Here is a 144,179-nt window from a genome sequence, read left to right on the forward strand (position 1 = left end):
ATCCCCGCCATGCATAAATAACCAGCTACGTGTGACCTATGCCCCTCCTGAGAAAGGAAAAAATAAGGAGGAATGGCTTACTTTGTGAGCTCTCTCACCCTTTCATCAGTTCATGCGTGGCTTTTCTTTTCTACCTCAGAACAATTTATACTATGAACACAGCAAGTTGCTGCACAGGGAAAATGTTACACTAACCTAAAAATGAGCAGCGAATTGCCCTCAAGTGGAGAGTCCCAGCAGTGTAGCTGCCAGATGTCAGGCTCACTGCAGTTAAACTGTAGGAACTACTGTATTTCCACATTTGTAATTTGTGGTTCCAATGCATGTAGAGATCTATTTCCACATACTGCACAAGAAATCATTTGAAGGAAGCAGAAAGTCAAGAGTTGGGATGATTTTTGTACTCTTTAGGGTTATTTTTATAAATTGATAATAGAATTTTCAATATGAATAGGAAGCTTTTAAAAACTGGTATTAGAATTTTGGATCATATTAATTATTTATGTTTTTGAAATATAGCTTAATTTTAAAAATGTATTTTTATTAACTTGAAAGACAGACACACACACAAACACACATACACATGCACACACAGATTGAGAGAGAGAGAGTGTGTGTGTCTGTGAGTTCCCATCTGCTAGTTCACTCCCCAAATGCCCACAACTGTCAAGCAAGGGACAGGATCAAAGCCAAAAATCCAAAGCTGTTGTATGGGTGGCAGGAGCACAATTACTTGAGGATTCACTGCTGTTTCCCTGGGCCTGTCAATAACAGGAAGCTAGAATCAAGAACTGAAGCTGAGAATTGAACCTAGGCACAGTGATATGGAAGGTGCGTATTTTAATAACTAGGCTAACTGCCTGGCCTATAAGATAGATGATAGATAGATAAATAGATAAATAGATAGATAGAGATAGATAGATGATAGATATACACACATTTATATGTATATATTTGTTGTTGTTAAGAATTATTTATTTATTTGATAGGCAGAGTGACAGAGATACAGCGAGAGACAGAGAAAGAAAGATCTTCCATTTGCAGTTTCATTCTCCAGATGGCCGCAAAGTCCAGGGCTCGGCCAAGCCAAACGCAGCAGCCCAGAACTCCATCCAGGTCTCACTCAGGGGCCCAAGTACTTGAGCTATGTTCTGCTGCTTTCCCAAGTGCATTATCAGGGTTCTATACTGGAGAAGCTGAGATTAAAACTGGTATTCTCATAAGGGATGCCAGTATCTGAAGAGGAGAATAACAGGCGTTACCACAGTATTGGCCCTCTAAAAGATATTTTAAATAACATGTTAAATATTTTTATTAGGAAAAGCATAGGGGAACAATGATCATTAATATCATTTCTGTAACTATCACAGAATCATTTGAAAGTAATAATCCAAATTAGTTGGGGTTGAGTATGTTTTGCTCGGTAAACTTTAAAACATAAGGACAATGTTATCTAAAATCCTTGCACGTAAAGTTTAAAAGACAACAATAATCATGAATTTCAAAAAAGGTCACCTGCACTTGGAGGGTTCACTGTCTACATAAATTAAACTAATTTTTAGGTTCTGGGGTTATAATGAATATTCATATTTTGAAATTTTGTTACAATTTTTGTGTATTGTTGAAAAAACTTAAGTTTTCTAATATTAAATAGACCATCTTTAAAACGAAAATTGAGAGGACTTTAACTAGATATTGTGACTACTTCTGTACCATTTGTTCTATGATAAGTTAAAAATGATCGAAAGCAAGCTAAACATTAGAGTTCAATGAGTACTTTCATGGTAAGAACCAGAAGCTGTATATAACTGAGCCTGGAATTTTACCATAATTTAATTGATATAACAGTACCTGGAATTTTGCCACAGTTTAATTGATCTGTTTGTACTTCCAGGACACCTATTTTACAATGAAACATGCTGTATCCACAATATAAACAATTTTATTTAGAGCATGTGAAAACATGAAACATCACTTTTAAATATTTTGAACTGAAAAGCATGATTTTCTTTGCGAGTCTCAGCAACAATAGGTAAGGCATTACTAAGCCAATAAGCACTAGAAGCATTATAATGAACTTTTATTTATTTAGATTTATTACTTGCTATTTTAAAAGCCTTGTTGTGTCTTTTGTTCCAATGACAAAGAAATACAGTTAATATTGAGCCTCCACTAAGCTGAAGATTGGCAGGAATGTGTCTTTTCCTGCCTTTGAAATTGAAAAGCCAGTATCAGCAGCAAACAAGTCTCACAAGGGCCTTACACTGCCATCTGCCATCCCTGTTTCTTTCTAAGTATTAAACTTGGATGAAGTGAGCAAAGCAGATTTTCTATTTTACTTCACATTATCTTTTGGGCTAGGATGAATAGTGACTTCATAATAATAAAATTCAGTAGTTTAAAAATAGATTTCACTGAAAAAATTATTAAAGAATGACATTTGTCTATGTATTGATAATTCAAAATAAATTTGTATTTGACTGTAAATATTCTACACAATTTATTTTAGTTTTTTTCTTATTTTCAAAGTAAATTAAGAAGGTGATTATTCCTCATAAATAGAATAGTTACATTAGAGATATTTAAAATAATTTATCTAATTTATAAATTTGTTTTTCCTGTCCAGAGCCAGTATTGTGGCTAAGTGGGTTCAGCTGTTGATAACAACACATTTCATCCCAAAATCAAAATGCCAGTTTTAGTTCCAGCTACTCTGCTTTAGATCCAGATCCCTACTATTGTGGCTCGGAAGGCAGTAGAAAGTGATCCAAGTGCTTAAGCTCCTGCTATCATGTGGGACACTAGGACAGGGCTCTCAGTTTCTGGCTTTGCCTGGCCCAGCCATAGCTGTTACAGCCATCTAGGGGGTGAACTAGTGGGCTCTCTCTCTCTCTGTATGTGTGTGTGTGTGTGTGTGTGAATGCATTTGTTTCTCCCTCTCTGTCGCTCTTTCAGGAAAATACATAAATAAATCTTTAAAACTTTTCCATTTCTATATGGAACAGGTTTTATGATTCTCACCGAAAAAGTAATTTTTCTGATGAAATTATTGATCTAACTAAAGAAATATAATCCTTGTTGTTTGATTCATTCAATAATCTATTTTAATGTGTCTGTCATTTTTTCTAATTGACAGTCTCTCATTAAATTCATCACCTTGTTATAGTCAGGTGTCCTTTAACAGAAGGAATATACTCTGAGAAATGCATTATGCAGTTTTGTCATTGTGTGAACAACATGGAATTCATTTACACAAACAAGGTGCCACGATCTGGGTAATACAACCTTATGAGACCTCTGCGTATATGTAGTCCATCATTGACTGGAAGGATCACTATGTAGCCAGGAGTATCGCTTTTGTATTTATACCATTGGTTTTATGTTTCTTTCTTTTTTCTTTTTTCTTTTTTTTTTATCTTCTGTCCTCTTTTAGAATAAGAGATTTAAGGGTATAATTTTATAAATCAGCACCTTTGGGAGATTTTTTTTCTTCTTTTTTTTAAAGTTGTTTATTTATTTGACAGAGTTAGAGAGATGGAGAAACAGAGAGAGTGAGAGATAAAGAGAGAGAGAGAGAGAGAGAGAGATCTTCCATCCAATAGTTCAAGCCCCAAATGGCTACAATGGCCAGAGCTGGGCCGATCCAAAGCCAGGAGCCAGGAGCCTCTTCTGGATCTTCACCATAGGTACAGGGGCCCAATAACTTGGGCCATCTTTTACTGCTTTCCCAGGCCACAGCAGAGAGCTTATCGGAAGTGGAGAAGCCAGTGCTGGAATCAGCGCCCATATGGAACTCCGGCACTGCATGCAGCGGCTTTATCTGATATGCCATGGCACCAGCCTTGATAACGAGAACCTTTCATCTATTAGTACGCCCAACACATGGTTAAAAGAGCTGGACCCGGACCAGGCCTAGCCAGGATCTTAGAGCTACTTTCAGTTCTCCCTCATGGGCTGCAGGGGCACAGTCCATCTTCTGCTGCTTTTCTGAGGCCATTAGTAGGGAGCTGGATTGGAATTTGAGTAGCCAGGACACGAACTGGCACCCATATGGGATGCTGGTGTCCCAGGAGGCAGCTTTATCCACCATGCCAGAACACCTGCCCCTGTTAGGAGCTGTTCCTTCCACATCTGCATTCTCTGCCTTTTTTTTTTTTTTTCAACATTCTATTTTTGTTTCAAACACTCTGTCTTGTCTATGTTTCTAAGTCAAGCAATGCAAGCTTGAGCCATTAAATACTGTAGACATTTGCAGCATTTCTTGGGGCTCATCTTGGATCATTGGAAGGGTGAGTGAAACAGGCCACTTGTGCCTTTTTTCTTTCGGGATAATCTGAACTCCAGCATATTCCTCTATGAATTAACTGTTTTTTTTTTCAACCAGTTAAGAGAAATTAGCCCAGCTGCCAGACTTAAAGACTCAGAAGCCAGGCCTGCAGGGGTAGACTTGAATAATCCTCCTCTCCCTTTTGGCATCAGAAATATTAGTCTTGTTCTGTCTCAGTTTGCTTTCATCGAAATCCATTTAATGCCTGACCCTGGAGTTAGGTCTTGGGGTGATTGAAGGCTTCTGGCCAGAGTGGCTCCCTAGTGCTGCCTAAAGTTTCCCTGATGGGATTTAGACTCCAAGAGCCCATCAGGATTTGGACTAAAATCTGCACTCCTCACTCTTCCTCTTTCCTTCCTGCTTCTCCTTACTCAGGGTCAAATGTCAGGAATGGAGGATTGGATAGGTTCCCCCACCTAAGCTAGCAAGGCAGAGGCGTTAATCCATTAACTGTTTTCTACTTGATTGTTGTTTTTCTCTGTTCTTTGCAGTTTACATGTTGTTGCTGACTTTTTTTCTTCATCTATTTACAATAGAATTATCTTCCCTATTGTTTGGGAGAACTGAGTATTAAAGGAGTTAGCATTATCTACTTAGTTTTAATTGAATGATTACTGTAACTACGATTAGGTCTGGCAACAGTTTTGGTCAAAATACTCGGATTAAGTGTTTATTACTGCTATTACTTTGACCGCATGGCTTAATCCTCTGACCATCTTTAGATTTAAAGCTCTAAACTTAGTCTTTTGATCTTAAGGCTTTCTGTGGGATAACTGGCTCTCTCAATAGATAAGAGATAAGACTCTCAATTGGGACAGGTAACTGAGTTAACTTAAAATGATGTTGTATTTATATAAAGCTCTGATGTCTTGTGCTCCAAGGTCAATGGGGTGTGATTCCAGGGGGAACTCATGCCCCATGGCTTTATATCAGACAGGTTGTACAGCATGTTCTGTTGGTTATTTGATGATGGGGTGTACTGTGAATGTATGTACTCTCTCCCAGTGCCAGCATCAGATTAGGGCCTGGTAAGTGTAGGACAGGGTGCTGGCTGTCTCCTGTTGTACCCCCATCCTTGCTCACCTTTGCCTGTCTAGCACATCATGGCACTAATTATTAAAATACCACAGGATGGGAGAAAGCCACTATCAGCATAGTGGTGGGGGTGATGCTCCCACAGGGAACTGCCCAATAGACATGAGGCATGTATGTGTGCATGCTTTTCTAGCTGTGTGGCTGTCGCTAACTAAAGAGATAAAAAAGAAGGTAAAAAGTTCATTTGTTCGGCCCAAGCCAGCAGGCTTGATAAGCAGGATGGATTCTTTAAAGGGGGACTGACAAAACACAGGCAAGCTAGCAATTCAAAAGCAGGGTTCAGACTACCAGGAGGATGAAAATTTGAACAGCAGGAGCTCATTGAGGAATTTGGCCAATAGAAATGGTGTAAGTGATTTAACTCTAGTCTAGGCTCTTAGCATGTCCAGTTGGCATCACTTACACAGTGAGTGGGTCTGAGCTGGGTTTAAGAAAGGCGATTGGATAAGCATCACAGCTTCTCTGTGATGTCCCTACCCACACTGCTCCCCAGCATTTCCAAGTGTGGTCTGGGAGGAGACAGAGGTCTGTAAGTTCCACTGAGTGCCTGTGCTTGGAACTCTACTATTGCTTTCTTTTGCAATTCTGACTAAAACTGAAGAGGTAAACATCAGTGTACCCATTTTTGAGATAAGAGCAGTAAGTCTACAAATGCTTAAAGATGAAGCCCAAATTCCCTTTAAATGAACTCTGCGCTGCCTTCAAAGTCCATATATACATTTTTTTTCCATTTCCCATTCTGTTTTGCAAGAATGCAAGGTCTCAGTGTGCGGCTTTGTCACGTAGAAAGGAATGAAAGACAAGCAAGCAAACTTCAAGTTTTGGCTGGGTCATCTGTTCCCTTATCTACCCAGACATCCTCATGAATTCTGCTTTTGGATTCAGGCATATGCTAGCTAGATGTGTGTAATATTTATCAGCAAGGTGTAGAGGAAAGATAGGGAGGCAGAAGATGGGGTCAAAATAGTACACAGATAAGTGTGACTACACCCGATAGCTTAACCCTTCTCGATCATGAGTACCAGATTGTCCATGAAGTCATGATCTATAAGATCAGTGGTCCTAGGGAATCAAGGGCAGGGTGGAGGCACAGTGAGGGTCTGATCCTGTTCTCCGACCTCTCCCTGATGTGGACTCCAGGATATTATGCCCCACAGTCCAGTTAAGTGAGGGAAAGTTCAACTTGGCTGAGGCAAAAAATTTTGGATGCTTCTATGTCTTATCCTCTTATTTCAAATGAGTAATAAAAATCTTCTGCATGCACCCCTTTGAATAATGCCAACGTCTGGTCTTCTCCACCAACCTGTGGCCAGGAAATAAGCTGGAGGACGGAGAGAATTGGCTCTCAGAAGGAAGTATTAGCTATAACCCCATCCTCCAACTAGGCCTCTTCTGTTGCAGAGTATGAAAATGTCTGAGATCCCTCATGTTCCAGCTTTTTTTTTTTTTCCCCGTGAGATAAGCCAAGAATTTGTCAACTTGGTACAGTAGACTTGGTACTTTTTTTTTTTTTTTGACAGGCAGAGTGGACAGTGAGAGAGAGAGACAGAGAGAAAGGTCTTCCTTTGCCGTTGGTTCACCCTCCAATGGCCACCACGGCTGGAGCGCTGTGGCCAGCGCACCGCGCTGATCCGATGGCAGGAGCCAGGTGCTTTTCCTGGTCTCCCATGGGGTGCAGGGCCCAAGGACTTGGGCCATCCTCCACTGCACTCCTGGTCCACAACAGAGAGCTGGCCTGGAAGAGGGGCAACTGGGACAGAACCCGGCGCCCCGACTGGGACTAGAACCCAGTGTGCCGGCACCACAAGGCGGAGGATTAGCCTATTGAGTCACATCACCAGCCAAGACTTGGTACTTTTAGAAGCAAGTAACCTTAAGACCGCAGCTTCCTCTCTCAGTCTGCCTGTTATGGAATCTGCTACACAGACTACACTGATCTCTCTGACTACCATTCTAGTCCCTTCATGCCCCCAAATCTAAGACTACTTGTCAGTAAGCAGGACATCTGACTGTCTATTTCTATTTTACCCTTCCAGGAGGTTACTGGGAGTTTTGGAAGCCTTGCTCATGTCCAAGTTCCCCTTTCTGCAGAGTCATAATGGATGAAGACTTATAAAGATTTTCAAATGACCCTGACAGATATATTGAGACCTTCTGGAGTCTGTCCCAGTTCTCTACCTATTGGAAAGATGCAACATTACCCCTGAATCAGACACTAACAGGGACTGAGAAACAGGCTGCTCTCCAAGCTGTAGAACTTTCCATGGCATTTACATCTTCCCCTGATCAAAGAGGCCAAGAACGGTTAATGTGTTTCAGGAAAACAGACTGCTCCTCAGGATGAGTCTCCCCCTAAGTGGATACCAGATGAAACTGGAGATGAATGGAAATGAAAATGTGAAGGCCACCACTTAAGTGTTTCATAATTTTGATCAGTAGGAGATGAAAAAACAAGAGAGAATAGATAAAATAAAGGTCACAGTTCTGATAGCAACCTTATGACACCAGCCCAAAAGTTCATGGGAATCTCCAAAGTGCTGTGGCTGTGGTTAGATGGGGCATTTCAAGAAGGAATGTATGTATTCCCATCACCAAAGAAACCTGTCATGGTCTGTTCTACTTGCAGTGTAATCATTGGCGAGTTGACTTCTCCATGAGATCAAGGCCTCTGGGGTCAACGCCCTTCCTTGAATGGTCCAACAGGAATGAAAGGGATCAGGACTTTTTTTTTTTTTTTTCCAGGCAGAGTGGACAGTTAGAGAGAGAGAGACAGAGAGAAAGGTCTTCCTTTGCTGTTGGTTCACCCTCCAATGACCACCGCAGCCGGCACACCGCGGCCGGCACACCGCACTGATCTGAAGGCAGGAGCCAGGTGCTTCTCCTGGTCTCCCATGGGGTGCAGGGCCCAGGGACTTGGGCCATCCTCCACTGCACTCCTGGGCCACAGCAGAGAGCTGGCCTGGAAGAGGTGCAACCGGGACAGAATCCAGTGCCCCGACTGGGACTAGAACCCAGTGTGCCGGCGCCGCTAGGCAGAGGATTAGCCTATTGAGCCGTGGCACCGTCCGATCAGGACTTTTTATACAATCTCCTACCACCCAGACCATCAACACTCAGGAGCTCCAAGTTCCAATCATCCAAGGGAAGGACACTGACATTCTTCTAGATACTGAAGCCACCTTCTCTGTACTTCTCTCAAATCTGGTTCTTCTCACCATCAGAGATATCTCAGGAAAGGCATGGGTTAGATATTTCATTGAGTTCCTAAGCTGTAACCAGGATAACTTGTTCTTTTGACATCCCTTCCTCATCATATTGGAGAACCCAATACAGCTTGTAGGCAGAGATCTCTTAGCCTAGATGGGAACAACCATGCTCCTGGCTCCAGTGCAATCCATATGCCTGTCCCTAATCATGACAGGTATTAATACAGAGGTTTGGGAAACTCAAAAAAATATTGGCCAACCAATAACTACCCAACCAGTATGCATTCATTTTATAGATCCTTCTTGTTTTACACCTAAAAGCAATATTCCTGAATTCAGAGCCCTGATAAGGGTTAAAAGCCAGAATAGACAATTTAAAGCCACAGGGACTTTTAAAGCCAAGCAATAGTCCCTGTAACACACCAATATTTAGGACCAACTAGAGAAAAATTACTTGGATATAGAGAGTGAAGTGGCCAAATAAACGGAAGGAAACCAGAGAAATGTTACTTAATTGAAATCAAAGTAGGAAAACAGTTTGAGAAAGGAAGTGCCAATTGTGGTGAAAGCTGTTGAGAAATCTGACTTGAATGAAAAATTCATACTTAATTTTTATGCCCACATTCTAAACAGATATAATCAGCAAAAAAGGTGGTATTGTAGATTTCAAAGAACACAATATTTGAGACAAGCCTAGTTATAAATCCAGGTAGTTTCTTTCATTTGTTAGTTTTATTATCTCGTGCAAATAACCTAACTTTCCAAACACCAGCTGTCATCTGCCCCCCGGCATCAGTGTTCAGTTCGGAGAGCTGGTAGCTCTTACAAAAATCCTTGAACTGAGCAAGTATAAAAGGGTAAAATATTATCCTGATTCTAAATTATTCCTACCTAGTTCTCAATGCTCATGTGCCAATTTGAAAAAAAAAAAATACACTTCCTCAACTTAAATGGGTCTCTTATGAAATAAAATCAGGAAATGGACCAATTGTTACCTTTAGATACCCTCTCTGGAAAGTAGCAGTTATACACCATAAGGGACAATGAAAAGGGACCACTGAAATAACTGACAGAAATTGGCTTATTTGGTGGCCACATCATCAACCTGGGAGATCACCTCCTTTAGAGGTCCCCTTGGTTTGGGAAAATCTCCTACATATGGTCAGGCCACAACACCCCTTTGAAGAGAACCAATGGGAAATTTCTGGAGATTATAGTCTCCATCCCAGTTTCCAGCCTCCTTTCAATCTGAAAGGAGGACACATCTCCATTACTACTGTAAGTGGAAGACATTTAAACTCTGTCGCACTTTCCAACTGGAGAGAGCTGAGATTTATGAGACTTTTCAGTTTTCCCAGTGGTTAAAGAACCACCTTAGGACTATAAATCAGGTTGCAGGGGCCTGAGATCTTTGTCTTAAGAATAATATCTGCCAGCGCCATGGCTCACTAGGCTAATCCTCCGCCTTGCGGTGCCGGCACACCGGGTTCTAGTCCCGGTCGGGGTGCCGGATTCTGTCCCGGTTGCCCCTCTTCCAGGCCAGCTCTCTGCTGTGGCCAGGGAGTGCAGTGGAGGATGGCCCAGGTGCTTGGGCCCTGCACCCCATGGGAGACCAGGATAAGTACCTGGCTCCTGCCATCGGATCAGCGCGGTGTGCCGGCTGCAGTGCGCTGGCCGCGGCGGCCATTAGAGGGTGAACCATCGGCGAAAAGGAAGACCTTTCTCTCTGTCTCTCTCTCTCTCACTTTCCACTCCGCCTGTCAAAAAAAAAAAAAAAAAAAAAATTTGGTCAAAAGGAGACACATGTCATTAATATGCTATATTTCTTGTTATCCAAACTAGTTGAATAGAAAATCTTGAAATAGTTGTCTCTTTTTGAAGAAAAACATTAATTACAAACATCCTAATTATTTACCATGATAATAGAGCATACAAAATATCGCCTGAATGAGAAAAGAAAAAAAAAAATCTTCTGCACCAGGATGATAATGTATTACAAGCATGCTGCTTTTAGTTTAAGCAATAAAAATATTTCACAACTTGACTTTGAGCAAATAAGAGGTTTGTAAAGCATTTTTAATGAAGACACATTCATGTTTTCATTATTGCAAGTCCACAACTGGACGGATGATGAAGTTCTATTAAAGGTAGAGAATTGCAGATATGGAAATGACCTACTTACATTCGGTAAGCTATTAAATTTTTTAAAAGTTATTTAGAATATAGGCACTCTAATTTTACATCATTTGAATCCTGCTGTCTTCTACCTAAATGCAAAAAGGCATGGCGAGGCAATTAGTCAAAGTTTTAGCAAGAGAAGAAGCCATGTTTGCAAAACTGTGTGTCATTGATTTCACTAACCTCAAAGATTTTCCCAATATTTCTCTTTGAAATTATGCTTAAAAGAAGGTGTCAAAAATCCACTCCTGTGGAGGTATTCTCACTGGGAACAATTAATTGTATAGTATTATAGTTTTATTTAATATATGCAAGACCTATTTTGTGCTTTTATTTTTATGGACTTCATTAAGATAAAAATAAACTATTTTTAGTCTTTATATTGCTTTTCCTTTGGGTATTTTTTCTAACATAATATGTTATTAATAAAATTGTGGGGTCATTCTCTATTTAAAGTTGTCTGTAATTTTTCTAATTAAGTGTTTTTTCTTCAGTGCAGAATTTTACTAATTTATGTGCTGCCCCTTTCCACAGTAATAATCACAAAGTCACAGCATTTATTGTTTCCTGGCAAATGTTTTACACACATCAGTGAACACATAGATTAGTCCAAATAATCACAAGTGATTTCAGCTTGGCTGCATTTCTGTTATTCAGTATGATTTGACAATGTGGTCAGTTATTAGTAATCAACAAAAAATTGGTTTACACTGAATTATGAAATAAATAGGCAAAAATAGAAACTAAACACAACTAAATGGTGGTACATAAGCAATGAATTATCTGTGTCTTTAAATCTCATTTTAAACTTTGATGATGTCTGCAAAATTAGAACATTATAAGATCTTACAAAGGTTTAGTATACTCTTACAAAATACATAAGATTATTTTTATTGTTCCTGTCTCATAGGCATATAATAAATTTTAAGATATGAAAGCTGAACTATAGAACTTAAGGAGACAAGCATTACTTTATATTGAGAAGGTGGCTTATTATCTGAAAGCACACAATTAATCAAACTGTGTCTGTAAAACAGGAAATCATAGATCTCTTTGAAAAATTTTTTATTCATATAAAAATGTCTCAAAGTGAGACATTTATATTGATAAAACAGTATCTTTATATTCATTAACAAGAATTTTTTTAAAAAAAGATGTATTATATTTATTTGAAGGGCGGAGTTACAGAGAGAGAGGGAGTGACAGAGAGATTTTTCATCTGTTGGCTCACTCTCCAAATGGCCTTAATGGCCAGGCTGGGCCAGGCAGAAGCAAGGAGCCGGGGCTTCTTTCTGGTCTCCCACGTGGGCGCAGGGGCCCAGCACTTGGGCCATTCTCTGCTGCTTTCCCAGGCACATTGGCAGAGAGCTGGATCAGAAGTGAAGCAGCCAGGACTGAAGTAGTGCCTTTATGGGATGCTAGTTCTGCAAGCAGTGGCTTAAACTGCTATGCCACAGCGCTGGCTCTGAAGAAAACAAAACAAAACAAAAAGATGCTTTAATATGATAAACTAATCCATGTGTTTCACTCTTCACAAATTAACTAAAATATATAGTAAACTGGTCATGTTAGAACAAATCAATATTTTCCTTAAATTAGATACACAGATGCTAATCATAAATTATTCTATTTGATCCAGAGCTTATCTGCATTTGTCAGTCAGTGCCCAGATTTTTATTTTCTAACAATATACAAAGGGATATTCACTAGACTCCTTGTTCAGACCCTAGCTCTGCCATTTATAACTGCGTGGTCTTAGATAGGATGCTTTTGAGTCTGGGGCCTCATATTTCTCATATATAAAGAGAAGATGATAACAATGTAATTCATCATTGCGACATTATGAACCATATGAGATTAATAACTTTTATTGTCATTTATTTTTAAATTTCAAAGCAATATGTAGTACCTGGAGCTCTAGTATTAGGGAAGAGTTATTGTTGGGGCCTGTGCTGTTGCATAGCAAGTAAAGCCACTGCCTTCAGCCCTGGCATCCCGTATAGGTGCTGGTTTGAATCCCAACTGCCCCACTACTGATCTAGCTCTCTGCTGTGGCCTGAGAAAGCAGTAGAAAATGGCCCAAGTCCTTGGGCCCCTGCACCTGCATGGGAGACCCGGAAGAAGCTCCTGACTCCTGGCTTCGGATCAGCACATCTCTGGCTGTTGTGGTCAGTTGGGGAGTGAACCATCGGATTCAAGCTCTCTCTCTCTCTGCCTCTTTTCTCCCTGTGTATTCCCAATGGTGCTACTGAGGTGGGAGACAAGGCAGAGTCATTAATCATACAAGAAGGAAAAATGAAAATATATTTAGGTCAAACGTTCACATGGGTAAATAAAATCCTAGGCTAAAAAGTTTTATTTTTATGCAAATTCATAACTTACTTAATTGTCAAGCTGCTTATTTAAAAACTGCCAGCCCAAAGATTATAATAATCACAAGTACATACTTATTAACTTACTTATTATTAACATACTTATTAACAAGAGGAATAAGACAACCTTTCACAATGTATCTGTGGTGAAGGATGCTTTTCTTAATTTAAAGTTCCAATATATGATGGTTCACATATTTTATGTTCTAACCAGTCCTACTTTTAAAAATTAGTGTATATATGGGGCTGGGGCTGTGGCATAGCAGGTAAAGCTGCCACCTGCAATGCCAGCATCCCATGTGGGCTGAGGTTCTCATTCTAGCTACTCCACTTCTGATCCAGCTCTCTGCTGTAGCCTGGGAAAGCAACAGAAGATTGCCCAAGTCCTTAGGTGCCTGCACCCCTGTGGGAGACCCGGAAGAAGCTCCTGGCTCCTGGCATTGGATTCCCGAAGCTCTGGCTATTGCATCGAAATGTGGAGTAAACCAATGGGTGGAAGACCTCTCTTCTCTCTCTGCCTCTCCTCTCTCTGTGTAACACTTACTTTCAAATAAAATAAATAAAAAATCTTCAAAAAAAGAGAAAAAATTAGTATATAAATACATTGTATAGACCGGAGCTGCGGCTCAGTAGGCTAATCCTCCGCCTGCATAGTATGATTCTAATTCTTGTAAATTTGCTGAGACTCACTTTATGTCAATCAATGTGATACACCACATTAACAAACTACAGAAGAAAAACCATATGGTAATCTCAATAGATGCAGAGAAAGCATTCGATAAAATTCAACAACCTTTCATGATGAAAACTCAAAGCAAATTGGGTATAGAAGGAACATTCCTTAATACAATCTAAACAATTTATGAAAATTCCACGGCAAGCATCCTATTGAATGGGGAAAAGTTGGAAGCATTTCCACTGAGATCTGGTACCAGACAGGGATGCCCACTCTCACCACTGCTATTCAACATAGTTTTGGAAGTTTTAGCCGAGAAAAAGAAATGTTTTAGAAAGAAAAAGAAATTAAAGGGATACAAATTGGGAAGGAAGAAGTCAAACTATCCCTCTTTGCAGATGATATGATTCTTTATTTAGGGGATCCAAAGAATTCTACTAAGAGACTATTGGAACTCATAGAAGAATTTGGCAAAGCAGTAGGATATAAAATCAATGCACAAAATTCAACAGCCTTTGTATACACAGGCAGTGGCACAGCTGAGGAAGAACTTCTAAGATCAATCCCATCCACGATAGCTACAAAAACAATCAAATACCTTGGAATAAACTTAACCAAGGACGTCAAAGATCTCTACAATGAGAATTACAAAATTTTAAAGAAAGAAATAGAATAGGATACCATAAAATGGAAAAATCTTCCATGCTCATGGATTGGAAGAATCAACATCATCAAAAGGTCCATTCTCCCAAAAGCAATAGATTCAATGCGATACCAATCAGGATACCAAAGACATTCTTCTCTGATCTGGAAAAATGTTGCTGAAATTCATATGGAGACACAGGAGACCTCGAATAGCTAAAGCAATCTTGTACAACAAAAACAAAGCCAAAGGCATCACAGTACCAGATTTCAGGACATACTACAAGGCAGTGGTAATCAAAACAGCATGGTACTGTACAGGAACAGATGGATAGACCAATGGAACAGAATAGAATATCAGAAATCAACCCAAACATCTACAGCCAACTTATATTTGATCAAGGATCCAAAGCCAATTCCTGGAGCAAGGACAGTCTATTCAATAAATGGTGCTGGGAAAACTGGATTTCCAAGTTCAGAAGCATGAAGCAAGACCCCTACCTTACACCTTACACAAAAATGCACTCAACATGGATTAAAGACCTAAATCTATGACCCAACACCATCAAATTATTAGAGAACATTGGAGAAACCCTGCAAAATATTGGCACTGGCAAAGACTTCTTGGAAAAGACCCAGGAGTCACAGGCAGTCAAAGCCAAAATTAACATTTGGGATTGTATCAAATTGAGAAGTTTCTGTACTACAAAAGACGAAGTCAGGAAAGTGAAGAGGCAACCGACAGAATGGGAAAAAATATTTGCAAACTATGCTAAAGATAAAGGATTAATAACCAGAATCTACAAAGGGATCAGAAAACTCTAAAACAACAAAACAAACAATCCACTTAAGAGATGGGCCAAGGACCTCAATAGACATTTTCAAAAGGGGTAATGCAAATGGCCAACACGCACATGAAAGAAATGTTCAGGATCACTAGCAATCAGGGAAATGCAAATCAAAACCACAATGAGGTTTCACCTCACCCCAGTTAGAATGGCTCACATTCAGAAATCTGTCAACAACAGATGCTGGCAAGGATGTGGGGAAAAAGGGACACTAACCCACTGTTGATGGGAATGCAAACTGGTTAAGCCACTATGGAAGTCAGTCTGGAGATTCCTCAGAAACCTGAATATTACCCTACCATACAACCCAGCCATCGCACTCTTTGGAATTTACCCAAAGGAAATGAAATTGGCAAACAAACAAGCTGTCTGCACCTTAATGTTTATTGCAGCTCAATTCACAGTAGCTAAGACATGGAAGCAATCCAAATGCCCATCAACAATGGACTGGATAAAAGAAATTATGGGATATGTACTCTATAGAGTAATATACAGCAGTCCAAAACAATGAAATCCCATCATTTGCAACAAAATGGAGGAATCTGGAAACCATTATGCTGAGTGAAATAAGCCAGTCCCAAAGGGACAAATAGCATATGTTCTCCCTGAACAGTGACAACTAACTGAGCACCAAAAAGGAAATCTGTTGAAGTGAAAAGGACACTATGAGAAACAGTGACTTGATCTGCCTTTGCCCTGACTTTTGATGAACAACTTACTACTTTATGCCTTTTAGGATTTTTTTTTGGTTGTTCTACTTAATACTATTGGTTGAATTCTGTAATTAATACACAGTTATTCTAAGTGTTGAAACTTAACTGAAAAGTGATCACTGTTAAGTATAAGAGTGGGAATAAGAGAGGGAAGAGATGTACAATTTGGGACATGCTCAATCAGACTTGCCCCAAATGGTAGAGTTAGAAACATACCAGGGGATTCCAATTCAATCCCATCAAGGTGGCATGTACCAATGCCATCTCACTAGTCCCAGTGATCAATTTCTGTTCACAATTGATCATAATTATAGGATTAAGAGTCAAAGGGATCACATAAACAAGACTAGTGACTGAAAATATAACTGATAGAATTAAAAAAAAAAAAAAAGGAGAAATGATGCAACATGGGAAGTGGGATCCACAGCAGACCCATAGAATGGTGGATGTCCTAAACAGCACTCTGGCCTCAGAATCAGCCCTTAAGGCATGCGGATCCGGCTGAAGAGCCCATGAGAGTATTTCAGGCATGGAAAGCCAAGACACTCTGGCGCAAAAAAAAAAAAAAAAAAAAAAAAAAAAAATTGACCTAAATGAAAGATCTCCATGAGTGAGATCCCAGTGGAAAGAACAGATCATCACAGAAGGAGGTACCTTTCTCTGAAGGGAGGAGAGAACTTCCACTTTGACTATGACCTTGTCTAAATATGATCAGAGTTGGCGAACTCAAAAGGTTTCCCTAGCCTTGGCAACTCATGAAAAGAGACTAGGGTGATTACTGATGCCATAAACAAGAGTGTCAATTTGTTAAGTCAACAACAGGAGTCACTGTGCACTTACTCCTCATGTAGGATCTCTGTCCTAAATGTACTGTACATTGAGATTTAATGCTATAACTAGTACTCAAACAGTATTTTTTACTTTGAGTTTCTATGTGGGTGCAAGCTGTTCAAAACTTTACTTAATATATACTAAACTGATCTTCTGTATATAAAGAGAATTGAAAATGAATCTTGATGTGAATGGAAGGGAAGAGGGAGCAGGAGAGGGGAGGGTTGCGGGTGGGAGGGAAGTTATGGGGGGGTGGGAGCCATTGTAATCCATAAGCTGTACTTTGGAAATTTATATTCATTAAATAAAAGTTACAAAAAGTTATGGATTGTTCTGTTAAACTTGCAACTAAAATTGAATTACTGAATTATTTTTCTATATAAAGTGCATTGTATATCTATGAGTTCCCTATGCACAGTTGTTCTTTTGATGGAAAATCAAGTGAGAAATATACCAACAATTAACTGTTATTGTTAGTAATTTTACACAGATTTCAGTAACAACCTCACTTGTAACTTCAATTATAGTTATTAACTTAAGGAACGTAACATTATGCATTAAAAAAAGTTTGTTTTTTCAGGAAACTACCCCTTTCTTTGCCTTTAAAAATATATTGAATTTTTGCCCTGTATGGATATTTTAAAATCATCACAACCAATATCAAAGAAAGATCAATTATAATGAATATAATAATAGGTGTGACTGCTCAACTTGCATTACTTTATTTTTGCAAGTAAACTGATTTCTTCCCTCATGTAACCAATAAGAATTGTTAATGTATTAAAAGAGTATTAACAGAAGTTTTCTTGACAGAACTTTATGATAGATGATAGCCTTCTATAGAACATGAAATACGGAGTATAATTTCAAAGTAATACATTTGGTTTTGTACAATTGCTATTATTACAAAATATAGAATTATAGACAGACATAGAGACAGAGAGGGAGGTCTTCCATCCACTGGTTCACTCCCCAGATGGCCACAATGGCTGGATCTGCACCGATTTGAAGCCAGGAGCCAGGAGCTTCTTCCTGGTCTCCCACATGGGAGCAGGGGCCCAAGGACTTGGGCCATCTTCTACATTTTCCCAGGCCATAGCAGAGAGCTGGATCAGAAGAGGAGCAGCTGGGACTACAACTGGCCCCAGCATGGGATGCCAGCGCTTTAGGCCAGGGCCTTAAACCGCTGTGCCATAGCACCGGCCCCTACTATTACTATTACATTTGGCACATTATGTTATACAACTGATACTGAATTTTTTTTTACCAAGATATTTACAATGAAGGAAATTCATTTATTTGTGTTTTGGTGCATTCTCATTAACTTGAGTAAGTTCTTTGGAATGTTTTCGAGTAATCGAGGTGCACCAGTACAACATACTCAGATTCAAAACTGAAATGCTATATTATATTTGTTAACAATATAGTGTCATCCAAATTTATGATTAAATTAGGGAAAACCATTACCTTTTTTTATTACTCATGCTTTACTTCTGATCTGACTGATTTAAATTTTGTTAACAAATATATTGATGTAATTATTATTTGGTTTTGATATTTTTCTTTGTTTTACATGTATTATTGCCTACTTTTGATAGCTTCATATCTTCACTAATTAGTGAAACTCTGCAAATAATACAGTTTTTGTTTTGTTTTGTTTTAATGATTTATTTTTTTGAAATGCAGAGTTACAGAGGGAGTGATGGAGGAACAGAGAGAGAGAGAGAGGGACTTTGCATCAATTGGTTCACTCCTCAAATGGCTACAATGGCTGAAGGTGAACAGGTCTGAAGCCAGGAGCTTGTTCTTGGTCTTTCACATGAGTGCAGGGACACCCAAGCACTTGGGTGATCCTCTGCTACTTTCCCAGGGCATTAGCAGGGAGCTGATCCAAGTGGAGCAGCCAGGACTCAACAAGTGCCCATGTGGAATGTTGGCAATGCAGGCGATGGCTTTTATCCACTACCTCACAGAGTCAACCCAAATACACTTTATTTTTATTTTTTTAAAACTTTTATTTAATGAATTTAGATTTCCAAAGTACATCTTATGGATTAAAATGGCTTCCCCCCCATAACGTCCCTCCCACCCGCAACGCTCCCCTTTCACACTCCCTCTCCCCTTCCATTCACATCAAGATTCATTTTCAATTCTCTTTATATGCAGAAGATCAGTTTAGCATACATTAAGTAAAGATTTCAACAGTTTGCTCCCACACAGAAACATAAAGTGAAAAATACTGTTTGAGTACTAGTTATAGCATTAAATCTCAATGTACAGCACATTAAGGACAGAGATCCTAAATGAGGAGTAAGTGCACAGTAACTCCTGTTGTTGACTTTCCAAATTGACACTCCTGTTTATGGCATCAGTAATCTCCCTATGCTCCAGTCATGAGTTTCCAAGGCTATGGAAGCCCTCTGAGTTCTCCGATTCTTATCTTGTTTAGACAAGGTCATAGTCAAAGTGGAGGTTCTCTCCTCCCTTCAGAGAAAGGTACCTCCTTCTTTGATGACCCCATTCTTTCCACGGGCATCTCACTCGCGGAGATCTTTCATTTAGATTTTTTTTTTCTTTTTTCCTGAGTGTCTTGGATTTCCATGCCTATGGAAGCCCCCTGAGTTCACTGACTCTGATCATTTTTAGACAAGGCCATGGTCAAAGTGGAAGTTCTCTCCTCCCTTCAGAGAAAGGTACCTCCTTCATTGATGATCTGTTCTTTCCACTGGGATCTCACTCGTAGAGATCTTTCATTTAGGTTTTTTTTTTTTTTTTTTTTTTTTGCCAGAGTGTCTTGGCTTTCCATGCCTGAAATAGTCTCATGGGCATTTCAGCCAGATCCGCATGCCTTAATGGCTGATAATGAGGCCAGAGTGCTGTTTAGGACATCTGCCATTCTATGGGTCTGCTGTGTATCTCACTTCCCATGTTGGATTGTTCTCTCCCTTTTTTAGTCTATCAGCTAGTATTTGCAGACACTATTCTTGTTTATGTGATCCCTTTGGCTCTTAGTCCTATCATTATGATCAATTGTGAACAGAAATTGATCACTGGGACTAGTGAGATGGCATTGGTACATGCCACCTTGATGGGATTGAATTGGAATCCCCTGGTATGTTTCTAACTCTACCGTTTGAGGTAAGTCAGCTTGAACATGTCCCGAATTGCACATCTCTTCCCTCTCTTATTCCCACTCTTATATTTAACAGTGATCACTTTTCAGTTAAGTTTCAGCACTTAAGAATAATTGTGAATTGATTACAGTATTCTACCAAAAGTATTAAGTAGAACAAACAAACAAAAAAATACTAAGAGGGATAACATATCAAGTTGCTCATCAACAGTCAGGGTGAGGGCTGATCAAGTCACCGTTTCTCATAATGTTCATTTCACTTTAACAGTTTTCCTTTTTGGTGCTCAGTTAGTTGTCACCTATCAAGGAGAACAAGTGGTATTTGTCCCTTTGGGATTGGCTTATTACACTCAGCATAATGTTTTACAAATTCCTAACAGGGACACTACAGATTTGAAGGCTACAAAATTGAACTCAAAATATAAAAAGAATATTACTTTGGAATAAATTGTTCTGTATATCTTTGGAATCACTTCCACTACAGTGATTTACTATCTCTGCATATAAGTAAAATCAGACAGGGAAGATTTTTTAAATATTCAATAATACCGAAAAATGTCTGAAATGACAATAAACTACTTTGAAAAATATTCAATTAAACATTACATTGAAAGGATTATTGAACTTGAAGACATAATCAAAAAAATTCTCAAAAGTGAAATACAAAGGGAAAAAAGTGTTTAAAGAACAAAAAGAATATCAATGAGTTGTGCAGTATCTCAAGTGTTAATGATTGAAAGTAGCCATTGTAGTCTCCATAAAGTACAGTCATGGGGCTGGTGCAATGGTGCAGTGGGTAAAGCTGCTGCTTGCATTGCAGGCATCCCATATGAGCAGCAGTGGTTTGAGACCTGGCTGCTCCACTTCTGATCTAGCTCTCTGCTATGGCCTGGGAAAGCAGTATATATTGGGTATACCCAATGACATAGACTTGTCTTTGGAATCTGCCATCAGTTAAATTATATGGCTTGGAAATAATACAAGAGATACCTTAAGGACAATTCTGAAAGATGATAAAAGGAAGTCGAAGAGACTGGTGACCTCAGAAACAACATTGTGGCCAAACAAATTTTCTTTTTCTTTTTAAAGATTTATTTATTTACTTAAAAGTCAGAGTTACACAGAGAGAGGAGAGGCAGGAGCTGCGTTGATCTGAAGCCAGGAGCTTCTTCTGGATCTCCCACACAAGTGCAGGGGCCCAAGGACTTGAGCCATCTTTTACTGCTTTCCAGGACATAGCAGAGAGCTGGATCAGAAGTTGAGTAGCCGGGTCTCAAACCAGCACCCATAAGGGATGCTGGTGCTTCAGGCCAGGGCATTAACCCGCTACGCCACAGCGCCAGCCCCATGGCCAAACATCTTATGATCTTCCATGCATCAGAAGAATTTCAGCCAAGTTTAATGTTTCCTGATGGACAATCTAATAAGAGAAGTTACTGCATATAGGCTCACTGCTCCGTGAGATCAAAAGAGGGTTATATGGATGAGAGCTGGTGAGCTTGTTAAGAACAAGTAGTGGCACATATTGGAAGCCTAGTCTGAGGAGGATCAGGAAAAGCCCATTTCTACCCATCTAAGATTGGATACTCTCACTAATCTTGATATGGCAATGGAAGTTTTTAGCCATTTCAATAATATAAGAAAAATACTAAATGATATACTTATGGGAAATGAGAACTAAAACCAAATCCTTTAAGACACGATTATCTACACTGAAACTCCCAAATAAGTTTTTAAAACAAAAAATTCCTAGAACTGATAAAAATTGAATCCAGCAAAGTATCAGGATACAGGATCAATACTCAAAATACCAATCACAATTTCATATACTAACAATGAACAAGCAGAACTTATAAACAAAATAACATTTGTAATGACTCTAAAGAAATATACCAGGGGCCGGTGCCGTGGCTCACTTGGCTAATCCTCCGCTTGCGGCGCTAGCATCCCATATGGGTGCCGGGTTCTAATCCTGGTTGCTCCTCTTCCAGTCCAGCTCTCTGCTGTGGCCCGGGAAGGCAGTGGAGGATGGCCCAGATCCTTGGGCCCTGCACCCACATGGGAGACCAGGAGGAGCATCTGGTTCCTGGCTTCAGATTGGCTTAGCCTCGGCAGTGGAGGCCATTTGGGGAGTGAAGCAATGGAAAGAAGACCTTTCTCTCTGTCTCTCTCTCTCACTGTCTATAACTCTACCTGTCAAATAAAAAAAAAATAATTTCTAAAAAAAGAAATATACCAAACAAATCATTTACAAAATGTGTATGCTGAAAAATTACCAGATACTGATGAAATAATTCAAAAAGACCTAAACCTATACACTATTCAGAGATTGAAAAGTTTAACATTGCAAAGTTTTTGACTTTCCACAAACTGAAGTATTGATTTAATGAAATTATTTCAAAAAATCTACAATGTATTCTTTATTTCTAAATATTGACAAGATTACTCAAAAACTCACAGGGAAGGGCAAAGGCACTTGAATAGCTAAATATTCTTGACAAAAAATAATAATCAACTCAGAGGAAGCACTTTAGTTTTATTAGACTTCTACAGATGCTGTAATTAAGGCAGTGGTGGTAAGGAGATAGATACATAAAACAATAAAACACCCAGAGATGTACTCAAAACAAATATCCAAATAAGTGCTTGCAAAGGTGCTGAATCAAATCAATAGAGAAAAAGGCCATTCCAAAAACTGAGAGTGAAACAATGAGTCATACATAGGCAAAAATACATACTTCATAACCTCATAATTCACAGCAAAATGAACCCAGGATCAATTGTGGACTCATAGTAAAATAGATAACTGTTTAGAAAACATTTAAGGACAAACCTCTGGCCCTTAGGATTAGAAAAAATGTTCTAAGAATTGACACCAACAGTATTATCTAGACAAGAAAATCTGGTAAATTGTGTCTCCTCAAAGTAAATGACCTTTCCCTCTAATGGTAATATATAAAGAAAAAAAATACAAGCAACAGAGTAGGAGTAAATATATGCAAACACATATCCAACCAAAGACTAGTATCTAAAATATAATTCTAAAATTCTCAAAAATAAACTATGAAACAACAAGCACTTTAATTACAAAACGAGCAAGAGACAACTACAACCATTACCCTGAAAGAAATATACAAATGGCCAACAAGCTTATGAATGATCTTTAATAACACAAACTATTAAGAGAAAATGCAAACTAAAAGCATCATGTGATAGAATTTCATTCATTTTATAGATGAATAATATTCCATTTTGTATGCATACTAGATTTTCGTTATTCATTCATATGATGATGGACACCTTAGTTGGTTCTACATTTTGGCTATTGTGGACAATGCTGCTGTAAACATGGTGGAATGTAAATGGATGCAGTTGAAGTACTTCCTGTTGAGTGAAACAAGCTGGACCCAGAAAGAAAATACCACATGTTCTCCCTTATATATAGGGGTTAAAATTACAAAGAAAAGAAAAAAAAGACAAAAAAAGAAAAAAAAAAGATGTCTGTGCATATCAATATTGCTGCAAATGCAGTTTCATAAAACTTTGTTTTATAATTTTGTACAACCAATGGTTAAGAATATTATACTATAATAATTTAATGACCTGTGATTAAATTTTACTGCATATGGGTGGAAAAGTCCTTTTTCCTTTCAATTATTGTTTATACTGTTGTCTATATTCCCATTAAAGTAGTTTTTTTTTTTTTTTTGCTTTTTTTTTGAATGTGGTATCACTACAAAGCCATTAGGATGACTAAGAGAAAAAACAGGAACAACACTAAATGCTGGACAGTCTGCAAAAACTCTGATTCATATATTGCTGGTGTGAATTTTGGTACAGCTACTGTGGGAAATAGTTTGCAGTTTCTTGAAAAACTACATACTAAACTACCATATGACCCAGCAATTGATCTTTAGGGCAACTATCCTTGAGAAAGGAAATGTAACTTCAGTTACAAATATACACAAGGATGTTCATAGCATCTTCATTCCTAATAACCAAAACTGAGGGGAAAATGCCATTCTACAAATGAATGGATAAGTAAATACATACGCTGGTATATTATGAAATACTACATAGCAATAAATCAGAAGTTATTGATACATACAACTGGATGGTGACATAGAGTATGATTGAATTTACATAGTTTAATTAATTACAAAGTTATTGAAATGGAAGGCAAAGTGAAAATTGTTAGAGGCCAGTGAGAAGTTTGGGGGAAAGGTGAATGTGGATTTAAAAGTATAATACCAAAAATTCTTGTGGTTATGGAACTTCTCAGCAGTTTGACCAGTGGTTGGTACATGAGCTTAACACAATAAAACTGCATAACGTAAAATTCATACATCTACAGTGATGAGTGCAAGTCAACCTGTGAAATTCTGGTTTCAATCTGTTTTCTATGGATGTCTTAGTTGCAATAATGTACTATAGTTTTGCAAAATTCTCACCAAAAACTTTTTCAGAAATTACAATTGTTGGTACTTTTATTCAGAATGCAATCTACAGTGTGTTGAGATATGCAGAATATATATTATTTGTTGTATTTTATCGCAACATTTGCAACTCCAAAATGTCAGACAAAACTCCACTCCAGAACTTTTCCAAAAATTAAATAGGAAAAACTGGTACTTTATGACTGATGACAAAGAATCTTTGGGAGGTTAATAGTTTCAGAAATTACAAAATAATTTTGCCTCCCTACACATTAACAATTGAAATGCAAAATTAATTCTAACACTTTTCATGTGCCTCAATTAGTATTAAATAAAGAGTTCAATTCATCACAAATAAATGATATTTATATGATATAATTTAAATTTTTAAATATATATTTTTATCATTAATAAATGTATCATAATTCTAAATCAAAGAAACGTTAACTGAAAAATGGGATTTATTGATCATCAAATAAAAAGAAAGGTGTAAGGACAGAAATATAAATGTTATAGGTAACTCTGTTCATTTGTTCAGAGCAATGTTAGATTTTAAGTGTTGTAAATGTTCAAAATGCCTGAAAAAATGTTGAACAGAAAAATATATGTATACAACATATTTGTTGGACAAACAATCTTTCATTTTTAAGCACATTGTTCATTGGGAAAATTTATTAAATGCTTACAGAGACCAATGACAAATGGTAAATTCATGGCATTGTTTTCTAAAATAATAATTGCACAATTATTTCCAGTATGCAGTTGAAATTATTTAAGAATGTTTTCAGTGCACATTGAACCATTTAAAGTAGTTTCATCATTCAAAATAGTTCTAAAAGTTAAAAAAAAAGCTTAGAAAATGTCTTAAAACAACATCAGTCATCTATAATCTTCAGTGTTAGTTCTGACATAAATAAAGGACTGAATACTTAAAAGGATTACTGTCATATAAGCCATGCTAACATATATGTCACTTTATGGGAGACTATCATTGATTTTCATTAGATGCTTTCATTTTTCACATATGAGCAGCAAATGTGAAAGGGAAGAATTTGATTACCTTTTTATTCTTTGTGTGGATGGGAAACCATACCAGAACAGAATGATTTCATCATCTGGTTAATGCATGCTTACAAGCTGTATTTAGATAAGAAAAGATGCAGTTAGACGCATGCAACAAATGTAAATTCAATTTTTGTTGAAGAATAGTTACAAATACATGATAGATTAATGCTGAATGCCAATCCACACATAGTTATATGATGGAGATAAACTGACCATCAAAAACATGTCACTTGATTTGATTCAATGCTAAAAAAAATAACAGAAATTATGACCACTATTACATCATTCTATTGAGGGCACAACTTATATTTTTGAGATAGGATGAAACGTGATTTTCTGAATAAGGGTATGAGCAGTCACCTTTTTTCTTAGCTACCCTATGTCTTCTATCTACCAAGAAATGCAGAGTTCATTATTCTTCAGGAATTGTCCCACAGGAACAAAGGAAAGCAAATAGACCATCATTAAGAAATATCTAAAGAGGCAGAAGCTTATCTTACTCAGGTATCAATCTCAGAACAAGTCTACATGCCTACTCTATTGTAATTCATCTCTAGATTATTGGCTATCTGTCTGTGTTGGTTTGCTACAGCTACTGTTACAAAGTGTCACCAATTATGTGGCTGAAAAACAGAAATTTACTCTCTAACAGTTCTGGAACCTATATATCCAATTTCAAGGTGGCCGAGAGTCATGCTCACATTGAAGGAGCAGGGAGAAATTCTTTAGTGGCTCTCCACAGTCTCTGGGGGAAGGCAGCTGTCTCCAGAATTTCTTGGCTTGGAACAGCATCATTTCAGTCTCTACCTCCACCTGTACATTGCTTGATTCCATTCATGCCTGGGTACATTCACATGGCATATCAAAATTTTCCTCTCTTTATCCTGGAAACAACCACTCTAATCTAGTAGAAGTGAGTCTTAATTTGATTGTGTTAGAAAAAGTTTTATTAAAAGAAAGTTACAATCATAGTTACTGAAGGTTATGACGAATTTGGGAAAGTAATTTTAATATACAACACATGCACTTTCTGTATCTATTTATCTATCATATATCTATACCTAGCAATCTGTCATCATTATGTAATCTACTTAATATTAAGATAAGAAAAAAATAGATGCATGCTTAATATGTTCATTTATATGGATAAATGAAGCTAGATACTTCTACCTCTATCTGATATGAATGACACTAGAGCTAGTTTTTAATTAAAATATATGTAGAGGGGGCAAGCATTGTGGTGAAAGGTTTAAATCACCACTTGGGACACCTGCATCCCATAGCAGAGTGCCTGGAATTAAGTCCTTTATGCTTCAGATTCAACTTCCCACTAATGTACAAAGGAGGTAGGGGACTATCAGCCAAGCACTTGACTTCCTGCCACCCTTGTGGAGACCCTGGAGGGAGTTCTTGTCTACTGGCTTCAGCTTGGCCCAGACCCATCTGTCATTTGGGGAGTGAATCAGTAGATAAAAGATTCCCCCCCCACCGGACTTTCAAATAAATAAATAAATAAATAACTGAATCTATCTCTAAGTATGTGGTAATAGGTTATAAGTTTTTATTATTTTAAATATTTTGATTAGAAGGGCAGACATTGTGGTATAGCAGATTAAGCCATAACTTGTCACACCCACATCCCATATCAGAATGTTTGTTGGAGTCCTGGCTCTTCCGCTTCTGTTTTATCTTTCTGCTATTGAAGATGATAGTCTAAGTATTTAGTTTCTTGCCATCCATTTGTGAGAACAAATGGATTTCCTGGCTCTTTGCTTCACCCTGAACCTGTCCTGGCTGTGTGCACATTCAGAGAGGGAACTAGCAGATGTAAGATCTCACTTTCTCTATCTCATTTTCTTGACCTCTCTCCCTCCCCTTCTCTCTCTGTCACTCTGCATTCAAATAAAGAAAAAAGAATATCTTGAAAATAACTGCTGGGGGGTGGGGGTCGGTGCCATGGCTCATTAGGTTAATCTTCCACCTGTGGTGCCAGCATCCCATATGGGTGCCGGGCTCCAGTCCCGGTTGTTCCTCTTGCAGTCTAGCTCTCTGCTGTGGCCCAGGAGGACAGCGGAGGATGGCCCAAGTGCCTGGGCCCCTGCACCCACATGGGAGACCAGGAAGAAGCACCTGGCTCCTGGCTTTGGATCGGCTTAGCTCCGGCCGTTGCAGCCATTAGGGGAGTGAACCAACAGAAGGAAGAACTTTCTCTCTGTCTCTCACTGTCTGTAACTCTACCTGTCAAATAAATAAATAAAATATTTTAAAAAAGAAAAATAACTACAATGTATATTGAGATAAAATATTCTTTCCTATTTTTGATTATTGTTGATGACCAATTTGTATTGAATAAGCTTTACAGCTTACATTAGTTACATCTAAACTTCCAATCTATTTGCATATTTCTCATTTTATTTCTTTTTACATTTATCCACTCACCCTGGGCCTGCCAATCTTTAAAGAAAACATCACTGGGGCCACTGCTATGCCATAGCAAGTAAAGCTGCTGCCTTCAGTGCTGGCATCCCATGTGAGTGACAGTTCGGGTCCCGGCGGTTCCACTTCCAATCCAGCTCTCTGTTATTGCCTGGGAAAGAAGTAGAAGATGGCCCAAGTCCTTGGGCTCCTGCACCTGGGTGGGAGACCTGGAGGAATTTCCTGGCTCCTACCTACGGATCAGCTCATCTCTAGCCATTGAGGCCATTTGGGGAGTGAACCAGCGGATGGAAAATTCTCTCTCTCTCTCTCTCTCTCTCTCTCTGCCTTTCTGTAATTTTGCCTTTCAAATAATAAATAAATAAATCTTTGAAAAAGGAAAAATAAAACACTACTTTCATAACATGCTTATGCTTACCACAGAAAACCCTTTTTTAAAGGTTTATTTATATATTTGAAAGGCAGAATAACAGAGATACAGAGGGAAAAACAGAGGGGGAGAGAGAGAGAGAGAGAGAGAGAACTTCCATCTGCTGGTTTAATTCCCAAGTGACCACAGTGGCCAGAGTTGGGTCTGGCCAAAGCCAGGAGCTTCTTCCAGATCTCCCAGGTGGCAGCATGGGCCCAAACACTTGGCCATCCTCCACTGCTTTCTCAGGAGCATTAGCAGGGATCTGGATCAGAAGTAGAGCATCCAGGACAGGAACCAGCAACTATATGAGATTTTGGCAATTGCAGATGGCAATTTCACCTGCTTTGCCATAATGCTGGCCCCACAAAAAACATTTGTAAAATCATAGTCTCTCTTTAGATCTTTTGGGACATTGTTCTTTTTCCAGTAGTTTCAAAATTACTTATGGGGTATATATTTTTCCCAGTTTTAATTGAAAAATTCAGCTATATGCATTTATAGTATATAGCATGATTTGACATATTTATACATTATAGAAGAGCTGACTCAAGCTAATTAACATATGAAATATCTCCCATGCTTTCCATGATTATTTGTGGTGAGAACACTTAAGATCTACTAGTGTTCATTTGCCTGCAGACAGATGACTCTAGGCCTCTTAGCTGTTTCCAGTGTTGGAGGAGGGCCTTATTTTCTTTTCTGCTCTCCAGACATTTTCTGTCTAATATCATGCTCTTTATAATCACATTTCTCTATGTTACATTTGATAATGATCTCCTTCAATTAAATTTCTATGTCTAAAAGCAATTTGTTGTATTTGCGAGGAACACACTAGGACAGGATTTTTTCAAGCTATGATTGTACAGGAATTAGGTGCAGCTAAAAAATTTTTGCTTACTCCTTTCACAGTTCTCCACTCTTCTGAGTTTCTACTCTTATAATGTCTCTTTTCTCATATAAATTATGAATTTTTATATTAAATATTCTAAGCCTATTCCTTCCCGTGTTTGGTATATTTGCTTCAGATTCTCATCTGGAAAGATGTGAAAAAGATATATCTTACATAGGTATGAGTCTTGGTCAGCTTTTGTGCTACAGAAGGCTTGAGACGAGATTTTATGGTCTGTGTTATGCCAGCCTTCCCCACTTAGGGGAGCCAGTGGCAAGAACTGAAGCATTTCTGACCAGAGTTACCTTATTTTGGTTCACAAGATACAGTTCACATACATTAAACATACTCATGATACAATCATTGGGCATTATCTTAGGTATTCCTCTGTAAATAAACTTTTAAAAGTAGCATTGAAAATAGTTTTCTGCAAAATTGTAATTGTGAAAGGTCTATTTTGATTCTACGCGTTTGCTAAAACTTAGTTATATTTTGATACTATGTTAAACTTCATTTCATGGAAGCTTTAAAGCTGTGAATGAAATGGAACTTGTAATGCTTTAAAGGTATAAAACAGAAGTTGAAATTCTAGACAAGATGAAACATAAATATACATGGAAACCAAAAACCTAGTGCATGAGAATAGAACTATGCAAATTAAAAAAGACAGGATGTTTTACAAGCCAAATTAGAACAGGATTAAATAATTTTCACAATCAGAGAAAACTACATCTATATATGTTAAAGAAAACGCCACTTTTTTTTTTCTAATGTTGATTTCTAAGTGAAATATTTCCAGCGTGACACTTTTAGAAAGGATACTGGGTGATACAATATACAGTTGTCAAAAACCCATCTTCAAGCAGGTGCAGTAAAGGATTTCATAGGGTTATTTCCTGTTATATCTTAAACTAGAAATCAAGGAAGTAGCATTAAAATGAGATTCTGTAAAGGAAATTCTGCTACGTGTAATATTATTTGCTGAAAACCTATAATGGATATAACCTGCCTGTGGCACAAAATGTTTACATAAAAATTGGTACAAAACAGTTATTTCCTGTTTTACTCCCACTGTCTGTATCAATGCAGCAATCTTCCATATTGGTCCTATTTTTGTTCCTGAGATCCTGGGGAAATCATTTGTGCATTGAGTAACCATACATCCCAATTTCCTGCGTTTCTCCAGGATTGATTAATTCTGTTGACTCTGAGCAATTATTAAAAACTTCCCTTTCATCCTCAAAAGTGTCCAGGTTTGAATGATCAGTTATAGTATCACCTTCTTTATTCATAGGCTTCCAATGCATTTGTTTAGGTATTAATCATCACAATTACCCTCACAAGTACCTTTTCAGTCTGAACAGTGATGGGTCCATATAGGTACTTCTTCCTATTTATTTAGTCATTCCATGTGATTGTTGCACTGCTTCCAGTATAATGACAGTGTGTAAAAATGAGGAAAAGCATGTATTCTGAGGCAGGCACACTTCTAGGATTCAAATTCTCCATTTAACACTTGCTAGCTTTATGACCTTAAGGAAGCTATTTATCCTCTCTTTAATTTGATTTGCTCATATATAGAGTAGGAATAGCAATAGCTACTGTAGTTGTGAAGAGTAACATGGAAAATGCTGGGGACATGGGACTTAGTACCACCCACACAGTGTGAGCCCAGCCTCTTGCTGTCTTGGCTACATCCAAGCTTCTCTCTTTTTGTCAATGAGTCTGAATTGGTTCCCAGGTTTTGGATTTCTTGAAACGTTTTCCAGCTTAAGCTTTATCTCTGCTGTCCATTCATGTCACATTCTGAGCTCATAGCCCAGACTTGTTCTCTTAGAGGATGCGCTCTCAGGAATTAAAACCACTCAAGGGCAGAGAAATCCTGCAGTGTGCTGTGCTTCATAGGAGGAGCAGTTTTATTTTTCTTCCTTTTATGCTGACATTCATTGGAAACTAATAGTTTTGCAGAGGAATTCTGAAATGGAAAAATGGGAAAATATATAACGGGACAACCTAACAAAGTGGGAGAACAGGGGGAATTTAAAAACCAAAGGGTACAAGGAACTGTACTGTGGGTTAAACTTGAACCACAATATCTGGGGTCTACACCTAGCAAAATGTATCCTGATCTTCATAAGTTGCTTAGGCTTAGAAACTTACTGAATTCATATCTGTTATTGTTTTTGTCATATATAAGAATCTGATGAAGCCTGGAAACAAAGAATATTAGCCTCAACCTATGGACATCTATGCAAACCCATGGGGAAAGTACAGGCTGGAAATCATGTCTTTGATGCTCTAGGCTAATTTACTGCATTAAATAATAGTTCCTTAACAATAATGCCTGCTGTTCATTGATAATGCAACTCCTTTTAAAAGCATGATCCAAAATATAAAATGGAAACCACATTTGTTAAATATTGATGAAATATGTAATACACAAGAAAGTAACACTGTATCAAGTAGGAGATTCTGGAGACAGAATATACACAAGAATTCAGGTAGAAGAAAATGCATGGCAGAGATATATTCTAAAAGACGCTATGTAAGGATGAGTAAAAACCAGAAAATCTTTGAGTCAATGTAAGGTTAATAAGCATTATGTAAATTTTTGTAATATATTATTGAAATATGAAGAAACTTCAAAATGTTCATCAAGTAGAATAGATGCCTTGCCTAGTACATAAGACACCATGTCACACATTGGAGAGCCAGATTTGATTTCCACCTCCAATTTTTGACTTTCAACTCCCTGATAATACAGATCTTGGGATGCAGTGATGATGGCTCATATAGTACAGACTTTGCTATCCACATGGGAGGCACAGGGATTGCGTTCCTTGCTTTTGGCTTCAGCCTGATGCAGCCAGACCCTTTGCAGCCATCTGGTGATAAAACAGATAGGAAATCCCTATTTGTCTGTCTCAGTGTCTCTTGTCTTGAGATAAACATATTTCTTAAAATCCATGAATAAATGGAATGAAAAATACATTTTGGTGAAAAAATTTTGAGACGCCTGCGTTATTTTTTCATAATACACATTTTCCATGGATTTTTGGAAGGCCTTCCCTCATGATACTGTGCAGGTCCTGACTGGAAGTTGCTGAGACACAGAGACATGGGTATACTCTGCTATCATCCAAAGAGCAGATGCTGGAGGAGGCAAATGTAATAGCATTAGCTAAAACGAAGATGTAAGTCAGCCTTGTAATGCAAAGGCCCAACACTTATTTTGTTACATGAAACTATTTTTAGATATTCAATCCCTCTTGACCAGCTGTGAGAATTACAAACCCCTTTTCTGTCAAAAAGTTTGTACATCCAAGAAGGCAGGTGATATTCTCGGTGACCTTGCTACTGAAACGAGGTGACAAGTCTGCAGCAGCAACAGCATCTTGACACTGATGTGAAAAACCTTTTTCATGGCAAACCTCTAAACTCTTAGCCCAATAAACTGTTACATTTGTCAATTAGACAGAAACAGTTCATTCAGTCTTGCACTTGTGAAAAGTTAAAAAATAAAAGAATGAAAAGAATAAGCATAAAACATAATAAATGACTTGCAGATTTATCACTTCTTGCTTATGATAGTAAGCTGATGTAAAAAATAAATTACGGGACCAGCTCTGTGGTGTAGTGGGTTAAGCCGCTGGCCGCAGTCCCAGCATCCCATATGGGTGCCGGTTCGAGTCCTGGCTTCTCCACTTCCAATCCTGCCCTCTGCTATGGCCTGGGATAGCACTAGAAGATAGCCCAAGTCCTTTGGCCCTTGCACCTGCGTGAGAGACCCAGAAGATGCTGTTGGCTCCTGGCTTCGGATCTGCGCAGCTCCGGCCATTGCAGCCAATTGGGGAGTGGACCAGTGGATGAAATACCTCTCTCCTACTCTGTACTTCTGCCTCTCCTCTCTATGTATAATTCTGACTTCCAAATAAATAAATAAATAAATAATCTTTTTTAAAAACCCATAAATTATAATGTGAAAACTTCTGATTTTCTAAGATTGATAACCAGTTCAGAATAATTTCAATGAAAATTTTGCTTCTAAAAAATGGGGGCTGTCCTTGTTAGTAAAATATACTGATGAACCTTAATAGATGTCAGGTTATTAAAAGTGTTATAAATATGTCTTAAGTTAGAGATGAATATAATTATAGCACTGTGTGTAAAAGGGCTTTTTTTAAGTGTTTAATATTTTTCATGTGTGTACTAAGAACATTCAAGCAGTATAATGAATGCAACACATGACATATCTCATTCAGCACTAGCAAAACCAAATCAGATAGGTAATAGTATCATCTTTTTTCAGTAGTACAAAGTAGAGAGATAGCTCAATTACTTAAAGATGCAAATGTGAGCAAGTGGAAGAGACTTTATTTGAACCCAGTTCCAGAACAATATCTGAAGTACGTCACAAGGACTTCATAGACTCTGAAAAATTAATCCAACCAGAATCTTGCATGCTCACATACATATAGACAGACATTAATATATTCAAAGGTTGAAAATTTATTATGTAAATTTCAGTTTTCATATCAAGAACCTAAGAGAAACAATTTCTGAAAGTGGAAGGGAAGAAGTAGAGGTAAATGAAGAAAGCAATGAAGTATACAAATCACATACCATACAGGTCTCAAAAACTAAATATTGTTTTTTTAAAAAAATAATAAAAGTGATGCACAATAGGAGATAGATTAAGAAAAAGCACTAGCAAAGTAAAGCACAGAAACAAAAGAATAAAGAGGAAACCAGGATAAATATTTTAGAAATATAAGTAAGAAAAGAGATTATGAGCTAAACAATGCAAGCAATCTTACAAGTTCAGGCTGGCAGCATTAAAGTTTAATTAACTAAATATACATTTTATTTCTTAGTCAAACATGTATGTGTGTAGTGCTATTTAATTTTTGTCAATTTTCAAAGATTTTGTATATATTTAATCCTGTTTGAGTAGTTGTATTCCTTTATGTACCTTAACATTTTTTTAAAAGATTTATTTATTTATTTGAAAGGAAAGGTGTGAGAGACAGAGAGAGCAACAGAGAGAGAGAGAGAGAGAGAGAGAAATCTTCTATCTATGGTTTCACTTCACCCAAAACATCCTCAACTAGGCAAAGTCTTAACTAGGCCAACTCAAAGCCAGAAATCTAGAACTCCCACTGGGTTTCCTGCATGTGTGATAGAAACTCAAGTACTTGGGCCATCATTTGCTACCTCCCAGGTGCATTAGAAGGAAGTTGAATCAGAAAAGTGGAGTAGCCAGAATTCCATCCAGGAAATTTGATAAAGGGTGTAGATCTCTCAAAGGACAGATCTACCTGCTGTGCCACAGTCCCTGCCACTACTCTAACTTCTATATATTGATTTCTTGGATTTCACATATATATAAAATCTTCTGCAGGTTTGTTATCAAAAGTAATTCTGCAATTAGCATAAGTAAGCCAGCAAAAAAATCCCCTTTAACTCAAAGTTCAACCAAGATTGCATAATTTATACATATCAGAAAATTAAATTATTCACCTATAAACACATAAATGACAACTGATGTTTAGTGTATCTTGATAAATATAACTAATAAATTTTGCCATGTTATTAATGTTTGGCTAATCAAAGAAAGCAACTCTAACTGTTTATCACTATTGTCATCATTGGCTCTAGAAGCAATGTAAATTTTAACAATTGTTTGAATTTATTAGAGTTGTGTTCAATGTGAATGCTTATTTTCAATTAAGTGTTAAAATAACTCCAGAGACTTGATTGAATATAGTTCATGTAATATGAATTAACACCCTATTAGCATTATTTGAAATATGGTGACTCAAAAATTAAACTGAACATTTTTGAAATATATACTATTAAAAAACACTCTCCCATAGCTTCTACAGATGTTGCAGGATACTGAACAATTGGAAACATCTTAAAATGAATAGATAGTGCATCTTACAATAGCTAACAGTTACTTTAAAATGACTGAAAATGGGACTATGCAATACAACAAAATATACCCCTCTAGCTACCTGAACATCTTCCAGGTTTATTAACATTTGAACTCATTACTCCCACTTTTAGTCCATTAGCTTTTGTTTCCAAGGCTGCGACATGCAGGTGATATTCATTAATCCAAAGACATAAAAGAAACGTTTCTTCTCTTAGATTGATCCCATTCCCTCTCTCTCTATTCCTTTCCCCAAAGGGAGCTTCTTTTCCATTAAAGCTAAATGATATCTAACTTCCTCTGACTGTGGCTGCATTTCCCTAAATAACAGATGATAATGGCAAGTGATGTGAGGAAATAGGATATTAGAGTAACGTCCTGGTTACTTAATCTATAATTTTCAGTTTCTACCCCACTTATCTATTAAAACATAAAAAGAACAAAAGAAACAAGTCATTCCACAAGAATATCGCTGCCTACTTCTGCTGTGGTGCATTTTGTCAGCTATTTTAGAATGGAATATTAAGGCCCAAACACTATATACTGAAATAGAAGGGGCTGAGGTGTCATTATCTATCACATTTTACTGGGTGATCGGTGATATTCATTAATCTATCCCATAACAATTTATTTAATAGCATGGGACAAGTGCAGAAGCAAATACAGCTCTAATTAGACTTTAGAGGTTGACATTTATGTTCTTGTAAGTGCAATGAATTTTAGTAACTGAAACTGTGAGAACAAACAGTAAATAAGATTTTTTTCTGGTCATGCTCCCCAAAACATATAGTTAATTTTCTAATGATGCAGATAAATGCATGCTTTCTGGATATTTTTAGTTCATTTTAAAGTATCTCTTTCATGAAATCTTAGCTATTTTACCAACAATAAATTATTATGTCTTGATGGCTTATGTTAGTCTACTTATTAATTTTAGTAGTAATGTCTGTTCTTATATTACTGATTGCATAAAGTCATTTAAAATGTTGTTATGGAACATCATTTGAATAAAGAGTTTGATACAATGCCAGTCATTGTGCTTGTCACTGATGATAAGTAGACAAATAATGACCAATGTTCACATCTGAGGAGTTCAGCATTGAGACCTGAGCATTGTCAGGGTCTCATACAAAACTTCCGCACTGTTTAGCTAAGTCTACCTTGCTGAATGCTCACATGGATCCCCTTTCTTTTCTTCAGAGCGTTTACCTCAATGGATAACTATACATTTTTAACATGATTATCTAATTAATATCAGTTTTGACAGATAAATTCCATTAGTACAAAATCACACCTTTGTTCTCCATAGTTTTGAGATATGCACAAATTACTTATTGTTTAAGGCACCCTTAAAGGTTTACTGAATGAATAAATGATATAGTGAGTATTTACAAAAACTCTAAAAATCTATGTAAGTTTACATATTCATGTGCACTCAAATCCATATCTAATCAGTAAACAGGGCAAGTGTTACAATCAGCAGAGGGCTACAGAATACCAATGGATACATTTCTTTATTATTATTACTCCTACACGTCTAAAAACAAAATAAACATAACATGTTTATTTATAAAGTGAGGTTAGTAACTCATTTGAAAATCCAACAGATACCAGTGATTAGCATCTTGTGGCTATTTCTATTTACATGCATGTTGGCAGGCTATTCAGCTTTTTAAACAAATTAAGGAAAATAATATATTTAATCAAAATACCAGGAAATATGCTAAGTATTTTAGTTGCATCGGCTAATTTAATTATCTTTCATTTTTATGTACTGCATGTTCTAAGGAAGGTAAAAAAATAAGTGAAGTATACTATCTGAGTTAATTTTGTGAAAACTAAACTCACACAATGAAAAAAGTAAAAAATGATTATCAATGCCTTTCTAAATACATTTTTAGTTTTTATTTTAAATAATTTGATATATTTAGAAAGGTTATGGGGAAACTTTTTGAATAATGATTATTATTTTCATGAACAAACTGCAAAACTTTGAGCCTTCCTTCTATGTGATTTTAGTTAATCATACATTCAAAATATCACCTATTGAGATCAATATCTTAAGACTGATAGATCAATTGATCAACTGCTAGATAAAAGTCAGGAAATAATTTTGTCCTACTTATAGCTACAAATAGAGGTTTTGTATTTGGCTGATATTATTTGTTTTGCTACCGTGCATACTTGTGACTTTTCTTTGAGACATTATTATTATTATTATTAAAATGTTTATTTATTTTTTGAAAGGCAGAATTACAGAGAGATACATGGAGAGAGAGAATGAGATCTTCCATCCGTTGGTTCACATCCCAGATGGCCGCAGTGCTGAGCCTGAGCCAAGCCAAATTCAGGAGCCAGTAATTTCATCTAAATCTCCCATATGGGTGCAGGGGCCCAAGGACTTGTGCCATCCTCTGCTGCCTTTTCAGGCCATTAGTAGGGAGCTGTATAGGGAGAGGCCAGAGTTTGAAACAGCGTCTATGGGATGCTGGTGCTGTAGGCAGCCGGATTCACCATGATGCCACAACAATGGCCTTGATACATTATTTTTCAAAATAAATATTGTTATGTTTAATACCTATACTGTTATACTCAATTGAATGACATCAAATTTAGAATTTTGAGCTATGCATGATGTTATATATAACAAAGAGTTTTTCTAAATCAATAAATGCGTAAGCATTTTGCAAAAGAAAGCAAAGCAAGAGGGCAGATGTTGGGTACAGCAGTTTAGATTTGACTTGGGACACCCACAGCCTGTATCAGAGTGTCTAAATCTGAGTGAAGCTCTGCTCCCAATTCTAGCTTCTGGCTAATGTGCAACCTATGAAGCAGCAGTAACAGCTCAAGTCCTTGAGTTCCTGCGCCCTACATGGGTCACTAGATACAGTTCTAGATCTTGGTTGCAACCCCAGTTGCAGCTGTTGTGAACATTTGGGATGTGAACCTAAGATGGAAAAAAAATCTCTATCTCTGAACCATTCAGAATATAAAATAAATAAATACAAATGTCTTATTATTTAAAGTAAAATGAAATGTAGCTTATTCCCAGATTGGCAAAGATTAGATTTATGTGCATTATTTAGTGTTGTTTATGGTGCATATTTCTTGGAAATATAAGCATAAGTAGCCAACGCATAATGCACTCATTCCTGAGAAATTCATGTAGATAAACCATAAGAACAAACACTGATATTTTTGATCAGGTGAAATACTTAAAGCCACATGCTAACATACAAATAATCTAGTACTATTAATTATATACTTTTTAATAGCCAATAATGTAATATTACAAAGACAATAAAACTTTTTAAATCAATTTAGTAATTTGTTTGAAAGGCCGAGCTACAGAGAGAGAGGGAGAAACAAGAGAGAGAGAGAAAAAGAGAGGAAGAGAGAGTGAAAGAGAGGTCTTCCATCCACTGGTGCACTCCCCAAATGACTGCAATGACTGGTGTTAGGCGCAGCTGAAGACAGGAAATTCTTCCAGGTCTATCACATGAGTGCAGGGGCCCAAGGACCTGGGCTATCCTCTGCTACTTTCCCAGACACATTAACAGAAAAACTTGAGATAGATCCCATATGTGATGCCAGCGCTGCAGGCTTTAACTTGCTACATCACAGCACTGGCCCCAACAGTGAAATCTTAAAATGAGATAATATAAATGGAAACATTTCAACACAAATAGTGAAGTATAGGTGTATATGCAGATCTAGAGAGATATTCTGAATAAAATGTTTTTTTTTTTTTTTTATGTAGGCACATAAGCATTATTCGATTGTTAATGAGGTCATCACAGCGGGTTGCATTGGTGTATGCTGTGTTTGTATGTGTTTGTGTTTGTGCTGCACATCCATACCCTTCACATAGGACCACAACATTCCTCTTCCTCTTGTAGGATTTCCAGTATGGTTTCTCTCCAGGTCTCCGCTGAGAGCACACTTCCTACACCTTTTGAGTTTTTATCCCTAGTTTGGTGCAGTCTGTCATTCCCTAATCCACCATTTTGGAATCTCTTCTTATAACTTTTCTTTCTTTCCAAATATTTTAAATGAATAGGTCAATTTCAAAGAAAAAGAAGTTATTTAAAAAAATAATACTATATAGCCTGGGAAGAAAATGTCTAAATTTTTTTCATGAATACATTAGATGTCTGGCAGAGTTAAGTGATACATGAAAAAAATAGCAAGTTTAACCAGGGAAAAATAGTTCATGAGGGAACAGTTTACCAAAAGGGGATAAAAGTTATCTGCTTTCTGTTCAGGAAGAGCTTTAATTATCATCATATCATACAGAGTCCAGTACTGTTATCTTAACATCCCATTTTTGAGCTAACAATTAGCAGTGATTTGATTTACAAAACATAAAATGTAATATTCCTTTACTCTTAATTAGAGTGAATTTAATTGTCTTTGGGCACTCTGTAATTTCACAGTTGTGGGTTCACTTAAATTCATTATGAATTCCATGAGGCATAACGATTCTAATATTCTTTTAGGCAAATCTCAATAAAAGCCTCAAAGTACTGAAAATAAGTTCATTTTAAAGTTACATAACTATAAAAATTTTAGCTTTTAGAATATTTGGAAGACAGCACATTTGAGTGAACTTTGGTTTAATCTGTTTAGCTCAGCATTTGTTTGGAGATTAAATCATATTTCTTCTTATGACAGAGTGTTACTAATAGCACAGTCAATAGGAAGCAATTTCAAGATAATATTTTAAAAGAAAAAAATAAAGAAGATCACAGGAGTGTACTGACATATGAAGAGTAAGGTCATGAATATATGGGAGCTATGTCACACACTTAGGCACTATTATATGGGTATTAAAAATATATTTGAAATAGTTTTCTACAACTAAATCCAAATTTTTCTGTACTTGTATACATCACTGCTATATATATATTATTTTCTCCCCAAATCAATACCATTCATTTCCTCCAAAAAGTTGTTGTTGCCAATCGGATCAATTTGTTTGCCAGGAAACATTTTATATGCTGATGGAAGTTGACAAAAATCCAGGAGGAATGTGGAATGACTGCACTTTATAATGTCAATGCTTGTGTCATAACATGAATTCCATAAATAATGTTGCTTCTGGGTGTCTTTTCCCCCAAACCATACATATGTACCTCATGTGTATCATGCACAAGTTCATTTTACACTGCCATGGTTTGCAATAATGATCATTTTCTTAGACATGTGAGGTCTGTGGTCTGAGCTGGAGGTTCAAGTCTCAGTGTCACCACTTCTGTAGCACATGACTGAAGAACCTAATGCTGTACATCTCAACTTCTTTACAAACAAGAGGTGTGATAACACTGTCTCTTTAAGGATGTCATGGATATTAACTGGCATACTATTTGAAGATGTCTTGTATAATACCTGGTAAGTAGTAAGTAATATATATCAACTATATAATAATTCTTATGATTTTAATTAATTTAATTCCTTATTACTTGCTACACAGAATGTATAGTCCGTTATGTTAAACATATTAGAAATTTATTAAATAATTGTTGAAAAGTAACTCTAACTACTTTCATTTCATTCACAAAAAAAGGAAAATCAACTTTCAGTATTCCCATTTATTAAGAGTTCAGAGGTCTGAACAATATGGATATGTATTACTACTGGATTTACGATAAGATATTGTGCAGGTTAAAATATCTTATATCAAAATCTTTATAAATTTGATTCAATTATAACTTATGGATGTTTAATCTGGCAAGAATGTGTTATTCTTTTGAATATATTCACAGGAAGACAGTGTGTCATAAGAGATTCAGAAATAAACCACAAGCATTTCCTTCATCAAATATGTTGGCAGAAAACAAAAGAATAACACAAATTCTCTATCCTTTCAATTTCCATTAAGTAACATGTATGATATGTTTTAAGTGGAATGCCCTTTCTACCATGATTTTCATGGCCAGTAAAATGGGAATTTGAGAAAACAGCCAAGGAATGAAAAATATGAAAGACAATGTGGGCACATTTGACAGCCTGCTCAGAATCTACCTAGCAGAAATGCAAGTTGCCAGATTCACCTTTATGATGGTGCAGTCATTCTGGAAGTCCAACTACTAGTCAATAATACATGTGAAAAGGTGTATATTAATCTTGAGAGAAATAGAAATCATGGGCAATTAACTCGAATATGAATATCATACATTTTTGAAACTTCCCAAGTGATATAAGAAACAAAATAAAGCGGACAAGTAAAAGAAAAAAATATCTTTCAATTTACCTTGAAGAGACAGAAATGGAGCACTCAATTATTTAATGATGCCTTCCTAATTAAAAAAGAGGGAATATGATTAAATTTTACTTTTGAAATTCAACATTAATGTTGTTTTGGCTCTAACATATGAAGATAAGGTGAAGGTTGAAATTGTTCATAATCTTTAATAAGTAATGCTAAATCTTATCATTCTCAAAGTATTCCCAGTATTTTCTTCAGTTCATAATCTTTAATAAGTAATGCTAAATCTTATCATTCTCAAAGTATTCCCAGTATTTTCTTCAGTATTCATGAAGGAAAACTGGAAAACTTCTTTTTCATATACAAAGGAGTAGTTTTCAGTGAATTATGCAAACTGAGCACTGTTCATCAATTGTTAAGCCTATACCAACGATATAGCAATAAAATTATATGTGATTCTTTTTATCCCAAAGTCTTATTATTACTTAGAATGCTATATTTTATTTTTAAGAAGTTTGTTTCAAAAACTATCACTGTTAAGAATTATTAAAATGAAAAGGATATTATAAATAGGTTTTATGTGTTTGTGTGTTACCCTGTCTCTATGGATATATAAAGATTATTTTACTTAAAAGTCAGTTATTTTCTATAGTTGCTAAGTTAAATTACAATTGAACATGTGTAATAACAATAACAACATTTTCCTTTCCATTATATTCCCATTAGAAAAAGAAACGTGAATACTCAGAGTATGGGAAATTATCTTAGATCCACATTGACAATATATTATTAAAGATATCAGCTTTGTAATGAAAAGCAGCAAATAGTACTTATGTTAAAGAAAATGTATAGAAGATATGCATTTCAAATACATTTAAATTAGGAGAAATAAAATAAAATAAAATGTTGGCTATTGGCAAATAAATGCTATGTATATTTTTCATGAAAATGTTAAATATGTTTGTTATATTGTACTTTCTTTATAATCTTTACAAACCACAAATGATACAGTTTTTTGTAATATAGCATAATGTATAAGAAATAGTATAATTTATGTTATTTTTCCACTTCCTCCATGACTGTGAGGATGAGATAATGCATGTAGCACTGTATAAATATAAATTGTTGGGTTTGAGATGATGTATGAAGGTACTCAAACAGTTCATGGAAAGATGGAATGAAAAAATAAGTTTATTTTGGTGCAAAACTATCCATTTCATAATAAACACGTTCCTCAAATGTTTATTTATTTATTTATTTGAGATACAGAAAGAGAATTTCCACTATAGGTTCACTCCAAAAAAAGCCCACAATGATTGGGGTTGGGCTAGGCCCAGAGCCAGGAGCAAGGAATGCAATCCAGGACTCCTGCAAGGGAGGCCGCATCCCAATTATTTGAGCCATTACAACTTCTACACAGGCTCTGCATTAGTCTGCTTGGGTCAGGAGTCAGAGAGGAATCAAACGCAGGTATTTTAATGTGGGATTCAGGCATCTCAGCCAGTAGGCTAAATGTCTGCTCCTATCTCCAGAGTTTTTGAAGTGCCCTTATTAAACAACTTTATTGGGATATAATTCACATGTGAAAAAAATCCACTTATTTAAAATAAACAGCTAACTATTTTAATATCATATTATTGAACAGTCATCACAGCATTCTAATTTTTTTTATTTATTTTTTTAACTTTTATTTAATGAATATAAATTTCCAAAGTACGATTTATGGATTACAATGGCTTCCCCCACATACCGTCCCTCCGACCCACTACCCTCCCCTTTCCCACTCCCTCTCCCCTTGCATTCACATCAAGATTAATTTTCGATTATCTTAATATACAGAAGATCAGCTTAGTATACATTAAGTAAGGATTTCAACAGTTTGCTCTCACACAGAAACATAAAATGAAAAATACTAGATGATTTTTTTTAATGATGATGAAATCAGATCAGACCTATTGTCATGTTTAATCCCAGTGAGAGTCAAGTTGGGAGTCGATAATTTCTTTTTTTTTTTTTTTTACAGAGGATCAGTTTAGTATACATTAAGTAAAGATTTCAACAGTTTGCACCCCCATAAAAACACAAAGTGAAATATATTGTTTGAGTACTCGTTATAGCATTAAATCTCAATGTACAGCACATTAAGGACAGAGATCCTACATGAGGAGTAAGTGCACAGTGACTCCTGTTGTTGACTTTACCAATTGACACTCCTGTCTATGGCATCAGTAGTCTCCCTATGCTCCGGTCATGAGTTTCCAAGGCTATGGAAGCCCTCTGAGTTCTCCGATTCTTATCTTATTTAGACAAGGTCATAGTCAAAGTGGAGGTTCTCTCCTCCCTTCAGAGAAAGGTACCTCCTTCTTTGAAGACCTGTTCCTTCCACTGGGATCTCCCTCGCAGAGATCTTTTGCCAGAGTGTCTTGGCTTTCCATGCCTGAAATACTCTCATGGGCTTTTCAGCCAGATCCGCATGCCTTTAGGGCTGATTCTGAGGCCAGAGTGCTATTTAGGACATCTGCCATTCTATGAGTCTGCTGAGTATCTCGCTTCCCATGTTGGATCGCTCTCCCCTTTATTTATTCCATCGGTTAGTGTTAGCAGGTACTAGACTTGTTTATGTGCTCCCTTTGACTCTTAGTCCTTTCATTATGATCAATTGTGAACTGAAAATGATCACTTGGAATTGTGAGATGGCATTGGTACATGCCACCTTGATGAGATTGAATTGGAATCCCCTGGTATGTTTTTAACTCTACCATTTGGGGCAAGTCAGCTTGAGCATGTCGCAAATTATACATCTCTTCCCTCTCTTATTCCCACTCTTATGTTTAACAGGGATCACATTTCAGTTAATTTTTAACACTTAAGAATAACTGTGTATTAATTACAGAATTAAACCAGTCATATTAAGTAGAACAGACAAAAAAACTACTAAGAGGGATAATGTATTAAGTTGTTCATTAACAGTCAGGGCTATGCTGATCAAGTCACTGTTTCCCATAGTGTCCATTCCACTTCAACAGGTTTCCTTGTTGGTGTTCAGTCAGTTGTCACCGATCAGGGAGAACATATGGTATTTGTCCCTTTGGGACTGGCTTATTTCACTCAGCATGATGTGTTACAGATTCCTCCATTTTGTTCCAAATGACTGGATTTCGTTGTTTCTTACTGCGGTATAGTATTATAAAGAGTACATATCCCATAATTTCTTTATCCAGTCTACCGTTGATGGGCATTTAGGTCGGTTCCAGGTCTTAGCTATTGTGAATTGAGCTGCAATAAACATTAGGCTGCAGACCGCTTTTTTGTTTGCCAATTTAAATTCCTTTGGGTAAATTCCAAGGAGTGGGATGGCTGGGTCGAACGGTAGGGTTATCTTCAGGTTTCTGAGGAATCTCCAGACTGACTTCCATAGTGGCTTGACCAGTTTGCATTCCCACCAACAGTGGTTTAGTGTCCCTTTTTCCCCACATCCTCGCCAGCATCTGTTGTTGGTAGATTTCTGCATGTGAGCCATTCTAACTGGGGTGAGGTGAAACCTCATTGTGGTTTTGATTTGCATTTCCCTGATTACTAGTGACCTTGAACATTTTTTCATCTGCCTGTTGGCCATTTGGATTTCCTCTTTTGAAAAATGTCTATTGAGGTCCTTGGCCCATCTCTTAATTGGGTTGTTGGTTTTGTTTTTGTGGAGTTTCTTGATCTCTTTGTAGATTCTGGTTATTAACCCTTTGTCTGTTGCATACTTTGCAAATATTTTTTCCCATTCTGTCGGTTGTCTCTTCACTCTCCTGACTGTTTCTTTTGCAGTACAGAAACTTCTCAATTTGATGCAATCCCAAATGTTAATTTTGGCTTTGACTGCCTGTGCCTCCTGGGTCTTTTCCAGAAACTCTTTGCCTGTGCCAATATCTTGAAGGGTTTCTCCAATGTTCTCTAGTAACTTGATGGTGTCAGGTCGTAGATTTAGGTCTTTAATCCATGTTGAGTGGATTTTTGTGTAAGGCGTAAGGTAGGGGTCTTGCTTCATGATTCTGCACGTGGAAATCCAGTTTTCCCAGCACCATTTATTGAATAGACTGTCCTTGCTCCAGGAATTGGCTTTGGATCCTTGATCAAATATAAGTTGGCTGTAGATGTTTGGGTTGATTTCTGGTGTTTCAATTCTGTTCCATTGGTCTATCCATCTGTTTCTGTACCAGTACCATGCTGTTTTGATTACAACTGCCCTGTAGTATGTCCTGAAGTCTGGTATTGTGATGCCTCCGGCTTTGTTTTTGTTGTACAAGATTGCTTTAGCTATTCGAGGTCTCTTGTGCCTCCATATAAATTTCAGCACCATTTTTTCCAGATCTGAGAAGAAGGTCTTCGGTATCTTGATTGGTATTGCATTGAATTTATAATTTGCTTTTGGGAGAATGGACATTTTGATGATATTGATTCTTCCAATCCATGAGCATGGAAGATTTTTCCATTTCTTGGTATCCTCTTCTATTTCTTTCTTTAAGGTTTTGTAATTTTCATTGTAGAGATCTTTAACATCCTTGGTTAAGTTTATTCCAAGGTATTTGATTGCTTTTGTAGCTATTGTGAATGGGATTGATCTTAGCAGTTCTTCCTCAGCCGTGGCATTGTCTGTGTATACAAAGGCTGTTGATTTTTGTGCATTGATTTTACAGCATTCTAATTTTTAAGTATGTTCACTAATCCCACCATCTGAAAAACTGCTATACTCACTAGCAATCACTCTTCATTTTTTGAAATAAAAATCAGTGTTTCATTTTCTTTACAAAAACAATTTTCCTCTTCTGGATATTTCATAATTTGGAATTACATGTGTGGCTTCTTTCATATCACGTTTTAAAAGTTCATCAAAGTTTTAGCAACTATCAGTACTTCCTCATCTGTTCTCACTAAATAATATTTCTTTTTTTTAAATAATATTTCATCATACAGATATATCACTTTTTACACTATTTACTGCTGATGTGCATTAGTTGTTATTAGGTTACCTCCACAAATGAATATGAATGCTATGAATATTCACTCATAGTTTTTTGTAAACATATGTTTTCATTCTTTATCTGTATATGCCTTAAAGTGAAATTACTAAGTCACTTTGCAACTCTGTATTTTGCTTTTGAAGGAAATATCAAACTATTTTCCAAATCTCTTATGCCAGCTTACATTGCTAAATAAATACCGAAGAATCCTCATCTCATTACCTGTTATTGCCTGTCCTTTGGATAATAGCCATTCCGGTAGGCTTAAAATACATCTTGTTGTTTTGATTTTCATTTCCTCAACTATAAAATTTTTTTCTTATGCTTTTTTTTGCTATTTGTATATTTTCATCAGTGAAATGTTTATTCAAAACTTCTGATTTTGAGCCGGCGCCGTGGCTCAATAGGCTAATCCTCCACCTTGCGGCGCCGGCACACCGGGTTCTAGTCCCGGTTGGGGCGCCGGATTCTGTCCCGGTTGCCCCTCTTCCAGGCCAGCTCTCTGCTATGGCCAGGGAGTGCAGTGGAGGATGGCCCAGGTGCTTGGGCCCTGCACCCCATGGGAGACCAGGAAAAGCACCTGGCTCCTGGCTCCTGCCAGGATCAGCGCGGTGCGCCGGCTGCAGCGGCGGCCATTGGAGGGTGAACCAACGGCAAAGGAAGACCTTTCTCTCTCTGTCTCTCTCTCTCACTGTCCACTCTGCCTGTCAAAAAAAAAAAAAAAAAAAAAAAACTTCTGATTTTGACTTAAATATTTGTTGCTTGATTATTGAGTTTCTGGTATTTTTGTGTATTATGAATATGGCTCTCTCCTTCCTCCCAGGGTCCATATTTACAGTAAGATAGAGTTAGGAGCTAGCGGATGATAGTAGACCCAAACATTCCAAAATGGGATACAGGTATCATGAACATGTCAAATACCAAATATTATTTTTAGCTTTTTGAGAAATCTCTTTACTGTTCACTATAATGGCTGCATTAATTTGCATTCCAATCAATAGTGAAGAAGTCCTTTTTCTTCATATTCTCCTTAGCATTTGTTACTATTAGTCTTTTTGATACTAGATATTCTAACAGGAATAAGAGGATACTTCATTTTGGTTTTGATTTGTATTTTTGTGCTATCGAGAGTTCTTTATGTACTTAATGACCAGCTGTTTTTATTCTTTTGTGGAATGTTTATTCAGAACATTTGTCCATTTCATTCTCCTTCTTAAAGAGTTTTTTTTTTTTTTTTTTTTTGAAATGAAGATTTACAGAGACAGAGAGACAAACACACACATCTTCTATATATTGGTTCACTCTTCAAATGGCCACCGTGGCAGGGGAAAGCCCAGGCTAAAACCAGGAGCCTAGAACTCCATCCTGGTCTCTCTCATGGGTGCAGGGCCACAGGACATGAAATATCTTCTTTCCTAGGTACATTAGCAGGGAGCTGGATTGGAATTAGAACAGCTGGGACTTCAATCAATGCCCACATGGGATGCTGGCTTTGTAGGTGACAGCTTAAGCCACTGTGCCACAATGACAGACCCATTTCTAGTTTCTTAACTGAATTGTTTGTTTTTTGTTGTTGTTGAGGTTGGTTTTGAGTTCCTTATACATTCTGGATATTAATATTTTGTCAGATGAATATGTTGCCAGTATTTTTTTTCTCATTTTCTTGGTGGTCTCTTCACTCTGTTGATAGTTATATTTATTGTGGAGAAACTTCTTCGTTCAATATAATCCATTTGTCAACTTTTGCTTTTGTTGTCCATGCTTTTGGCATCTTAACTAAAACATCATTGCTTGTGCCAGTGTCTTGAAATGTTCCCCTGTTTTCTTTTTGAATTTCACAGCTTCAGATTTACATTTAGAACTTTGGTCCATTTTGAGTTGATTTATGAACAGGGTGACATGCAGGGTCAAATTTCAATCTCCTCCATATGGATAACCAATTTTCTTGGCACCACTTACTGGAGAGAATATCTTTTCTCCAATGTGTATTTTTGGCACCTCTGTCTGGCCTTAAATGTATATATTCAATTATGAGTTGTGTATTCTGTTCTAATTTTGTATGTGTCTGTATTGACGCTAGTATCTGTTGTTTCTTTCTAGTAGCCTTTAGTATGAATTGAAATCTGATATTGTGATGTGTCTAGATTTATGGGATTACTTTTTATGTTTCATATAGACTTACTTTTACTATGTTGGGGCTTCTCTGTTTCCATATGAATTTCAGGATATTTGTCCTGGTTTTGTGAATAATGCCATTGGCATGTCGATGGGAATTGCGTTGAATCTACAAATTGCGTTGCGTATAACGTTTTAATAAAATTAAATCTTCCAATCTATGAACATGGGAGTTTTTTAAATATATATTGGGAGGTGGTATTCATTTCTTTCATTGTTATTTTAAATTTTCAGTGTAGAAAGTGTAAATATATTTTTCATCTTGGTTAAACTTATTCCAGTTACATTTTTGTAGCTAATGTGAGTTTTGTTAATTTATAATTTATTTTTCAGTTAAATCATTATTGGTGTATAAAATGCTACTGATTGTTTGTGTTTATTTTGTATATTGAAACTTTACTGAATTCTTTTGTCAGTTTTAATTCTCTCGGTGTTTCTCTAGGTTTCTCTCTGTTTAGAATCCTATACAAACAAATAATTTCATTCCTCCTTTTCTGTTTAAATGCCTATGTTTCTCTCTTTTGACTAATTACTCTGACAGTTATTTACTTGTTATTTTGGTACTTCTTGGTTCAGGAGGAAGTGAGCACTGAGTACCTCTCTTCATCCATTTTCTTCTCTCTCATTCTTTACATCTTCTAAGGAAGGTACTACTCAGAAACTAAAATGCAGGAAACAAGTACTTCTGCATTAATGAATAATTAGCTTTAAATTTTAGGCAGACCACATTTATGAGATTTTTCCTATCTTTATGTCTTTTCCATATTTCTCACATATTTTTTTAAAATTGATATGTCCCCTAAATTTATTGAAAATATTTTCCATATTATTTGAAAATGCAACATTGATTCATAACTGAATAAACCCAACTAAACACTTAGTTAAAGCGCTTGGTTAAAGTAGAATTAACAGCAGTGTTCTACATTGCTACAATTTTAAAGTGATTTCATCAGTGTACAGCTCTCCAATTATGTTCAGATATATATTAGTGAAGCATTATAGACATTACAGTATGCTAGTTTAAAGACAACAATAAAATAGGCAAATCATCAACTATCCTATTGTTTTCTGTTTGGCTGTGTTAGGAGCAAAGTCAATTTAAAGTCAAGAAAAGATCATATAATGTACAGAACACAGGGGGAAAAGCAGATCTAATTATCCCCTGTTTAGTAAATGCTAAACCCATAAGACAAAATCCTACTTTGGAAAAGTTTATTTTGCTTCTGAAAGTCAGGAATGTGTAAATTAATACTGAATCTATTTTCTAAAGGCTGTTTTCGTTCTTAATTATAATTTACACTTTATTTTCCTTTTTAGCAAATGAATCACTTTGCCTACCATTTCAGCAGCCAACCTTTCAGCGAGCTGTTTAAAGATTGCCCACATTTGTCTTCCCACCAGGCTCACTATCATTAACCCTGTCTGAATTTATGCCAAGCTGCCACTTTACTTCAGCTTGCAGAAGTACAGTTTGAACTGGTGGCATCCGTTCTCTCATTGAAAATACCTATAGAGCAAGTGGGAGTATCCAAACCTATCGTGTTTTGTCAAGTTGTTTAAGCACGCATTTAGGAGCTAACTTATGGGAACTTATTCAGGATCACCAGTTGTATGGTTTAAATTCAGATGAAGGCAACTTATGCATCTCAAATCTATCTCCTCATCCCTCCCTTATTTTTTGTTTTCTTTCTTTCTTCTATTCCTTCCTTATTTATTGCATTTTTTTACTTTTAAAAGCCAAATATTTATAAATTAAAATATAATCTATTGCTGAAGACTTTTTCAACAAAATCCTAGTTTATATGTTCTTTCCTATTTCTTCCCTCTCTCTCTCTTTCTTTCTTTCTCTTTATTCATTCTTTTCTACTTTATTTCTTCTCTTTCTCACTCTTGCTTATTCTGTCTTTCATTTCCTCGCCTCTAATTATAAAACAGTGAAGTCATATATAGAGAATATTCACGATAATATATTCTCATTTTAATCATTTTAATTCATTATTTCAACTATTGCCTTAGTTCACTTGGGTGCTATAACAAAATACTGTAGACTGGTGACTTATAAACTATAGGCATTTATTTTTTCACAGTTCTGGGGTTTGAGAGATCAAGATCAAGGTGCCAGCAGATTCATTGCTTAGTAAGGCTCCATTTTCTGGTCCACCAATGTCTTTCTATGCAGTATGATTGCGTGGTGGAAGGGTCTAAGAATTTTCTGGCATACATATATCAGGTCACTAGTGTCATGGAGAAGAGGTCTTCTCCACAACCTAATTACCTCAACAAAGCCGCACCCCCTTATACATCACTTTGTAGATTAAGATTCAAACATACGAGTTTGTGCAGGGACACAAATATTTTTTGAATTTTTATTATATAAGGTGAACAAATTTCTGTATTTTTTATTTGTTTCTTTTTAAAAAAAAATTAGATTTTTTTATTTAGTAAATATAAATTTCCAGAGTACACTTTATGGATTACAATGGCTTCCCCCCCACGTAATTTCCCTCCCACTCGCACCCCTCCCATCTCCCACTCTCTCTCCCATTCCATTCACATCAAGATTCATTTTCAATTATCATTATATACAGAAGACTGATTTAGTATATATTAAGTAAAGATGTCATCAGTTTGCAGCCACACAGAAAAACAAAGTGTAAAATACTGTTTGAGTACTAGTTATAGCATTACTTCACATTGGACAACACACGAAGGACAGATCCCACATGGGAAGTAAGTACACAGTGACCCCTGTTGTTGACTTAACAAATTGACACTCTTGTTTATCCCATCAGTAATCACCCTAGGCGCTTGTCAAGAGTTGCCAAGGTTATGGAAGCCTTTTGAGTTCACTGACTCCGATCTTATTCCAACAGGGTCATAGTCAAAGTGGAAGTTCTCTCCTCCCTTCATAGAAAGGTACCTCCTTCTGTGATGGCTCCTTTCTTTCCACTGGGATCTCACTTGCAGAGATCTTTCATTAAGGTCTTTTTTTTTTTTTTTCCAGAGTATCTTAGCTTTCCATGCCTCAAATACTCTCATGGGCTCTTCAGCCAGATCCGAATGCCTCAAGGACTTATTCTGAGGCCAGAGTGCTATTTAGGACATCTGCCATTCTATGAGTCTGCTGTGTATCCCGTGTCCCATGATGGATAGTTCTCTCCCTTTTTGATTCTATCAGTTAGTATTAGCAGACACTAGTCTTCTTTTTGTGATCCCTTTGACTCTTAGTCCTATAATTACGATCAATTGTGAACTGAAATTGATCACTTGCACTAGTGAGAAGGCATTGGTACATGCCATATTGATGGGATTGTATTGGAATCCCCTGGCACGTTCCTAACTCCACCATTTGGGGTAAGTCTGATTGAGCATGTCCCAAATTGTACATCTCCTCCATCTCTTATTCCCACACTTATATTTAACAGGGATCACTTTTCAGTGAAAATTTAAGCACCTAAGAATAATTGTGTGTTAATTAGACTTCAACCAATAGTACTAGAACAAAAAAAATACTAAAATGGATAAAGTATTACATTGTACATCAATAGTCAGGACAAGAGCTGATCAAGTCACTGTTTCTCATAGTGTCCATTTCACTTCAACAGGTTTCCCCTTTGGTGCTCAGATAGCTGTCCCAATCAGGGAGAACATATGATATTTGTCCCTATGGGACTTGCTTAATTCACTCAGCATAATATTTTCCAGATTCCTCCATCTTGTTGCAAATGACGGGATTTCATTGGTTTTGACTGCTGTGCAGTATTCTATAGAGTACATGTCCCATAATTTCTTTATCCAGTCTACTGTTGATGGACCTTTGGGTTGGCTCCAGGTCTTAGCTATTGTGAATTGAGCTGCAATAAACATTAAGGTGCAGACAGCTTGTTTGTTTGCCAATTTCATTTCCTTTGGGTAAATTCCAAGGAGTGGGATGGCTGGGTTGAGTGGTAGGGTTATATTCAGGTTTCTGAAGAATCTTCAGACTGACTTGCCTAGTGGCTTAACCAGTTTGCATTCCCACCAACAGTGGGTTAGTGTCCCTTTTTCCCCACATCCTCTCCAGCATCTGTGGTTGGTAGATTTCTGAATGTGAACCATTCTAACTGGGGTGAGGTGAAACCTCATTGTGGTTTTGATTTGCATTTCCGTGATTGCTAGTGATCTTGAACATTTTCTCATGTGTTTGTTGGCCCTTTGGATTTCCTCTTTTGAAAAATGTCTATTGAGGTCTTTGGCCCATCTCTTAAGTGGGTTGTTTCTTTTGATGTTGTGGAGTTCCTTGATTTCTTTGTAGATTCTGGTTATCAACTTTATCTGTCGCATAGATTGAAACAATTTTTTCCCATTCTGTTGGTTGCCTGTTCAGTTTCCTGACTGTATCTTTTGAAGTACAGAAACTTCTCAATTTGATGCAATCCCAAATGCTAATTTTGGCTTTGACTGCCTTTGCTTTTGGGGTCTTTTCTTGGCAGTCTTTGGGGGTACCAATATCTTGGAGGGTTTTTCCAGTGCTCTCTAATAATTTGATGGTGTTGGGTCATAGATTTATGTCTTTAATCCATGTTGAGTGAGTTTTCATGTAAGGTGAAAGGTAGGGGTCTTGCTTCATGATTCTGCACGTGGAAATCCAATTTTCCCAGCACCATTTATTGAATAGACTGTCCTTACTCCAGGGATTGTTTTTGGATCCTTGATCAAATATAAGTTGGCTGTAGATGTTTGGATTGATTTCTGGTGTTTCTATTCTGTTCCATTGGTCTATCCATCTGTTTCTGTACCAGTACCATGCTGTTTTGATTACAACTGCCCTGTAGTATGTCCTGAAATCTGGTATTGTGATGCCTCCAGCTTTGTTTTTGTTGAACAAGATTGCTTTAGCTATTCGAAGTCTCTTTTGCCTCCATATGAATTTCAGAAAACTTCTAATTGTTCTTATCATAAATTTTTTGAAATCTGTATCTTCCATCTCATCATCTTCATAATCTTGGCTTGGGGTGTCTTGTTCATTTGGAGATGCCATTATGTTTTCCTTATTCTTGCTTCCTCGGCATCTACGTTTGTTGCTTGGAATTGTGGAGATATTCTTTGGATTATTCTCCCCTTGCCGTGGTGGTTTTTTTCTTGTTATACTATGACTGTATTAAGTGGACTGTCTGCTTTTGATGGAGCCTTAGATGCTTGAGATGGGTGTGGCCTGAGAGCTCTGTTTGGTTCCTCAGTGTTAAGGGTGTGCCAAAGGTGACACTTCTAGTTTAGGTGTGGTAAATCACTCTTTCTTTCTCTCTCTTTCTTTCTCTCTTTCTTCAAAATGGAAGTAATTCCACATAGCTGAGCAGAATTGGAGGTATTTAGGGGGTGACTGATATACCCACAGGAGCAAGAGATAGGAAGCTCTTTCCCCTCGACCATACAGGGAATCTGTTCCACCCTCAGTGTGGGCTCAAATTCTCCTGCAGTCTCCAACTCGGTTGCCAAGGTTACCGAATTGTAGCATCTCTGGAGAGTACTCATGTGAATTCTGTGAGTTCTCTCCCCCACCATCTGTTTTTTCACAGTCTCAGTTCATTAGCACCACACATTCACTAGGTCCTAATCTCCTGTTATTTCACTCCCCACCCCGAGTCAGGTTTTTCTGCTAGGCTGAGGGCTGTTGCAGACCTGAGGTCGCCCTGCTTATGAAGTATGTCCAAAATGGCGCCTGCTCTTTGTCTTGCTCACCTTTGAGAGGTGAGCGGAGAGAGAGAAACTCATATCCGTATCGGTCACCTTTTTTTTTTTTCCTCTCTCTTCTAGTTAGCCTGGTGAACTTTTCCCACAGGGTTTCATGCCTCATTACCACTAGTCTCCTCTTTCCACTTGCCTGCTGGTGTCTCAGGCTGTTGAGGTTTGGCTCACCTCGCGTTCCAGCGCTGGTGTGTTGATTCTGCCACTGGTGTCTCGAACCATGGGTTCCCACGCTCTCCAAGCAGGTCCACTGTGAATCACTAGTTCTGGAAGAGTTTCCTTTGCTGTTTCTTCCCTTACTCTTCCTTTAACTTGCAGTATCTCCACTTTTATTAAACTGTCTCTTCCAGGACTATCAGTGTGCTCCCTTCCTATTCTGCCATCTTGCCACTTTCCCCAAATATTTAAAATATAAAAACAAATCTGAGGTTCGTAAAAAAATTGTATTAATTTCACCTACTTTCTAATATATTTTCAATTCCACAAACAAGTTTTATGAAAGCTCCTGAAATATAGCATAAGACAGGGAAAAAGTAGTTAGATTTTTCAGAATATTCATTTTGATATAAATTTTTCATGATGAAATAGAAGGAGGAAAAAGAAGATAAGGATGAGGTCATTAAGGCCTACACAGTAGTAAGGCCATTACAATCACAGTGACTTGTGTGTTGGGGTTGACATTCAACTACTTATGTACAACTGAAAGTGTTGATTAAAGGAAGTGGTTTTGCATACACACTTCATAAGGTGAGTTTCTTTGCCCTAATTGATATCTAGATCTCAGATTTTTTTTTTCCTCTGATATATTTAGTCACTAGATCCAGGTGCCCCATTTATGAATAGCTCCAATTGGAATTATTACCAAAACTCTTGAATTTGTGCTTAACATCATACAATTCTGAGATGTTCTACGATTAAGTTGATTTAATAAGGTGGAAGAGTACCAAGCAAGAAAAATCTTCCTCCATTAATTTCTAAAATATTTGTCTAACTATATTAATGTATAATTATTGAATATATTTCCATGTTTTTCTTTTAATTTGCAGTGATCAGGAAAGGGAAATTGCATCTCTGAGATAAATGAAATCTCACAAGAAGAGAATGTCAATATTTAGTACTCAATCCCCAGAAACAAAAAAGCCTATAAATAAAGGTTTCTTAAGTTAATAAAGTCAAAAGCTCTAACCTACTTTTCAAATATATTAATATCTCTCAATGTGCTGAAACAAGGTTGATTTTTGCCATCATTTAATAGTCCATTAACTCTAATTAACTTGCTGATATAATATTACAGTTATATATATATGTCTAAAATTACTGAAATAAGAAATTTGTGTGTCAGAAAATTAAATACTGACTTTATATTAACTATTATAAAGTTTTAGAAACTCAAATCTGAACACTAGGGGCTGGCATTTTGCTGTTAGCAGGTAAAGCCTTTTCCTTCAACACTTGCATCTCAAAGAGGCACCAGAATGTTGCCTGAGTGTTTGGCCTCCTACCAGCCTAGTGAGAGACTTGGATGCTACCCCTTGCATCAGCTTTGGCCTGGCCTAGTCCTGACTGATCCATCTCATCTGGAGAGGGCACCAGTAGATGGAAGAACTCTCTCTCACTCTCTCTCTCTCTTTTGCTTTTCAAATTAATAAATAATTAATGCAGCTATATTTTAAAATACGTTTAGCTGTACACACAATCTTTATTTTAAAAGAAAAAATGAAATATACCCTATAGAGAAAAAAATTAATTCAAGTATAACTTATTTTTGCTGTTAAAATATGTTCCTGTATTCTAAACTTGGAGAGGATAATTATGATCCCATTTATCTTATGCAATTTGTTTTTTTTTTAAGATTTATTTATTTACTTTGAAAGTCAAAATTACACACACACAGAGAAGGATAGGCAGAGAGAGAGAGTGAAAGAGAATCTTCCATCTGCTGGTTCACTCCCCAATTGGCCACAATGGCCAGAGCTGCACTGATCTGAAGCCAGGAGCCAGGAACTTCCTACAGGTCTCCCACATGGGTGCAGCAGCCCAAGGACTTGGACCATCTTCTATTGCTTTCCCAGGTCATAGCAGAGAGATGGATTGGAAGTGGAGCAGCTGGATCCTGAATCAGCACCCATATGGGATGCCAGCACTTGCAGGTGGCAGCTTTACTCGCTAAGCCACAGCGCTGGCCCCTCTTATCAATTTGAATTTGGTAAGTATCTAATCCTAACTGTAAGCTTACAGTCCATTGTGTTTTACTGGGTTTTTGAATAGAAGGTTTCAAAAAAACGCTTATGCTTATATGATTGGCAAAGGTTATGTAACATATAATCTGCAACACATAGAATTTATTATAAAAACATAGAGTCATTCTAGTTTATGATTAGTCAGCTTATTTTTATGTAATTTATCAGATAACTTTCTCTGTTAATAGAGTAGGGGGGTGCAAAGATAAAACTTGACAAAAGATGTATTTTATTGCTGCATAATCCAGTACAATAGATACTAAACTCAGGTGACTATTGAGTACTTGGATTGTGACTTATATCACCAAAGAACTGAATTTTAAGTTCTAGAACCTGTCAGATTGCATGGGAGAATTAAAAATAAGAAATCCAAAAAAAATCTTTTTCCTTAAATATAACTTAAATATTTCATTTATAGTGTTAGGAAACAATCACCGTTAATTGTGGGGAGCAACTCGGACTAGATTAAGTTACTGGAATTAAGACTTATTCTATGCATCTGCTCTCCCACAATATGGCGCTGAGAAGGGAGTAACAGCTTCTACACAGCTGCCTCCAGTTCAACCAATAAACAGCAGGACCTGCTCCTGATTGGAGGAGGGCAGCGTGCTCGACATGTGGGTAGCAGAGTTGGGATTGGTGGAAGAGGACTATAAAGGAGGAGAGAGACAACATGCACCAGGAACATCTATCTGAAGGAACACCTGTGCAGCCCCCGAGAGAGCCGGCCGGCGGTGTGCCGCTCCCCTGCGGAAGTGGGGAAAGTGGCTAGGGGGAACCGCCCTTCCACGGAGGTGGAAGGGACGGTAGCCAACCCGGGAAGAACCAGCAGCAAACCCGGGAAGGGCCGAGCAGACAAAAGAACAGCGCAGGGTCCTGTGTCGTTCCTCCACGAAGAGGGGGAGCGACATAATGGTGCCGTGACTCGGATATGAAGCCTAGGCAGGGTTTAGTGTCGTTCCTCCATGAAGACGGGGAGTGACAGTTAATGATTATCAGTCATTAAAATTATGACGACATTGTAATGAAACATTGTACTCCTGGCAAAAGACAGTAGGTGATTCTCAGCTAAATGATTAATTATAGAAATGGTTCCATAAAAATTGAGTAAGTTCATTTTGTAAGTATAAAATTTCACTTATATATACATTTCTCTTTTGTTGCTAATTAATTAAAGTGATAGTGCCTTCAATCAATTTATGCATCATCAAGTTTTTCAATAAATATATATTTGCTAGTGGCTTACTATTTTCCAAGGCCTTGCTGGATTATAGTATATGAGTATGAAAGATTCTCTCTTCTAAGTATAGTACATTTAAGAATTCCTAAAAGAAGATGAATATTACAGTTAGGGAATTGCATATGGCCACAGACATGTGAAATGTGTCCTCAAAACATGAAATAATGGCACTAGCTGTAGAATGGAGAGTTGAAAAATTTGGTTAGCCATTGAAGAATGGAAGCCTTTTTATTTAATTTTATATACCAGTTCTATGAAATTATTTATAAAAAAACTGTCACTATTATCTTACACTGAATTAACCTCTGGTGGATGCTTGAATCAACAGCAAGATTGAATTGAGTGGAATCAAAGTTAGAAGGGAAATTTGAGGCAGTGGGAAGCACTATGCAAATTTTAGAGACACAGACTGACAAAAATATTTGAGAGCTTGATTTAAGACTGGACAAAATAGAAGCAAAATGAAACAGATGAAGTCAGACAGATAGGGGTCAAATCCAGGCGTGACTTCTGCAAAGAGTTTGGATTCTGTTATGAATGTTGGTCGTAACCATTGAAGGACTTCAAATTGCTGACTAATTTTCTTAAGACTCAGATTTATTTCCCTTGGGCTTTGAGTACATAATGATTTGCATGGCTGCTATAATGATATTCTGGGGCACTGTATTAATTCAAGTTCATAGATGTCAATGAGTAATATCCCTATTAATGATGGCACTATCAAAAGCATGTGTATCTGATTTACAGTGACATTCAAAAGACTTATTGTTGAATAATGAAACATTACTTAATGTGGCATAGAAGGGGATAGAGAAGTTAATATAAGTCTGTGAAGGATTTAGAGATCAAAAGGAGGCATACTGAAGTCTCTTCACACTAACTAGTCCCAACTCTTTGAAGATGAGTGTTAAAAGACCTAAGTTAGTAATGTATGAATATGAGGGTTTTTTTTTTCTTTCTAAATAGCACATAAAATAAATAATGAAACAAGAAGGGGCAAAGCTTACTAGAGTAATTCATTAGTTTCAAGGTCATATTCTCACAAAATTGTCATACAGATTTAAATATATAAATTTATACACATTCATCTAAAAGAGGGTTAAAGAGTAAGAGGAAAAAATTATGCTTATTATTTTCAATTATTGGGAAAAAAGAAATATGCTCATTGCTATTTTCATTATTCCACTATATTTTTGTAAGATAAAAAGCAAAATGTGGTGTAACTTTTCACATGGATACTAAATATTAATCATTTTTTATTCTGAATATCTGCTCTCAGAAAACATATAAACATATTTTTAATATGATCAACATCATTCAAACAAATGTCTTTGGATTTCAAATTAAATATGAACTACTATCAATCTTAAATTATAAGATCACCAAGTTTGGGGCCTTGGCATAGCTGGTAAAGCCACCACCTGCAGTACTGGTATCCCATATGGGCATAAGTTTCAGTCCCAGCTGCTGCACTTTCAATCCAGAGCTTTATTTTGGCCTGGGAAAGCAGTGGAAGATGACTCAAGCCCTTGGGCCCCTGTTCCGTGTGAGAGACCTGAAAGAAGCTCCTGGCTCCTGGCTCCTGGCTTCAGATCAATACAGCTCTGGCTGTTGTGGCCATTTGTCGAATGAACCACTGGATGGAAGACCTCTCTTTCTCTCTATCTCCCTCTCCCTCTCTCCCTCCCCCTGCCTCTCTGTAATTCTGCCTTTCAAATAAATAAATAAATCTTCTCTTAAAAAAAGATAACCAAGGGGCCAGCGCTGTGCTGTGGAGCAACGAGTTAGAGCCCTGGCCTGAAGCACTGGCATCCCATATGGGCACTGGTTCTAGTCCTGGCTGCTCCTCTTCCGATCCAGCTCTCTGCTCTGGCCTGGGATAGCAGTAGAAGATGGCCCAAGTCCTTGGGCCCCTGCACCCATGTAGAAGAAGCTCCTGGCTCCTGGATTTGAATCAGCACAGCTCTGGCCGTTGTGGTGTCTGGGGAGTGAAGCAGCGGATGGAAGACCTCTCTCTCTGTCTCTACCTCTCTCTGTAACTCTGTCTTTCAAACCAATAAAATAAATCTTTTTAAAAGAAGATAACCGAATCTATCTTTTATAGAATGCTATTTTTTTTTTTTTTGGTAAACTAAATTGTAATACTCAATCATGGGCCGGCGCCGCGGCTCACTAGGCTAATCCTCCGCCTAGCGGCGCCGGCACACCGGGTTCTAGTCCCGGTCGGGGCGCCGGATTCTGTCCCGGTTGCCCCTCTTCCAGGCCAGCCCTCTGCTGTGGCCCGGGAGTGCAGTGGAGGATGGCCCAGGTGCTTGGGCCCTGCACCCCATGGGAGACCAGGAAAAGCACCTGGCTCCTGGCTCCTGCCATCGGATCAGCGCGGTGCGCCGGCCGCATCGCGCTGGCCGCGGCGGCCATTGGAGGGTGAACCAACGGCAAAAGGAAGACCTTTCTCTCTGTCTCTCTCTCTCTCACTGTCCACTCTGCCTGTCAAAAAAAAAAAAAAAAAAAAAAACTCAATCATGCATTTTAACATTAAAATGGTATAATATTTAAGAACAGATCTTGCTGAAAGCATTTTGGATTCCCACTAGTAAAAAGGATACTTATGGAAACATGCATGAACCATTCAAAGTCATATGATGCTTTAAAGTGTTCTCCATTAAACTAGTAAAGAAAGATTCATGGAAAAACTAATTTGGTATTGTCCTAGGAGGTTACCTTTGGAAGGAGTAATGTCAAGTCACAGAAAATAAAATCTTTTATATATATATAGAGAGAGAGAGAAAAGGGAAAAAATCCACTATAAGTTTTTTATTAGCATGAGAATGAATGAAATGAATGACGAGCACCAAAGAGATTTTCCAGAGACAAATGCATCTGACCCATACCACTTCACAATGAAAACAATTGTGTTCTTAATCTGTCTGATACACTTATTCTCTCTCCTCTCTTTTTTAAAATTTTTATTAATTAAGAAGAACAGATTTCATGTATTTGATAAGTAAAATTCTGAGAAGTTAATCATCTTCTCTCCTTTCCCTTTTCCCTCCCCCAATCCCCCTTGTTTATTTCTTTTTTCTTTAATTGCAAAAAATATAATTTCAGTCCATTCTGTAATCACAATGTACCTAACTTTTATATATATATATATATATATATATATATGAAACTATCTAAAGCTCAAATTGACCTCTTCAGTGAATTTTTAAATTTACAATGTTTTCTTCTTGCTTAAGATGTACATCCAAGTTTTTTATTATAGCACAAAATACTTTCCAATTCATGCTTAGGATTCTAGTTTCAGCTTCCTTTGGGAGCAAAAAAGCTTCACTCCAGCTACTTCAAGTGATGTGTACTTCTCAGCATTTGAAGGCGTCTTTGCCTCTTAAGTCTCTGTCCCCAAACCCTGCTTCCCACCCATCCAGCTTGAAATGTCATTCCAACGAGGATCATTCCTCTTCTCTTTTCATACTTGATTTGGACATCCATTTATCAAAAGAATCTTCCATGACAGTCTAAGATGAAGTCCAAAACACTAAATCTGCTTTATCGTTATTTCAAAATGTGTTTTTAGGGACTGGAATGTGAACTTTTTGACAACAAGACTTCTTTTTATTTTGCTTCCTGTTTCCTTTTTTCTGTTTTTTTTTTCTTTTACTTCTCTTCCTCTTTCACTTTCATTTCCTCCACCTCCTCTTCCTACCTTCTTCCAATTCCTTAATGTAACTTGAAAAATAACACAGAGAAATCAAATCATAAATATGAGATCAACTGAGAAGGTGCAAACAAAATTGTTAATGCGTAGCCTGGAAAGTTCTGTTGAACTATCATTGGAACCAGTCATTGCGATGTATCATGTTACTTTGATTAGGACTGTGACAACATGATAATTAGAATATCAAGTCCCATAATCATTCTGATACTAATGTTTGAAATTCTGAAAACACAGTCAGTAGAAGTTAGTGGTTAAAAAAAGAGAATGAATATGGACAGAACTTAGACTTTATCATTACAAAACTCTTAAATATGCATACTATTTTTTGTTCTGCTATTGCAAGCTAATATTTTATTAGATTATTTTGAAAAACATTTTAATATGTGTATTGTTTTAGTCCATACTATTAAGAAATATTTATAATGATTTTAAAGTACTGCTACAAAATAATATGATTAAGTAACAATTGTGTAAATGAAATTTTATATATTATAGAAATATTAATCAACAGTTATGGTAACTTTTATATTTCAGTTCTGTTCTGAAGTTAGTGGCAAGAAGTTAGTATCCAAATTTCTGAAAGATGATATGCTAAAAGTTAAAACTTTTTAGATAGTAACAGTATACATCCTTGGAGACAAACACAAAACTATTGAATATATTTTAAATTGAAGTTTTTGTATTAGTCCTTATTCTTGACACCTTCCCAGTCTATGTTCTCATGAATCCACACTTTGAGAGCATAGGATGTGGGGATATTCCATGCTCTAGCCTGTTTTGAATAGCCATTAAATTCTTACACCGCAGTTTCAGTACACAAAAGAGAGAACACTTTCAACCTTACATTTACCAGTTATCTTGCAGTATCAACTAATCTTCAGCTCAGCTAAGAAAAAGTATAGGGTATATCATAATTATTTATTACATTTTATTTAGTATTTATGATTTTTAAATTAAAAAGTAAAATATAAACAAGACTAAGGAGAATCCATGATATTTAAAGCATCTTGAAAAACACTATTGCAAAATGGGTAAGAATAATTGTATAATCATTTTGAAATATCACTTCACCTGATTTTATATGTCATAATAATAATGTACAACAAAATATAACACTAATTGTAATAATAACACCCTATATTTATGTTCTTACAAGCTCGGACTCCTTAATACAATTCCTATTAAAAAATAGTGCTGATTTACTTTGTAAAAATCATTTATTTATTTATTTGAAAGTCAGAGTTAGAGAGAGAGAGAGAGAAAGACAGAGATATCTTCCATCTGCTGGTTCACTCCCCCAGATGGTCACAATGGTCAGGGCTGGGTCGGGAAAAAACCGGGAGCCAGGAGTTTCATCCTGATTTCCCTCATGGGTGTTACAGGCTCAGACACTTGGGCCTTCTTCTGTTTCTTTTTACAGGCCAGCAACAAGAGCTGGATTGGAGTGGAGTAGCTGGACACAAGGCAGTACCTATATGGGATGCACACATCGCAGGCAGCTTTATCCACTATGCCAAAATGCTGGCTCCCTGATTTACTCTTTTGAAAATAAGTCATCTATTTTGATAGTCACTCATCTTTGCAATTTTCTGTCTTTTCATAATTGTATTTTTACCTCTGTTATTAAAGGAAATAGAGGCCAGTGCTGTGGCATAGCAAGTAAAGCCTCTGCCTGCAGTGCCAGCATTCCATATGGGCGCTGGTTTGAGTCCCGGCTACTCCACTTCTGATCCAGCTCTCTGGTATGGCCTGAGAAAGCAGGAGAAGATGGCCCAGGTCCTTGGGCCCCTGCACCCACTTTGGAGACCCAGAAGATGTTCCTGGTTCCTGGCTTCGGATCGGTGCTGCTCCAGCCATTGCAGCCAATTGAGGAGTGAACGAGCGGATGGAAGACACCCCGCCCCATGTCTCTGCCTCTTTCTAACTCTGCCTTATAAATAAATAAATCTTGAAAAAATAAAAAATAAGATAAAGGTATGTCAAGCAAAGTTCTTTTGGAGAATGCTCTCAAATTCAATATAGAAATTTATAGTTATTATGCAAATATTTTTCAACATTTCACTTACCAAAATTATTCACCATTGAAATATTTATTTATTTATTATTATTTCTTTTTATTTATTTGACAGACAGAGTTAGACAGTGAGAGAGAGACAGAGAGAAAGGTCTTTCTTCCATTGGTTCACTCCCCAAATGGCCACCACTCCCGGCACTGCGCCAATCCGAAGCCAGGAGCCAGGTGCTTCTTCCTGGTCTCCCATGCGGGTGCAGGGGCCCAAGCACTTGGGCTATCCTTCACTGCCCTCCAGGGCCACAGCAGAGAGCTAGACTGGAAGAGGAACCACCAGGACTAGTACCCGGTGCCCATATGGGATGCCAGCACAGCAGACAGAGGATTAACCTAGTGAGCCATGGAGGCGGCCCCCAGCATTGAAATATTTAAAAAGCTAATTACAATCTTCAAAATTTGAATACAATTTATTTTATTTTGTAATAAAAGTATATGTTTAATTATACAATATAGAAAAATATTTTCACTGTATCAAGTTTTAGGTTGTCAAAATTTACTTTAGTATCAATCCACAGATGGTTGTAGTAAGAGGAACTAAATCTTTACCCATGGTGCTATTCCTCTAATTTGAGGGACTAGAGTTAATAACACATCTTCTGATTCCTTGTCCAATAGTTTTCCAAATATAGAAAACTGAAACTATAATGATTAAGAAATCTTTCTAGTTTATAAAGACGATGCTTTCATGGGTCAATAATCACTAGTAAAGAACCACTACATATGAAATTCCAGTGTCTCATAATGGTTCTAGTAGAACTTTCAGCTCTAATGTCCATAACCCCCCTCTGAATGAACTGCCCATTAGACATAGGATGCGATTTTGTTGGGGGAGAAATGACTATAATAGCACCTGCTGGTCTTTATTTTCAGCCAATTTTATAACATAAATTTAATGAGATCCAATAAAATCTCCAGATATTGAAATTTTTATAGCCATTAATTATGCATTTCTATGGTATACTTGAGGCTATGGCTGCTTAAGTCACTCTTTTGTATTTGTTTAACAAATTACATTTTGGGAACATTAAATTGAGATCTTAATTTTCCCTGATGTACTCCTGCACACAAAAATGAAATGTCCCCAAGAACAGCCTCTTGCTTGTATTAGATGTTACTTCCAATACCAACACACCACCTCCAGAAGATAAAAAGCTGTTTTTTGACAAATGACCTCTTAAATTCTTGGATTTTCTCACTCAATCAGCCATTCATTTCAAAAGAGGAAAATTCCTTGTCTGACAGATGCTAGTTTTATCCTACACACATATTTGAAAATCGGGCTTTCATTACTCCGATTTCATCAATTATAAAAAAAAAAAAGTCGCTTGATGTTTGGTGTTGAAGCTCTTTCAATTCTAAACAGTCTATTAAATTTATGTTGGCTATTTGTAAGTTTTAAATGGTATTTTCTTATGGCAGGTGGTATAGCTCTCGATGAAAATAGCTTTATGCATTTTGGAAATATTTCAAAAACCACTCAACCTATTTTTAACAGACGGCATTTAATATAGAAAGCCAGTGACACAGTTGACAAAAGAGCCAAACAGGGGCCTTTGAGATAACTGAGGACCAGCAACAATAGGACTTTTACCACCCCTAGGACAGGAGGGACAGCAGAAGGGACACAGTGATTGGCATTCAGGACAGAGCCATCTGTGATGGGTTGGAACTGGGCCAAGTCTGCTGTGACGGAGCAAAGGTGAAGTGGGTGGCGGGACTGAAGCCAAGGAGGCCAAGCTAAAACCAAAGTTTGTTTCAGAACCAGAATTAAAAAAAAAATACTATTTTTTTAATCTGGATGTTATCTTCTAGGAATTTTCCAGGCAGCTGCATTTTATTAGACAAAGAAAATCCTTGGGTAATATGCACGTGGAAATTTCTTAGAAAGAGGTTCTGCAAGAGTGTTCCTCTGGAGATCATGGCAGAGATATGGAAAAGATTTCCTTGTGACAGTGTTCTTGTGAAGAGGATAAATCAAGAAAGAAGCTGCTAATTAATGAAACCAAAACTGCTGACATTTTTTCTCCTTAACCACCCGTTGTGACTTCACAAGTGGCAAAACTAAATCTACTTGAATCTTTTTTCTTTTACATAGAAAACAAGTCCGTAAAATTCCTGGGATTTGATCCTGCCCTTCCATCCATTGATAAGATGATCTATATTTGCATTTATTCTGTAAATCTATCCACTTTCTCCTAAGTCATTTAATATTCATTGTGAAAATCAAGTGATGCTTCAATACTCATCCTTCTGTTTCTTAATAACAAGTTATACAGTTTCTTTCCATCTACTCATTTATGTCACTTTATTTCTATTTACCTTATCACCAGACAGTTGTAATGGAATTCTAATTTGACCTGCTGTTTTCAGAGTTTGTTTTTCCACCATTAAATTATAGTCATGCTTCATCTAATGATGCAGATATGTCCTGAGAAATGTGTCTGATCATTTAATCATTGTGCAGACATTGCAGAGTCAAATTTTATAATGTTTGAAAAAGACAACTACTATTCTGTGTATCCCATTGATGATGCATCCAGAATTGCTTTCATAATTGAAACTGATTACAGGAACACTGTTTGTTGTCTGTGCAACTGTGATCCCTGGGATTCAGAGTTGTTAGTGCAAAGCCCCTTTCCTCTATGCACTTTTATGTGTGGAGAAGATTGATGTCATTTTATGTGCATGTACTATTTTGTGTACAAAAATGAGCCAGACTTATTTTGATGAAAATGTGGTTTGTAATAAAGTTGAATTTTTTGAAAATTTAATGACAAAACATGCCCAAAAAGCTATTATATTCCTCTTGGAAATTATGTCTTGGAATATGAAAAAAAATCAGGGAGGCTGTGAGTTAGGTATAAAAACTGAACATGACCCCATTTGGGATTTTCCAGTGCCCTTCTTTTTATCTCACATGATGCATTATATCTAGATGCAAAACAAGGACTGCCATTGTGACCAACTTATTTATGTGTGTTTCTGATATGAACAATTTGTTACCTGAGGTCCCTTCATCCAGTGTACACACGTAACCTGAACTCAGTCACTGTAGCCACTGCTAGAGTCTGTGATCAATTGCTGCCTTAGAAGCAGCTACTTTGCCTCACAGTCGTAATGATTCACTGGTGCCAAAGAAAGTCTGAAATTTCAGATGACCATAAGATGGCATATGCCTGCTATTGCTGTTTCCTAGAGTGGATGCCTATGTGTATAAATATGTATTTTGCTTTAGCATTTACCTAAAGCATATTTTCTTCCCTCCCTGATTATAGTTGGTCCTGAGATCACACAGATATTATGATATTCTATTCTCTTCCAGCCACCTCCAACTCAACACAACCAAGTTGCCAGCAGTCTGTCTGCAGTATTGATATATTGCATGGCAGGGTTACTTCCCCAAAAGCAAACATCTTAATTTTTCTATACATGTGATGTGTTCTGGTATAGTTTCAGAATTATGTAACTCTTCAGCAAATACAATCAACACATAAGGCAAGTAGTACATGTCTGATTCTAAAATTTCATTAATATGAACTCATGAAATTGTAAGTCAAGATGATTATAAAAGGGGCAGCTGTTTATCATAGTACCTATGACACATGTGTCCATTATTGGAGTGCATAGGTTCAATTTCCGTTTTTAGCTCCTTACTCCTATTCCTGCTAGTGCCGACCACAGGAGGCAGTGGTGATGGTGCAAGTAGTTGGGTTCTTAACACCCATGTGAGAAACTTGATTGCATTCCTGGCTCCTTGTCTTTAGCCTAGTCCACCCAGTCCTGATCACTGTGAGCAAGTGGCGAGTCAGCCAGCAAATGGGAGCACTCTCTCTCCCTCTGTGTCTCTCTCTTTGTCTTTCTGTCTTTCAAATAAATAAATAGGTAAAAATTGGCAACTCATGACAAGAGCCTAGGGTGATTACTGAGGCCATAAACAAGAGTGTCAATTTGTTAAGTCAACAACAGGAGTCACTGTGCACTTACTCCTCATGTAGGATCTTTGTCCTTAGTGTGCTGTACATTGTGATTTAATACTATAACTAGTACTCAAACAGTATTTTTCACTTTATGTTTCTGTGTGGGAGCAAACTGTTGAAATCTTTACTTAATGTATGCTAAACTGATCTTCTGTATATAAAGAGAATCGAAAATGAATCTTGATGTGAATGGAAGGGGAGAGGGAGTGGATAAGGGGAGAGTTGCGGGTGGGAGGGACGTTATGGGGGGAAGCCATTGTAATCCATATTCTGTACTTTGGAAATTTATATTCATTAAATAAAAGTTAAAAAGAAGAAGATATCTACGACAGAATACTAGCTGAAGTTTAAAAAAATTATACTTACTTTTTCTGATACATAGAAATTGTACACATTTGTATGGTAGAATGTTATATCTTTATAGATATATCCACTGTGTAATGTTAAAATCAGAGTAAATGTCCATGGCTCTTCAAATATTAATCAATTTCTTTATAGTAAAACATTCAAAATCCTTTTCTAGTTTTTTTTTAAAGAAAATATACAGCACATCATCATATAGTTATTCTACTATATACTAAAAATCAGAAATTTCTCCTCTTACCTAAAAACAAATTAGTACCCAATAATCAACCTTCCTCAACTTTGCAATCTACTCCTTCAGCCTCAAGCAACCACAAATCTATACTCAACTTCCATGAAACTTCTATTTATCTAGGATAAAAAAAGTATATTTAAATATACTTTAATTGTAAATGTATAAATTGAAATATTTAAAATAAATAAATTATTTCAGATCATCTATTTTCATAAGATTATGTCATCATTTATATGGTAAAATTTTTAAAGAGCAATTTCTCATTTCAAATTTTTAGTAAGTAGTTATTTTCTCACATGATTCATCGCTGTTAGTATTTAATTTCATCAACTGTCTATGGTATTAATTTCTTTCTAAATATGATTATGTGAAAAATTAAATGGCAACATAATATTAGTTAAATACAATAAGTGATAAAGAAAAGGAAATTAACTGAAAAACTGGCAGGGACACAGAAACATTATTGAGTAAAAAGTTTAACCAATATTAAAATAGTACCCTTAAAATAGCAGTTACTGAGTGCACAAAAGTAAGAACTCATACTCTGTACTCCAAGGAGTTCACAGCTGAGTGTGAGATCAGGGATAATCTTGAGTGTAAATATATTAAGTGCAGTAACAGTCATGCAATAGAGCAGACACAATCATTTTTCAAGGATTTGAAAAGGAAAGGGAAAGATTGATATAATAGAAAGATGCTATTTGAGGCACATGATGTAGTAGAATGAAGAAATGCAGAAATAAACCCTTGAAATGAACAAAAACTTGGAATCACAAAGCAGGGTTTTGCCCAGGATACTCTTAAAATTTATTATTTGGAAGCTGATGTATGTCATGCACAGAAGGTAGATCAGGACAAATATAATATGGACAAAGGGGAGACATTAAAGAGATACGGTAGTAAATGACATGGTGATGATCCCTTTGAGTTAAGAATCTAAAAATGTCACTTCTATCAGGTAACTCAGCATTGAGAGGCTATTTATAGTCAGATATTTATTGTGATTTGTGTAATCAACAAGGTAGTTGTTCAATTAGCCCTGCATATTCTTCCTTCACATAATCAGTAATTGTGTTTCAGTTGAAATAATGTGTATGATAAAGGCCGGCACCATGTCTCACTAGGCTAATTCTCTGCTTGTGGCGCCGGCGCTCTGGGTTCTAGTCCTGGTCAGGGCGCCAGATTCTGTCCCGGTTGCTCTCCGCTGTGGCCCGGGAAGGCAGTGGAGGATGGCCAAAGTGGTTGGGCCCGCACCCACATGGGAGACCAGGAGGAAGCTCCTGGCTCCTGGCTTGGATCTGTGCAGCCCGCCGGCCGTAACGGCCATTTGGGGGGTGAACCAATGGAAGGAAGACCCCTCTCTCTGTCTCTGTCTCTCTCTCTCACTAACTCTGCCTGTCAAAAAAGAAAAAAAAAAGAAATAATGTGTATGATAATTCAATTCATTTTTTCCATTGTTTCTAGTATATACACTATAACCTTCGTGACAACTGACTGAAGCACCAAGAAATGCATTCAAATATGCAAACAAGTGAAACATGAATGAGAAATAATATTATAGGGTACTACCTTAGTCTTAGCATATGAAGATAATTTAAAATGACTTATTTTCAAATCTCCAAAATTCAAAATTGAAACTAAAAGCAAAACGGAAGAGCATATTTAGATAAGACATATATCTAAATTATAAATAATGTAATGGAACTTTTCAATGACAATATAACATAGCTTCTTAAAGATAATATTTATAAAAATTTCACTAGATACTTTGTACACTAAATTAATTCTTCCTGTTTATATGATTACAATGTTGTCTTTTTCATATTTTCACCCTCAGTAAAATATCTGTATTAATGCACTTTATTCAGTTCTATTTGGAATTTATTCTTGGTATAAGTATCTTAATTAAGAAGGTAATTCTACATAAGTCCATTGTATCATTTCCTTTTACATATTTAGAATTGAATACTCTAGGTCAAATATTTATTTATTGTACTGTCTCTTCCTTTACCTCTGTCTGGTTGGATAATTGTTTCTGGAAGTTTTGTATCATTTCCAACGATTAAACATCAGTTTATTTGTACTGTAATATATCTAAATCTTTACAGCTGAGCTTCTTAAAGCCTGTGATCAGAAAACATTTCCTGGATGCACTTTATATCCATTATGTATAGATTACAATGGATTTCCAATAAAGGAGGATAAGTCATCCATTAAACTCATTTATGATAAATACAAAGCAACTGTGCTTATTCTGGCTGTTAACCATCACCATTTGTCAAATGTGCATGATGAACCAGTGTGAATTCCTTGTGGAGTGCGCACTAATTACAGTAACTCTGCTCAAGCTTTTTTAAGAAGAATCTTATAAACCCTATATACATTCAAAAAAAAAAAAGCTATTCATAACACAGCAAACTTTATTTCTTTGGGTTGGCATATTCTTCACTAAGTTATGTTATCTAACCAGCCACAATTTATTTCATTTTTTAAATCTTATTTTCTACTAAAATATTGTAATTCTGTATAAACTGATGATAGAATATAGTATTAAATCTAAGAATATGAGTATAAAAATTCTTAGTAAACCATAATATGTGCCTTGTAATTTTTATATCTGAAAAATTATTTTAATCAACAGATTTTATGCCTTTTAAGAGTTACTTCTAGACAATACAGTAGTAACAAATAAAATATTTTAATTCATTATAACATTATTGCAATTATATCCTACTTTTTATACAAGTATAAACTGAGGGTAAAAAGATTAAACAGCCTGTTAAAAAATCACAAAATGAATGATAGAGCCAGGTGTCTGCTTATGTCTAAATTTTTTTTTAATCTTTTCTGTGAAACTACTTCTCAAAAATAGCTCCTGAAATGCTTTCACATCATCATTAAAGTATCTCCAAGGAAGGTACAAATTAGCAAAACCTCACCAGCACTATGCTTTGGGCATATTTAAAGAAACATTCCTCTGGCATTCGGACTTGTTAGATTTTTCTCCTATAAATTCAGAGATCTATTCTCCTTGGCTGTGAGAGATTTTATTACAAAACAATCAGTAAAGACATCTTGATGTACCATCTGGAATTAAAGAGGACTGAAGGGAATAAATGAAGAAAGAATAAAAAAAAAAAAACAACTAAATCTATGCAGTGTAGAAAAATTGCTTTAGGTGGAATTTAATTGAATAAAGGCATACAGGGTGTAGATAATGTCAATGCTAGTTATTGCTTTTGCACAATTTGCATGATAGTTGAAAAGTCACATACATAGAATAAATAGAAGTTCTTGTGAGATAAATTCTGCACAAGGGTGGCTTTTAGTCATTCTGGGTTAATATATATTTTAGACTAGTTTCTCAAGTGCTACAGAACAATTAGGATTGCAGTTGAACCAAATTATAAGGTCTCATCTTTTGCATAGCTAAAAGCCATCAAGTTATAATTATTTCATAGAATGTTTTCAAATTAACCCATTAGTTGGTTAGTGTAAAATTTTAGCAATTTATTATTTAATGAAACATTTCATATTGTTTCATACTAAAAATTATTTGTTAAATGTTGTAAGTATATCACAATGTAATAATAAAAACAACTTTCTATTTTCACCATTCAAAGGATGATTCACAAATTCCTGTAGATGACAAAATTTTTCTTCTTACATTTATCTTCACAATGACAGGGAAAATATGACATTTTATCTTTCCTAAGATGAAAATGAAGTCCAGGCATGTTAATAATTATTCCAGTGTTAATACATGTAATTGGTAATAGTGTAATTTCAATCCAGATTAATTTGACTTCAAGCATCATCCTTCTTCAATACTGTGAAGTCTTACAGTGGTTAAATAATTATTGCAGTAAAGGTGTGAAGGTTTGAAAATTCGAAGTTAAGTCATCCCCAGTGATGTCTTGGATGAGCCATGTGCATGCCATAATATGATATATTTGTGCTCTTTGCTGTAGAATATAGGGAAACATGAGATATCACTTTAATTCTTGAGGTTCTCACAATCTAGAATGCAAAATTTCGAGATCGAAAAACAAAGAAAGCAATCTAATATGAGGAAGCAAAAATGCCACACTAATGGAACTGGTACTCAATGAAGTACTATGGAAATCTTTAGTAGGGAAAATCCTTAAAGAATGCCCATTACTTAATTAATAATGTAGTCATAAGGAATGTAGTCAATCTCTCAAGGAGTTTTAGCAGAAAGCAATATTATTGTGGATAAAGGGAGAATATACTGACAAGTAGTAGGGAAGATATATATATATATATATTATATACACACACACACACATACACACACACGAGAGAGAGAGAGAGAGAGAGAGAGAGAGAGAGAGATTCAATCTAATGGTTTGCCTCCCCAAATGCCTGCTTCAACCAGCACTGAACCAGGCAGAAATATGAAGCCCAGAACTCTATTCAGGTCTTCAATGTTGGTGGCAGGGACCCAAGTACTTGGGCCATCAACTGCTACCTCCCAGGATGCATTAGTAGGAAGCTGGATTGGAAGTCCAGGATCTGGGACATGAATCAGCGCTCTGATATGGGATATAGGTATCCCAAGTGGTTTACTTTGCTTGATTTGCTATGTCACAAAGGCCCTTCCAATTAACATATTTCTTAAAGGTAGATGAAAATGACTAAAGAATTACTAAGCAGTATTCAAAAAAGATTAAAAGAGAGAGTAGAGAGAAACTATTTAGACAGTGTTAATTAGGCAAATTTGAAGGGTTGCCTCCTCCAAAACTCATGTTGAAATACATTTAATTTTGGAGCTGGCACTGTGGCGCAGCAGGTTAACGCCCTGGTCTGAAGCTCCTGCATCCCATTTGGGCACCGATTCAAGACCCAGCTGCTCCACTTCCAGTCCAGCTCTCTGCTATGGCCTGGCAAAGCAGTAGAAGATGGCCCAAGTCCTTGGGCCCCTGCATCCGCGTGGGAGACTGGGAAAAAAGCTCTTGGCTCCTGGCTTAGGATTGGGGCAGCTCCGACCGTTGTGGCCAATTGGGGAGTGAACCAGCAGATGAAAAACCTCTCTCTCTCTCTCTCTTTTTCTCCCTCTGCCTTTCCTCTCTCTGTGTAACTCTGACTTGCAAATAAATAAATAAAATTTTAAACAAAAGAAATACATTTAATTTTTTTATTTAGTCTTTTTTATTTTTTTTATTTTTATTTTTTGACAGGCAGAGTGGACAGTGAGAGAGAGAGACAGAGAGAAAGGTCTTCCTTTGGTGTTGGTTCACCCTCCAATGGCTGATCCGATGGCAGGAGCCAGGTACTTCTCCTGGTCTCCCATGGGGTGCAGGGCACAAGGACTTGGGCCATCCTCCACTGCACTCCCTGGCCACAGCAGAGAGCTGGCCTGGAAGAGGGGCAACCGGGACAGAATCCGGCGCCCCAACCGGTACTAGAACCCAGTGTGCCGGCTCCGCTAGGCGGAGGATTAGCCTAGTGAGCCGCGGCGCCGGCCTATTTAGTCTTTTTGAAAGGCAGACACACAAGAGAGGGAGAGAGAGGAAGGGAGATGAGAGGGAGAGAGGGAGAGAAGGAGAGAGGGAGAGAGAGAGGTCTTCCATCTGCTGATTCACAGATGTGAATATACATGTGTATATATGTGTGTGTATATATTTGTGTATATATACATGTGTATATATATATATAGAAAGAAAGAAAGAAAGAAACAATAGTAGAAAGAGCAAAGTGTGACTGATGGAAAAGAAAAGAGAAAGAAATAAAAGAAGGAAGAAAATTATAAAGGAAAAAGAAATGGGGAAGAATTTTAATGGGATTATTTTTACTTGGGACAAGATGATTTTTTAAAAAGTTTAAAGGGGAGAGAAAGAGATCACGTCTGTTGGTTCACTCCCTAGATTCAGGCACTGGAAACTCAATCCAGGCCATCTACTTCAGTGTCAGAGATCCAACCAGCTGAGCAGTTACCTGATGCCTCTCAGGATGTGCTCCAGCAGAGAGCTGGAATTGGTGGCAGAGAATTTAAATCTAGGCATTCTCTGCATGGGATGTACACATCCCACCCATCCTCTTAATTGCTAGATCAAATGTCCACCAAAACACAAGCTCTTTTATTTATTTATTTATTTATTTATTTATTTTTAGAGAAAAGTAGGTAATCCACAGGAACTTGTCCAAAAGCAAATAGTTTTAATGAATTAAATAAAGTAATAGATGTAGATGCAAGGATTATTAATTGAGCATTCATAGTTAGATTTTGGTGAGTTGATAAGACTATGAAAGCATATATAACAGAAAGAAAACAAGAAACACAAGGGATGTGGCTAGAACAAAAGCACGAACTATGTTCTCCCTGAATAAATAGATACATGCTATTTCAATACTCTCTCTCCTTGAAGATGGTGTTCTGGTGTAGTAGATTAAACCATTTCCTATAACACTAGCATCCCCTATGCATGCTGGTTCAAGTCCTGGCTGCTGCACTTCCAATCCAGCTTCTTGCTAAGGCATCTGGGTAAGCAGTGGAAATGGCCCAAGTGCTTGGGCTCCTGCCATCCATGTGGGAGACATGAATGAAGTTACAGGCTCCTGGCTTCATGCTGGCCCAGCCCAGGTCACTGTGGCCATTTGGCAATGAACCAGTAGATGGAAGTTCTCTGTGTTTGTGTGTCTGTCCCTCTCACTCTTTAACTCTGCCTTTCAAGTAAATAAATCTTAAAAAATACTCTTTTGGGGGAGGTTAGGGCTGTGGTGTAGCAGGTAAAGCCACTGCCTGCATTGCTGACATCCCATTATGGGCACCAGTTCGATTCCTGGCTGCACCACTTCCCAGCTAACTCTCTTCTGTGGCCTGCAAAAGCACTTGCACGGGAGACCCAGAAGAAGTTCCTGGTTCCCAAATTGGCTCAGCTCCGGCTGTTGTGGGCATTTGGGACATGAAGCAGTGGATGGAATACCTCTCTCTCTGCTTTTCAAATAAATAAATAAATCTTTTTAAAAAATACCCTTTTTAGCCATCAAAGAAGGATATACTTTTCTCTGAAGGGAGGAGAGAGCTCCAACTTTGCATTTGGCCCTGTCAAAATACTCATGGGCTCAAAAGGCTCCCATAGGCTTGGCAGCTCACGTCAAGAGCCTTGGGTAGTCACTAACATCCAAAATAAGGCAACAGGAGTAACTGTTCACTTACTCCCCATGTTGGACCTCTGTTCTTATGAGGTATTATATTACAATTAATGGTAAAACTTGTCTTCAAACTATATTCTTTTTGTGTCTGTGTGGGTGCAAACTGTTGAAATTTCTACTTAGTATAGAGTTGGTCTTCTGTATATAAAGTTAATTAAGAACAAATCTTAATGAAGAACAGGATGGGAGAGGGAGTAGGAGGTGGGATGGGAGTGGGGGTTGGAGGACTGGAAAAGGGGGGGGGGACCACTGTATTCCTGAAAGCTGTACATCTGAAATTTTACTTATTAAATAATAACCTTCTAAAATACCCCTTTCCTTCAAATAAGTTTGCTTCTGAAATGAAATGTATAAGTGTAAGAGATTCTGACAATTAAAATTATTTCTGTAGCATTCTTTAAAATATTACATGGTTCTATGTACTAGCTATGTAAATATACTATAGGGTTTTTCATAAATTGCTTTGATTGTATTGAGGAATGTTCCTTCCATAACCAGTTTGCTTTGAGTTTTCATCATAAAAGGGTGTTGTATGTTATCGAATGCTTTCTCTGCATCTGTTGAGATAATCATATGGATTCTCTTCTGGAATTTGTTAATGTGGTGTATCACACTGATTGATTTGTGAACACTGAACCATCCCTGCATACAAGGGATAAATCCCACTTGGTCTGGGTGGATGATTTTTCTGATGTGTTGTTGTATTCTATTGGCCAGAATTTTATTGAGGATTTTTCATCTATGTTCATCAGGGATATTGGTCTGTAACTTTCTTTCAATGCTGCATCTTTTTCTGATTTAGGGATTAAGGTGATGCTGAATTCATAGAAAGAATTTGGGAGGACTCCCTCATTTTTGATTGATCTGAATAGTTTGAGAAGAATTGGAGTTGGTTCTTATTTAAATCTCTGGTAGATTTCAGCAGTGAATCCATCTGGTCTTGGGCTTTTCTTTGTTGGGAGGGCCTTTATTACTGTTTCAATTTCTGTCTCAGTTATGGGTCTGTTTAGGTTTTCTGTGTCTTCCTGGTTCAATTTAGGTAGGTTGCATGTGTCCAGGAAGCTATCCATTTCTGACATTTTTCCCTGTTTGCTGGCATACAAGTCCTTGTAGTAATTTCTGATTATTCTTTTTATTTCTGAGGTGTCTGTTGTTATGTTTCCTTTTTCATCTCTGATTTTATTGATTTGGGTCTTTTCTCTTCTCTTTTTAGTTAGTTGGGCCAATGGGGTGTCAATTTTGTTTATTTTTTCAAAAAACCAGGTCCTCGTTTGGTTGATTTTTTGTATTTTTTTTTTTGTATTCAATCCTGTTGATTTCTTCTCTGATTTTAATTATTTCTCTTCTCCTACTAGATTTGGTTCTGGTTTGCTGCAGTTTTTCTAGATCCTTGAGATGCATTGAAAGCTCATTTATTTGGTGCCTTTCCAATTTCTTGATGTATGCACCTATTGCTATAAACTTTCCCCTTAACACAGCTTTTGCTGTGTCCCATAAGTTTTGATATATTGTGCTGTTATCCTCATTTACTTCCAGAAAATTTTTGATTTCTCTTTTGATTTCTTCTATGACCCATTGTTCATTCAGGAGCATGTTGTTCAATCTCCATGTGTTTGCACATGCTCTACGGATTCCTGAGTTGCTAATTTCCAACTTCATTTCTTTATGGTCTGAGAAGCTCCATCGTATGATTCTAATTCTTTTGAATTTGCTGAGACTTGCTTTATGGCCTACTATATGGTCAATCCTAGAGGAGATTCCATGTACTGCTGAGAAGAATGTAAATTCTTTAAGTGTAGGATGAAAAGTTATGTAGACATCTTTTAGATGCATTTGGGCTATAGTGTCAATGAAATCTGCTGTTTCCTTGTTGATCTTCTGTCCACTTGATCTGTCTATTTCTGAGAGTGAAATATTGAAGTCCCCCAGTACTACTGTATTGGAGTCTAAGTCTCCCTTTAAGTCCCTTAACATATCTTTTAAATAAACTGGTGCCCTGCCGGCGCCGCGGGTTACTAGGCTAATCCTCCGCCTTGCAGCGCCAGCACACTGGGTTCAAGTCCCGGTCGGGGAACCGGATTCTGTCCCGGTTGCCCCTCTTCCAGGCCAGCTCTCTGCTGTGGTCAGGTAGTGCAGTGGAGGATGGCTCAAGTGCTTGGGCCCTGCACTCCATGGGAGACGAGGAGAAACACCTGGCTCCTGCGTTCTGATCAGCGCACTGCGCCACGGCGGCCTTTGGAGGCTGTACCAATGACAAAAGGAAGACCTTTCTCTCTGTCTCTCTCTCTCACTGTCCATTCTGCCTGTCAAAAAAATTAAATAAATAAGCTGGTGCCATGTAATTAGGTCATATACATTGATAATCATTATATCTTCCTGTTGAATTGATCCCTTAATCATTACATAGTGCCCCTCTTTGTCTCTCTTAACAGTTTTTGTGTTAAAGTTTATGTTGTCTGATATTAAGATGGGTATGCCTGCTCTTTTTTCATTTCTGTTGGCATGGAATATCTTTTTCTAGCCTTTCACTTTCAGTCTTCATGCATCTTTGTTGGAAAGATGGGCTGGGGTCCCAAGGAATTTATGAAAAACCCATGGTCAGCATCCTATTGAATAGGGAAAAGTAGGAAGCATTTCCACTGAGATCTGGTACCAGACAGGGATGCCCAGTCTCACCCCTGCTATTCAATATTTTTCTGGAATTTTTAGCCAGAGCTATTATGCAAGAAAAATTTAAAAGGCACAGAAATTGGGAAGGAAGAAATCAAACTATCCCTCTTTGCAGATGATATGATTCTTTATTTAGGGGATCCAAAGAACTCTACTAAGAGACTATTGGAACTCATAGAAGAGTTTGGCAAAGTAGCAGGGTATAAAATCAATGCACAAAATTCAACATCCTTTTATTACACAGGCAATGCCACAGCAGAGAAAGAACCGCTAAGATCAATCCTATTCACAATAGCCACAAAAACAAATACCTTAGAATAAACTTAACCAAGGATGTCAAAGATCTCTACAATGAAAATTACAAATTATTAAAGAAAGAAATAGAAGAGGATACCAAAATATGGAAAAATCTTCCATGCTCATGGATTGGAAGAATCAATATCATCAAAATGTCCATTCGCCCAAAAGCAATTTATAGATTCAATGTGATACCAATAAAAAACTGAAGACATTCTGGAAAAAATGATGCTGAAATTCATATGGAGATGCAGGAGACCTCAAATAGCTAAAGCAATTTTGTACAACAAAAACAAAGCTGGAGGCATCACGGTACCAGATTTCAGGACATACTACATGGCAATTGTAATCAAAACAGCATGGTACTGGTACAGAAACAGATGGATAGACCAATGGAACAGAATAGAAACACCAGAAATCCATCCAAACATCTACAGCCAACTTGTATTTGATCAAGGATCCAAAACCAATCCCTGGAGTAAGGACAGTCTATTCAATAAATGGTGCTGGGAAACTGGATTTCCCCATGAAGAAGCATGTAGCAAGACCCCTACATTTCACCTTACACAAAAATCCACTCAACATGGATTAAAGACCTAAATCTATGACCCGACACCATCAAATTATTAGAGAACATTGGAGAAACCATACATGATATAGGTACTGGCAAAGACATCTTGGAAAAGACCCTGGAAGCACAGGCAGTCAAAGCCAAAATTAACATTTGGGATTGCATCAGATTGAGAAGTATCTGTATGGCAAAAACAATAGTCAGGAGAGTGAAGAGGCAACTGACAGAATGGGAAAAAATATTTGCAAATTATGTGCCAGATAAAGGGTTAATAACCAGAATCTACAAAGAGATCAAGATACTGCAAAACAATAAAACAAACAACCCACTCAAGAATGGGCCAAGGACCTCAATGGACATTTTTCTTTTTTTTTTCTTTTTTTTATTTAATAAATGTGAATTTACAAAGTGCAACTTTTGTATTGTTGTGGCTCCCCCCACAACCTCCCTCCCTCCCGCGACCCTCCCCTCTCCCACTCCCTCCCAAATTCCGCCCTTCATCGAGTTTTATTTTCAATTACCTTCATATACAGAAGATCAACTTAGTATACACTAATCAAGGATTTCAACAGGCTGCACTCACACAGCCGCAGAAGGTATAGGGCATTGTTCGACTAGTAGTGTTGTTTTTAAGTTTCATAGTAAAACACATTAAGGAGAGAGATCCTACGTGGGGAGCCTGTACTCAGTGACTCCCGTTCTCAATAGACATTTTTAAAAAGAGGAGATCCAAATGGCCAAAAGGCACATGAAAAAATGTTCAGGATCACTAGCCATCAGGGAAATGCAAATCAAAACCACAATGAGGTTTCACTTCACCCTGGTGAGAATGGCTCACATTCAGAAATCTACCAACAGCAGATGCTGGAGAGGATGTGGGGAAAAAGGGACACTAACCCACTGTTGGTGGGAATGCAAACTGGTTAAGCCACTATAGCAGTCAGTCTGGAGATTCCTCAGAAACCTGAATATAACCCTGCCATTCAACCCAGCCATCCCACTCCTTGGAATTTACTCAAAGGAAATTAATTTGGCAAACAAAAACGTGGTCTGCACCTCAATGTTTATTGCAGCTCAATTCACAATAGCTAATACCTGGAATCAACCAAATGCCCATAAACCGTAGACTGGATAAAGAAATTATGGGACATGCACTCTATAGAGTGCTATTCAGCAGTAAAAATATGAAATCTGGTCATCTCAACAAAATGGAGGAATCTGGAACACATCATGCTGAGTGAAATAAGCCAGTCCCAGAGGGACAAATATCATGTTTTCCCTGATGGGTGACAACTAACTGAGCATCACAAAGGAAACCTGTTGAAGTGAAATGGACACCATGAGAAAGAGTGACTTGATTGGCCCTTTTCCTGACTGTTGTTGTACAATTTAATACTTTATCCCTTTTAGTTTTTTTTTTTTTTTTTTTCTACTTAACACTATTGGTTGAACTCTGTAATTAGCACACAATTTTTCTTAGGTGTTGAAATTTAACTGAAAGTGATCCCTGTTAAATATAAGAGTGGGAATAAGAGAGGGAGGAGATGTACAATATTGGACATGCTCAAGCTGACTTGCCCCAAATGGTAGAGTTAGAAATGTGCCAGGCGATTCCAATTCAATCCCATCAAGGTGGCATGTACCAGTGCCATCTCACTAGTCCAAGTGATCAATTTCAATTCACAATTGATCGTAATTATAGGTCTAAGAGTCAAAGGGATCACATAAACAAGACTAATGTCTGCAAATACTAACTGATAGAATCAAAAAGGGAGAGAATAATCCAACATGGGAAGTGGATACACAGCAGACCCATAGAATGGCAGATGCACTAAACAGCACTCTGGCCTCAGAATCAGCCCTTAAGGCATTCGGATCTGGCTGAAGAGCCCATGCGAGTATTTGAGGCATGGAAAGCCAAGGCACTCTGGCAAAAAAAAAAAAAAAAAAAAAAAAAAAAAAAAAAACCACAAAAACATAAACAAAACAACCAAACCTGAATGAAAGATCTCTGTGAGTGAGATCCCAGTGGAAAGAATGGGCCATCAAAGAAGGAGGTACCTTTCTCTGAAGGGAGGAGAGAACTTCCACTTTGACTATGACCTTGTCTAAATAAGGTCGAAGTCGGCAAACTCAAAAGGCTTCCATAGCCTTGGCAACTCATTACAAGAGCCTAGGGAGATTACTGACGCCATAAACAAGAGTGTCAAATTGTTAAGTCAACAACAGGTATCACTGTGTACTTACTCCCCATGTAGGTTATCTGTCCTTAATGTGTTGTTCAATGTAAATTAGTTTTGTAACTAGTACTCAAACAGTATTTTGAACTTTATGTTCTATGTGGGTGCAAACTGATGAAATCTTTACTTAATATATACTAAATTAATCTCTGTATATAAAGATATTTGAAAATGAATCTTGATGTGAATGGAATTGGAGAGGTAGAGGGAGTTGGGAAGGTTGCGGGTGCGAGCGAAGTTGTGGGGGGCGGAGGGCCATTGTAATCCACAAGCTGTACTTTGGAAATTTATATTTACTAAATAAAATTTTAAAAATAAATAAATAAATAAATATACTATAGGGAATAAGAGAAACATTTTATTCTCAATGGTCTGAATATTGGAGTAGATATCCCCACAAATCTAAAGTCTAATTGAAATTAACTGTGTAACAAATTTCTGCTTTAGCTCAATGTATTATCCCATAGTGCTGTGTATTTTACAACCCTCAAGTGCTCAATTCCAAGAGTAGATTTTCAACCCAAAGGAAATGGTATCAATAATACCAGCAAGGGGCACATTTTTTTACCAGGTTACAACAGTGTCACATAGTCACCTCAAAGCTCATAGTTAATTATTAGTAGATACGTAGAAGCTAATTTTATTGTCATGATATCTGCAATGTTCTAAAGTGTATGGAATGTACAAGTTAGTGAAAATTTCAAACGCTGAATATTCATAAATCAAAAATATTCAAACATTTCAACATGAATTATCCTTTAATCCTCTATATCTTAATTATATTTATGAAATTTCTCAAGTTATTTGGTTTAGGGTTTTGTCATGAGTATAAAGAAAGGTGAAAATAGATCTTTGTAAAAATTAAGGAATAGGAGGGGAAGGGGGAAGAAGAATGGGAGCTTGGGTTGGAGAGAGTAGAGTAGGTACTTTAGAGTACTTTAGAGTACTCTAGAGTAGGAAGTATCACTATTTTCCTAAACTGGTATATATGAAATTTATATAACTTAAATAAAACTTTAAAAAAGGAAAAAAAAGTTTCAATAGTCTGTACATTTTTCAAAAATAGAGTTGAGAAAAGAATTTCTAAACGACATTGCTTTTTCACAGAATTTACCATGGAGAGCATCACAGAAGAAAAAGGCCAACTAATTACCCAACTTAATAAAGAGGAGCTAACTGTTGGCCTAGCTAAGAGTATTTGAAGAAGAGCCCTTCTTCTTGCTCTACCTCCTCTGTGTCTATAGCTTTATAGGTCTTTCCTTTCCCGTGTATAGATCCCACAGTTCTATTGTGCACATCCAATATCTTCAATTGACATTGGATTGAATTGAAATTGATATATTCAATTTGTATGTCTTCAATTGGTAACATTTTTCCTGCAAAGTACTGATTAAACAGATATGTGGCTCCTAAGAATCGTTGGCTTATTGTGCATGAGTTCCATACTTTTTCTATTCATAATTGCTTTCACTTTTTGTATGTACTTTTTTATTTTAAACCTTGCTCTTTTCATATACATTGTTCACAGCTTTAAAAAGATGCATTTCTATTTCCCACATCTTACAGATAATCAATTTAAATGCACAGTTCAACATATTTTACTGATTTTAAATGAACTGTACAACTTTCACCACAATAAATTTTAAACATTCTCTACGAAAGGAAATCCAGTGCATATTAGCAGTCACTCCAAATCCCTAATCTTTTTAATTTCCACCACCTTGACTAGAAATTATTATCTTTACATATTCAGTTAATTTGGACATTTTATATAAATAGTACCTTCAAATACATTATCTTTTATGAAGGATTTCTTTTGCATAGGATGTTTTCACTTCATTCATACTATAGTATATATCAATATCCATTCTTTTTTTTTTTTTTTTACCAAATACTGTCCCATTACATGAGCCTATCACATTTTATTTATTCATTGGTCAGTTGATGAAAAATCACATTATTTTTCATTTTGCCTATGATGATTAATCTGCTCCAACATTATTTGAAAGCTTTGTTGCAGTATGTTTTCCTTTCTCATGGATATGTACTTACGAATGGAATTGTCAGTATCTATGGCAAATAGGAAAGGTCTTCCTAGAAAACAATTATATGGAAAAGCAGTCTATGGATTTTAATTTTTCCATAAAAATAAACTAGTGTTAGTGAGTTACATCTGAATGGTATCTAATTTTAGGCATTAAATAGGGAAAGGCATAATTTAAAATGAACCCCCATTGGAGCATCAAGAATTATGCTAAAATAAAAGCAAAAAGAAACTACAAATTTATACTAAATTTCACATAGAATAGTGAAATTGTTGATGTTTTATGAAAAGAATGGAGATATTACTCCTAAAAATGAATAGATTCAGCAGGTTATGAATAGAAAATTAAAATTTTAAATTTCCTTGTTTTTTGATGCCATATCTATCAATGCATTGCATAATCACAATTCACAAATACTTACGCCAATATTTTCTTCTAATTTTTATAGGCGTTTATTCATAATTCTACCCCTCTCACCCCCCTTCCCAATATGTTACTCTTTATGCTGATATTACACTATATTGAAAATTAGGCTTTGTGGTAAATTTTGAATGTGGAACACATGAATCTTTGAAATGTGTGTTTCCTTTTCAATATTGTTATAGCTATTTGTGTCTATTATATATCCATATAAATTTGAGAATAAGCTTGTAAATTTTTGATAGAAATTGCAATTACTGTGTACAAAAATTTGGAGAGTTACAATTTTAACAATATTTATCTAATCTCTAAAAATGGGCTGTCTTCTTATTTATTTAGATAGTCTTTAATTAATTGAATTAAATTTTATTTTTAATTTACAATTTCGCACTCATTTGCTACATTTTTTTCAATTTTCATTTTAAATTCATTTGTATCTGTGGATTTAAATTGTACCACCTGAAGGCAGCATGATGTTGAATCTTGTTTTATTTATTCATTCTGGCAATCCCTAGCTTTAATTAGATTTTTAGCGCTTTGATATTCATTCTTATAAATGAAATCCTTGGATTTCATTCTACTACTTCTATTTTTATTTTTAATATGTCTCAAACCATCTTTCTTTCTCTTTTTTTAATAAATATAAATTTTCAAAGTACAGTTAATGGTTACAATGGCTTCCCCCCCATAATTTCCCTCCCACTCACAACCCTCCCACTCCTTCCCTCATTCCATTCACATCAAGATTCATTTTCAATTATCTTTATATACAGAAGATCAATTCAGTATATATTAAGTAAAGATTTCATCAGTTTGCATCCACACAGAAACACAAAGTGTAAAATACTATTTCAGTACTAGTTATAGCATTACTTCACATTGGACAACACACTAAGGACAGATGCCACATGAGAAGTAAGTACACAGTGACTCCTCAAGTTGACTTAACAAATTGACACTCTTGTTTATGGCATCAGTAATCGCCCTAGGCTCTAGTCATGAGTTGCCAAGGCTATGGAAGCCTTTTGAGTTTGCCGACTTCGATCTTATTCCGACAGGATCATAGTGAAAGTGGAAGTTCTCTCCTCCCTTCAGAGAAAGGTACCTCCTTCTTTGATGGCCCCATTCTTTCCACTGGGATCTCACTCGCAGAGATTTTCCATTTAGGTCTTCCTTTTTTTTTTTTTTTTTTTTTTTTTTTTTTTTCCAGGGTGTCTTGGCTTTCCATGCCTAAAATACTCTCATGGGTTCTTCAGCCATATCCGAATGCCTTAAGGGCTGCTTCTGAGGTCATAGTGCTACTTATTTATTTATTTCATGCAATAGATAAAGGGTTGATAACCAGAATCTAAAAAGAAATCAAGGAACTCCACAACATCAAAACAAACAACCCACTTAAGAGATGGGCCAAGGACCTCAATAGACATTTTTCAAAAGAGGAAATCCCAATGCCCAACAGACACATGAAAAAATGTTCAAGATCACTAGCAATCAGGGAAATGCAAATCAAAACCACAATGAAGATTCACATCACCCCGGTTAGAATGGCTCACATTCAGAAATCTACCAACAGCAGGTGCTGGAGAGGATGTGGGGAAAAAGGGACACTAACCCACTGTTGGTGGGAATGCAAACTGGTTAAACCACTATGGAAGTCAGTCTGGAGATTTCTCAGAAACCTGAATATTACCCTACCATTCAACCCAGCCATCCCACTCCTTGGAATTTACCCAAAGGAAATGAAATTGGCAAACAAACAAGCTGTCTGCACATTAATGTTTATTGCAGCTCAATTCACAATAGCTAAGACCTGGAGCCAACCCAAATGCCCATCAACAGTAGACTGGATAAAGAAATTATGGGACATGTACTCTATAGAATACTGTACAGCAGTCAAAAACAACAAAATCCGGTTATTTGCAACAAGATGGAGGAATCTGGAAAACATTAAGCTGAGTGAATTAAGTCAGTCACAAAGGGACAAATATCATATGTTCTCCCTGATCAGTGACAATTAACTGAGCACCAAAGGGGAAACCTGTTGAAGTGAAATGGACACTATGAGAAACAGTGACTTGATCAGCTCTTGTCCTGACTGTTGATGTACAATGTAATACTTTATCCATTTTAGTATTTTCTCCTTGTTTTGTTCTAGCACTATTGGTTGAACTCTGTGATTAACACGCATTTATTCTTAGGTGTTTAAATTTTAACTGAAAATTGATCCCTGTTAAATATAAGAGTGGGAATAAGAGAGGGAGGAGATGTACAATTTGGAACATGCTCAATCGGACTTGCCCAAAATGTTGGAGTTAGAATCATGCCAGGGGATCCCAATACAATCCCATCAAAGTGGCATGTACCAATCCCATCTCACTAGTCCAAGTGATCAATTTCAGCTCACAATTGATCACACTGATAGGTCTAAGAGTCAAAGGGATCACATAAATAAGACTAATGTCTGCAAATACTAACTGATAGAATCAAAAATGGAGAGAAAAATCCATCATGCGAAGCTGGATACACAGTAGGGTCATAGAATGGCAGATGTCCTAAATAGCACTCTGGCCTCAGAATCAGCCCTTAAGGCATTCAGATATGGCTGAAGAGCCCATGAGAGTCCTTTTTTCTCTTTTACTGCTACTCATCTATTTTAGGATTCATTCTCTTTCCCTACTAGAACAACATGAGTTGTAGGAGAAAGGCTACTAACTGAAATTTTATAACCACTAGACAGTGACTACCCCTTCCCACCTCACAACTCCTGGAAACCACACTCTACTCTCTGTTTCTATGAAGGATGAACAGGTTCTAGAGACTGATGGAAAAAAAAAAAAAACAAAAAAAAAAAAACCAAAAAAAAAAAAACAACTCGTGCCTTTATCTAACAATACTGAATGTTCTCTTAAAATTTTATTGAGAAGGTAGCATTTAAGTTAAGCATTCTTACCACAGTGGAAAAGAACGGAAGGAAGAAGAAAAGAAGGTAAGTAGGAAGGAAGGAAGGGGTAATAGAATATTTATTATATTGTTGTGGTAGTAATTACAAATTCAAAGGGTCCAGTGCTGTGGCTTAGTGGGTAAATCCACCACCTACAATGCCGGCCTCCCATTTGGGCACCGGTTCAAGTCTTGGCTACTTTACTTCTGATATAGCTCTCTGCTATGGCCTGGGAAAGCAGTGGAAGATGGTCCAAGTACTTGGGCCCCTGCACCTGTGTGGGAGACATGGAATAAGCTCTTGGCCACTGCCTTCGGATTGGCACAGCTCCATCCATTGTGACCAACTGGGGAGTGAACCAGCGATGGAAGGCCTCTCTCTCTCTTTCTGCCTCTCCTCTGACTTTCAAATAAATAATAAATAAATCTTTAAAAAAATTCATGGACATCTGAAGATTTTAAGATAGGAATAGATTTCACTTGAAGATATTCTGGATAATCAGTGAAACATAAACTTTATTCTTATAGCAATATATTCATAAGCAATGACTCTACCATAAAATATCCATGACCAGAATGTTCTTAGTTTATTATACTTTGTATAAAACATAATTTTGTATTTGATATAAACACAGCATTCTATTTGATTTTTGATATACACAATTTTATGTTTAAATGATTTTATGCAATATATTGATGTAGTTCTTGAGAATTAGCATAAACTATTTAGTGGTTACATAGTATCAAACTAGAAGTTGGTAATAAGATGCATATCATAAAGTAGTACATTATTGTAGAGAGATATAACATTATACTTTTATGGCACAGTAAAATGGATGATGTTATAGGTAATGATACATCACTATGAGACTTCAAAAGAGAATAGTTCACCCCAGGTGGAAAAGGAAAAATGGTAGCTAGAGTTTCTTAAAAATAAGTCTACAAAATAAAATGGATAAAATGGTAACTTATATGTTGTCTAACATATAGAAACACATACATACACCTGTATGCTTTTACATTTTATAAAATGTGTTAACAACTTTGTAGTGTAAAAACAGGACTTAATATGATGATGAAAACAAGTATTTAATTTGTCATTTTCTCTTGTACAACTTGTTCATATGCTTTTAAAATAGTATCACAAGTGTAGTGGTCTGAGATTATGCTTTCAATTGATCTATACCTTGTGTTATCTGCATTGTTCTTTCAGGAAGAATAAGCTGTTAGAACAGGAACAATTGTAATGTTTTATTGAACCCACTGAAAAGATCTCATAAGCTACGACCTTATTACTTAATTATAAGAGAATCATGCTTGGGTCCACTCTCCTTGCTTAAAAGACCATATTTTATTCATAATTCCTGTCTGAATATATGAAGAGTTAATTTTTTAGAGTTACAGATTAGCACCTAAGGAGGGAATGCTCATAAACTTTTGACCTCATGTGGGGAATATGCATCTTGCTTTTGTATACTATTGCACATCATTTTATTAGAGACATTTACGAATCAGAAAATCTTCTGATTCTTATGTCCATTTACTAATGTATGTGTACACATGTGTTATGATTTGTGCATATAGATATCAAGAAACAAAAAAGTTAAATCGTTCACAAAAATAAGTAATTAAGATATTATCTCATGCAAACACAGATCATTTGTCTTTAAATGTAGTTTACATACTCTATTAGGCAATTTTAATTGCCATATTAGTAAATCCATCAGTTATTTGGAGTCTAAAATTTAATGTAGGTTAAAATTTAAAGTACTTTACCATTTATTCCTAGTGTCTTTGTTTTCTATTTTAAAAAGTTTGAATTGATTTAGTTGGTATGGAATCTTGGAATATTTATCTGAATAATAATGATTTTCCATTGAAATTTTGAGAAGAAATTTATTTAATTACTGGTCTATTGTAGTTCCTTGATATACTAATTATAAGAATTAAAACTATTTCAAACACTCACTAAGTTGTGTAAGTGAAGGGATATATGGTAGCCAGGGATCCAAAGGGCCTTTTGACCTGGGATACCAGCATTGTAAGAGGCAGCTTAACCCACTGTGCCACAATGCTGGCCCCTGGATTGTTGCTTTTTAATTGGCTACTCTGATACCTAAGTTCTGCTCTCTATATCAGCTGAGCTCTTGACAAGCTTACTTTAAGATGCAGAATCCTAGATTATCGAAGTTAACTCAGTGTAATCACAAGCAACTTAAAATTCGAAAAGCAAGGAGACAGAGATCAGAGATGAGACGTAAGAAGAACTCAAGCTATTGTAATTGGCCTTGAATATGGAGAAAGAAATCGTGAACTGAGAAATGAAGCCAGCTTCCAGAAGCTGAAATAAGCAATGAAACAGATTGTGTCTTGGAGCCTTCAGAAAGGAATCCAACCCTGCTGACACTTTGATTTTAACCCAATGAATCCAATGTCGTAATTTTGACCTTCTGAACCATAAAATAATGCAGTTGTATTGCTTAAGTCACTGAATTTGTGATAATTTTTTGAGCAGTAATAGTAAACAATTACTTGAAGTTTCTAACCCTTAAATTCAATCCACTTCGCTTGTACTAAAAAGATCTATCATCTCATTGTGGCACATCTCTGTTTCATATTTAGTGCTCCTCAGGAATAATGTGCTTTTATTTATCTTTTTATTTTCAGGGTTAGCATGATGTTTTCTAACTTGCAACAGCATTGGGTAATTGTATTTATTAAAATTTGGACTGAGAAAAGAGATTAGTATTCTTTCAAAGTATGCATTCCCATGATATTATAAAGCATATTTAAATTTTTAGTACTTACATCAAAGTTGAATGAGACATTAAATATGCAAGATACATTTTAATCTATTTATTATGACTATGACTGGTCAGAGCTCTTTATTAAACTGAGAAATTTTAGGACTTGAAAAATGCTCTGAAACATACGTTTGAAATGCACAGAAAATGCTTAAACCCTTAAGTGAAAGCATGTGTGTGTGTGTGTGTGTGTGTGTCCCTGACTTGTCTGTAGATCTAAAATCCAGTTGAGTTAGAAAAGTTTTTAATGTGATTATTGAATTGTCAAATCACAACTCACTGTTTAGTAAGCTTGTTTCAATTCTTGAAACACTAGCTTATGAAATAGTTTTATTCATCTGAAACCACACAAACTATGCATAAGAATAGTCCCCTTCTTTGGGATTAAGGAAGTGTGATTTTATATTTATATATATATCTATATATCTATATCTATCTATATACATATATATCTTGATCATCCGCCCACATTTTCTTGTCATGAGACTTTCTTTCTACTCTCATAAGCAAGAGTCTGAAATGTGGGAATTTGGCTGCAAGCAATTTCCTGTTTTTTGCTTGCATGTCTTAGAGATAGCACTGATGGGAGTGTGATGTAAAATAATAGGCAACTGTCCCTGATCTTGAAGATTCATCCAGTGAATTAGTTTAGAAAAAAATGCTTAACATCAATTTAACCTTTAATGACTGCATTTTAAAACAAATTTCTCATGAATTTTCCTATTAAAAGAATATGAACTGTTTTCCCACTAGAAAAAAAAATCTCTAGTTCAAAAATAGCCTTTTATAGAACATATATCCTAAGAGACAATTAGTTGTTTCAGTAGTTAAGTTATCTGCACCACTGGACTTCAACTAATTAATTTAATTTTTCAATAGTATACTTCAAGGAGATCACATTATTAAACTTTGATTGAAAGAAGTAGCAAGGTCAGAAGGCTTTGACAAGTGATAAAAATTCTCTGCTATTCATAGTAATGGCTCATGAGCATGAGTACTGCCATCTTGCAGCTGAACTACCATCTTAGGATAGTCCTTTATAACAGAGGCACGAGTCAGCAAGTAATGCAACCCCACCAAAAGCCCCAGAACCTGCACTAAGCAACTTCACCCTGCCCAGTGTCCTCCATCCAGAAATGGCTAGTGAGAGGAAGGAACTTGGACCACATAAAGACATTCTATATGAGAATGACACTCTCTACCCTTGCTGGTATTGAGTCCCTCTCAGGTTTGTCTCCAAATAAACCCATTCTGGCTATTGACTTTGTGGTCTCTCTCCTCTGTCTTGTTCCTAACTCTAACAGTTGGAGCTGAAATCAGGAGGAAGTTCAAGAGATCAGTCTTGTCACGCACTTTGGACTTGGGAGTCTGATACAGTTTGTAGGCAATTAGGGGAGTCTTATTCCTCTACCTCACCAGGAGCTTATACCAGCCTGCTCTATACCAAGAACTGATACCTTCTGGGTAATAACCAACTATGACTCTCTCTCCCTTTTCTTGAAGTTCCTTCCTCTCTAAAGCAAAGTGAGGTAAGGACCACTAGTTGATTGTGATTGTGTGGCTCCCATGGTGCCCTTCAACTCTGGAGAAACCCTCATCCACGCTCTCCCCAACATGGTACACCCCACCTACCTGGTGTTCCCAGTCTCTATAGTCTTCGACCTAGGATACCACCCACAATCTCTTGTGCATGATGTGTCTAAAAGATGCCTTCTATGCTATTCCTATAGATATGCTATCCCAAAACCTTTTTGCTTTTACTTGGTACAAACTTGATTCTCCACATCAACCAACAACTGATCTGGATGGTCCTCCCTCAAGGGTTCTGTTACAGCCCTCATTATTTCAGAAACACCCTCTACATAGATTTACTCTCGGTGATCCCACAACTCTTAGGTTGACATGGCTCCCAAAATAACTGCTTCCTCATGCCTTTGACAATTCCTGAACTCTTCAAATTCCTCTACATAACTCTATAAGAAAGATGGTGGTATTCAACTCCATCAGTACACCTTTTGAATTTGTTTCAGATCTACAGCTCCAGGGTGATCTCTGTGATTTCACTCCTACACTGCGGCCCTAATGTTCACAATAGCATTGATAGAAATTGCTCCCACTAGCTACACTCTTGTGGAAAGTTATTTTCTTATATTCTCCCTCTTCTGGATAGAATGGTTTCTTGCTATATGCTGCTACTGGTATGGCTGCTCCTCTCCATGACTTAATATCTTTCAGAATCCTATATATCTCTCATTAAGACTTCCTCTTTCCTGCTCTTTGAATCCAACTCTAATTCCTCCTATTAGATATGTGCCTTTTCTATCACACACAGCTGGTTAGCCTTTCTGGCACCTATGGATTCTTGGACCACAGCTGAAGGCCTTTTATTCAAAATACAGACTTGGAGCTGGTGCTGTTGCATAGCAGCTGTAGTGCTGGCATCCCATATGGGCTCTTGTTTGAATCCAGGCTGCTCCACATCTAATCCAGCTCTCTGATGTGGCCTAGGAAAGCAGTAGAAGATGGCCCAAGTCCTTGGGTCCCTGCACTCACAAGGGAGACTGGGAGGAAGCTCCTGGTTCCTGGCTTCGGATGGGTGCAGCTCCAGCAATTCGGCCAATTGAGGAGTGAACCAGCAGATGGAAGTTTCTCTCTCTCTCTCTCTCTCTTTCTCTCTCTCTCTCCCCCTCTCTCTGTATGTGCGTGTGTGTGTGTGTGTGTGTGTGTGTGTAACTCTTTCAAGTAACATAAATAAATCTTTAAAAAAATACAAACTGAAGTTAATGATACTATCTGGCATTTAAAAACTTGGAGTCCATCCAAGATCTGGTTACAAGTCTAAAAGCAAACCCAAGCCATGTTACAAGACGTCTTCTCCACTGGAAAACTCTTTGGCCAGGCCCAGCTATGTATAACCAGACTACAATATCAGCGTTCCAGAAATAGTCCTACAGGAACAACAAATGATGGCTATTTTCCTGGCAACTACCCAAGAGAGTATCAATATGATCCTCCTTCCAGAATCAATCCGCTCGAAGAAACAAGTTACACACTTCTGCTTACCAGCAGGAAGTAGTCGGAAAGAAAATGGCACCCCATCCCCATATCTTTCCTTAGAGCCGGGAATGATAGATTATGAACATGAGTACATGAACATGAGTACTGCTATCTCACAGCCACATCATCAGAAGCATGAGTCATCCAGTAATTCACTGCTACCCATAAGCCCCAGAGCCCTCACAAACTGGGTTAACCTAGCCTTTTGCCCACCCACCCAGAACCAGCTAATAAGAGGAAGTAACTCTGACTACATGAAGATTAAGTCTGTACAATAACGGCACTCTCTACCCTTGCCAGTAGTTAGTCCTTCCAGGTTTGTTTAGGAATAAACCTATGCTGGCAGTTAAGTTTATGGTATGTCTCCTCTTTGTCTTGTATCTTTATTTTAACACACAGAATAACAGAAAGTCAAATGATACTTATTCATTATAGCCAATGAGAGGCAAAGGTGCTGTGCTGGAAAATACATTTATGTCAATTAGTACTAGTCCGATTGAAAAAGTCAATTGACTTCCTTGACCTACACTATTCTACAAAATTAAAGTAATAAGAATGTTTAATTCATGCGGTATGCTTTAGAATTAAATAATGAATTTGAAAATATGCATATCAAGAACAGAAAAGCATCATATACCCCCATATTAAATGTTTTCCATTAAAGGGTGAACTGTTTATTTAAAGGATTCTAGCCGTTGGCTATTGCCTTATCCATTTTCTGCCAGTGAATATATATCATTGTATGTTATCTTTCCAGAAATAATCAAAATACCACAATATATACCTAGAAGGATTCATAAAAAGAAGTGTGAAATCTTATAATGAACTGCAATTGTTATACCAAAAGATTTCAGTAATGCTTGATGGGACTTCCTATGAAGAATTTTCCCTTTCTGTAATTGTTTACTTTGTTCATAGACTCATTTGCTTTTTAAGGAGATATAGCCATTCATTCTGCTATTCTTTAATGAGGAGAAGTTGTCTTTATGATCTCACTAAATAGGATAATTCTAAATCTGGGATTATCAAGGATGTTTCTAGCTCAACATACGTGAGAAAGTCCACAGAAATTTCTGCCATGATGGGAATCTGCTGCCTAACTGGGAACGCTGCCTTTGACAGTGAGTCTGCAACTGCTTTTACTAAAGGTCTTCCCTTCTTGTTGTTTGCAGTATACTTTAACCAAATGAGGAGATGTGTCATATCTCACGTTTTAGCTTTACTGTTATCTAGTTTCCTAGATGTGGCCAAATTACAGCCAAAAGCAAATCTAATCACAAATATTTTGTGTATATGATATTGGATAACATGAAACTCTTGGAAGTTTTCATTGAGGTTATTATGTTGAGTGAAGTAATCCAGGCACAAAAATACAATATCAGCATATTCTCTCACTCTTTATGGAATCTAAAAAAGTCAATTTCATAGAAGTTGAGAATAGAATGGCATTTACTAGATACTTGGAGAGTAGGCCTGGGAAAGGATGGCACAATCTTTATTTTTTTTAAAATTAATTGTTTTATTTTACTTGAAAGGCAGAGTTATAAGCAGAGAGGGGTAGAGGCAAAGAGATCTACCAACTGGCTCGCTTCCCCAAAAGACTGCATCAGCAGGGCCAGGCTGAAGCCAGGAGCCAGAAGATTCTTTTGGGTCTCCCACATGGGTTCAAAGATCCACACACTTGATTCATCTTCCACTGCTTTCCCAGGAGCATTAGTGGGAGCTGGATCAGAAGTGTATCAACCAGGACGACTTAAACTGGTGCCCATAGGATACTGGTATCACAGAGGCTTTACTTGTGGTGCTTCCATACCAGGCCAAGTACAATCTTAATTAAAAAGCGATAAGAAACACATATGTAGGAAAAAGAAGCTCTGGTATTATACTGCACGTTAGAGTGACTTAGTTAATAATAATATACATATTTAAAAATATAAAAAATATTTTAAATAAAATATAAAAAATGAAATATAAAAAAGGCTTTGATCCAGAAAAGAACAAGAAATTCTTGAGGAAAAAGATAACCTTTCTCTGATTTGGTCATCATATAATGTATACATGTATCAAAATACAGTATACCCCATAAATTGGTAGTATTTTTATGTTATTAGCTAAATTTAATAAAAAGATGTTCCTCTATTTCTGAAGCACAGTTTGGAAATAATGGAATTTAACCTGTGATCCATTCCCTTCATGGTCTTCATACTAAAAATATTGGTAGGAATATTATCTAGTTGACAGTTCTTTATATCATTTGGGATGATATGTTCCCAGAAATGCACTCTAGGGGAAGAGAATTTTCTAGAGTATGCCTGACTGACTAGGAGGCAGATAGGATTTTTCTCTAACATAGCAGAATGGCCCCCACAACAGAAGGGAACAGAAAAGTCTGGGTGTTGGCACAGATACAAATCAGTATCACTTTAAATTTCTCTCTATCCCTCTCCCTGATCTCTCCCCCACCCTGTCTCCCTTCACCTTTGCATTTGAAAGAACTAAGGTAATAGGATGTACATCCTTTATAAAATTTTTGGTCAATTGGGATATCTAAATTGTGAGCATTTATATATACAGCCTATTGAATGTGGAAACTATTTTACACATTATAGATTTGAGAAAGTGTATTGGTATTAGAAATGGGGCTTCAATATAGAGAAAGCATGTGCCACTCAGATATTCAAAATCAGAGTTTCCAAACATGAGGCCAATGAATAGCTCACATGACTATAATGTAAATTCATAAATAAATAGTACTCTGTAGAACTGTATATTAATTTCCTAGTAAATATGACTTTTAAGAGATTTTTAAAAATTATGCATGCTATTCTCGCACAGGAATGCTGTTATGGCCATTTTGCAAGAAAGGAAATTATGGCCATTATGCAAGAAAAAAATTCTGTGGAGTGGTCTTCCAGCCAGTATTTAGTTGGATGCACAGATCCAACAAGTGACGTACCTCGGTTCAAGTCCCAGCTCCACTCTTTTTTTTTTTTCTTTCTTTTTTTTTATGATGTGTGGCGATGGAAGTTCCAAATCTTTCAAGACAAGATGTACATAGTAGCAAGCAGTCCAACAACTTGTAATAGCATCCTGGGGTCCCGCGCTTCTTTCTTCTCCTTTGACCATCACAGGTACATGAGGCAGCAGTTAACTTGGACCTCTTTCTCGTCTTTCTTCTTTTGTGTTTCAGCCTATGCATTCCCTTCTTCTTTCACTTGTCTCTCATGGTGCAGAGGTCTCTAAAAATGTGCTAAAGCCTAGAGCACAGCTCCACTCTTGATTCCAACTTCTTGATGATGCATACCCTGGGAGTCAACAGATGATTGCTCAACTGGTGGAATCTATGCCCACATGGGAGGATTCAGTTGGATTTCTGATGCCCCGTTTTGAACTAGCCCAGTCCTACCTGTTATGGGCTTTTGGTGATTGAACTATCTGATGAGAGCTCTCTGTCTCTGTTTCTGTCAAGTAAATGTCGTAAGTAAAAAAACATTTTTAAAAAAAAGGGAGGTATATGAAATGAAAAGGTTACCACTCTCAAGACACAGTATTGTTTTGAGATATTGCATGTGTGTAATATGAAGCACCAATAAGATCCCATGCCTTGTTGAGAAAAATTACACTGATAAAATTCATTTTTTGCAACAAAATAAATATTATTATAAAATAATAAGTAGATATGATAAAGATATCAAACAATGAAAACATTCTTTATCCTGACAACACATATTTCCAAGTTTTAACTAAGAAGCTAATAGATTCTACAGTGATCTCACAAGAACTAAAAAAGTATACCTTTCAATGGATACACCTGCTTTTGTTTAACTAAAAGGGAAAACTCTTTTCCTTTTCCTTTTAAAGTAACATATATTGGTGATTGCCTATGACAAACTCAGTATATATATCATTTGCATGATGTGTGCATAACAGGATATATCTTCATTTACAAGTATTAAAACATTTTCACATTGGTCATTTCTGATGTGACTTCTAGCTAAGAACCAGTTCACAAAGTTAAATTTCATTTTTTAACTTTGCTCTGTGCTGCATGTCAGGTTGTATATGGAATTTTGCTGTTACAGAAAATCCTACAATAATTTCTTTTTCTACTTGTGTTAGCATATTTTAAATTATATCCTTAAAAGAGACATTTATGCATCAGAGAGTATTCATATAATTTATTTTGACATTTTGATATATTATTTCACACCTGCACAAAAATAATACCAATTGAAATTCCCAATAGTGTAAGAGTGCTTGCTGCCTCATGTCTTTTATTTAAATCATCCATTTAATTGTTCATGCAAGGATTTATGTTTTCTCCACTTAAATATCATTACCATCAATCCAGCAGCACAGTGTAACCCCACAATCTTGATCTAGTCACTGATTCACCAATTTGCGTACTCAATAGGGATATCCTATGATATTTGCATACTCATTACAAAGGCATCATTCCATTAAATTTGCTTCCTCCTTTAGGAGTCATGCATGTGTAATGGGTAATGCATATATTCTGGATATTTGCCAATATAAAAACAACACATATTATCTACTCTAACTGGAAGTATGTTCATTTTGAAACTCATAAAATCTGCAGTTTGTTGGGAAAGTTCTTGATTCATTAGGGATTTAAAATTTAAAATTTAATTAAACTCGATATATTTTCAAAAGACTGAATTTTACAGTATAATAAAGGAGATATGAAGATGCAATTTATTTATTATCTGAAAAGCCTCCATACATAGTTGTTTGAACAACTTCCTTTATAATCTAAGGCTCTGTCTACATATGAAATGAGATATTTTAAAAATGGAGCTGGTGTTGTGGCATGGTGGGTAAAGCCACCACATGAGAGACTAGTGCATCCTATATGGACTTCATTTTGAGCCCTGGCTATGCTTCCAGTCCAGCTCCCTGCTAATGTACCTGGGAGAGCAGTGGAAGATAGCCTAAGTCCTTGGGCCTCTGCCATCCACATTGGGAGTCCCAGAAGAAACTCTTGGCTTCTGGTTAAGCTTGACCCAGCCCTAGTCATTGTGGCCATTTGAGAAAGGAACCAGAGGATGTAAGATACTTCCCCCAACACCGTAAAATCTGCTTTTCAAATAAATAAATATTTTAAAAAATACATTTAAAAATTTAAAAAGTTATCTAGAATATAGAGATCTCAAAAGAAATAGACTGTTAAAACACATTCAGCCTTTCCCCATTCACCAACATTACTCTTATTTAAGATTTATTCATTTATTTGAAAGAGTTACACAGAGAGAGGAGAGGCAGAGAGTGAGAGAGAAAGAGAGTTCTTCCATCCACTGGCTTAATTCACAGTTGGCCACAATTGCCTGAGCTTAGCCATTCCAAAACAATGAGCCAGGAGCTTCTTCCGGGTTTCCCACATGGGTGTAAGGGCCCAAGGACTTGGGTCATCTTCCATTGCCTTGAATATCACGTTGAATCTGTAAATTGCTTTCATAGTGTGGACATTTTGATAATTTTGATTCTTCCAATCCATGAACATTGAAGATTTTTGCATTTTTAATGTATTCTTCTATTTCTTTCTTTAGCATTTTGTAACTTGAATTGTACAGATATTTGACATCCTTGGTTAAATTTATTCAAGATATTTAATTTCTTTTGGTGCGATTGTGAATGGGACTAAACTTTTTTTTAAGATTTATTTATTTGAAAGTCAGAGTTACACAGAGAGCAGAGAAGCGGAGAGAGAGAGGTCTTCCATACAATGGTTCACTCCCCATTTGGCCACAATGGCTGGAGCTGTGCTGAAGTCAGGAACCAGGAGCTTCTTCTAGGTCTCCACGTGGGTACGGGGGCAAAAGGACTTGAGCCATCTTCTCTTGCTTTCTCAGGCCATAGCAGAGAGCTGGATCAGAAGTGGAGCAGCCAGGTCTCAAATCGGTGCCCATTTGGGATGCTGGTGCTTCAAGCAGGACGTTAACCTGCTGAGCACTGGCCCCGGGGACTAATTTTAAAAGTTCTTTCTCAGCTATGACATTGTCTGTGTATACAAAGGCTATTGATTTTTCCATGTTGATTTTATATCCTGCCACTTTGAAAACTCTTTTATGAGTTCCAATAGTCTCTCAGTGTTGTCTTTTGGTTCCCCTATATATAGAATCCTTTTATCTGCAAATATGGATATTTTGATTTCATCCTTTCCAATTTGTATCCTTTTGCTTTCTTTTTCTTGCCTAATGGCTCTGCCTAAAACTTCCAGGACTGTATTAAATAGCAAATGTGAGAGGAGGCATCCTTGTCTGGTTCCGAATGCTCCCAACTTTTCTCCATTCAATATTATATTGGTTGTGGGTTTGTCATAAATTGCCCTGATTGTATTGAGTAATGTTCCTTTCCAATTTGCTTATGGTTTTCATTGTGAAAGGATTTTTATTTTATCAAATGCTTTCTCTGCATATATTGAGATAACTATATGTTTTTTATCCTTTAGTTTGTTAGTTTGATGTATCATATTCATGGATTTATTAATGTTGAACCATCCCTGCATACCAAGGATAAATCCCACTTTGTCTGGGTGAATGATCTTTCTGATGTGTTGTTGGATTAGATTAACTAATATTTTGTTGAAGATTTTTGCATCTATATTCATCAGGGATATTTATCTGTAGTTCTCTTTCTCTTTTGCATCTTTTTCTGGCTTAAGAATTAAGGTGATGCAAGAAGGAGGTACCTTTCTCTGAAGGGAGGAGAGAACTTCCACTTTGACTATGACCCTGTCAGAATAAGATCGGAGTTGGCAAACTCAAAAGTCTTCCATAGCCTTGGCAACTCATGACAAGAGCCTAGGGTGATTACTGATGCCATAAACAAGAGTGTCAATTGTTAAGTCAACAACAAGAGTCACTGCACATTTACTCCTCATGTAAGACTCTGTCTCTATGTGTTGTACAATGTGAATTAATGCTATAACTAGTACCCAAACAGTACTTTATACTTTGTGTTTCTGTGTGGGTGCAAACTGTTGAAATCTTTACTTAATATATAATAAATTAATCTTCTGTATATAAAGAGAATTGAAAATGAATCTTGATGTGAATGGAATGGGAGAGGGAGCAGGAGATGGGAGGGTTGTGGGTGGGAGGTAAGTTATGGGGGGGGGGAGCCACTGTAATCCAAAAGCTGTACTTTGGAAATTTATATTTATTAAATAAAAGTTTAAAAAAGAATTAAGGTGATGCAGGCTACCTAGAAGATGTTTTAGCGGATTCCTTCCCTTTCAATTGTTTTGAGATGTTGGAATATAGACCCACCATATGATCCAGTCATCTCACTCCTGGGAATTTACCCAAACCAAAAGAAATCAGTATATACAAGTATTACCTGTACCCCCATGTTAATTGCAGCACAGTTCACAAGAGATTAGATATGGAATCAACCCAGATGTCCATCAACTGTTGACTGGATAAATTATAGTATATATGCACTATGGAGTATTACTCAGTTGTAAAAGAAATAAAATCCATCTTTTGTAAGAAGATGGGTACAACTGAAACCATTATAATTAGTGAAATAAGAAAGCTCCCCAAAAGACAAACATCATGTTTTCCCTGATCCAAGATAACTAATAGAATACTTGAAATGTAATATATTGGCATGTAATAGGCATTTTGAGATTTGATGATGTTTATGGCCATTGTCTCTTTTGTTGATGAATAGTGTTTTTTTTTTATTCATACTGTTTGTTGAGCTCTTTTACTTAGAGTAGGGTTAAATATATAAGCATCAAGTATACAGAAAATAGATCTTTTTAAAACTTAAGAGTTGGAATGCAGGAGTGAAGGAAGAAGGGTTGGAGCATGGACAAGTGGGAAAGTTGGGGGGATGTGTCACTATATTCCTAAATCTGTATATATGAAATATATGAAACTTGTATAAATTAAGTAAAATTTTAATAAAGATATGGAATCAAAGAAAAACATGGCTACAGTTTTGGTAATTGAGATTTAGATTTACATACAAAATAATTTTAAGTGGTTGCATAAAATTTGAGTCAAATATCATTTGACTTCTTGTGTGCCTATTTTACACAGTGAATATGTGTGTTTTGCTTTAGAAATTTAAAATCACAAGTAAAAGTAAATGATTTTAAGTACAAAATAAAAATGATATTTGGAGCATATTTGACACACAAGCACACAAATTAGTAGTTGTTAAAGCCTAATTATTACTAGTTATATTCTAAGTCCCTGGGGGTAATCTCTCTATCTAAGTAAATAAGATGTTAATTAATACTCTGAAGAAACATATCTGCCACACATTTTGGCAGTTACAGAAATGGTCTATTAACCATGCTGTCTAGAATCACCTTGGCTGGTAGTACGTGTAACATGCCAATGAGACTGAAGAACAAACTATTGTTGAAATTAGACATACATGTAGTCACTAACCTAATAGATGTAGTAGATCATTATCAAATGTTAATGGTTCAAGGAAAGTTGAATAGGCAAAGTGAGGTTTTAATGAGTCTTTTGATAAACCAGATGGATCATTATAGCAGTTCCTAACAGGGACATGGTTGCAATCTATTCGTAAAATCAGTTCCCGGCATGAGAAGTAGGAAATGCATTTTACTAGTGACTCAATGGTCTATTGAGCATTACAGAACAGACATTAGTAGTGAGGACAAAATATTATTGGCTCAACTGTATGGCTTTAGCTAATGGAAAGTAAGCTTTATACACTAGGAAAAAATATTAGGGCTGCAATATCAAGAATAAAGTTGTATGTGTGTATTATGTCACCCATAGTTTATAAACAAACTTAGTCTTCTTTCTTTTATTTGAAGCTTAAATAATTACAAGTAAAATACTAGGAACTTCCAAACTGTAACTTAGGAATCCATTGTTAGAAATAGAATATGGTAAGAATAAAACTATATAAGGAATATGTTAATTCTTTTAATTTTATGCTCCATAGAAAGAAATTCCGTTAACAAACAATGTATTTCCAGCCCATAGTTCAAGGAGACTCTCTTGCCTGAAAATTCAATAAGTTTAAATCAATTAAATTAAAGTATAAAAATACCTGTTGTGTGTGAGATAGTCCATGAACTAAGGAATAAATTGAAGAAGAGATATTTATTATCCATCTGCAGCTAATCACACAGTGAACATATTTTAGAACGATAAGAACCTTTTAGGTTTTAATACATGTACAAGTGAAATATTTCTTAATTGCTATCACTGCTTAGTTTTATGTATGTTATGGTATAAAACAATTAAGCTTTGGAATGTGTTTTGAGTATCATGATTCTAAAAGTTTAGATGCAGCTTTAATATTGACACATTTAATTATTTTCTTTCTTTTTTTTTTTTTTTTTTTTACAGGCAAAGTTAGACAGTGAGAGAGAGAGAGAGACAGAGAGAAAGGTCTTCCTTTTTCCATTGGTTCACCCCCCAAAGTGGCTGCTATGGTCAGTGCACCAGCGCCCTCTGCCAATCCGAAGCCAGGAGCCTGGTGCTTCTCCTCGTCTCCCATGTGTGTACAGGGCCCAAGGACCTGGGCCATCCTTTACTGCACTCCTGGGCCACAGTAGAGAGCTGGGCTGGAAGAGGAGCAACCGGGACAGAATCCGGTGCCCCGACCGGGACTAGAACCAGGGGTGCCGGCACGAAAGGCGGAGGATTAGCCTAGTGAACTGCGGCGCCAGCCAGTTATTAATTTCATCTATTTTTTTTTATAAATAGATAATAGATCTCAGCTTAAATTAACTGTTGAAATCATTAGTGGTGAAATGAAATCTACACATAAAAATTGATACACAGAAGCTTTTTCTTTTATTTCAATTTACCATACACACAAAGAAATTAAGAACACTTTTTTCAATTCCAATATCATTGAAGCATCTGCATTTTTTTATTCATTTATTTTTATTTATTTTTTGACAGACAGAGTTAGTGAGAGAGAGAGAGATAGAGAGAGTTATGGACAGTGAGAGAGAGACAGAGAGAAAGGTCTTCCTTCCATTGGTTCAGTCCCCAAATGGCTGCCATGGCTGGTGCTGCGCTGATCCAAAGCCAGGAGCCAGGTGCTTTCCTCCTGGTCTCACATGCGTGGTGCAGGGACCCAAGCACCTGGGCCATCCTCCACTGCCCTCCTGGGCCAAAGCAGAGAGCTGGACTGGAAGAGGAGCAACCAGGACTAGTACCTCATCTCCTAACCAGGACTAGAACTCGGGGTGCCGGCGCCACAGGCAGAGGATTAGCCAAGTTAACTATGGCACCAGCAGAAGCATCGGCTTTTAATTGATGATGAAACTTCAGGATTTCTCCACTTGCAAGTTAGACCTTACAAAACTAGAATGAATAGATAATTTTATCGTCCCATGCATTCTTTTTATGGTTCATGCTGATAGAGTTTACACTAATATTCTATGGGGAAAATGTTCTGAAAAAAAATCAATCAATTAAACAGAAAAATTCAAAATTAACCTAACAGCGTGCCCTATTGATTTGATGTATTTAAACTAATTGTTTGAAAGCGCATCCTTGTTTTTGAAGAACAATATTCTGCATAGCACAATTGTATCATCTAATATATAAATAACTTAAACTAACACAAATATATACTTAATTTTCCATTCAGAATTACCACTGCAGGGTGTTAAACTGTTGTTGCTGTAATGAAAGTGTTTCAATAATGAATTAAACAGTTTAATGCTTGCCATAGTGCTTATAAAACAATTGAATCTTTAGAAATACTAAAAATGCTCAACCACTTCAAAACTGTGAACTGACCTACTCTAAACAGTTTGGGGTTAACAGACTGTTTATATAGAAGTAGAAAGAGCTTAGTGTCAATAGAAGGATGACTTTCCCTTCCAGACGCAAAAGCAGAGAAAGATTTACATTATTGATAAATATATCTATACTGACACAATCTCAACTGGCTAAGTACTAAAGCTTTTGAATAAACATAAGTTATCAAGAACATATGGAGTCATTTATTAGTTTTCTATGAAACTAAAAATTTAAAAACAAATTTTGAAAATCAAATCAAATAAAAGAACTATCAAAGAGAAGATCAAGACAAAGGGTACATTATATCAACACAATACACAGATGAGGGACATCTGGGTATGCATGACGTGTCATAAATGTGTGAAAATCACAGAGTGGGATTCCAGCTTCGGATTGGCACAGCACTAGCTGTGGCGGCCATTAGGGGAGTGAACCAATGGAAGGAAGACATTTCTCTCTGTCTCTCTCTCACTGTCTATAACTCTCTCTCTGTCTCTCTCTCTCTCTCACTGTCTAACTCTGCCTGACCCCCCCCCCCAAAAAAAAATCACAGAATGGATCTAGGATTGTAAAGAGAGAAGTAAGAAAACATGTAGGTAAGGACCAGGCAATGAAAGACTTCACAATTTTCATGGTTTTTATATCTCCACTTACTATTATTCATGTTAAGTATAAAACTAAGGAATTGCCTTACTCAAGTATGCTGTTATTACACAATACCTGACCTTAAGTAGGTTATAAATGTTAGAAATTTTTCATTTAAGTTTCTGGGAGCTGAGCAGTTATAATATCAATATTCCAGCATATTTGATATCTGGTAAAGGCTGCCTTCTGCTTCCAAGATGATATATTGTCATTGAATTTTCCAGAAAAGACTGATACTCTGTCCTCACATGGTAGAAAGGAAGGAATCTTTACTTAATTTATGCTAAACTGATCTTCTGTATATAAAGAGAATTGAAAATGAATCTTGATGTGAATGGGAGGGGAGAGGGAGTGGGAAAGGGGACGGTTGCGGGTGGGAGGGACGTTATGGGGGGGAAGCCATTGTAATCCATAAGCTGTACTTTGGAAATTTATATTCATTAAATAAAAGTTTGAAAGCAAAAAAAAAAAAAAAAGGAAGGAAGGAATGGAAACAGAAATACTCTGTATTCATAAGGTAAAAGAAAATAAGAGAATGAATCCACTTCCTCATGCCCTTTTACAAGAGCTCTTATCACACCCATGAGGGTTCCTTAATCACCTCCTGAAGTCATCCCCCTTTTAGTATCACATTGGCTATTCAGTTTCAACACATGAGATTTAGAGGACACATTCTGAAATCAATAGGTGGTATAGGAAATATAAAGAGATCTTAAGGATAGAGAAGTTAGCTGTTGAAATAAAATTTATCCTTCTTAGGAAATTGGGAGATATGATTATTTAAAACTTGGTTAATTGCTCTTGTGATAGAGAGAAAAGCATGTCAAATATGTTTCATATTTTAGATCAGGTGCTGTATGAGAAATGACATAAACTCAAATGAAGAGAAATACACAAAATGGGAGAAACGACAAAGTGAACATTAGAATCTCGAGATCAGCGACAAGTATGGACGTTTGCACTTTGCTTTGGAAATGATCACCCAATATAGGATAAAGATACACTTGAAATACATTTGAGTTACCAGAAAAAGAAAAACTATGATGGAAGCGTAAACAAGAAACATGACTTTATAAAAAAAAAAAAAAAGTACTGTTTTGTTTGTTCCTAACTACTGTAGAATTACTGGAAGAGGTACTGTCTGCAATTGCTCTGAAGAAGCCCTTAGATCTAAAACCTTTTCAGGTTTGCATGATCTTTCATAACCCCATGGAAAAGAGACAGTACTGTGTCTTTCACTAGTCAGTAGTTTCACCACCTTTAATTATCTTTACCAGATAGATACAGCAATTTACTTTCTTATTTTGCTAAGGCTCCAGAGAGACATGTTTCCAATACAAGTTGAAACTTTTCATTTTGCAAGGACTTTTCTTTTTTTGCCCTTAAGTAAATTTCAAGAATCTGTACAGTGTCTTGGGTCCCAGCATGTATTTTTAAAATATTATTGGTATTATTTTAATCTTAAGTTCTGTAATAACTAATTCTTTTTACTTTAATCATTGAGTTATACTTGACTTGTTACCTCTATACCTATAACCTATAGAAATTATTAAATGCATATGTGACGTAACCTCATTCTTTTTTTGTTTTTTGTTTTTTTTTTTTTTATTTTTTACTTATTTATTTTTGACAGGCAGAGTGGACAGTGAGAGAGAGAGACAGAGAGAAAATCCTTTTGCCGTTGGTTCACCCTCCAATGGCCGCTGCAGCTGGCGCGCCACGCTGATCCGATGGCAGCAGCCAGGTACTTATCTGGCTCCCATGGGGTGCAGGGCCCAAGTGCCTGGGCCATCCTCCACTGCACTCCCGGGCCACAGCAGAGAGCTGGCCTGGAAGAGGGGCAACTGGGACAGAATCCGGTGCCCCGACCGGGACTAGAACTCGGTGTGCTGGCGCCGCAAGGTGGAGGATTAGCCTAGTGAGCTGTGGCGCCAGCTGTCACCTCATTCTAATTAGATAGCCTGTTATCAAAAAGACAAAAAGTAACCAAGGAAGGTGCGGATGAGGAGAAAAAGGAGCCCTCATATCCTGTGAGAAGACAAAGTAGTCCATCCACTAGGGAGAACATTAGGGAGGATCTCCCCAAAACTAAAAAAATGGGCTTTTCCTATATCCCAGATATTTCCACTTCTGGATATATATTGAAAGAAATTAGTCGTTATAAAACATACTTGCACTCCCGTGTTCATTGCAGTACAATTTACAATGCCCAAGGTATGGGATCAATCTAGATGCTTTCAGTGAATGAGTGGATAAAAAATTCTGGCAAATATACATGATGGAAAAAATACACATGATGGAGTATTATTTACTCATACAGTCGAATGGAATCCTGACACTTTCTGCAAGATGAACAAATAGAAAATATTGTATTAAGCAAAAAAAGCCAGACATGAAAAGACAAATATTGCACATTCTCTCTTCCATATGGAGACTTAAAAATTGAACTGAACTTTTAAACGTGATTGTTAGAGGGTGGAAAAAAATGGGCTGGGCTGCCGGTAGTTCACAACAGGTTACATACTGTACAAGGAACTAGAGGGAAGAAGTTGGTAGGCTCCAAACATAACAGAAAATTAAGGAAATGGAAAAGCTAATTTCTTGATGTGATAAACTTATAATGTACACTGTGTTGAAATAATGCACTGCACCTCATAAACATTTATGAGTATTCCATGTTTATTAAAAATTCACAGAAAGACAAATGGAATGAAAGAAAGCATGAGATTAATATGGAGGAGCAAATTATGATGAGAAAATGAGAACTCAAGGGAAGTTCGGTTAATCTACTGAGGAATTAATTTGCTGTTTGTGAGTCGATTTGGTTGTTTTAGTGCCAGTAAGCTTAGATATTTGGACATCTAAACAGCCTTCATTCTGTTAAACATAAAGTTTCCTAGTGATGATCTGGAGCTCTACATCTCTTCTTAAAAGATGCTTACATTAATCAAGGCAATTACAAAACCAAGAAAACAAGAAATAAACAGTGTGTTTCAGTCTTATCAGAACACAGATGACACTCTGAAAATGCAGGGTATGGTAACAGAGGGGAGAGGGTGGTTTGCAAGCTCTAGATTCAATGCCTAGTTTTTCGTGTTATTTTTTGGGGAGGTTGTTTGTTTTGTTTTTTAGCACATTATCTCAAAATGACTTCTGTATATAATTTCTAAGTCCCTATTTTTAATAAATTTGTGCAGTTTAGTAAACACTGTTATAAGAAGGAAGGGCAGGGAATATTACTTTTGGAAAAATGAGAATATAAAGTAAATGAATAGTTTTAATGAATTAATAATTTTCTTTAACACCAATAAAAGTAGTTTATAGGGAAGATATGATCATTTTAACCAAATGGTTTTGTCATCACTAAAATTTTTAGAGTGTTTTAGAAAATTTCCCATTTGTGTGAAGCACTTCTGTAATACTTGGTAACAGGTGTCACCATATCACTCTTATTGTGACTTTTAATTTTCCCCATTACAACTGGTTACTATATTAGTGGAAAAAGAAGAATGTATAAACATGACGGTAATAAAAACCACGAATGTTTATTTTGTGTAATGCCAATTTAGGGAGCACATAAATTGGTCTTTTTAGAAGCATAAATTTTTTAGATATTTCAGATCTTTAGTTTTTTTTTTTTTTTTTTTTTTGCATGAAAGTGGCAGGCATGTCTAAATATGTTCCAGAGAACTGTCAGTAGTGATAGTTTGAGAGAAAAAAATTATAAAGCAAGTGCAAACTTCTTCAATGATTGGTAAAATTTTATGTTCTTAATATTTGATGATAAAATGCAAAAAACTGGAGAATTTTTTTTGACAGGCAGAGTGGACAGTGAGAGAGAGAGGCAGAGAGAAAGGTCTTTCTTTACCGTTGGTTCACCCTCCAATGGCCGCTGCAGCCAGCGCGCTGTGGTCAGCGCACCACGCTGATCCAAAGCCAGGAGCCAGGTGCTTCTCCTAGTCTCCTGTGCGGGTGCAGGGCCCAATGACTTGGGCCATCCTCCATTGCACTCCCGGACCACAGCAGAGAGCTGGCCTGGAAGAGGAGCAACCAGGACAGAATCTGGTGCCCCGATAGGGACTAGAACCTGAGGTGCCGGTGCCGCAGGCGGAGGATTAGCCTAGTGAGCCACGACGCCGGCCCCAAACTGGAGAATTTTAATATTATATGTGCTCATTGAATATATTTCCAAATAAAAGCAATAACAATAAACCTATAAATCAGTCAGCATAACTCTGAGATAGATTCAAGCTTTGAAAAATCGAATACCTTTTTTTTTTTTCACAAAGAAGACCTCAAACCATCATATTTCAGGTGAATAAAGCCAACTTATGAGCTGACTGTATAAAATCCTAAGAGACAGATGAATGTTTAAGACCTATAGCTAAATATTTATTATCACTTTTCTTTCATCACACATTTGCAATACATTTAAATATCATCTATTAAAGCATTGGCTACATATGTTAGCAGGATTCATTGATCAAAATAATTCTTTTCTATCAAATCATGCAAAAAGTTTGAGAAAAAATTAAAATCCAACTATGAGAGATTACAAAATAATAATCAGTGACATAAAAACATTTGGAAAAAAGAAGCAGAAAGAAACACTACAATTTGATTTGTAAATATTGAATTTTATCCAAAGATTGCACTGGCATCAGGATAGCAGATGGCAAAGTGCTAACAGCAGAGGAAGACATCTAAAACCACTGCAAAGTATATTTCAAGAAGCTCTGTGAGGTACCAAGGGACCTTACAGACAGTACTAAGTGTGAGGTAATCATCTGCAAAACCATAAAATAATCTTCACCTTTCTTGGCAGAGAAAGAAATGCAGTAAACAAGCTATAACTAGGAAAATCACATGGTGCAATGTTACAGATGAACTCATAAAGGAGATGGCAACTGTGCATTTACTGTCCTGCATAAAACCTGTCAGTGGGCAAATGGGAAACAAGGGACTGGCCTAGAACCAGTGCCAATCAATCCATGAACACTTACACTAAGCAACCAGACATGAAAGAGCAAGAGCTGCTGAGCGTTTTCATTCTCACATGTAAATGTTAGGCTGCCACATGTGGGAAACCACTACAGAGAAAGGCAAACAGGCTCAGAGCTTGATATGCTGAGAACTACAGATAGAAGAAGGGGTAGTATTTCTATTTTAATCTGATGAGATAACCCAATCAGACTTTTTACTTGGATTTCACTGATTACAAAGGTCTTTAGGCCAGTGAGTGCAAATTGAAAGAACTTATAATGATTCATAATGATTACTTGATTGTAATAGTGCAGGTAATCATATTTCCTGAAACGAAACACCCTTAGCCATCTAAAAGTGACCCAGTATGTATGGAGATTAAGCACTTTGCAGTATTATGAATCTCAAAAGTATCTGAAGGCCAAATTAGAGAGAGAGAGAGAGAGAGAGAGAGAGAGAGAAACTTGAAAGATTGTTTTGAAAAGGATGTAGAGTTTTTCCTTTCAATTGATGAAAACTAAATTTTGTGTGACTTTTCCACATTTTGTTCTTCTCCTAGAAATACTACATTTTTGCTTTTCCTTACCATGTGTGGGCTTGGAGAAGCAAGGAGGACATTATAATTTGGCCAATTCCATACAATGAAAGACCAGAGATACCAATTGAACAAGTTGAGTTTGATATTTGTTGTAGATGAGAATAATGTACACCATAATATATAGTGAGACATAGTGGGCATTAGGAGTGATAAGATTCAGCCTTGAGTTTGGTGAATAAAAGGAGAGTTTATGGAAATAGGACTTTGCTCAGGAAGAGTGGATAATTCTATGACTTGGTTCCTTAATAAACACATGTATTATGTAAAATCAGTGAAATATGAATCTGGAGTAAAACTACAATTTGTAAAAACAGCAATCTGGCCGGCGCCATGACTCACTTGGCTAATCCTCCGCCTGCAGCGCCGGCACCCAGGTTCTAGTCCCAGTTGGGGCGTCAGGTACTTGTCCTGATTGCTCCTCTTCCAGTCAGCTCTCTGCTGTGGCCTGGGAGGGCAGTGGAGGATGGCTCAAGTGCGTGGGTCCCTGCACCCTCATGGGAGATCAGGAGGAAGCATCTGGCTCCTGGCTTCGGATCGGCACAGCGGCAGCCATGGCGTCCATTAGGGGAGTGAATCAACGGAAGGAAGACCTTTCTCTCTGTCTCTCTCTCACTGTCTATAACTCTCTCTCCGTCTCTCTCTCTCACTAACTCTGCCTGACAAAAAATTAAAAAAAAAGAAAAAGACAGCAATCAGTCACTATGATAGGGTACATTTGGTCATTTTGTGATTTAGACAATTATTCCATTTGGTCTGCATTCAAATATAACTATGGAGTGGCCTTATCTGTTTTATGTTCTATGAAATAACTTATTTTCAAAAGGAGAATTAAAAGCATGCCTGGGAGTACCAGCAAAGCTCATAGCAGCAAGAAAATCTGTTGATATTTCCAGACCAGAACCTGGATGTCAGGAGTTACCTTTCTCTTTCTCAATGTTTTATAGTAGATCCAGCTAATTTCAAATGTGTAGGTATATTTTATAAGTAGAGCTGAATACAGTAATTATTCTCTATTCTGCATTATCTACATAATTTAAAATCTATTGTATTTATTCATCTATGTATTATTTATTTATTTATGAGGTGAGGGGAGAGAGAGAGTGTGTGTGTGTGTCTCCATATGTTAGTTCATTCCCTGCATGCACAAAATGGCCAGGGCTGGGCTCAGGCTACAGCCATTACAAACAGGGTCTGGAACTCAAATCTAAGTATCCCAAGAGGGTGGCAGGGACCCGGTTACTCAAACCACCACTGCTGCCCTCACTCGCCAATGTCTTCATTACTGGGAAGGTGGAATAGAATGAGGAGAGGAGGCAGCAATCAAATCTTTGCCCTTTGATGAATACATGAGCATCTTAACCAACATTTTAATGAGCAGGGCAAACAGCTACCATCTATTGACTTTTTTTATTTTTTATTTTGCGATAACATATTTTTAATCTACTTTATAGTCGCCGGCTTAATGCCTACCAAATAAAGAGTTCAACAAATAAGAAATTAGAAGACCATAGTTCAGTAGCAATATAGGCAAGGGCTACAAGCAATAATCACATGAAAGATTTCTATTTCGCTCATATAAAGCAAATTTGAAAATAGTTAACCTGAGATGTTCTGTTTATCTGCAATGTCAATGAATATTTCTAATATTCATTAAGTGGAATATGTGTTGAAAATTACCAAAACAGGAAATGATATTTCCCTGATAACCATAATACTCTTCAGTGTTCCTTATGGTAAATAATTTGTGAACTAAAATCCTTGTACCTTGCAAAATCCTTCAACCTTCAGTCACGTTTCTTTTACTTTCATGTTTAGATGGTTATCAATTCTTGTGTATTATGACCAAGAGCTATGTCATAAATCCATTCTAAAATCCATTTCCCTTGCCTAGTTCACATTCTTGATTTCTTTTTTTATCATACTGCCTTCGGTATTTCATTATCTCAATCCATTTGATTTTGTGGATTTAGTTACAGCATGTGAGAAGAATGAATGACTGAAGATGACCTTGATGATTTAAATATCCTCTGGTCCTCTAACTGCATATAAGATGGGACAATCACATATTTATTACCACAAGATTTGAATCCTACCAACATATTACTTAAGTTGTATTGAGAACCCAGGCAAAATTTCTCTTTTATCAGTGATTCATCCTCCTGTGTCCTTCCTAATGCTATCCATTTCTTTTCAATTTCTAAATTAGAAAGTCAGTTATTGTATTTTTAGTTTTCTCCTGGAAAACCAGTCTCTGGAGAACACAACACAGTCAAAAGAAGGATGTACCACCTCATCTGCCATGGTGGTCATCTTTGAAGATTCCAGTATGACAATATAACATCATACCTGGTGACATGAGGAGGGAATACAGAAACTCTAGTTTAAATATAGTCTCCACCATTAAAAATGGAGGACAATGTGCTGCTTCTCATGGAAAGAGTAAGTTCTCAATGGGTTCCATGTGATGACTCATGGTATCCTGTATCCAGACAAAAACTGAAATTGGATTCTCCAGTTTTTATAAAATTTCTCCATATTTTTTTCTTTGGTAATCATCCAGGTGCAGTTTTGTCAATATTTTATCTTACTTATGGAAGAGTAATGCTTTCAATTTCCTTTATTATGTATTTTTCCTTTAATAGCATCTTTTTTGTTTGTAAATATAGTTCTTCTTCATTGTTCATCATAATTAATCCAGATAATTTCACTTCTCTTTATTGCATTTCTATTATTGAAAGATTAAAATATATAAATTCTTTACTATAGCATTCAGAAATGGTATATATTTATTCTTGAAAGATTATTAGCATTATAAACATCACTTTTCTATAGTACATTTTGAAGTTCTATTCCAAACAAAAATCTAAGTGAATTGAAATAGCACATGACTGATTTTACAAGCAATGCTTCTGTACAATTAAGGTTTCATGTATGTGGCATATAATTTGTCACTCTCTCCCCCCTTAAACTCACTTCCGGGTTTAGATTCTATAGAATCTCCTTCTATGCTAACTCTTTCCTATCATCAAATAAATATTCTCCAGTCTATAAAATTCTGAAGTTAAATCCTGCTGTCTACTATCCTGAGCATGTTACTTAAGTGTCATAAAAAAGAGTAAACTCACTATATCTTGTCCTTTGTCTCTTATTCACTCTTCTAATAGCATTTGTTCCAACTGCACTACTGTGTGAATATTTTTAATTTTTACTGATCTCATAGTTTCCAATTCTACAGTTAAATTCTCATTCTTATCTTGATCTCTGTTCAGCATTTGGCATTATTTTCAAGTCCCTTCTCCTTAACCTGTCTTTCCACTTATTACCAGAAAAAAAACTTTGTTTTTTGTTTTCCTCCTATTTTAGCAGTGCGTGGTTCCCATTATTTAGATTTTAAATGTCACAGTTCTACAAGTGTTCTATTTTCAACATGGATAGGTGTCAGTGTGCTTCCCATTCTAAATCTGCCGTTTGCACTTCTCTGCCCTACACTTTGTCGTTGGTACTGACTTCCATACTTTGCAGCATCCAGGCTTCCTGTCAGTGGGCCACTGCCTGTACTCACTGATATGATATTCTAGGTGCATTCATTTCCATGACCCTAGTATTACCTGACTACCTATAACCCTTAAAGGAAAGACTTTCTCACAAATGCTATCATCGTGCCTAAACTTATCCTATTGATTCCATAACCCTCCCATACTTCTAAAATATCTTAGGTGGAGTCTTGGGACAAATCTGGATTCTCAGAAAACTGAATGATGCATGTAAAACTTGGTTATATTTCCTCTATCTACTTATTATCAATAAAATAATTATCTTCAACATCCTTGATGTTTACCAATATCTTTATTGAATTTTTTAAAAAGAAAAACTTTTTTAATTAATTCATTTGGAAGGCAGAGTTATACAAAGAGAAGCAGAGAGAGAGAGAGAGAGAGGAAGAAGGAGAGAGAGAGAGAGGAGAGAGAGGAATTTTCCATCTACTCTTTGTAGAAAGGAATGGACCAGGCTGAAGCCAAGAGTCAGGAACTCCATCTTGATCTCCCACATGGGTGGCAGTGGCCCTGGTACCTCGGTCATTTTGCACTGCTTTATAAGGCACATTAGCAGGGAGCTTGATCAGAAGTGGAGCAGCCAAGACTTGAACTGGCAGTATTATGAGTTGCCAGCATTATAGGCAGTGGCTTAACCTGCTGCACCTCTTTAATGAACTTTTAACCAGTATTTCTAATTATCCCTTCTATACCTATATAAATATGTTCTACAGACACTCTAAGTGCACTACATTAAAATATTTTCCTCAAGCCTGAAGAATGCAAATAACCCACAAAGAGCTTAAATTCAGTTTGTTTGTCAGATACTTTGGAATCAATGATTTGCTTACCCCTATTTCATATGCCCTTTGGAGTCATGAATTTCTTACATAAACACATGCAAACATATGCATACACATATACATAAATATATAAAATATTTCACTTCTAGACAAATTTTTGCTGTTTTGAATATGAACATCATTCAATCAGGAAATAGAAGTTTATCATCACCAGTACATCTCAAATCTCTTTTTTTCCTCTGTTTAATTCAGGCTGTCATCATTCCTCACTGGGAGTGTTGAAATATAATTAATTCTTCCTGTTAATGACAAACTGATTTTCCTTAATTGTATTTCTGGCAATTTTTCCAAACTTTGCCTATCATCCTCATAAATAAGTCCTCTGATAATGGTGTCAAATAGTTGGCACCAAATAAAATGCTAAATTAAATTCAATGAAATCTGACTTATCCAATTTTGGCAACTCTAATGTTTCTTTTTTCCTTTCTAAATAAGGCCCCACATTCTTGTCTTGATATGTAAAACTTTTTTTAGGACAAGACTGCAGTTGTACAAGACTTCAGCTTAAGCAAGCATCGTACCTGCTCTTTCTTTAGTTTCCTCATCTGAAAATGAGATCCCTAAAGTGATGTCTTTATAATTCAGTTTAGGATGGGTACCAATAGAAACTTAGAAACATTTTTTTGTGTGTATGCAAGTTTGATTTTTTTTTCTTTTTTTTTTGTAAGATTTACTTATTTATTTGTAAGGCAGAGTTACAGAGAGAGGGAGAGACAGGTAAAGAAGTCTTCCATCTGTTGGTTCACTCCCCAGATGGCTGAAATGGCAAGAGCTGGATTTATCTGAAACCAGGAGTTTCTTCCAGGTCTTCCACATGGATGCAGGGGCCCAAGCACTTGGGCCATCTTCTACTGCTTTCAGAGAAGCATTAACAAGGAGCTGGATTGGAACTGGAACAGCCAGGACTCGACCAGTGCCCATATGGAATGCTGGTGCCTCAGGCTGAATCTTAACCTACTATGTCACAGCACCAACTCTTGTTCATCTTAAATTGGTCTGGCAACAGTGGTATTTTAATAATAAAGTTTTCCATTTCACACCTTTAAACAAATAACATGAAATCCCCCACCATAACAAGAATGGAGCTGGAAGTCCTTAAAATGGTTTTTAAGAAAATAAAATTTCTAGTACAGAACCTAATGCCCCTTTTCAAACTCTCCTCAGTCCATTTTCACTTTTTCCCTGGCATTTTTATCACACTAACATGCTGCGTGGTAACTGTTACCTAAGTGATCATGCAAATGTATATATATATGTATATATATATTTCTGGAAGGCTTTTCAACTTCTCTTCCCCTGTTTACTCCTCCTCCTTACTCCTCCTACATTAATTTTCATAAAACTACTAATTGCTTAAAGTTATTTATATCATACTGGATGGATTTAACACAGTTGAAATTTCCTCTAATCTTTAGTGGAGAATACTTATGTATTATAAAATTATAGGAGTATGATTATTGTATTCATTTCTCACAAGATTACAAATTCCACTAGGTTATTTCTTCACCAGTTGCTACTGGAGTCCCAGGCAAAACCACTCAGTTAATTAATGTCACCTGAAGAATGTCCTTATGTATATCGCTCTATGGAGTGAAGCCAGAACTTTGTTCAGAGTCATAAGACAATATACAGCAAAAAAAAAAAAAAAAAAAAAAGTTAAGGAATATGAGATGTTTCTAAGTTTCCCTAGAAATCTGAAATTCTGTGATTTTTGTCATACTCCATAACCAATGAGGATATTTTCAATCAATGCATGTTTATGATGTAGAATCTCTCCTCCTCCAATATCGATAGGCATCATGGTGACAGAGCATTTATAGTCATCTTGTACTAAATGCTTTCAAGTTAGTATGTTTACTATTATTCATTTTTTCATGTGGGGGAAAAACTTATATCTTGGTTGCAAAAATATTCTTTAAAAACTGATGTTTATTTAACTGTAAATGGATACATTAAACCCAAGTATATTGATAAATAATCATCTTTGGATGTAAATTAAAAACCTACTAGAGATTTTCCTAAAGAAGAAAAGAAAGAAATATTGGAATATAATTATTTTAATCTCAATCAATCATACTCATATTAACAGTACAAGCACACGTTTGTATGAGTTGTAAAATACAGATCTCTTCAACTTGTTATAGGTGTTATATGCTGATAAATCCATCATAAATTAAAAATAACATACTTGATAAAATGCATTAAATGCACCTAAATCACTCAATCAATACTATAGGTTAGCTCCATAATAATCATTTATTTACCTTCTTGATCATATGCCTGAGTATTGAAGCTCATATACACAGTGTTCAATAATATCTTCCTTTTCCAACAATATAAGTAGTATATTTTTGCTGAACAAAGGATTTTATGTCAGTCATTTTTTTTTTCTGCCTTTAAAAATGATTTACCAGTGGCAAGCAGTTTAAGCCTCTGCTTGAAATACTGACATTCCATATCAGAGTTGTTGTTCAAGTCCTGGCTGCTCTGCTCTAAATCCAGCACCCTGCTAATGAGCCTGGGAAGGCAGCAGAAGATAACCCAGCGCCCGCTACCCATATGGGAGATCTGGAAACATGCCAGGAAAGCGTGCCAGGCTCCTTGCTTCTACCCACAGTGGGCCCAGCTGTTGCGGCCATTTGGGAAGGGAACGAGACTGCTCACTCCCCTCTCTCTCTCTCTTCTTTCTCATTTTAAAAAATAATTTAAAAATCTTTTATAAAAATGATTTGCCGTTGCTTTTTGGCCTCTATTAATTCATATGAGAAGTTCCCATTTATTTCAATGATTATTATTCTTTAAGTATTTTCTCCTTTGATTACTTTCAAGATATTTTCTATTTTTGTGTTGTTATAGCAATATATATCGATATGTGGTTGTATTTATCACTAGGATTCATTTAATTTGTTGGATTTATAAATTTATATCATCAAAATTTGAAACTTTTTATCCATTATTTCTGTAAACGTTTTTCCTGCACCAGTAGCTTTTCCCCCCTTCATGAACTCAAAAGTCATAGATATTGATTTTATTATTGTCTCATAAGTAACTGAGATTCTGATTGTTCGTACTTTTAATTCTTTTCCCTGTTGTGGATATAAGCTAGATGTTACTGATCTACCTTAACTCTACTGCCTTTTTTCCCCTATCATCTCTATTATTCAACACAGCCCTCCCTCAGCCCTGGTTAGTTTTTGTTTCTGCTACCATTTTTCAGTTCTGGAATTTTCATTTTTTTTAAAAAGATTTATTTTATTCATTTGAAAGACAAAGTTACAGAGAGAGGTAGAGACAGAGAGAGAGGTCTTCCATCTGTTGGTTCATCCCTGAATTGGCTTCAATGGCTGGAGCTGCACCCATCTGAAGCCAGGAGCCAGGAGTTTCTTCCTGGTTTCCCACATGGATGCAGGGGCCCAAAAACTTGGGCCATCTTCCACTGCTATCCCAGCCCATAGCAGAGAGCTGGATTGGAAGAGGAGCAGCCGGTACTAGAATAGGCACCCATATGAGATGTTGGTGCTTCAGGCCAGAACTTTAACCCTCTGCGCCACAGCGCTGGCCCCAAATTTTCCTTTTCATAGAATTTTTTGAAGGATCTTCAAAAATTCAATGGAAAATAACATTTTTAAAAGTTTAATTTCTGGCAAAATTTTTCAATCCATGTGTAGTTTATTCTTATTATGCATTTCTATGAACCTTTGAAGATACCTTGTGTGAATGTATTTCATTTTTTTAGTGACAAATAATATTTTAATTCTATTTCCTATGAACTTGCTGAAATGCTTCCATATTTATTTTCCTGAGATATTATTTATTTTATTTCCTCAAATTCCTTTTAGATGCTAGAAATAATTTATTTACAGTCTTTCAAAATGGGACATTTCAGACATCTTGATGTTGGTGTTTGTTGATTTGCATTCCCCTTGAAACTCATTTCCTGAGTAGGTGCTAAAACACAAAGAAAGCTATTAAAATTGTCATAAAATTTCTTTTTATGCCTTTATTTAACTTCAACATTACAGAAAAATGTCTAAATATAGCACAAAATATATTCCTGTGTGCTTTTTGTCCAGATTCAAGATTATTTATATATGTACTTATGTTTTCTTTATTTTTCACTTTATGTAGATTTCTGAACCATTATCAGAATAAATTGCAGAAGTATATCCCTTTATCCTCAGATATTTTTGTGTATTCCCTCAAAGCTACACATATTCTTAACCACAATAAGATTAACAATACAATTAATGTAATATATTATAATATAATATAATAATATATCATTTTCAGTGTGTGTCTCAATTTGGGTTTGTTTCCCAATTATTTCTATTATTTTATTTTGGCAATATATTAACTTACATTGTAGTATACCTCCCTACTTGTGGTTGCTTCCTATTTCTTCATAAATTCAATGTATTCATTTTGGAAGGAGCATTACTTATCCAAATATGTTCCGATAAGTTGAAAATGTAAATTTTGGAATGTATCACTAGCATAGATTAAGACAGAGTTAACAAAATATAGATCTACAATTCATTCAACAAAATGTTGTACAAATTACAGGTTTTTTTATACATACGTTGTTATGACTTTTTGACAAGGAGAGTTTCAACATATCAAATATACGCTGTTATAAAGAATAACTTTTGAACAGTAGTGTGAACTCTTACTCATAAAGGATCATAATAATTTGTTGTATTTTGAGTCATGATAATCTATAACTTGTGAAAAATGACAAATATATAAATAAAGGAAATTAATCTTAGAGAAAACCAAGACCATAAGGTCAAAAATTTCAATATCAATATTCTGTCAATGTAAGAAACAAAATGCCAGATTAATATGATGCTAACATTCAGATAAATTGTACAACTAAGATGATAGAATACTGTCATCACTTTTGCAGTTATAATATTAACTTCATTTTTGATGTTTTGATTCAATATCTGAGCACAGAGGCCATTAGATGCTTAAGAGTATTTATGGATGTGAGGGAAGCCATGATTATGTACTGTCACATTTAAAAGTATCTCAAACTAAGATGCTTCAAACAATCATTTTATTTTTCTCAAAAATTTCAGTGTAGCTTTCGAAAAGTGCTTGTTGCATAGATTAAAACATTAAAAAGTGCTGTTGCAGTGATTCATGTCTAATGTATACTTGTTGGCTAGGACCTGCTTCCAAGATGCTGTCTTCATTCATTCATGTGTCACTTTGGTGCATTTTTTTATAATCTCTATCCTTCCACATTGCATGTCAATTTTACAGAGAGTCTCAGTTACACTTTCGTTTCTGTACGTGCATTGATTATGGACCTAATCCTAGAAGTGGTGTGGGTGAAGACTTTATATTCAACACTTTGTTTTCACCCTCATAACATCCATAATTGTTGTGTGTGTTGTTTTTCTTCTCAATATTTTACACTAAGATCAAATAAACAAGAACATTAATAAAATGTCCTATATGCACATTATTTTATCTAGAAAGGTCATAGCATAGAATTCTCTAGTTCATATGAAATTATTGAACAATCAAGATACACAGTATTATTCTCAGTAACAGTATAGAGAAATATTATATCCTTAGTAGTATATTTTAAACTTATAAAAGATAAATCCTATTTAAATTCCACATTACAAACCATTTATGTTTCTATAGCTTTACAACATTATTATCACTATCAATGTTGCCAAAGATCTACTTAAGATTTTACTAATAATAACTTCTAACTTTACTAATAATAACTTCTACTTAACAATGAGGTTTATGTTTATTATGCATTAATATATCAAGGGTTATTAATAGATTTAATGCTCAAAGAAAATAATTTGAGTTCATGGAATTATCTAAAAATTTGTGTTGCATTTAAATATAAAAATATGTAATTTCCATTTGAAATAATGATATACAACTAACTAAACATTTAACGTTTTCTATGCCTGTTTGATTTGGTATCCATATAAATGCTACATTTCTCCAAGTATTTAAGGAAATAAGGTTTGATTTTTTTTCTTACTCATTTCACTACTATGACAAAAGGTGTAATAAACTTGATTAGACACTATCAGTTTTATCATGCATTTAACATTCATACAAATACTAAAATGAATTAGAATACATACTGTTTCCATTAAGCATCCTACAGTCTGTATATTTATTAAAATATTTATAAGTTGAAATAATCACCCACTTATAATTATGAATGTTTCTACAGTGTTTTCAGAGCTACGTTAAAAGGCAATGAAATTCTCCTACTACGAAAATCCAAATTGTCAATAATTTCAATTTTCTGGAATATTTGCTCTCCAGGAAGAGATGACAACATCTTAAACACTAAGGAGAATTCTTAAATTACCTTTAACAGAATTAGAGAGGGCTGATAGGCAATACATAATTCTAGCTTTGTATATAAACTGAAATAAACTATCACAATGGAGAATACTGAGGAATAGATTGAGTCCCGATGACAAGGTGGAGAAACTGGAGACTGACTTTTATCAGGCCCTCTGAGACTCCTTTCCAAATGGTGCGGAGTGGCCACATGATCTCTCTCTATCTAACCAGAGGCTGTCTCTATCAACCCCTTCTCTGAACGGGAACCTAATAAGAGAGAAGGGACGATGATTGCTCTGGTTACTTTGAGTTGGAGAGGAGCAATACTGGAGACAGCAGTCATTGTGCATCCTCCAGAGTTTTCTCCAGGGGTTCCTGGTAGAAAGCCTGCATCTGTGATTCCATTAGCAGGATTGGAGTTTGATAGACTCTGGACAAGAAGAGAGAAGTTGTACAAGAAGGTGAGAAAGGGTTGTCCCCTGAAAAAGGAGGGTGTGTGTAAACCATCACAATGTTGCATATAGTCAACAGGGTTACCATCAAGCACAGTCTAGCCATGACACCATACCATTAGTGGAGATAAGCACATGAAAAATTAGGTGAAAAGAACTAGCATGGCTACTCCCAAAATAACTGCAGCTTGATGATGGGATTGATGGGTAGAGACTTCGCAGATCTACTTACATTTTTTTTAAAGAGGAGTTTGAGTCCTTCAGTGGCTTAGCAGTATTTATCCTACTTGAAGTTTTCAAAGTAGTCCTCTGGGATCAAATCTGAGGTTGTTTCGGAAACCAAGGTCTTCATTTGGGAATGTTGAATCCAGGAATCCAATCCAGAATCTTTTATTGCAATAGGAATAGAAGGAATCTCGGTGTAGGATCTCTCTCAATCCTTCTTTAAAGAGGAAGAGTGAGTTGGAAATGTCTTGACTAACGCAGAATTTCATGGTGTAATCTTAGGGCTTCCCAATCCCCTGGGTTATGCCTACAGGAAACCTGTTGGAATTCAACAAGTGCTGTGATGGACAAGGGTAGGCTTCCATCCAATTAGTGAAGATACAGGATATTTCTTCTTTTAAGCATGTGGGTAAAATCTAGTTGTCCATCCATAGCTTCCTTTTCTTCATATTCTGGGAAGAGGAAGTTTTTGATTTAAGACGAAGAATTTCCGAAGACAAAGCTCACACTCTCCAAACCCTGTTTTATAATCCTGAGGAAACTCTTTCCTGTAAAAAGTTTCTGGGTCAGTTGAAAAGTCTTATCCCTCCTGAGGTCGAAAGCTTGATGAAATTTTAAGTGTCTTCCACTGGCAAGAGTAAGAAGATGGTTTCTTCCTTCTTCAGAGAAAAACCATCCACTGGGCTGGAGACTGTAACCTCTATAAATTGCTCATTGGGTCTCTTCAAAGGAGTATTGTGGCCTAATTTCTAGTAGGGGTTTTTCCTAGATCTCAGGGGTAAAAAGGCTCAAAAGAAAGAGTCTCCTTGGCTGCTGTTGTGGTTGCCAAATCTGCCAGCTATCCTCAGTTGTTTCATTGGTTCATTTTACTGGAGTCTCTTACAACATTCAACTGACACTTTCCAGAGGAGAAACACTGAACAGAATAACCAATTTATTTTCTGATGATACTTGATAGTGCATCCATTTGCCTTGAAGATGTGCCTTTCTTTCCAAATGAGCTGCATGGGAACTTGCAGGCATACTTCAAATCAGGGTTAATATTTACCCTTTATCGTTGCTAAGGTTGAGGCCTCTTATCAGAGCTATCAGCTCTGTCAATTGTTTACTCATGCTAGGATGAAAATTTGTGCTTGTGATTATCTCATTTAAGGTGATATGACATATCCAGCCTGGTGAGTTCGTTGTTAACAAGGGAACTGCCTACCATAAAGAGAACCCAGTTGGATCCTCTAAAGGTGCCTCCTTGAGGTCCTCTTTGGCTGCATATGTCTGTAGAACTACCTGCTCACAGTCATGTTCTTGACCCACTATTTCCTCTGGGAAAAAGCAGCAGGATTAAGAGAGAAGCAAGTTTTGAGCTGGATAGTAATACTGGTATTTTAAATACCAGTAGTAGCTGGTATTTAAAAGGCAGTTATTCAGAGGGTTCCTTTTGTGGTTACCACACTATAACCATATTATAGGAAGTATACAGTATTAGATCTTGTCCTAGGGTCGGTTTGGTGGGATCAGAGATCAGGAGAGGGGATAGCTGCTACCACGTGGACCTGGTTGATGAAACTTTGGCCACCAGGTCCACTTGTTTGCTAAGGTGTCCCACAGGGTGTTGAGCTGATCCCTTAACCTGAGTCCACACCCCTAAAACAATCTTTTTTCTCTTTGCTACATGTAGATTGAAGACTTTGCCCACAAGGAGGCTTAAATCTGGGGCCTTGAGTAAGGCTTGTTTAACTTGGATGAAACTGATTGGACCTTTGGGCCCCATTGAATATTTGGGTCTCTATCATCTGGATATCATTTATCAGTCAGTATGGGCTATTTTACTGTATCTGCGAATTCAGAATTGGTGGAATCATGTGATTCCCCGGAAGCTTCTAGGCTATTTAAGGTTTTAGAAAGTGGAAAGATAGCTGTGGGCTTAATTCTATTTACTCTCAATGCCTGAGTTCCTTCAGATAAGGCTAAACCTAAATATGTTAGGGAAGGCTGCAGAGTTGGGTTTAGATTTTGAGTCTGAACAGCCTCTTTTTTTTGCTAGAAAGTGGAGAAGAGTCTTACTGACTTGTTGGGAACTTTCCTCTATCTGAACTCAGAAAAAACATGATCCACCTACTATGAAATTGTGCCCTGTGAATGAGAAAACTCTGACAAGTCTTTAGACAAGGACTGTCCAAACAATTGAGGACTGATTTGGTACATTTGTGACAACACAGTCCAAGTTAAATGGTGGACTGAGTTGAGGGGTCTCCAAAGCAAATATTGGGAATCCAAGTATAAGGGTATGGAAAAAAAAATCATCTTTTAAGTCTAAAACTGTAGACCATTCAGTCCCTTCCAGAATTTGGGACAGTAAAGCATAAGGGCTAGGGATCGCTGGGTGAATGGAGATCATGATATTTTTAGTAAGAAGGAGATCCTGTATTAGACTCCATTCTCTGGTTTTTGGACTCTCAGGACTGGAATGTTACAGGGACTATTTTACGGCCTTAAAAGTCTCTGTGACATTGTCTATTAAGGCTTTTAACCCTTGTCTCTGGCTTTAAAGCTTTTTGCTTGTATGTTTGTTTCTTTTTGATGGAGAAAACAAGAGGGATCCTTAAGATGGATCTGTACTGGTTGGGAACTTATTGTTCAGCCAAACTTTCTTTGGTTTGCTCTAACCTCTGTATTAGTATCTGTTTCAATTACAGAAGAGCCTAAAGATTTCCCAGGAGACATGAGGGCAGTCGTTGCCAGAGGGGCTTAGTGGTTTCTCCTCTAAAATGGGAGTTTGATTTTCCAGTATCATCTGAAAACTGGTATAAAAATCAAGTTATCCTAGTTACAGCTTAGGGGATAGGTGAAATAGATAACTTGAAGTATTTTCTTAGATGCCTCTCAGAATCATACTAAGGGAAAGGGGGAGACTCAAATTTGAGTAGAGGTGGAAAAAATAGTTACAATATCTAGGAAGAAGTCAATTTTCTTCTTTTGACAGTTAGAGCCACTTGAGGTTCCTTTGCTGATGATCTGGGTGGTAGAAGCCTGCAGGAAAAACTGGAGGTCCCTTGCGTCCTGTTGGATCATTTACAAAAGGAGTGGCAACCTGATGTCCTTGATCTCCAGGGGCAGTCAAATTTCAAATGATCCCCATTGCAGATAGGACAGGACTATGGGGGTTTTCTCTTGCAATAAGAATGTCAACATTCCTTCTTGAAGTTCCACACCTGACCACAGTCACTTTGGAGATCCCTGGGGACTGGCAGGCTGATATGACCTTATGGTTACTACCAGCGCTTCAAACTTTTACTTATTTTTTTTCTTTCTCATTGTTGTATCTCCCTGTGGATCTTATTATAAAAGACTGAAGTGGTAACTTCAGGAGGTTATATCTGAGGCTCATTAAGCAAAGAACATAGCCTTTTAAATTTTCTGTCCTTCTAAACAAATCAGGAGATAGGGAAGTATGCTTGAGTAATGAAACCATCCATCTCTCTAGAAAGGTAAATGGGCTCTCTTCTGGACATTAGTCTACTATGGACAGCTGGAAGTAGTTTAAGGGCTTAGTCCTGGTCCTGAACAATCACCCTCCAGGACACAAGAAATAAAATGTTTTCATTTTCATTTATTTACAGGGTCATCTGGTATCCATTTAGGGGGAGGTTCTTTCTGAAGTACAACCTTTTCATGTAGGATAAGCGGTTCTTGGATTCCTCAATCAGGCAAGAATATAAATGTCATATAAAGTTCATCCCTGAAAGCTTCTGCAGCTTGGAGAGTAGACTGCTTTTCATTCCCTTTTAAAGTCTAATTTAGTAGTTATATTACATCTTTCCAGGTAAGAGCATAGACCTGGGACAAACTCCCAAAGACTTAAATATATGTGACAGGGTCATCTGAGAATCTTCCAGAGTCATCTTTTACCTAAGAACCTACATGGAAATGAGTATCTGTACATGAGCAGAACCCTCTGTGTCCCTCCCGTGGGATAGATAGATACTGGCAGTGGAGTGTCTGCTTGCTCACAGACGGGGAGTAGTCCCAGGAACAGGAGTGGTAGAAGCAGAGATGCATAAAGTTTTCATTCCTTAAATAAAATTTTAAAAAGAGAGAAAAAAATGCTCACTCTTTTGATAATTGGGACCTCCATTTTTGATTTATTATCTTGTCTGTGACCTTGTTGGTCTCCCTTTAAAGAAACCAGCATGCTCACCAAACCTACTAGTTTGGTCAATACAAAACAGCTTACCCCCTTGTTTTTCACTACGAGCCACAGATGTCCAACTAGAATGATATGCATGCATGACTAGCTTATATCTAAGGTGAAGTTCCTTTTCCATGATGTGGATGAATTGCCCAGGGGTACAAATTCCTCATCACTGCATTTCTCCAACCTCTGCACTAATGGACACATCATCTACCCTCAGAGATTTTAGCCTTTGGTACCAGAACAAGTTAGGTGGGAAGGGGTTGTGAACAAGGATGAGAGTGCAGCATAGAAGGCTGCCAGCTCTCTGTCCCAACAGCAACTGGGTCTCCATCAGACAAGGAGGGCAGGAGAGAGAACATATATTGCCACTGTCTCCCATGATTGCTCAATCAACATATGCAGGAAAAGCTATGTGATATTCAGGCATGGAGATTGAGTCCACCCTGAAACCACTTCTCAGTGACCCTGGACTAGACTCTGGACTAGACCCTGGACTGTAAAAGACTAGACTTTTATGTAAACACAACAAAAGTTTGGCATCATTTTAAATGAACTCAAGCAGTGATTATCTCTCCCAGTTGAGAGTCTTATTTTTTGATAGTTCCGGGGATTCAACTGGAAGCCTTAAGGTCAAAAGACTCAGGTTAGAATTTTAAATCCTTGGCAGCTCATGACAAGAGCCTAGGGTGATTACTGATGCCATAAACAAGAGTGTCAATTTGTTAAATCAACAACAGGAGTCACTGTGCACTTACTCCTCATGTAGGATCTTTGTCCTTAGTGTGCTGTACATTGTGATTTAATGCTATAACTAGTACTCAAACAGTATTGTTCACTTTATGTTTCTGTGTGGGAGCAAACTGTTGAAATCTTTACTTAATGTATGCTAAACTGATCTTCTGTATATAAAGAGAATCAAAAATGAATCTTGATGTGAATGGAAGGGGAGAGGGAGTGGGAAAGGGGAGGGTTGCGGGTGGGAGGGACGTTATGGGGGGGGAAGCCATTGTAATTCATAAGCTGTACTTTGGAAATTTATATTTATTAAATAAAAGTTTAAAAAAATAAAAAAACAAGAAAAAAAAGAATTATCAAAGCTTTAAGTCATTTGATCAAAGTAAATGTAGTAATAATATTAATCCATTTAACCTTAGTATTTTAACCAAAGATGTTGACCAGATCTAATCAGAGTTACAGTAATCACTCAATTAAAAATAGACAGAGAATTCTGCCTCCTTTATGATTCTGTTCAATCAAGAAATAGAGAATCGAACACCCCTGTTGTTAAGAGATGAAAAAAAAATCAACAAAATGTAAACTGCAGAAAAATGAGAAAAAGCAGTCTATCAGTTTGGAAAGAGTTAATAGATTATGTCTCTCTTGCTAGCTTTAGCTTAGGTGGGGGAACATGTCTGGCCCCTTCCCTTCCTGACATTTCACATTAAGTGAGGAGGGTTAGGAAAGAAAAAGAGAGAATGAGGAGTATAGATTTTATTCTCATACCCATAATAGGCAACTAGAATCTGGATCCAATTAGGGAACATTCAGGCAAAAAGAGAGCTACCACAGTCAGAAAATTTCAATTACTTATAGACCTTTCTTAAGCCTCACTCATTGGCTGAATTTCCATGCAAGGAAACTGAGGCAGAACAAAACCAACATCCCCAGCACCAAAAGCCTGAGGAACGATTAATCATGTTTACCCTATCTGTCTTTGAGACTGGAAACTGCACTGATCGCTTTTATCTGGCTGACAGAGACCCATTGTTTATAATTGATAGTGGAATATGGTGGGGAACAAGGATCCCTCCAAAAAGAAGCAGAGACAGTCTGTCTTTACTCAGTGAGGCAGAGTGGACAGCGAGAGAGAGAGACAGAGAGAAAGGTCTTCCTTTTGCTGTTGGTTCACTCTCCAATGGCCACTGCGGCCAGCACACCGCGCTGATCCGAAGGCAGGAGCCAGGTGCTTCTCCTGGTCTCCCATGGGGTGCAGGGCCCAAGTACTTGGGCCATCCTCCACTGCACTCCCTGGCCATAGCAGAGAGCTGGCCTGGAAGAGGGGCAACCGGGACAGAATTCGCGCCCCGACTGGGACTAGAACCCGGTGTGCCGGCGCCACAAGGCGAAGGATTAGCCTAGTGAGCCATGGCGCTGGCCAACACTGAGACTTTGAAGTTAAAAACACAATGCATTTACCTCATGCAATAGGTAACTCTAGTTGCATATACAGAATGAGAGCACAAAGGAGGACACTGAAGAAATGAAAACCATTTAACTCTTTAAATTTTGTTCCCCAACGTGAAATACTTACTTATAAATGTAATGTACTACTTTTTTTAAAAAAGATGCATTTATTTATTTGAAAGTCAGTTACATAGAGAGAGAAAGAGAGGCAAGAAAGAAAGGTCTTCTGTCCACTGTATCACTCTCTAATTGGCTGCAAGGACCAGAGCTGAGCCGATCTGAAGCCAGGAGCCAAGAGCTTCCTCCCGGTCTCCCACATGGGTTCAGGGGCCCAAGGACTTAAGCCATCTTTTACTGTTTTCCCAGGCCATAGCAGAGAGCTGGATCGGAAGTGGAGCATTTTGGACTCGAATTGGCACCCATTTGGGATGCCAGCACTGCAGGTGGTGGCTTTACCTGCTACACCACAGTGCTGGCCCCAGAAATGTACTTCTATGAAAAGAAAATAGAATGGCTGATGCAAGAAATCAAAAAAGTTCTAAATAAATTAAGTGATACTGATACATGAATGGGAAAATTCACCATCATCAGCATTTCCATTAATCCAAATTAATCTGTAGATTTACTGAAGTCTCAATAAAAATACCAACAAGTTATTTAGTAGATATTGATGAACTGATTCTCACATTATATAGAAGAGCAAAAGACCTGGGATGATCATCACAACACTGTAGGGGAAAGACAAAGATGGGGGATTGAAATTAATGCAATTCATAACATACCACAAATTGCAATAATTAAAATGGTGATATTGGCAACAGAACATGCAAATATATCCAAAGAACAGATGTATTTCTGGTATATTTCCAGAAACACACCACACAAACATAGTTATTTGATCTTTGGAAAAGGAGTAGAGGCAATTTGATAAAAAAAGGAGAGTTTTTCAAAAAACAGTGTTGGGATAGCTGGCAATCCACATAGAGAAAAATGAATTTAGATATTTGTTTCATACCACCCACAGGAAATAAATAAAAAAATCATAGATATGAGTTGAAAAATGTAAAATTATTAGAATCCTAGAAGAAAATGAAAAAAGAACTAGTTTGATTTTGGGTTTCCTGATGATATTTTATTTATTTTTGTATATTTATTGATTTGAAAAGCAGAGTTTTATATTGAGAAGGAGAAACACATAGAGAAATCTTTCATCTACTGATTCATTCCCCAAATGGCCCAAATGGCCGGAAATGGGTCGGACTGAAGCCAGGAGCCTGGAATTTGCTTCTGGTCTCCTATATGTATGGAAGGGCCCAGGCACTTGGGCTATCTTCCTCTTCTTTCCCAGGCACATTAGCTGTGAGCTGGATCATAAGTGGAGCAGTAGGGACTCAAACCAGCACCCATATTGGATGACAGAGCCACAGGCAGTAGTTTTACCCACTATTGCACCATATCAGCCCATCTTGCTGGCATTTTAGATACAACACAAAGTGGATTTCATTAAAATTAGAAACTGTACAATGTGAATAAAGCTATAACAAGTACTCAAACAGTACTTTACACAAAGTTTTTCTGTGTGGGTGCAAACTGTTGAAACCTTTACATAATATATACTAAATTGATCTTCTGTATATAAAGGGAATAGAAAATGAACCTTGATGTGAATGGAATGGGAGAGGGAGCAGGAGATGGGAGGGTTGCGGGTGGGAGGTAGTTATGGGGGGGGGGAGCCACTGTAATCCAAAAGCTATACTTTGGAAATTTATATTTATTAAATAAAAGTAAAAACAAAAAGAAACTGGGCTATGAAATACATTCTTAAATGAATGAAAATCACAGAGTAGAAGAAAATGTTTGGAAAGTACACATCTCATAAATGACTGGTATATAAAATACATAGAGCAGCTTTAAATAGCAAGAAAAATAATAAATAAGCTAATATAAAGTAGTCAATAGATTTGAACAGATAGTTAATTTACAAAATATTATAATTGAAAATTATATGAGAGTCTCAACATCAGATATCACTAGGAAATTTCAATTTCAAGCAATTAGATATCTATATACCCCTTAGAATGGCTAAAATCCTAGAAACCTACAACATCAAGGACTGGAAAGATATGGAGAACCAGGAATCACATTTTTTGCTGTAAGGAATAGGAAATAGTGCATCCACCCAGGAGATATTTTGAGATTTTCTTCTGAGCTGAAAATACTTTTCCCATATTAGTTTATGATTTCCATCTTCCATATTTATTTATCAAATGGAGTTGAAAACATAGATCTAACAAACCTGCACACACTTTCTTGTTTCAAATTTATTGAAGTGTTATTTTAATTTACATTCCTACATTACAAAGTGTACGATAGCATTCCCAAAAATACTTCTATATGAATCCCAGAAGAGTTGCTTCATTTTGCAATTTAGGCTTGATTCATTATCTCTTTTACAGTACTTATTATTTAATCAAATCATCCTCATTAAAAATGCTCTTGAGATTTTTCTTCCTTATTCTTTCATGAAGACAGTATAGTTGACAAACATTTTTATAATTAATTTATAACTCAAAAGAAAACATGGTTAAGAATACAGTACAACTATATTGCTATAGATGACCCATATATTTCAATCTAAAGTATCAATTTAGCTTTGGCATACAGTATTTCTAAAACAGAATTCCTATCATGTAAGCATTATTTGTTCACTTTCAAATACTTTATTTGAGAACCTGGTGACCTCATTTCATGTTCTACATTATCAAAGAAGGAATAAAGATATATTCATAGAGTTCTCATCAGAGTTATGATGAGAAGGTCTATACCTTACATTTTAGTATGATCCTCAATCCAATTTCTGTTTTAAATCATACAATAAGTTGTGCTATTGATAAATATTTTGTTACAAGACATGGATCATATTTTTAAATATTTGACAGGATTTATCTGGAGTGAGCTATTTCATATTAACTTGATTATAAAGGTTTCTAAGTTCTCTGAGACCAGTAAACTTAATAGACTTTGAGTTTGGGTTTCCAGGAGCATACCCAGGATTTTGTATAGAACTTTGATCATGGTTTTAAGATTTTTGCTGATCAGTGGTAGAGAAAAAGATGGATTCTTTAGCAATGTAGGCTGTATCTGCAGGTGGAGCCCAGGGGCTACTGAAAAAGCATTCTGGGTTTAACTAATGACCTCCAAAAGTCAATTTGGAATCTCTTCTCTTGGGCATAATTTGATTATCCAATGTTAACTTGAAGTGAAGGTATTCTAGCCGGCGCCGTGGCTCACTAGGTTAATCCTCCGCCTTGCGGCACCGGCACACCGGGTTCTAGTCCCGGTCGGGGCGCCGGATTCTGTCCCGGTTGCCCCTCTTCCAGGCCAGCTCTCTGCTGTGGTCAGGGAGTGCAGTGGAGGATGGCCCAAGTGCTTGGGCCCTGCACCCCATGGGAGACCAGGAGAAGTACCTGGCTCCTGCCATCGGATCAGCGTGGTGCGCTGGCCGCAGTGTGCTCGCTGCGGCGGCCATTGGTGGGTGAACCTACTGCAAAGGAAGACCTTCCTCTCTGTCTCTCTCTCTTACTGTCCACTCTGCCTGTCAAAAAAAAAAAAAAAAAAAAGTATTCTGAGCAACCATAGTTAACAAAAGTCAATACAACAAAGAACCAAATTCATAATTTATTTAAAATTATCTATATCAAAGTCAGTTTTAAAACGAAATCTATTTTAAAGAAGGCGATCACAAGTGTTGCCCACAAGTAACATGTATACCCTGTACAAATACTCTGCTATCCTGTGATTGCTGTCATATAAAATATGACCTGATATATACTAATGATACTCAATAGAAGAGTGTTCATGGGGAAATCTTCATGCTTGTATTGAAACTCATAACGCTATAACTGCCAAAAAAAAAAAAGTCAACTTTTTTAAGCTAAGTTTACTGTTTTTTATCTGAGGAAGGTGCAAATTTTTGTCAAGCCACAAAAGAAGATTATTTCCATAGATAAAGAATAACTTACTGTCCTGATTTCAGTCTCAGTTAGAATATATAGTAAATGCACAACTTTTATTAAGCCACTTTATTTTGAGGTGACCCTTCAGGGAAATATCTTTGGTTTACAATAGCAATTATGTTATGAATCCTGAATCCAGCTTTATTTTTGGTGTATCTACTTTACTAGTCAAAAGTAGGAAAAAGAAAATAAAAATAGGGAAACAGATAAAAGTCAACATGTCCCTCCATTTGTCATTTGTATCATAATTCTATGAAATGTTAAGTTGATATTGAATAAGTTTAACAATTTTGATCTATAAATAAGAAATTAATCATAAATAAATTCTCAATAATTAAATCACCTGCATAGTTTTTTTTAAAAAAAAAAGTAATAAATATTCTTTCAGTATTTGATTCTGCAGAATGTTTAATGTACTATGATCTATTATTTACTATTTAAGATTTATTTGTTTGAGAGGCAGAGTTACAGACAGAGAGAAGGAGAGAGAGAGAGAAAGAGAGAGAGAGACAGATCTTTATTTGCTGGTCTACTCCCCAACTGGTTGCACTAGTCAAAACTGAGCTGATCTGAAGCCAGGAGCCAGGAGCTTCTTCTGGGTGTCCCACATGGGTGCAGGGACCCAAACACTTGATCCATCTTTCACTGCTTTCCCAGGCCATTAGCAGAGAGCTGGATTGAAAGAGAAACAGCCGGGACTCGACCCAGCACACATACGGGATGCTGGCGCTGCAGGCGGAGGCCTAACCTACTACACCACAGTGCCAGCCCCTATTGTTGTATTATAATGTTATTATATAACTATTATAGATGGTCAAGTGTACTTATCCTAACTTGTGGTAATGAAGAAGCAGTCAACTAGCTTTGTGCAACCTACAACTTATGCTAAAAGAAACGTATCAGTCGGATTCCAGTCAAAAGATAATGATTCGTGGGTGGGGTTTGGCACAGTAGTTGAGACTCTGCTTGGAATGCAAGCATCTCATATCACATTCAAGTCTCAAGTCTGCTTCTGATACATATTCATGGTATCATGCACCCCATAGATGCTATAGATGCTATCAAGCTATAGATGATGACCCAATTACTTGCGTCTCTTCCACCCATATGGATGAAACAGAGTTCCAGGCTCTTAGCTTAAGCCTGGCCACATCCCAGCTGTTGGGAATGAACCAGAAGACAGAAGATTTCTGCCACTCTTTCTTTCTATCTCTGTGTGACTGTCTCTCTGCCTTTTGAATTAAAAACAACAATAAACAAATAAGTATTTAATACAAATAAATCATATTAATGTTTCAACAGGAAAAGTTTGTAGTCAATTATTATTAACTAGTAAAAGAAAAATCACTAGTAAAATGAGGAAATAGAACTTCTAAGGAGTAAATAAATAGCAAATATGGGAAGGAATTTTCATATGTGGGATGTGGGAATGAACGAGAGAAAACACAGAAGGAACTAGGAAAAAAGTAACAATAACAACACTCTGCTTTCCAGCTTGAGAGGCAGACATTTTCAGAGAGAAGGTTGCTGCCACACAGAAAAGCAACATAGTTATGCCAAAGTCATTTCTCACTGGATGCAGATCAGAGCTAATCTCAGGAACGACCACTGTGTGGCTGAGAAATGTTATACAGAAGCAGTACATCATATGGTCAAGAAGTTTACTGTAAAGTGTCAGAATCCCAGAATCTAGCCTCAGGAAGTATTCTGCTGGGCTACTCACTAAATCCACTGAAATGTGAGCATCCCTGGGCCTTCCAGATATTTATTCATTGGCAGTCACAACATAGTTGATAATGAAGTACAGTGGAAGAAAACAATGCTTGTTCTTCTGTGTTCTGCCAATCCCCTCCATGTGCCAAGTGTCAGAAGTAAAATTATTGAGAGTACAACTATGATATCACAAACCAGGACAGAAGAGAGTAGATTTGGTAATGAGAGGCAATAAATTGATAGCAAGCTCAGGCCCTATAGCTTTCACATGAAGGCTTTAGCACACATTAAGCATTCTGAAAACAAAAACTCTCTGTCTCCACCTAAGAAGATACAGCTGTCCTTGGTATAAATGAAAAAAAAAATCCTAAAACATTTCTAAAAATAAGAAGTCACACTATACTCATTACTCCTCAAATTCTTTCCACTGTCTCACTGAATACTCCATTACCTAAATAGTAGTTTGATATTTTCTTCAACAATTTCAATATACAATAATAGTGAGAAAGAAACAGAACATTTAAGATAAACAAATGAATATCAAATAAATATATATACATGAGAAGAAAATAGAAAATATGCAAAACATCCTCATTTCTGTAATTGACCGCCATTATTTTTGATGTCTTTCTTCCTTAACCAGAGGGAACATCATTCAGAGAGAATCTCAAGTTTTCATATTCTTTATCTAGTAAGTTGAACCAAATCTTCATTCCTTAAGGTTTTGAGTCCTCAAATATCCTGTACAAAATATGATCCAAAGATTTACTATTTTTAAGCAATTAATTAGTAACTAAAATCCAGTATCATCACTTGAATTTGGAAACCACTTCTTTAAAATAACTGCTGAAACAATGTTATGTTGCTGTATATATTCAGTCTTGTGTACTTCCAGTGAAAGCACCCAACTTAAAATCATTTTCTTTGCATTTCCTAAAAAAAAAAACTGAAAATATGTCAGGAAAGAGAGTAAGAGAGAAATGAGAAATGATTTTGCTTTGTTTTTTTTTTTTTGCATGACATAGAAGAAAATAACAAACAAAAAAGGGAAATATATAAAATGGTGGGGTGTTATTATTTTTTTTCAAGTGGCTCCAAATTACTATATTTTTTGAAAAATAATATTTATTTTATTTATTTGGAAGAGATGCAGAGAGAGAAAGTGAGAGAGAAAATAGAAAACTTTCATCTTCTGGTTCACTTCTCAAACGGTTGTAACAACTGGAGTTGGTCCAGGTTGAATCAAGTGCCTGGAACTCTATCCAGGTCTCCCATGTTTATGGTAGGGACCCAAGTACTTGGGCCATCTTCTGCTACTTTCATAAGCACATTAGTAGGGAGCTGGATCAGTTGGAGCTGGAACTGGTACTCATAAATAGACGTTGGCATTGCAGGTAGCATCTTAACCTGCTTCACTACAATGCCAGGCCCACAAATTAGTATTTCTCCCTTTGTCTACCTTTCTACTGCCCAATATAATGTACAAGTACACAGACACACAAAGACGTACATTCTCAGAAACATTCATATAGTTGCCCCAGCAGATAGTGCAAATATAAAGAATATGCAGTGAACTATTACTTCACACAATAATCTAAAACTAACTCAATTTGGAACAAAGGTCTAAAAGTAAGATCAACAACCATATAACTAATAAGAAAAAAAGAAGTAAATCTGCATGGTATGGAATTTGTCAATTCAACATATAATATCAAAAGACCATGAGTAACAAAATTGGATACAATGGATTCCAATAAATTAAAAATATCTACACTTCAATGGACAGTATTAGGAAAGTTTAAAAATTATACAGAATAGGGAAGATACTTTCAAATCTGTAGAGGGAGAAACATAATAGTTCTATAAAGTAGAAGTGCTGTAGGTAAAAGTGGATGATAGCTAAAATATGTAAATGGTGCTCCTATACATCAATACATTGAAAACCATTGATTGGCAAATAAGTTGGTGAACTATATGACAAGTGGAATATAACTCAATGAAAGTGTGATTTAAAAAGTTTTTCACACATATGGAGAATGATCTTCTATCTCTTGATTTGTAATATACTGGGAGAGGAGTGTTAAGTAGAATCAAGCAGAATGGAGAAAAGTGAAGAAAATGAGTTTTCTTCAAAGGTCAACGGGCCATAGACTGTATTCCCTAAGTACAGTCTGGAGACAAAGTGATTCAAATGACATGAGCTAGTGAGTGGCAGCTAGGAAATACAGCAATGCTGCCAGCAATGACAAACCTGGATAGCTAAGCAATCAGATCAGGAATTAGAGATTGCCTATCACAACCACTATGTGCATTGATAAAAGTTGATGTAATATGAACAGAATTAATATGAACTCAGAAATGTAAATTATGTTTTAGGTCAATACATTAGCTTAGCAACGATAACCAGTTGAGGTACTGATTGAGGGCAAAATAAACATGAAAAAATATAATAAAATTGTGAATGCCAGTAATATTCTTATAGTCCTTGTGGCTAGTCAAGGAAATAATAATTTTAGTATATACACATAGTGCAAAGCATTACAAATGAGAATTATGATCAGAAACAGAATATTATAATTTATATATTTCTATTAGAAATTATAGTTAGGGACAATTTGGGTATTCCTATGAAAATGCTCAATATTCATTCCCTTCTTGAGTTCTTAGGGGCAAGTGTGAGTTGCCTCTGTATGCAAATGAAAATCTATTGAAGACAGTAAAAATTCTAAAGTCAACAGGTGCAGTAGTGGCAGCCTCCATATCTCTGAATCAAAGCTAAATAATTATGTCCCTTCAGTCAACAGTCCCTGAAGTTTTTTTTCTAACTGGACCTCTTCCTAACATTGACAGAAGTAGAAGATCCCCATATAGACAAATTCTGTAGTGCTAGCTTAGTTTGATTTCTTGGAGATACAAATTGGAAACCATTCTTTCATTCCTTCCAAAAACATCATAAACATTTATTTTTCTTTAGTAAATTCCATTCCATTTAAAAATAACTAAAGTATTTCTATTGGCAATGAGAATTTTAACTAACACACTGAAAACTAGGAGAAATGAGGAATTAGTCCAAAGGTAGAGAGGGATCTGGGGAGGGAAGGAGGGATTGAAAAAATTTATTAAAAATTATTTATTTTATTAAAAATGATAGCAAGAGAGACAGGGAAAGAGAGAGAGAGAGGGAGAAAGAGAGAGAGAGAGAATCTTCCATCTGAAGGTTCACCACCCAAATGGCCAAGAGGGCCAGAGCTGGGCCAGGCTAAAGCTAGAAGCCAGGAGCTTTATCTGTGTCTCCTACATGAGTGCAGAGGCCCAAGCACTTAGACCATCTTCCACTGCTTTCCCAGGTGCATTATCAGGGACCTAGATCAGAAGTGGAGCAGTCAGGACTTGAACTGGTATCCATATGGGAAGCCAGCACCACAGGCGGTTCTGAGATTGGGAAATTTTGATTGGCAGGTACTAGATTATAGCTAAATCAGAATAAGAAGTTCTGGTGTCCTATTGCCCAATAGGATGAAAATAGACACAATTAAAAATTTTTGAAATTAAAAATTTATGACAAGAATATAAAAGACCAGAACTTTAGAAAAATTAGATTGTATTGATACATTATTAAATGAACATTCTAATGAAATGCTCATATGCTAAAGAAATGTTCATCCCTTTTCTAAATTATCTTTTGATTTTCACTCAACTATACTGTAAGAACACTGATGAACAATTTAAAAACATAGCTTCAACATGTTAAAATAATGTGCATTATTCTAATACTGCCAGGACAAAATCAAATCAAAGATGTCAATCAGGTACTGATTAATTTGCTCAAGTATTTGAGAGTTAATCACAATGGGAAATACAATGCATGCCAAAGTTTAGAAATTTTAAAAAAGTATTTTGTTATACTTTCTCAAATATTTTGTTACAAAGGCACATGATTTTAAGCATATAGTCGTATTAAATATAACTTTCAATGATTTATATATAAAAATCAGTAAACTTTAAATATTTTGTAAGGATAGTTTCAAGCATATAAATATGAGAAAAGCATTATAATCCCATATGTATCCATTCTGACATTCACTAGTTAGCAACACTGTTCCTATCTTTGATCATTTCTCCCATATCTCACTGCATGTTTTTCTGGAATGTTTGAAATAAAATCCAGATATTATTTAATTTCATTTATTAGTGTTCCTTAATAGATATCCCATTTTAAAAATGAACCACATACTGTTATATAAACTAGCAAAATCAACAATTTTCCTTAATATCTATGGTACACATTCCAAACATACTTTTCCTCAATTAACTCCAAAATATATATGTTATTAGCTTTTTTAATCAGAATACAAAGTCCACACATTAGATTTGACTGGTGTTATTGACTGAGTTTTTAAAAATTTTCTAATACAATTACTTAATGTCATGTATTTCTAGAATTATGTTCATTTTCTGATAAGACAGCTGTAAAAATGATGAAAAATTTTGATTAAACCTACACAGATGCATTATTTCAACTTCTTAGGATGGAAGCCTGGCCAATTTCTCACTAGGCTAAAATCCACATGCTAGCAGAGCTTTGCTTCAGCTTCTAATACTCCTTGACATTTGGCTTCCTTCTTTCATCTTCAGTCAGCAATAACGCCTTTGTCTAACCTTTCTTCTCATTTCTTTCTGGTACAGCCCAAGGCAGTTCTCCACTTCTAAAGACTCAAATGATTAGACTGGGTCCTCCCAGACATTCCCGAGTAATCTTCTCATCACAAGGCTATAACTTCAATCTTATCTCCACAATCACTCTTGCCATATGAGGTGACATAGTCAAAGCCTGGGAAATTAGTGTTGATATCTTGGGGATGTTATTCTATTTGCCAGAGGTATATTTCTTATTTATTTATTTGACAGGCAGAGTGGACAGTGAGAGAGAGAGACAGAGAGAAAGGTCTTCCTTTGCCATCGGTTCACCCTCCAATGGCCACCGCGGCTGGCACGCTGTGGCCAGCGCACCGCGCTGATCTGAAGCCAGGAGCCAGGTGCTTCTCCTGGTCTCCCATGGGGTGCAGGGCCCAAGCACTTGGGCCATCCTCCACTGCACTCCCTGGCCACAGCAGAGAGCTGGCCTGGAAGAGGGGCAACCGGGACAGAATCCGGCGCCCCGACCGGGACTAGAACCCGGGGTGCTGGCGCCGCAAGCGGAGGATTAGCCTATTGAGCCGTGGTGCCGGCCTGCCAGAGGTATATTTCTTTAATGGTTTGTATTCATTGTAATTGAAGGGTTTCGTTTGGTTGGTTGGTTTATGTGTTTTTGATAGTGGGAGTGGTGATGGTAGTGCAGTAATTATCGGCTCCCTGGAATTGTACAAGAATTCATTGAATTCTGCTTTTCTAAACCCCTCACATGAATGGTGACACTCTGGTAGGTCTAATTGAATTAGCAAAACCATAAAACTGCCACTGAAACAATGCTATTTGAGAGTTACAGGCCTTACACATTTTTCATCAGTTTTTCCATGCACTCATTTGTCCATGTGAGTAATTCTCTGTACTTAGATCCCATTTATTTATCCATGGGACTACCTTTGTCAAAATGCAAAAGCTTTCCATCACCACAAAGAAATTCAGTGCCACCCTTTTATACTTGTATTCACCTGCCCTGTCTGCTGCTGCATTCTAACACTTGCTAACCTGTTCTCCATTGCTGCAGTTTCATAATCCAAGAGTATTATGTCAGTGGTGTTGTGGAATATGTCAACATTGGGAATGGTTGCTCTTTTTCACTAAATATAACGTTTTTAAAAATTGTTCAAGTAGTTTTGTGTATTAATTGGTTCTTTTTTTATTGCTGAATAGCATTTTGATTTATTGAATGTTTCATAGTTTTTTTAAATATTCATCTGTTGAAAGACATTTGGGGCATTTCCAATTTTGATATTAAAAATAAAGTCACTAAGAACCTTTGTGCTAAGCTTTTTATGCAAACTAAGCTTCCTTTTTCTGAGATAAATTACGTAGATAATGATTGTTTCTCATGTGGTAAGTATATGTTTCATTTAATAAGAAGCTACTAAAGCATTTTCAATAGTGGTTGTTCCATTTTACATTCCAAGTAGCAATGTACAAGAGATTTGGTTTCTCTGCATTCTCTGCAATATCTACTGTAACATGATTAAATTGTTCAATGTTACTATTTCTATTATGACTATAATGATAACTCATTATGGTTTCAATTTACATTTTTCTAAAGAATAATGATGCTTAATTTATTTATGTTTGCCTCTAAGATTTTAGATATATACTTACTTTAATTCCTTGGATATTGAGTATATGGGTATAGTCTTTATTTAGAAAATCTGGTTACTAGTTAAAAACTCTTCTAAAGTTCATTTGTGACTTATGTGTGTTTCTGACTTTTATGAAATAAAAATCACATAAAAGAAGATATTGCTAGAACTGCACTAAAGTGTTCTGTTTTCCTGCATCCCGTAGTATATGATAATTCAGGCTACTGCTGTTACTGTTTTTTCTGAAATGAACTCTACTTTTTAGATATTAAATTGAGTGAAAATGCAGATAATGCAGATTTTTCGTTCAATATTTTGTGTAAATTTAAAAAAAGTACAAAGCAGTAGCAATTATTAATATATAATACATATAATTAAGCTTACAATGTAAAGGGGAAACCATCATTAAACACACGAACTTCATGAGGAATGTTCATAGCCAGAAAGTAGGAAAAGACAGAATTGATAGAATAGAAGCTTTGCTTAATGTTTAGCCTTCCATTATTATTTTGTAAAACCAAATAACTGATACAATTATTGCAAAATGTTTTATCTATTAGTGCTGGATAAGAGTGTAATGGTTGCTGTTGCATAACATTTTATATATTTATCTGTGCTTGGAAATTCTACAAAATAAGTGCTCTCTTTGGCAGCACATATACTAAAATTGGAAATTCTACAAAATAATTCAAAATTCATTATTAATACTATTTATATTATTTAGTGTCCTTTATGTGGGTTATTGGTCTTAATGCTTCAAGTGTCATGTCATTAAACCCACAAAATATTTATTAGAAAAAATATTATTGTTCTGTTTTTTTTTTTTTTCAAATAAAGAAATTGAAATATAAGAAGTTTCAGTAACCTCTAAGTAAAAGAATCTGGATGTCAAGCAAAGTGCTTGATTTTGACAGCTGAGCTTAATTTTTACTGCTAATGTTTGTTTCTCTCTTTTTTTTTTTTTTTTTTTTTTTTGGCAGGCAGAGTGGACAGTGAGAGAGAGAGACAGAGAGAAAGGCCTTCCTTTTTCCGTTGGTTCACCCTCCAAAGGCAGCTGCTGCCGTCATGCTGCGGCCGGCTCACTGCACTGATCCGAAGCCAGGAGCCAGGTCCTTCCTCCTGGTCTCCCATGTGGGTGCAGGGCCCAAGCACTTGGGCCATCCTCCACTGCACTCCTGAGCCACAGCAGAGAGCTGGACTGGAAGAGGAGCAACCAGAACAGAATCAGGCACCCCAACCGGGACTAGAACCCGGTGTGCCAGCGCTCAGGCAGAGGATTAGCCTATTGAGCCGTGGTGCCAACTGCTAATGTTTCTTCATGTTCAAATTATAACTGTTTACAAAACTGTTGCCCAATTACTCCTTGAACAACCTAATATACATAGTTTTAGAACACACATAAAATGGTTACTAAGTTACTTTTTGCTGAAACTGATGATTTACACAAATTTTAGTGTATTTTATAAGTTTAAATGTTAAAATTTTAATTTGCTAAATTAAGTGTAATAAATTAAGTGTAACTTTTCAGTCATTTTAACTGTATTCCAAATCCAATGATTTTAATTTATACAAATAAAATGAAATCAGCATATGAAGAGTTATATGTACTGCTATGTTTATTGCAGCTCAATTCACAATAGATAAGATATAGAATCAACCCAATGTCTATCTGATGACTGGATAAAAAAAACTGTGGTATGGATATACACTGGAATACTACTCAGTCATAAGAAAGAATGAAATCCTGTCTTTTGCAACAAAATGGGTACAACTGGAAACAATTACACTTACTGAAATAAGCCTATCCCAAACAATACAAATATCATGTTTTCCCAGATTTGTGCTAAGTAATATATAGGGTACAAAAAAAAAAAAAAAGGTAATGATGTGAGTGAGATTGACATTTTGAGAACTGATTTTGTTTATAGCCCTTGTCTATATTCTTGAGAACTGGTGGTTTTTTCTGCTATTGGTTGCATCCTTTACTTAGTGGAAGGTTAATCTTGTGATTATAAAATAAACTCATAGCATGTCACCATAAAAATTAAAAGAAAAAAGAAAAAAGGTAAAAAGAAGAAAGGTGGTTGTGTCAGCAGGAGGGAGGGTAAGTATCACTATACTATTTAATCTGTATATATATGTAATACACGATATTTGTTCAACTAATATAAACTAAAATAAAAAATAAATTACAAAACCTGTGGGGAACAGGTTCTGTCTCCCGCAACATGGCGGGGCGCCCAGGAGACAAATAAGTACTGAGACTGTGGACTGAAACTAACTCTATGCGTCTGATCTCCCACCATATGGTGCTGAGAGGGAGTAAACAAATCTTACACAGCTGCTTTGTCAATTAGCTGACTCCTGATCCAACGTCTGATGGGAAGAAAGTGGCATGCTCAGCACGCGGGCAGCGGAGCACGGATTGGTGGGAGAGGACTATAAAAGGGGGAGAGAGCAAATATGCGGGGCCCCCCTGAGAAAGTCAGTTCGAAAACTCGTTGGTGCCACTCCTCCGCGAGTGGGGGAGTGACAAAAACCAAAAAAAGTATTCAATTTATAAAACATTCAATAGTAGCTACAATTGTAATATCATGTGTGCCTAGTGTTGTGGCCACATAGGATTCAATAAATGTTGATCCTGAAACTACAAAAAAAGCAAGATGATATTTTCATATTTTTCTGCAATTAACAATAAAAATGGAAACATCCGTTATATAGCACAATTTTTTTAGTGAAGTGTAAGTCATAAATTTCACCATCATTACTTTAAAAATTTGATAATAATGATATTTGTATTTTGTCAGGAAATTCACGTATTACTTGTAACTATGATTTGGGAACATATATAATGTTCAAAAAGTAAGCATAACTTTGGCTCGATTTCTTCTGTCAAAGTTTCAAGAATGTTGACAGAACATTTAAATGATGCTTTTTCCTAAAAGAAAATTAAATAGATAGATAGATATATAATATGTATACACATACACAAGATGGCTATTGATGTCATCATTAAAATGTCTATACCAACTAAAGTAATCTACAGATTAATACAATTCCTATCAAAATACCAACAACATTCTTTACAAAATTGGCAAAGCAATGATAGAATTCATGTAGAATCAGAAGACCTTTGGGGCCAGTGCTGTGGCGCAGTGGGTTAAAGCCCTGACTTGAAGCGCCAGCATCCCAAATAAGCACTGGTTCTAGTCCTGGCTGCTCCTCTTCCAATCCAGCTCTCTGCTATGACCTGCAAAACCAGTAGGAGATGGCCCAAGTCTTTGGGTCCCTGAACCCACATGGGTGACCTGGAAGAAAGAAGCTCCTGGCTCCTGGCTTCAGATGGGCTCAGCTCCAGCCGTTGTGGCCATCTGGGAAGTAAACCAGTGGATGCAAGACCTCTCTCTCTCTGCCTCTACCTCTCACTGTAACTCTGTCTTTAAAATAAATAAAATAAATCTTAAAAAACAAAATAAGACCCAGAATTCCCAAAGTGATCTTTATCAAAACATCAATTTGGAATTTACAACATACTACAAAGCTCTAGCAATTAAAACAGCATGGTACTAATATAAAAATCAACACATAGATCAATGGAGAACCCAGAAATGTATCTGCATACATACAGACAACTGATTTTTAACCAAGACACTAAGGTCATACCTCAGAATAAGGATATGCTCTTCAACAAATGGTGCTGGCAAAACTGGATGAATACATGCAGAAGAATGGAATTAAACCCAGACCTCTCCCCATCACCAAAAATCAACGCCAGATGGATAAAGAATCAAAATTTAAGATATGAAACTGAAGTTGCTGAATGAAATTATAGGAGAAACATTCCAAGACATAGGCATAGGGGATGACTTCTGGATAAGACCCCTTAAAGTACAAGAAATAAAAGCAAAACTAAACAAACAGGTTCATATCAGACTCAGAAGCTTGTACACAGCAAAGGAAACAGTCATCAAGACATCCAATAGAATGCAAAAAATTCTTGCAAGCTATTTATCTGACAAAGGATTAATATCCAGAGTATATAGCAGCCACTTTAAAAACCTCAATGACAATAACAACAGAAAAAAACAACAATCCAGTAAAGAAATAGGCAGAGAACCTCAACCATTCTCAAAAGAATACAAATGGTGTACAAATACTTCAAAATAAAATGCTCAACACCACTAGGTGTCAAGGAAATGCAAATCAAAACCACAAATATATCCCACCTGACCCCTGTCAGATTGGCTAACGTCCAAACAGAGAGGTTAATACTGGAAGGATGCAGAAAAGGGCAATATTTATAGCCTCTTATAAACTTACCAGTGATCCAGCAATCCCACTTCTGGATGTACACCTGGGCTCCTTCCAAGTCTCCCACATGAGTGACAGGGGCTTAAGCACTTCGGCCATCCTTCACTGTCTTTCCCAGAAAATTAGCAGGGAGTTGGATCAAAAGTGGAGTAATTTGGTCATGAACTGAGGTCCATATGCTATGCTGGCATTGCAGGCAGATGCTTTACCCACTATACCACAACACCGACCTCAATTTTTTTTTTATTTAGTTAGTTAGTTTAAAGGCATAGAGACAGAGAGAGCTATAGCCAGAGAAATCTGCCATCAGCCAGTTAATTCCTCAAATGCTTGAAGAGATAATGTTGGGCTATGATGAAGCTGGAAGCTGGAAACTCACTCTGACTTTCCCATATAGGTTGCAGGGACCAAGTACTTGAACCATCACCTGCTGCTTCCCAGGATGTGTGTTCGATGGAAGCTAGAATCAGACGAGAAGCCAAGACTCACACCCAGACACTCTAAAATGTAATGCTGACATCCCAAGCAGCTTCTTAACTGTTTACCCAAACCATCTGTGCAGTACCGTTGTAGCTTCTCATTACACACAAAAATAGCAGTCTGGTATTTACTGGATAAAGGGTAACCCCCAAAATTCAGATCCCACTATCCACTCTATCCACTATGACTGTTGCTTTTTTTTTTTAAAGTTTACTTTT

Source organism: Oryctolagus cuniculus, chromosome 3, assembly GCF_964237555.1.
Source record: "Oryctolagus cuniculus chromosome 3, mOryCun1.1, whole genome shotgun sequence".
Classification (NCBI taxonomy): Eukaryota; Metazoa; Chordata; class Mammalia; order Lagomorpha; family Leporidae; genus Oryctolagus; species Oryctolagus cuniculus.